This window comes from Arvicanthis niloticus, chromosome 21 (genome assembly GCF_011762505.2).
Source record: "Arvicanthis niloticus isolate mArvNil1 chromosome 21, mArvNil1.pat.X, whole genome shotgun sequence".
Lineage (NCBI taxonomy): Eukaryota > Metazoa > Chordata > Mammalia > Rodentia > Muridae > Arvicanthis > Arvicanthis niloticus.
Genome location: NC_047678.1, coordinates 11,218,193 through 11,340,358, shown reverse-complemented (window position 1 = coordinate 11,340,358; position 122,166 = coordinate 11,218,193). Strand labels below are relative to the sequence as shown.

Sequence of the window (122,166 nt, the reverse complement as noted above, 5' to 3'; positions counted from 1 at the left end):
GGCTGGCCTCGAACATACTGAGATTTCCTTGTCTCTGCCACCTGAGTGCTGGAATTAAAGGCATGTGCTACTATACCTGGCTAGAAGTACTTTTAAAATGCCGTAACCCAATTAACATTTATTCCAACTAGTTGAGTTTAAAACATTTTCCCCAAACCACTACAAAGTCTCAGATGCCAGGTATTTGAGAGGTTCCCATGACCCAATGGGGATGATATTAGCCAAAATATCCAACAGAGGGAAGATAGAACCTCAGGCCACCCCCAGTAGATAGGCACGGCCCTCAGTTTAGGAAAGGGGTCACTCACCCATCTCAAAATTTTTAACCCAGAATTGTTCCTTGTCTAAAGGAAACACGGGGACAAAAAAAAAAATGGAGCAGAGACTGAAGGAAAGGCCATCCAGAGACTGCCCCACCTTGGGATCCATTCCATCCACAGACACCAAACTCGACACTATTGCTGATGCCAAGAAATGCTTGTAGGCAGGAGCCCAGTAGGGCTGTTCTCTAAGAGGCTCTGCCAGCATCTGAATAAGACAGATGCAGACACTCATAGCCAAACATTAGACTGAGCCCAAGGGAACCCAATGGAAGAGATAGGGAAAGACTGAAGGAGCTGAAGGGGACTGCAACCCCATAGGAAGAACAACAATATCAACTAACCAGGCCACCCAAAGCTCCAGAGACTCATCCACCAACTAAGAGTATACATGGGTGGGTCCATGGCTCCAGATACATTTGTAGCAGAGAACTGCCTTGTCTGGCATCAGTGGAAGGGGAGCCCCTTGGTCCTGTGGAGGCTTGTTGCTCCAGCAAAGGGGTATGCTAGAGGGGTGGGTGAGCAAGTATCCTCTTAGAGGCAAAAGGGAGGGGAGAAGGGGTGGGGGGGTGCAGAGGGGAGACCAGGAAAGGGGACAACATTTTAAATGTAAATAAATAAAATAATCAATTAAAAAAAAAAAAAAACATTTTCCCCTCCACCCTAGCAACGGCTTCTCCAAAGTCTGTTCTGAGCCCCCTTTTCGTTATCTCTGGTCTTCTGGGGTCTTGCCATGTCACTTTGCTTACACAAGCACATTTCTGAACCAAGAGATGCCTGAACTTCCTCTACTAGAACAGCAGATCTCTTCAGGCTTTCAGTTCAGTGTTCCCTCCCCCTACATGGACACAGAAGGTGTTCAGTCCCTCAGGTCTTGTGAGAAGGGAAGGAAGGGGCTGAGAACGAGCTCAAGGCTGAGCATGCATAAGGCCCTGGGTTTGAACCTAGAGAATTGAGATCTGGGTTGGCTGAGTGGTGCTGTGGTGGGGACTGGAGTGGTGAAGACAGAGGAGACTACAATGTCCTGGACATCATTCCAAGCTCTAGGGATAAAATGATGAACAAAACGGACCTAGGGCCTCTGCCACTTCTGTCCCATTGCCTCCCCTAGGATCCAGGCCTTCCCTGCTCTCTGGCCAGCATGGCTCTTCCTACCTCCTGTGAGAGCCTTGTTCACTAGGCTTGGGGTTCCTAGTAAACTTCTACCCTCATCAGCTCCAAGGACATCCAGGCCTCTGCCTGTCCACCGTTTGGTTCCCTTGACCCTAGGAACTAGGAAGTCATTAGATGTCTTCTCCCTCAGAAGGAGAACAATGAAATATATAGATTTGCCTACTGGTTTACTTGGAAAATTAGGCCCCTTGGACAGCGGAGCTAAGTGCCCTGAGAGGCAGGGTATTCCCTAGAAATTCCCTACCTGCTGAAGTGCCTTACAACAGGGACTAGGCCCAGAGCCAGCACAGGTGCTGTCCCACCCCAGCCAGAGGCACAGAACAGGGACTGGAGAGGTTTGTGGAATATCTTAGCCACTATGTTGACATTTGACTGGGTGTCAGGGACCTGCCCATGTTTACCTTCATTAAGTCAGGTGTGACTTCAGGACAGCCCCAGGAGGCCACTGTACTCAACTCTGCTCCATTGCACAGATGAGGAAGCCAAAGCAGCAGGGGGCTTATTTTAGCACCCTCCCCCACTCCAGCCCCCCCCCCCCCCCATCTTTCCCAGTTTCTCTGGAAGCCCTCCTGGTTGGGCTTCAGGCTAGTTGTAGGATGGTCCTTGAAAACAATGCAGACAGCCTAGGAAACCACTTACTGCAGTCAGGGAACCATTCATCTGAGAAAGGTCTCATTCTTCCCCTTCCCCTCCCACCCTTCAAATCTCCCAGCCTCCTCCTCACCACTGATCTGCTCCCCATCAGATCAGCTTCTTCATACTATGCCCCAGCCCCCAAGTTAACCCATCTCTGTTTCTCTTTCTGCTTCAAGAACAGAGGCCTTGTGTCTCAGTGGGGAGAAAATAAGGATGACTTCCCAAGTGGGACACAGGGATGATGCCAGTATGTTACCCCAAAGCAGTCCTGCGCAGGAAACCAAGAGGGCTTTAAACACAAAGGCTTGAACTGGCCTGAGGAGCTGCAGAAGACTGATCACAGCTCCCCCAGCCCCAGCCCCCAGCCCCCAGCCCCCAGCCCCAGCTATGTCTTCTGTCAATGTTAGGTTGCAGAGCAGACAGAGTAGGTCTTGGAAGAGATTTCATCCATCCATTTCCTGGATATGGGTGAGAACTGAGGTCCTATTCAGGGGACTTGCTATATAGGTAGAAACTGGGGTCCTGTGCAGAGGACTTGCTATACAGGTGGGAACTGGGCAGCATGTAGTTTGAGGCTTCTCTACAACCTCTGGGCATGCTGTACTGTCACAGGAAAAACTGGCTGGAGATGAACCCCTGACTGTATGCTCCCTGGGGTTTGCCCAGGGACTAGCCTTGTGTAAGTAAGTTCATTTCCCAAATTTCCTCTTTTTGGTAAACAGTGGCTACTTCCTTCTGGGTGGCTACTTCCTCCTGGTCACTGGGTTTCAAGAAGCTGGCCAGGCAGGGACTCACATGTCACAGATGACAGGCCCTCTGACTCCACGTTCAAAATGAGAAAAACTGAAGCTATGTTTGTTTGGTTTGCACTTTAAATAAACTGTAAAAAGTACCCAAGTTGAATGTAAAAAGACATGCAGAGATAAAATAAACCTGGAGTCCTAGATGAGACAAAAAACAAACTAACAAACTAACAAACAAACCCATGAAACAAGTAGCAGCCTAGAGTGACCTTAGAGAATGGGTGGGGTAGAGGAATGGGCAGGGTCAAGTTGAGTTTGAGTTGATTGCAAAGGCCTGGTCATTCCCTTTCACTTAGGGCAATCCAGACTTTCCAGGGCCCCCTGCCAAGATGGTTCTTTACATTGCCACTGGGGGTCTCAGGCCTATATTTTCAGCCTCCTGAAAGAGCCACATTTTGGCCTGGCCATAGCCAGGCAGGAACAAAGTCAGTTTATCCTTAGAGACTATTGTGTCCTGGTATGCTGGCTTTTGAGAGACTGGTGAAATATCTACTGTCTAAGAATAATAGCAGTTGTGTTGGTAGATGCCTGTAATTGCAGCACTTGTGAGGCAAAGGCAAAAGCATAGGTTCTAGGCTAGCCTGGGCTTCATAAAAAGAAGCTGCCCTGCCCAGCAAAAGACAGAAAGAAAACAGGAATGTATCGGCTTCAAAAATCCACAAAGAAGACCAAAATCAAAATTAAACACTTAGGTAAACATGTTGTACATAAAGTGCAACCCTATGTCCATGCCTTTACCCTCAAAAAAGACCCTCTAGGTTTTTCTCTTTCCGTTGGCTGGAATTGCCATGGAGACATGGTAATGCTATGAAATCATAGCCAGAGGCTAGAGAAATAGACCAACAGTTAAGACCACTCGATGCTCTTGCAGAAGACCAGGATTCTGTTCCCAGCACCCATGTGGTGGCTCACAACCATCTGTAACTCCTGTTTCAGAGTTACAGATGCAATACCATCTTCTGATGTCTGCTAGTACCAGGCACACATGTGGTGCACCTTTATACATGCAGACAGAACACTCACACACATAAAATAACATAAACAAATCTCTTTTTAAAAATCAAAAAGAAAATTAAAATAAGCAACCCATTATCATGTGTTATCAAAAATATGGATGTATCATGCCGGGTGGTAGTGCACGCCTTTAATCCCAGCACTTGGGAGGCAGAGGCAGGCAGATTTCTGAGTTCGAGGCCAGCCTGGTCTACAGAGTAAGTTCCAGGACAGCCAGGGCTACACAGAGAAACCCTGTCTCAAAAAAACCAAAAAAGAAAAAAAAAAAAAAAATATATATATATATATATATGGATATATCATAGAACTTTTTAATTTTATATTCATGTCTAGGAGTGTTTTCCTGGATGTAACTACATGAACCATGCATTTGCAGTGCCCACAGAGGGGGATCAGGTCCCCTGGAATTAGAATTACAGATGGTTGTGAGCCACGTGGGTGCCGGGAATCAAATCTGGGACCTTTGTAATAGTAGCAAGTGCTTTTAACCATTAAGTTCTCAACCTGTGGGCCGTGACCCCTTTGGAGGTCAGATGACCTTTTCACATAGGTTCTGCATGTTGAGAACCATTGCACTAAGCCATCTCTCCAGCCCAATCTTTGAACATTTTTATAGCCAAATTGTGTTGATATTTACTTTGGGACGTAAGAGCATTTCAATGTGTTTACTATGACATAAGCTGTAGTCTCCAAAAGGACAAAGGCAGGACCCTGTAGCACTAAAGCAGGGCCCCAGTCTCATCCAATGTGAATGTATAGGGTATTCAGGTACAGCCCAGTCAGGCTGGAACCAGCTTGGGAGCCCTTGTCCAGCACTGTCTACCTGCTCCAGTCTGCCATCCCAGACAGCCTCCAAGGCTCCCTCCCTCTGCCCAAGAACGATGTGATTTCTATATTTGCCAGACATCTATTTCCAAGTGCCATGTGCAAAGCTTGAATCTATCTTCTAGGACCATAAGTTAGTGGTAGCCCCACTTTCTCATAACCCACTCACTGAGTTGAAATGGGCTGCATCCTTCTGCCCCTCACATCTCAACCGCACAAATCAACTCTCCCCAGCTCTTTCCTTTTCTGTAGCATTTCAAAGTCATACCCCATCCTGACGGCCTTCTCCACAAGCCAATTAGTCATAGGTCCTTGTATCCACAGAGTGAGGCTCAAACCGAACTTGGTTCCCCACACTCCCTGGGGCACCCAAGCTAGCATGAAGCATAAAGGCCTCTAGCCTACTGTGCACGTAGACCAGAAGGACTGATAGATTCATTCCCCCGTCGGAATCTGCTTACCGAGGAAGAAGCAACACTAATGGCCCGATCACAATGATAATAACAATGACACTGATAAACGGCCTGACGTAAGCTCCAAGTGGGCAGTCTACTTCAGTGTCCTTGTCTTTTCCAGGTTTGTGTGTGTGTGTGTGTGTGTGTATAAGTGTAATATGCAAAAGGGGATGCATAGGGCTGGAGAGACTGCCCTGCAGTTAGAAACACTAGCCCCTCTTGAAGAGGATTTGGATTTGATTTTAATGAAGCACCCACATGGTGTCTCACCAATATCTGTAAATCCAGCTCTTTGAGATCAGGCACCTTCTTCTAGTGGTATATTTGATATGTCCTCACAAATATAACTAGAATGTCTATTTCCTTTTGGAAAGGTGACCTTTGTACTCATTGTGCGGGAATGCCCTCCCCCTCCTCAGTCTAGTTACCTTTTCCCCTCCTATCACGCAGGGCTCTGCTCATTTCTAAAGATCTGCCTCCTCTGACCAACCTACAGAATTAGCTTACCTTCGTCTTCCTTTGCAAACTCCATCCTCTTACTTCGTTTTGTTTTTTTCTCTTAAGTACTTAAAACCACCTTTGTGAGGTTGTTCTGAGGGTTCAAATAAGTTAATACAGGACGTCCTGGGAGAGAAATGGTCTCAATCCTACATTCCTGACACCCTCAAGTAACCACTGGAAAGTGATGTCTTAGTTAGGGTTTTTATTGCTGTGTTAAAGAACCATAACCAAAAGCAATTTGGGAAGAAAAGGGTTTTTTTTGTTGTTGTTTGTTTGGTTGGTTGGTTTTTTTCACTTTACAAATTATAATCCATCCCTGAGGGAAGTCAGGGCAGAAACTCGAGGCAGGAACCTGGAAGCAGGAACCATGGAGGACTGCTCCTCATGACATGCCCTTCACAGCTTCCCCAGCCTGCTTTCTTACTTCATTCAGGACATGCCCAGGGGTGGCACCGCCCACAGTGGGCTGGACCCGCCCACATAAATCATCAATTAAGAAAATGCCCCCACAGACTCGCCCACAGGCCAATCCTATGGAGGTTTTGTTTGTTTGTTTGTTTTGTTTTGTTTTTTAATTAAAATTCCTTCTTCCCAAAGGACTGTAGCTTGGGTCAAGAGGACAAACCAGCACAGTGGTAATATTGTAAGCAGCAATCCTTAGTTACAGGTCATAAGCACATTTGTGCAGCAAAACAATTGTTCTCTGCTTGCCTTTTAAAATGTGTGCATTTTTTGTTCTGCTTCATTCGAATATAATCTCCATGAGGCCAGGAAGTCACTGCCAAGTCTCCAGTGTTTGAATCCTACACAGAACGTCCTCTAGAAATGGTTTTTTTTTTTTTTTTTTTTTTTTTTTTTTTTTTTTTTTTTTTTTTCATTCAGTGAACAAACCAGGATGTTGGGAGGCAGTAAATACTTTGGCTTCCATTCACAAACTCTACAAATATTTACCGAACACCCACTCTGTACCAGGCAACAGGCGCTCTCATTTTCGTAGTATCAGCGTATAACTAGCTAAACATAGATTTTAAAAATCAAAGCTTATTCGGAGTTCAGGGCAGTGTTAAGTGAACTTTCCATAGTTTTTTGAGAAACTCTCTCGTGGAATCCACGCTCGCATAAAGAAACAGAACTTTGTTTCCTAAGATAGGGGCGGACCTTGAACGCCAACCAAAAAAATAAATAAATAAAACCGAGAAGAGGCCGGGTGGAGCTAGCCTGGATCACTGAGAAGCCCCACGCTGCGGGGGCGCGGCGGGGGCGGGACTACAAGTCCCAGGCTGCTCAGCGCGCCACGGCCCTGCGGAGGGCGCGGCGCGGGGAGGTGGGCGCTGCGGCGGCGGCCCGGAGAAGCGGGGCAATCGCGCGGGCGCGGGCGCCGGCGGCGGGCCATGCCGGGGACCGGGGACGGCGGGGAGGAGAGCTGCAGTGGTGGTGAGGGAGCGGTGCCGGGAACAGGCTCGGAGGCTGGGGCGGTGGCGGGACGGGAGCCCTCGCGGCTGTGCGGCTACCTGCAGAAGCTCTCCGGCAAGGGCCCGCTGCGCGGCTACCGCAGCCGCTGGTTCGTGTTTGACTCGCGCCGCTGCTACCTCTACTACTTCAAGAGCCCGCAGGACGCTCTGCCACTCGGCCACTTGGACATCGCCGACGCCTGCTTCAGCTACCAGGGCCGCGATGAGGCTGCGGAGCCGGGAGCCGATCCGCCCACGCACTTCCAGGTGCACAGCGCCGGTGCAGTCACCGTGCTCAAGGTGGGACGCTCTTTCCCCGGTGCCCACTCGTGTCCCGCCTGCAGATTTCCCCCTCCACCTTCCTTCCTTGTCCCAAAGGCCTCCTCCTATCCTGCCCAAGCCTCTCTTCTCCGCTGCCTACTCTTGATTCCTTCCTCATTCTTATCTTTTGCCCTTTACCTGTGCTTGGAATATGAGGCAGAGGCAGGGTTGGGGTTTGCTCGGCTATCTTTGACACTTTGACCCACAGTCTCACCATACGCCCTGACTTTCCTCGGTTCTCTCTCTTGCCCACGCTCACCATCCCTTAGATGCTCTGAGAGTCCCCTCCCACAGTTGCAGGCTTCCACCCTCCATCGCTGCCTTTGTAACTCTTCCTGTGACCTTGGGTATGCCTTTTGAGTGACCCCCCTCTGTGCTTCAGCTGCCTGCTCTGTAAAGTGGGGACAACAGAAATATAGGGGTATTGGCCATAAGTGGTTTCCGCTCTAAAATGTTCTGTAAATGTGGTACATTTAGTGCTATAGCCAGAGGCAAGTGATAGCAGGGCCCCCTCTAGAGAGGTCAGGGATGCTCCAGCAGTGCCCATTCTGGCTGTTTTCTTGCTTCTTGGGAAAGGTGGGAGGGGTTGCCTCAGTTTATCTTAGGCTTCCCCAGAGAGATTGAGTATTAGAGGCTTGGCGAGTAGTGACCAGCCCTGAGGCAGCATCTCCCTGTTGCTGGGAGTTCTAAAGGCCTGGACCTTGACATCTCCTAGGAATTGTCCTGTTTGGAGCACCCAAGGGTCTGGGCCCTGGCCTAGCCTTGGGCTGCCTCTCACTCTGGGCCTTGATCCCTGCTTGGTTCCCTGAGTCTCCACCCTCTCTTTTTCTGGCTTCTCTTCCGTATTGCAAGCTGGGCTTTCTCCAGAGCAACAGGGCTGGGCTTGAAGCAGCAGCCCTCTCAAAGCTGGCCAAGTGGAAAGAAGAGTGGCCTTGTGAGCGTGCAACTGTTCGTGAGATCTGCAGAACATGCAGCAGCTGGAGCTGTTCCCTTAAGCCATTTCTTAGAGTTTTGTCGACTCAGCAGAGTCTGATTGGGGGGTGGGGGGAGACGGGGAGACATGGTGTTTTGGGACCCTCTCTACACCAGCTCTCTGAACAGATGCGTAAAATGTTTCTCTAAAGGAAGCCAAGCAGGCCTGCAGTTCAACTTGAGGTAACTCAGTGTCTGTGTAAACTTGGGACTGACTCCCAGAGTGTCCACAGGGAGTTTTTGTCAGAAGCAGATGCTTGCCCTCTGTGTACATGTGGACACTGGTGAATTTCCGGTGGATTGCTTGTTAAAAGAGAAAACTGAGCTTCCTGTTTCAGATTTTCTCAGATAACTTTAGAACTCTCTCCCTACCCATTCTTTCATTTTTAAAGCATCTAAACAATCGCAGCGTCTGCCTAGATGTCTAATGTTATGAGTATGGCTTTGGACTTAGATGGATTTGAACTTGCAGCCTGAGTCATTGACCATGTGTATTGGACACATTTTATCATTTCTCTGTCTAGTTCCTGCTCTGGTCTGATGTGAATGTTACCTTCCCCTTTGAATGGCACAGGGGCTCTAGAAAATGTTATGGAGTATGGTTGGAACGTTGTAAGCACTACCTGGCAAACATCTAAAACAGCAGTCACTGTCTTTGGCCAAATATGTGGTATAGTCTGTTGAATTGGAGAACTGTTAATTGGGGACTACTTACAATAGTCGTTGCAGTCAAATAACAAAAGGTTATGGGTAGTAAACAGGACATCAGAGTTGTATGTGTAAAACTGAGCACGGAATAAGTTACAGAAATGATACCTGTTATGTAACGGTTAAGAAGTTTATATGAAATATCATCCATACACCTTGAGGATCTGTGTTTTGCCCTCTAGGGAGTTGGGAAGCAATGTGTAGTGTCAAGCTCTGGTTTCAGAGTGGTAGATAACTCTGATAGGAAGATGGGGTTTTGGAAGGGGATGGATATCCTGGGGCCTCTACTCTGGTTCTGCAAGCCTTTCCACCTGAGACTGGGTCACAGCTGTACCAGGGTTTGTTGTGTTTTTCAACTTACCCTGCTGTAGCCCTGGCCAGCCTTAAACTCATAGTTGAAATACCTCTGCCTCCTGAGAGCTGAGGGTAAGCGTGTATGCCACCACACCCAGCTCAGATTTAAACTTTTTTTTTTTTTAATTTTACATATATGAGTGCGTATATATGTCCTGGTTCCTGCAGGGGTCAGAGAGGATACCTGAAAACTGGAGTTACTTACAGTTGTGAGCTGCCATGCAGGTGCTGGGAACTGAACCTGGCTCTTCTGTCAAAGCAAGTGTAAGGTATTAGCGGTCTCTCCGGCCTTGATACTGTTTTGGTTTGCCTTTTTAAGAGGGGAAGAAGGACACATTCACATGAGTTACTGGCCCACCTGATTTTCATTCAGAATTTGACAGGCTTCATGAATAGTCATGCAGAACCTTATTTTAAACTTATTTTTATTTTATGCCTACATTTATGGGTGTGTGCCGTGTGTGTGTTGTGCCTGTGGGGGACCAGAAGACTTAATGAGATCTCCTGGAAGCAGAATTACAGACAGTTTGAAGCGCCATGTAGTTGGTGAGACCTGAACTCAGGTCCTCTGCAAGTGCAGCAAGTGCTCTAACCACTGAGTCATCTCTCCAGCCCTCGTGCAAGACAGTTTCATATGGAAAATTAGAGTGTTGGCCTGACAGACATGGTGGGAATGGAAAAAGGCAGGGCTTTCCAAAAGAGAAGGGCAGCTGAAATGCAGGGGTCAGAGGCAGGGTGGCTTTGTTCTTTAAGTGAATTTTAAGAGACTGCAAAGAACTGCTTAGGAGGACCTAAATTTGATCACTAGCGCCCAAGTAAAAGCTGGGCATGGTATCAACATACCTATATATAATCCTGCTGGAGAGAAACAGGATCCCTGGAACTCCGTGGCTCATCAGTCTAGTCAACTGGTGAGTCTCAGGCACAGTGAGAGAACCTATCTCAAAACCTAAGGTGGAAAGCAGCTGAGGAAGACACCCAACATTGATCTCTCTCTCTCTTTCACACACACACACACACACACACACACATACATACACACACAGAAGGAGAGTTTCAGGGCACAGTGGGCCCTCTTGAGCTACTGGAATATAAATGTTGCATTGGAGAAGCTGGAAAAGACCAATCACCATTCTTCTCATGTGATCTGATTCCCATGAGCATGGATGCTTAACACAAAAGCCAGGGGAAACCCTGGTTTCCAAAGAGCCGGTAGGAACTTATCCCTGCTCCAGTTCAAGTCTGCATGTAACTGCTCACACCATTTCTTCTGAAAAGGATGAGTTAAGAAGAGAGGAAAAGCAGTGATTTGCTTGTTATATAGCATCATGTGTTTCTTATTTTAAGCATTATGCAGCCTTCTCGGGAGAAGCTGTGGCTTTGTTGGGCTTTTTTCAAAATGCCTGACTGCTTAAGTCTTAATGAAAGTTGAGACTGGAATTTCTTGGTAAACTCCTCTATTCTTAAAGTCGGGGATCTGGTCCAGAGCCCTATTTTACAGATGAGGGAAAGAGGCCCGAGAAGGAGCCAGGATCACGAGGCTAGACTCAAACCATCTGAAATCGGAGTCTCTGGGAGCAGGGAGTGTCCAAGTCCCATTATCTGTTTTGGCAAATCTCGATCTAGACTTGGGTTCTGTCTTGTTTTGGATTAGGTAAAGTGTAATGGCTTTTCCGCCTTCAGTCAGTCCTTGTAATGCAATAAGTACCTAGAACATTGTCCTGTCTGGTTCTGCTAGCTGGAGGCACTTAACTTCAAGTAGAAGCTGCTGCAAAGGCCTAGAAGAGACAGTGCGTCCTGTGTAGTGTATGCAGGGTGCAAGAGGGCTTCTTTTCCAACTTTCCTGGGACCAGAGGCATAAAGAAATGTCTAGATTTGAACTGGTGTTTGGGGATAAGAAAGCATGTGACTGAGTGTGGATAAAGTTCGGACGACTCTGCCCCTGCTGATCTCTTCAGTCCCTGGAGCAAGATACATCCTCAGACTGGCCACAGATGAATTCCCCTCCCTGCTCTCATTTGGTGCTCACGTGGACGTGTGTTTGTTGCCTGTTGGTTTCTGATTCACACGTAACCGAACAACTATGCATCCCTCCTCTCAGCCCCATTTAGTGGGAGAAGTGCCCACTCCCTCGTGTCGAACGGCTCTCAGCTTAATGACAAACATTTGTTGGTGTGGGTAATCATAGTATGCTCTACACAGAATAGATGTGGTAAACCAGGCTTCCTTGCTGAATGGTTCTGCTAAGCTGTTCTGCGCTCAGGCATCTGTGTAGGGTCTTGAAGCATTATTTAAATCCTAAGATGTGGGAACTTGGTTCTTCATAGATTTGTTATGGTTTCTCAGGGAGTCAGTTCCTTAAAGGCAGGCATACCTGTCCAAGTTCCTAAGATAATAGCTCTCTGTCTCCCCCTCCCTCTCACGTACTCCTTGCTATGGTGAGTCTCGACTGTGCTATGTCTAGTCTAGCTCTCTGAAGACTTTTCAGAACAGTGCCTGGCATAAAGTCTTGAATATTTATTTTCTTTCTCAAAGTTGATATGTAGAAGCCATAACTCAAGAGTGTTGTGAATTCGGAATGTGGGAGTCTTCATAATTTTTTGCCTCTGTAAGGTCAGAGCATAAAAGTGTTCTTCCTCAAACATCTAATGGAGACTGGTTGTGTGTTAGACACAGGCAGTGCCAGATCACAGGTTCATGTGTCCTTGCCAGGAACTGATGTGTTGGCATTCAGAACTGTGAAGAATAAATTTCTGTTTAAGCCACTCAGTCTATGACAGTAGTGTCATCATCAACAACAATGACAACACCATTTGCATGTGTGATGTGTATGCGTGCACGGCACACACGCATGTGAATTCTTATGCAAACAGAAGCCGGAGGATATTTTGGGTATCTTCTTTTATGGCTGTCTACCTATTCCCTTTAGACAGAGCTGCTCACTGAAGCCAGCCAGGAAGTTCCTGGAATCTGCCTTTTGAAACACCCCTACCCCAGCGCACACATGCACACTCATACAAAGTCACAGAGTACTGGGGTTACAGTCATACACTGCCATGCCCAACTTTTTACATGGGTGTTGGAAATTCAAACTCAGGTCCTCATGGTTGTATAGCAAGCTGAGCCATCTCCACAGTTCCAGTTCTTTTTTTCCCCTGGTACCTAAACTAAAACAAGGAGCCCCATGTCACAGGCAGTAGGAATCCAAAAGAACGTTCTAAGAGAGAGAGTTTGCAGTCAGTCCTGCATGTGGGAGTTTGTGGCGGCTTTCTTGCCCACAGTTTGGACTCTGGGACACTGTTCTAGCAAGGGCAAACTTTTTACAGAAAGGGACATACGGTAAGTACTTGAGGTTGCACAGGCCACGCCATCTCTGTCATTATCCTGTTGTAATAGTCTATGCTGGGTGTAGCTGGGTTCCCAAAATTTGAATTTCACATAATTCATATAATATTCTTATGTCACAAAAGATTTTTCTTCTGATTTTTTTTCTTAACCATTTTTAAAACCCTGTTGCTCTTGGGCAACACAAAAGTAAACAGCATCTGTCCCTGAGGAGGGAGAATTCACATAATAAGGTCATATTGAGACCCAGCCATGTTCCCTTCGTTTCCTTGGGCTTATGGCAGGATTGGGGTCTTTGCTCCTAAGAGCTGAAGGAATCAGTTAATGTTAAGCAGAGATTGATGAGCTGGCTGTCTTCATCCATCTGGACTGCTGCAGCATCCTATAGACTAAGTGGCTTGTCTGAAATGTGTTACTCACAGTTCTAGAGCCTGGGAAGTCCGAGCCCAGTGTATGAGCAGATTTAGTCTGCTGAGAGCTCACTCTGCTTCACAAATGATGCCTTCTGACTGGGCCTCACATGGAAGAACGTACTAACCTCTATACTGTTTCAAACAATTCCATTTAACCTACTTCACTCCCTCTTTGTTCCCTTGACGTAGGGTCTCATGTAGCCCAAGCTGGCCTTGGGCTCATATATAGCCTTGAACTTCGGGTCCTCCTGCCTTCTCTTCCAAGTGGCAGGGTTATAGGTGTGCACCACATCTGGTGTCTGTAATGCTAGAGATGCTACCCCAGGCCTCACGCATGCTAGGCAAGCACTCTTCCAACCGAGCCACATCCCCAGCCCTTTTATCTTCTTTTAAAGACAAAGGAATTAGATTTGTCAAAGCCTGCCCGATGATCATGGGGTGTGTGTGTGTGTGTGTGTGTGTGTGTGTGTGTATGTGTGTGATATACAGAACAGTCTTGGGAACAATGAGTACATTCGTGGTTCCTTCAGTGCACTCTTTCCCACATACAGCTTCCTTTGAAGGAATTCTTTGCTCTGGAAAGGTAGACACGACTCCTTGCTCACAGATATAATAACAGCAAAAACAAAAGTGAGTCTTGAGCCCCTGAGAAGCAACTGAAATTGGAGATGGAGCCAGCACATCCTAGCACATCCTGGAACTGGGGGAGCGGGGGAGGGGGCATACAAAATTGCATTTCTGCGCCAGTGACATGGCATTCACATGTGAAGCTCCATCTTCTGACTCCTCTCCCACAGTGTATAAACAGGTGGACCATGGAGGTAACAAGGGAGGGGAAGGCTGTCTCTAAGTAATAAGGTAGCCTCGTGTCAACTTCCAAATACCTCTCAAACCAGGAAGATGGAAGTGCTACCAACAGAAGTCCGGTGGTAGCCTGATTCGTGGTCTTTTTTGATGATTTACACTTGATCTGCCCACTGGCCTTCCTAACCAGTGTTGTTGCAGAGTCAAGAATACAGAAGATCGAGCATTAGGAAACCTGTGTTCCAGGCTCAGTTCAGTGTGTTCTTTTATTCCCAGGATCATTGGAGGAAAGACATGCTTTCCACACACAGGATAAATGAGTGATCCTGACAGCTGCTAGCCACAGAGTACATGGATTCAGTTGTTCCGTTGTTGGGGAATTCTCCTAAGATAAGGAACCAGTTGAGAGAGTGGGCCCTGGAGTCAGGCTTCCTGTGGGTGAATTCCTGCCTCACCTGCCTGCAGTGTGCTGTTGAGCAAGAGACTCTAGCTAATGATGGTTTCGACTTCGTTAGCAGTCGTTGACAGTTAACTTTGGGAAGTGTTTGGACAGGACCTGGGACATGACTGGCATCGTTATAAAATGAAATGTTAAGGGTATAAATGTGTAAAGAAAATGCGTCCCAGACAGTGAGGTTTGTTCAGTCATGAAGAGTTAAATTGTGTCATTTGCAGGAAAATGGGTTGAGGTAGGGAATGCCATGCTAAGCAAGATAACCTAGACTCAGAGAAGAGATGCTGCATGTCTGCTCTCATGTGGAATTATGTGTGTGTACATACATGTATGAAACATGCATATGTGAATGAGAGTCCATGAAATATGAAAGTAGAACGGGAATCAGTGGGAGGGGACCTAAGAGAGTCATGGAGAGATGATGAAAATATATCGAATATATATACAAAAGTCATAATGAAGCCTATTGATTGTTATAATACAACAAATATATGCTAATATATATGCTAATATAGAAATATGTTATATTTCTATATTAAATATAGAAATATAAATATATTAAATATAGCATATATAACAAATATATGCTAATATAGAAAATGTAATTATTTTAAAAAGTAGATAAATGTGGAGTTGGGGATATCTCTAACGGTAGTTTCTGAAGTATCTTTGCTCTGTCAGCTATGAGTGCTGACACCTGTTGTGATAGCTTGGGAGGACCTGCCCTACCCTACCCTGCCCTGCCCTGACAGACTTCTGATGCCTTCCTGATGGCCATCCGCACTAACCCGGTGTTTCACATTTTTTCCTCCTATGGACACTGCCAATTTATTTCCCCTTCCAAGATGACTGTTTCCTGAGAAATAGAGCCGTCACTCTGTTGAGCGACTCTATTGAGTGGTTTGAGTGAGAATGGCCCCCAAAGGTTCATATACCTTAATGCTTGGTCCCCAGTTGGTGGAAGTGTTGGGGGGAGATGAGGGGGTGTGCCCTTGTTGGAGGAGGTGTGTCACTGGGAATGGGCTTTAGGGTTTCAAAAGTTAAGTCTCCCTGCCTTGAGGTTGTCTTTTCAACATGAATGCTCTCAACTACTGCTGCAGTGCCCTGCCTGCCTGTCTGCTGCCACGCTCCCCTCCAGTGGTCATGGACTATTACCCTCTTGAACTCTGAGCCCCCAATTAAATGCTTTCTTTTGTAAGTTGCCTTCGTCTTGATATTTTGTCACCGCAATAGAAAATTAACTAAAAGAAGTACCAGTGTACTTAATATTGATTTCCACCTGGACAGAGGATCTGAGGGGGAAGATGGGTCTCTTGGTTAAGCCAGTTAACAATCAGCCACTGGCTGCAGCCTTCCCATCTCTAGTTAGAACAGAATACAAACAGTAACCCTCTTCCTCCCAGAAGGAAGGGACCTATTGATGTAGAAATGGTTCTCAGACTGGGAAAGGGAAAGAAGTTTTAAGAATTTGGGGTTCTGATGTCCAGAGACATGTGAATGGGATTTTTCCTAAATCCTCACAGGCCAGGGCTCTGCTGGGTTTAGTTTGCTTTCATGGGGTGCCTGCAGTATGGGCATTGGGAGTTTAGAAGAGGTGATACTTCTGAATAGTTTTCTTAAAGCCCCTCTACTAAAAGCACTCTGTTCAGATAACGTCCTGGGACTGGTAAGTTATGGGGCCTTCTGCAGACAAGAGGCTTCGAGGCCTGGATTTGCACGTCTGTGCTAGGGGTCCAAGCTTGAATCCTTATGCTTACACAGCAAGCAAGTGCTTACCTAGTACTGAGCCATTTTCACAGCCTCTTATTTCATTAAGAAAACTCCCTGGAGAAGTTGAGCTGGGGGAGTTAGGCTCTGGTTTAACGATGGAACTGCCCAGTGACTTAGTGCCTCTTGGGTCTGCAGAAATGTCCCCGGGAAGATGAGTGTCTGAACCATCTAATAGGTTTTATTAGATGGCTCAACTTTTACAGAGATTGTATGGAGAACAGGAATTAGGGGGCTTCTGGAGGTGGATCCTTTGTCCTCCTCCTCTGCTTTCACTGGGCCTTTCTTGCAGCCAAGTGCCTCAAGCCAGCCCTGAGTGTTCCTGCCTGGAGGAGGGCCGGCCAGTGTTATCAGGATGTTGATCTTGGATTAAAGGAATTACTTCTGGGCAGCCAGCCCAGTTTTATTTCCCTTTGCAGATCTCCGATGTCTCCGATGTTTGGGAAGACCGAGTAGGAAAGGTGGCCTGACTTTCTGAATGTGATTGCAGCCAGCCACTTACCCGGCAGGCCTTATAGGGCAAGGTCCTGATGGGGCTCCAGCTGGAGTCAACTATCACCTCTGGCCTCAGGGAGCACTTATCCTAACCCTAACACTGAAATCATTAAATGGCTCTGTGGCCAAGAGGAGGTCATTTGGTGTTAGTGCTCTGCCTGTTGCCCCAAATTCAGAACTAGAAAGGTCCCCTGAGATAAGCCTGCCCTTCCCCTGCATATAACACATTGAGGAACCAATTCCCACTGTGACTTAGTCTTAGAGGTAAACTAAGCAGACACATGGTCCACGCTGTTAGAGGATACCTGTCCCACAGTAAATCCATTATTACAAAATCAGGCTGATGCTCCAACAGTTTTATACATGCTCACAATTATTCATTTAACTATGTCGGACATAAACTGAGGAAGCTTAATTGCACGAAGTTGGGAAATGGACAGTAGAGATTATAAACTTCTGGTGGGAGCCGACCAAACGGAAGCAGTGATGGGTCTGTGCCCCATCCCTCTCCAGCGCCTTCGTGTTAAAGTGTTTACCAAAGGAAGCGGGCTTTTGGCTAGAGCAAGTCCTCTAACCGTAAGAAGGAAACTTAACAGTTCATCAAGCCCCCATGTGTGCCGTTCCAGAGGTAACATGTTAGTAAGACTTCCTGTCCTTTGAAGAAATGTGGCTTCCTCAGAACTGCTGTCCTGGAAGCGACCTTGTAGAGCAAGTCTCTGGTGCTGTGGAAGTGCAATGGCGGGGTTCCTGCCCTGCTCAGTAGGCCAGTCTAGGCTGCAAAAGTATGTATTTCCAGTGGACATCCCTGCCCTTCTGCTGTAGACCTCTGGCCTCTCCTCACTGCTTTGTGGGTCATGAGTGAGTGTTTTGGGGGGAACTGTTTGGTAGTAGCCATGATGTGTGTGTAGATATCACAGGACAACTTGGGAAAGCCGTTACGTTCCTTCCATTACATGAATTCCGGGGATGGACTTAGGTTACCTTCTCTCTGGCCTTTGATGGTAAAGCAAAATAACAGAACTGCGTAGGTGGAAACCAGCGAAGTGTGAGCCCTTTATTCTCAGGTTAGCAGTCTGTGGTTTGCAGCTGCAGTCATCTTTGCATTCTGGGTTTCTATGCTCTGGGAGGAGGCAGTGTTGGAGCAGGGCTGTCCAGCAGGCCCCTGGCTGAGGCCACAGGAGTTCTGACTGTCATGGTCCTTGCTGACTTTGCAGTGGCAGAGCCACCAGAATGTAACCTTCTGGTCACTTGGAAGCTTCCCGTGCTCCCTTTCTCTGGAACTGAAAGCATTTGACAGGCTTTGCCGTTTCCTGAGAGGAGGAGTGGGCCCAGGGAGTGGCCTTGCCCTTGGGTGCATCCTGATGAACCTTGCCTGTATGGGCCGCCTGAGGTGAGATGTGGATCGGTCATGCCCTTGCAGTCTGGCCACGTGTGCTGCACCTACGCCTTCATACTTGCCTGTTTTCTGATTTGCTAGTGGACTTTCTTCTAAGTCCATCACCAGCTCTTGCCCCTTCCCCCCACAGCAGGATCCTACTGCTCCCAAGCTGGCTTGAAACTCACCAGGCAGCCCGTGTTGGCCTTAGCCTCTCGGCAGTTGATTGTTAGGATTGCAGGTATGAGTCACTGTACCTGACTACCATCTACTCTGGTATCAAGTTAAAGGTCCTTTAAGAAACTACTTTTCTCTTCAAGATTTTTTTTTAAATATGGAATGCCTCACAGGTTGACTTGTCATTTCTTTGTGGGGCCATCCGAACCTTCCCTGTTGGTCCAGTGTTAGCATTTGTGCTGTCCAAGCTAGCAGAAACATTTGCTTAGAAAAGCGGACTGCTCTGCTCGGGTGCTAGAGGCAGCAGCACTCCCCAGCTGGGCACCCATCAACGGAAGTCAGAAGCAAAGCATGGAAAATGTCCAGCTCTCAAAAAGGACTTGGGTTAGAGTCCAAGTGGTTATTTTCATAAGATATATGAAAATGCTAATTTTTATGAGCAATTTAAAGACTTAACAAATGGTAATTTATTGTTTTCCCTACAAGTGTGGAGTTTGTAAAGTTGCATCTTGTCTTCTGAGGAGCAGGAGGCCCAGTATTAGCTGCCTTGGCCTCTCACTTAGGTTCAAACAGACGATTTCACAAACTTTCCAGAGGAAGCCTGTATCTTTCCATTGGTATGGAGCACGGCCCCTTGAGATTGGTTCTAGGCTCATGCATGATTTTGAAACACTCAAAAGGAAAAATTGGAAGCTAAAGTCTGTTAGATTTAGGGTGTGTCTGCCATCCATCTTAACTTTGTTTTGTATTATCAGGCTTATAATTTTTATTGCTTATGGGGAAAGTACCTTGGACATTCCTTAGAAATGAGTATATCCTTTCTTAAGTTTAAGAGTTGAGTTCCTTCCCATTTGCAGCTCTTACAGCCTTTAAGAACTGTGGGTAAAATCTTTCATGTGGTTTGTGCAGCTCCTCGCATGCAGACTTAACCCATCTGTATGTGTGTCCTTCTGTCTTACTTCTGTGTTACTGTTGAGTCTGCTGTTACAGCTTAAAAATGCTGTGGGACCTGACCCCCAAAGAGGAAGCCAGGGTGCAGTCTCTTAAGCAGATCCAAAGCCATCGACACGAACAGCTAGTTGGAGAAATGAAAGATTGGCTCTGCAGGGGATGTGGGATGCTGCAGTTAGGTGGGAGGTCGTGTTGTGGATGCAGAGCTGACCTGTTCGTCCCTTGTGTAGAAGGAAGGACATGGTCCTGTGTTGTGGGCAGTGTGGGCCTTGTCCCCGGCTGGATGAGCTGGCCTTTGAAAACATCCAGCGGTTTGGAAAGGGAAGCTTAGGAACAGCCATCCAGTTGGAGGGCCTGCTGCGGAGGCCTGGATAGTTCTGAGAGCCTAGTCAGGTCATCAGCAGACAATGGGCCTGCTCTGTGTGGAAGCTGTTGCTGTCTTCTCTCCATCTGTTTAAATGTGGTCTAATTTCTCTGCTTTCTTAGTTTTATCTTAGTTTTAAACATTTGTTTATTTTATGTGTATGAGTGGTTTTGCTCGCTTGTATATCTGTGTACCACACACATGCCTGGTACCCTCAGATGTCAGAAGAGGGTGTTGGATTCCCTGGAACTAGAAATATGAATGGTTGTGTGCTGCCTTGCGGGTGCTGGGGATTGAACCCATGTCCTCGGCAAGAACAGCAAGTGCTGTTAACCACAGCCCCGCTGCTCTCTGTTTTTAAACCTTGTCTTTAAGTAGAAGTGTGGTTGCAAGCATCCAGTGAAAGCTGTATAGACTGGTGTTCTTGCTCTCTCAGCATCAGGGTACCATGCCTGTGCTTCAGAACTGAGGCCCTGTGTGTTGATGAGTGCGTGCCCCTAAAACCAGCACCGTCGTAGGGTTTTAAGTTAAACTTCAGTGTTGTTCAGGGTCATCAGCCTTTCAGCGTCTGAGAAAAGCCATAGAGGAACTTCTGTTTCCTGCTGAAATACAGAGAATGGTGTTTGTCTTAGGCAGACTCTCATCCTCCTTGGGAGTGGGGCATGCAGCCTTTGAGTTTGAGAATGGTGGACGCTGGCTGAGAGCTGGGTAAGCACAAGGCCCTGGTGAGTGTAGCATCTGTCAGGTCAGAGCAGCAGCACCTAGGAGCAGGATCCTAGTGGGATCCCCTTTGCACCAGTGAGGCACCCAAGGCTTGGGTGAGTGAGCCTTACGCAGCTCTCAGGCCGGGATGTGATGTGATAAGGCTCCAGGGTTAGGCAGGTAGACGATGCTGTTGGGGGGAGATTACTGTGAGGGTTAGATGACACCACCTGGTAATTGTTTCATTGACAGTGTTATATCACTAACATGCAAATGGAGATGGCTGGAGAGCCTTACTTCATTATAGTTTGTTTTGTTTTTTTAAAGAAAATTGGTGTATATGTTGGTAGGAAAATGTTTGGAAAAATACACACCAAACTTTTTTTCTGATGATGTGGTTGTAGTCACTTTATTTTCTTCTTTGTTTTCCATATTCATCACGGGAGTGTGTGTATGTGTTGTTGTTGTCGCCATCCTTTTTGCTTAACATTAAAGTCGAAATTTGAGACCAGAAAGGTGATTTAGTGGCTAAGAGCACTCTCATTGCTTTCGCAGAAAATCTGGGTTCGGTTCCCAGCACACACATGACAGCTCACAACCATATATAACTCCAGTTCCAGGGGATGTGACACCCTTTCCTCACCCCCACAGACACCAGGCACACACTCATACATACAAAATAAAATAAATATAAAACACCTGAAATCTCAAATGAACTTTCAGGCTAAGCACTCAGGAGGGAGAGATAAGTGGGTCTCTGAGTTTAAGTCTAGACTGGCCTACATAGAGTTCCAGGACAGCTAGGGTTACATGGTGAGACCCTGTCTGAGGGGGGCAGGGAGAGAGAGAAAGATTGAAATGCACTTTCATAAAAGTAAGGTCTTCGAGGTAGACAGGACTGCCCTGGGTCTAGGCAGAGCATGGATTCCCTGCAGAGCAGTGGCAGTCCTAGTCTCCAGGCTTCTCAGTTGAGTTCGGGCATTTTTAGTCACGTGGACATTTTCTTTGCTTGCTTACATTGAGGCTTTAGAAAGACTTTCTGTTCCAAGAAAGTAGAAGTGTGAGGACATTCCTTCCATGTTGCTAGGGGAGAGATTCACCCCTGTGACTCTCAGCCTGGAGCCAGTCAGTCCCTAGAGTTGTGGGGGGGAGAATCAGCTAGTGACTTGCAGTCTGAAGTCTGTCCTAGCTGTCACTGCAGGGCTCAGTCCTAAGGGAGTTGTTTTTCTTAAGCACTGCACCACAGCTCACTTCTGGGCAGGAGAGCCAGAAGCAGACCTCAGCGCTTGCTGTTCAAGCTCTCTGCCAAGCCCTTCCTGGTTGATCTCTGCTCTGCTCCATGGCTCTGTAAGCACAGCCCTCCTCCCTTCATCTCCTTAAAAATGCAGTAGAAATCTAAGTATTTCTTGCCTCGAGAGGCAGGAGACAAACAATCTTAATTATGTAGGCATTTTCTTGTAATTTAGTAGATTCTATTCCATTCATTAATTTAACAAGTTCACTAACTTGTTCATCTAATTATGTGTATTTAATTCATTAAATCTTGAATCAAATTTGAAATAATTCTCCATGACAAGTTTCTCATGTAAGTCGTAATTCATGGTGATTTTATTTCTTTTCAGACGTTTGACTGGACGTCAGTGCCATTATTCAATAGTTAATCCTTTCTCTACTGGTTTGATTCAAAATATTACTTAAATATTTGCTTACACACTTAACCATGTATTTTGATTTGCTACAGTACATATTCTTGCTTTAATTATTGTGGCTTTATTCAGAGTGAACTTCAGAAGTGTTTTATTGTCTTTTTGCCGTTCTTTGAGTCTGGACCAGACTTTTTCAGTCTGGAGAATGAAAGATATCCAGTGTGTGTGCGTGTGCGTGTGCGTGTGCGTGATTAATCTTTAAAGCTGCTTCATTCAGAAAGCAGCCAGTCTGAGAACACAGTGAATTAACATGCTAAAAAGATCTGTCCTTTTGTCTCACCATTTGCTGCTGGATAGAGCAAAACATTTGCTTTCAACAACAGGAATTGCTTGGGTCTTCTTAAGATCTATGTCCCTAAAGCTAACTGCTAAGATGCAGTGCTGGCTTCTCTCTAATGTACATACCATTGTCCCTTTTCATCTTTAGGAGGTCTTGGGATCAGTTATTAGGAATGGGACCACAGATCAGAAAATTATTATGGTTTCTAAATGTACTGACTGAGTTTGGGGGTGGGGAGACAGACATACACCACACGTTCAGGGGTGTACGTGTATGTGTGTATATTCATAAAGAGGACAGTATTAGCTGTTATTCTTGGGTGCTTTCTATGCCCTCTTTCTTTCCTTTGTGTTTGTTTGTTTGTTTGTTTGTTTGTTTGTCTGGTTTTGAGACAAGGTTTCTCCTTGCTCTGAAGTAGCTTAGATGTCTCCCCAGCCACCCCTGGGATCCCTTTGCTCTGCCTCTCCAGCACTGGAATTACAAACATATGTTACTGACGCTGCTACTCTCCTTTTTTCTTTTCCTTCCGCTTTTTTATAACGTGGGTTTGGGGATCAAACTCAAGCCCTCGTACTTCCAAAGCAAGCACGCTACCAACCCAGCCCTCCTGATTGTGGAGTTGTGATAGGTGAGTCTTCTGAGGCAGTGCCAAGCAGAGACTGCTAACAGGTGCAGCCCAGCTCCCTGACTTTGCTGCTAAGTCCTCAACCAGGCTCCTCAGTAGGATGTCCTACTGTGGTGAGCCCTTAAGAGAGGGCTGCTGAAAAGGTGTGCATAGTTAATGACATAAAAGACTAAGTCAGGAAAAGGGGCCAGTAAGCGTTACACAGTACACATCATATCTAGACTGTCAACATATAAAATGGCCAATAAATTCTTTTGATGCTTCTATTTTTTTTTAATTTATAAAAGGAAATTCCTGCTGAAATCAACAGCCTCGGGATTAAATGTGGTATTATTTTAAGCACTGAGGTGAAAGCTGTTGGGGTTGGAGGAGGGGCGGTCCCTGGGGTCCTCAAGAAGGAATAGAAAGCCTGACTCATCTATGGCTGAGTGGGTTCGATACTGTGGCTGCCTAGGCATAAGACCTTGTGGCAGCAGCTGAAACATCACATGGTACCTCTTAGGCAGCTGTCAAGAACAGTTCCTCCTCACCCGAAGGAGGCATGCCAGGCTCCGGCTCTGATACCATGGCTCTTAGAGGCATTAATTACATGGCTACAGTGCCACGATTGTACCCACCAAGCCCTTATCTACCTGACCCTCTCACATCCATCCAGCTGTGAGAGGAGGCAACAAGGGTGGTTACCCAAGATGTTTGGTTTGGACTGGAACTGCTCAGTTGAGTTTGAGAATTTGAGCATTCTTGAGACAGCAACAACAACGGAATAGAAGAAACCAGGCACATATTTGCCTCTCAAGACACCAAATTCTCAGATCCAGTGAGACCGGCACGTTTGGCTTGTCTTAGAGAACAATAGAAGAGGAACTAGCCCTCCATCCCTTCTTCTGGCTCTACCCTTCTTTTACATTATTCCCTGAGCCTTGGAAGGGGTAAGGTGAATGTCCCATGTGTGGCATTGCATTTTGGGGGCATTTATTTTCAGTGCTTGCATTGGTTATGAGTCTCTGCAGTTACTGCTGTGCACTGCAGAAAAACAGCTTCTCTGACCACAGACAACAGCAGCCCTGTGGACATAAACAGACACATCATCTCCACTTCACTCCTAGATTTCTGTGGATATGTGTATACACATGTATGTATGCACATTCACACGTGTGGAGGTTCACACATGTGAGCAGCTGGAGACTCAGGGTTGAATTGGGCATCTTTCTTGATCACATTTCTTCTGTTTACTGAGGCACAGTAACCTGAGCGCACAGATGCCACCAAGCCTTGCAACCCAGCTCTCTCTGGGACAGGATCCTGTCTCTGTCTCCTGAGTGCTGGGATTACAAGCAGCTGTCACAGTTTTTACATGGGCTCACGTGGGTTCTGGAGAGTCAAACTCTGGTCTCTTTGCTAACACAGCAAGTGTTTTACCCTTGAGGCATCTCCCTGGCCTTGATTTCTACATTTCTTTTTGAAACTCAAATCCTTGTTAGTCACTCTCTCGATGTAGTTTTTTATACCTGATAGACCACCCCTGGGATGGCAGTCCTTGGTTCTATAAGAAGGCAGGCTGAACAACCCATAAGAAGCGGGCTTGTAAGTAGTGCCTTCTCAGGGCCTCTGCTTCGTCCCTGCCTCCAGGTTCCTGCCGAGTTTCCTCAGTGAAGGACTGTGATCAGGACTTGTAAGATGAAAGAAGCTTTCTTCCCAAGTTGCCTTGTCTAAAACACTATATTCAGAAGCTTTCAAGCCTTCAGGTGGTCAGTCCTAATCCCTAGGCTGCATGCTATGGGGGGTAGGAGGTGTCCTTCCAGAGCTTTTGCCTCATCTGGTGCCCTTTCTCTTAGCTCCCAACCTTCTGTGGAAACAACTGATTGGCTTTCTTTTCTCCCTAATGGGCTGGACTCCAGTTCGCAGGAGCTGACAGGTGCTCAGTGAAAGTTGTGAAATGAGTGAGTGAAAGGAATGCCTGGCTGGTAGTGGAAAGAACTGCCCCTAAATGCTCAGAGATACTAAAGTACATAGTTTCCTTTACCTTGGCCAGGTATGCAAAGGGCCCAGGCTATAGTCATAGTGCCTGGAGGTTGTTCTAGAGAGTAGCGGGTAGGCCTCTGGGCCTATCACTTGCTGTCAGACGTGCATGACCTGCGACCTGGGAAGCAGTGTGTCTGACATCTGTATTCCATATGCCAGCATTGACAAAGTTCCCACATTGTGACATAGCATTTTTCTTTTGCATGGTGTGGCTGGCGGCTGTGTGACCAACCTGTCTTATTTGTAGCTTTGTTCATAATTTGGTTCCCTTGTGTCTTGGTTGATTGTATATGCACATGCGTGTGGCGGGGTATGTAGATGTGCACACTTACAGTGTTTATGGGCCCCTGTGCTTGTGTATTACTGCAGGGGGACATTAAATGTCCTGCTCTATCACATTCTACCAGTTCACTTAAGAAGATAGGTCTCGCTGGGCAGTGGTGGCGCACGCCTTTAATCCCAGCACTTGGGAGGCAGAGGCAGGCAGATTTCTGAGTTCCAGGCCAGCCTGGTCTACAGAGTGAGTTCCAGGACAACCAGGGCTACACAGAGAAACTCTGTCTCGAAAAACCAAAAAAAAAAAAAAAAAAAGAAAAAAAAAAGAAAGAAAGAAAGAAAGAAAGAAAGAAAAGAAAAAAAGAAGATAGGTCTCTTACTGACTAGACCAGTAGCCAGCAAGCCCTCCTGATTATCCTACCCCCACCCTCAAGGTGCTGGGGTTACAGGCAGTGTTCATGCCTGTCTTTTTACATGACATCTAGAGTTTTAAACCCAGGGAATCGTGCTAATGCATCAAGGACTCTTGCCCACCAAGCCATCCCCTCAGCCCTTGGTTGATTTTTTTTTTTTTTTTTTTTTTTTTTATGTACTTACGTTACAGAGTGAAATTCACTTTTTGGGCATACAGGTCCACAGGTTTGGACCAGTGTGTAAAGTCGTGACAGCCGTCATGGTTGTGACACAGGATAATTCCATGTTCTCTGTTTCTCTGCATTTGCCCTCTTAGTTATCAGTTCCTCTTTCACTCTCGAGCCCAGAAACCTCCCGAACCCCCGTTGTTGCTGTCCTCGTACGTTTGTCACTTTTTGGTTGTTTGAAGATGTACTGTGTGACCTTTGTGACCTGGCTTCCTCCACTGAGCAACATGCAGTAAGAATCATATGTTCCGTGAACCCATACATTGCCCCTTTCGTTATGCAGCTTGCCAGTCTGTTTACCCGGCCACCAGATGATGTGTATTTTGGGTTGTTGGCAGGTTTTGGCAGCTGGGAATAAAGCCTCTATAAATGTTCACATACAAGCTTTCATGTGCATAGTTTTTTCCTCTTGGGTATGTATGAGAAGTGTCATTTGATGATTGTACATTTAACGTCACACAGAACTGCCAAGCTGATCCTAAAGCAGTTGAATCACTGTGTATGTCCACCACAGTTTATCAAAGTGGTCCTTGCTTTACGCCTTTGCTGATACTCAGTGCTACAAAATTAAATATTAACCGTTCTGAGCTGAGTACAGCAGACATACATGTAATCTCAGAATTTAAAAGACTGGGACGGTATGGTCACAGTAAGTTCAATACTAGCCTGGTCTATATAGAAAACCCTGTCTCAAACACTGCATGAGTGACTAGCACTGATATAATCTTTCCCCTCCCTCTTCAACATGGAATGCTCTCTGAAGCAGAGGTTCACACAGATGTTCTGTTTAGGGCTGATAACTCTGCCATCACTAATTCTTGGTATTTTGACCAGTTATGCTTCCCTCATTAACTGCCACCCACAGCTGTGGGAACGAGGCTGCAGGTATGCATATGAGTGTTTGGAAGGCAGTTTAACACATGTGCATTTAACAAAGCAATAGTAGTGGGCTCTTCTCTAGGTTCTGTGAGTGCCTCCTCCAGGGGTTTTCGACTAGAATTATAGTGCTAGGCACGGGGTTCCCCAACCCTGTGGAGCAGACCTCAAATCCTAACAAAAAGTAGGTAGCGATACCCATCACAATCACTCCAACGTTGCACCAGTAAGCATATTGCGCCTTACAGGTTGGTGGTGTACCTCTGGGTTCGCATCTGGGCGATACTGGTGATGGCTTTTCTCCCCCAGCAGACTGGCTCAGCTATATGGAGTTTACATAGCAGGAAGAATGCTTCAGCTCTCTTCAGCTTCGTTTCTTTGTTCTGTATCTGAAGTATGTGGCTGGTTTCTCAGCCAGAAAGTCTTACCATTATGTTCTCTAGGGCAACCAAGATGGAGAGTTTTAGCTCTTTGTGTTAGTGGTGGTTCTAACAAAATTTTCCCTCCCTCGTCCTAGGCTCCTAATCGTGAGCTCATGACTTACTGGCTACAGGAGCTTCAGCAGAAAAGATGGGAATATTGCAACAGCCTTGACATGGTGAAGTGGGACAACAGGACTTCCCCAACTCCAGGGGATTTTCCCAAGGGCCTTGTGGCCAGAGACACCACAGGTGAGACACAGGCGGTGGCTCCATGTCTGCTTTTCCTGGGGAGCTGTTTGACCAGCAACTCAAATCAACAGTGACTGAAAATTAATTCGGAATGCCAAGAGCTGCAGGGACAGAGCCACTTTCATGCTAATGCTGAGAGGCCTGGGTGCAGTCAGGCAAGACTGATGCCAAGCATATTTGTCTATGAGGACTATGAGGTTAGCCCACTTTCTACCATAATTAAAGATGAGGTGCAGTCACCTAGGCATTCATGCTTGGGCCAACTTCCCAAAGGCTTTCATCTTGAATGTGCTAGGAGACGAGTCTCACAGCATCCAGCTGGTTATTCTCTGGTACACTTAGGAAGGCTGAACAGCCAGGCACTGGTTCTGGTTTATTACAGGTCCATGGCATTGCCATCGTCTTAGCAAGTCCTGACCTTTTACTCCCGAGAGAATGTGCTCTTGTACTTGAAAAGCAAAGTTTAAACCCCAAGATCTCCTCATGATCGTTGATTGTATTAAGGCCTCTAGAAAGAATGAGTCAGTTATGGGCAAACCATCTTTCTGACCTACTTCTCCCACTCCAAAGGCTATAGGGTGAGGCTGTTTTTTGCATCTCCTTCCTGATAGCTTGTTAGAACAAGCCTGGAGCTCCTAAGCCCTGAAGTGAACTCTATAATGGCCAGGGCACTTTATTAGCAATTTTAAAATTATATTTGTGAGGGCTGGAAAGATGGCTCAGTGGTTAAGAACACTGGCTACTATTCCAGAGGACCTGAGTTCATTTCCCAGCAACCACATCGTGACTCACAACCATCTGTAATGGGGTCCGATGCCGCCTTCTAATGTGTCTGAAGACAGCTACAGTGTACTCATATAAATAAAGTAAATAAATCTTTTTTAAAAATTATATTTGTGTGTGCACATGCATGCATGGGCACCTGTATGTGCTATTGTGAGCATGTGGGGGTGGGAGAACAGGTTTCAGGTGTCACTTTTCTCTTTCTACCATATGGGACCGGGAGATGTCATCAGCCTCAGCAACAAGCACGCTTGCCCATGGAGATACCTTGACAGCCTTGTGTTAGCATCTTAGTTACATTTTGTGTTTTGAGTTAGAGTCTCACTGTGCAGCCTTGGTTAGCCTGGAACTCACTATGTAGACCAAGCTGACCTTGATCTCATCGAGGTCCCCCTTCCTCTGCCTCTGCCGTGCTGGGGTTGAAGGTGTGTGACACCAGGCCCGGCCTATGCTAACGCTGCAAAGGAGTGCACATGGAAATTGAAACCAGTACAGGGTCTGTTCTAGCCCTTCTGGGAAAAGCTGTGGTCTGCACTCCATAAAGCGTGTGGGACCCTCTGCTCAGCAACGCAAGAGCAGCACCGCCTGAATTCTGAGCAGAGAGCTGCCGCTTTTGTCTGTTATCACTTACCATCTTAGACTCTCGAATGTGCCAGCCTTGCTTTCCTGGTTGAGTGTGGGTTTTGTTGTTGTTGTTGTTGTTGTTGTTGTTGTTGTTTTGTCTTGTTTTGTTTTTAGCAGACTAGTCAGTGAGACGGTGCTGTATATGTTTGTACCTGTGCATGTTTTTCTAGGACAACATGAAGTCTTAGCATTCTCATTCTCCTAAGAGTAGAAGCGAAGCCTTTATATTCAAGTGCGTGTGGCTTCCTGTTGCCTGAGGCCGTTTGGTTTTGGGTTATTTTATCTATTTATTAATTGTCATTTTCATTGTTCTAGGCTAGCCTTGAACTCCTGATCATCCTGTCTTAATGTCCCCATGCTAGATTACGTCTGCACCACGACATTGGTTTGTGGGGTGCTGGGTAGGCAAGCACCCCAGCAGCCATGCTGCATCATTTAAAAAAAAAAAAAAAAGTTTTATTTGTTTTTTGAGACAGAGACTTATGTAGCCCAGGCTAGCCTCAAAGTTTGTAGCTGAGAAAAGCCTTGAACTCCTAATCCTCCTGCCTTTGCTCCCAGCCCATAGACTGAGGTATTCAGAAGGCACCATCAGCATTCTTTCAGTGACAAGAAGCTCTCCATCCATTTCAAGGTCACTCAGAACACAGGGAGGAAACTGTAGGGCATGGCCAGCCTCCATGCTGGTGGCTTTAAGATCCATTTGCTTTCACTGTGGGGACAGATCACTCCTCTCTAGCAGGGACTCGGGTGTGCTGCTGAAAGGAGGGAAAGAGGTAGCACCTGGTCTTGGAGTCCCTCTGTCATGTCTGTCCTGTCTCCTTGCAAACCAGTGGTCAGGTACTGGAAGGAGAGGGGTCATCTGTGCTTTCTCTGGTTTGGGGGTTCCAGCTGTGGGAGCTTACAGTTTGTGTCATGCTGTTTGCTCATTCAGCAAGTGCCTGCAGTTGTCCCCAGCTTCTCCCCTCAAGTGTTCCCGTCAGCCAAAATGTTTGTGCAGAGAAAAGCAAGAAGTGTCGGGGGAAATGGAGGGCAGCCTGGGCCCTTCCATGCGCTGAGCTCAGCATTGGCGTTGTTGGGGCCTCTCTAAGGACATAATGGTCAGGGCCAGCCAAGCCAATCCTAGAACGGACTAGGAGAGCCTGCCAGCTGGCCCTAAAATTTGAGATCTTTATCTAAAGCCAGAAAATGAAAAATTCTAAAGTAGAAAGTCAAGAAGACCAGGGGCTGGAGAGATGGCTCAGAAGTTAGGAATGCTTGTTGCTCTTGCAGAGGATCGCACTGTGGTTCCCAGCAGCCATGGAAGCTGGCTCACAGCGGCCTGTAATCCAGTTCCCTGAGATCCATGCCCACTTCTGGCCTCTGGGAGCAGCAGTACACACACACGGCATACACACATACACACAGTGGATATACACTTTGTTAAAGAGAAGACTGCACTTCAGACCCTTTCATTTCAGCCTCAGCGGGGAGGAATTAGTTAACAGATAAATTTTGTGGTTCTGTAGCAGTGTCCTGTAATTTTCTGTAGTTGTACTGTGGTTACCGGCCTGCTTTAACGTAACTAGGCTAAGCGTAGCTTGACTGAAAGATGACCGTTTTTCATAGCACTGGTTTGCATGAAAAATAAAACATACGCTGTTGTCTCCTGGTCACCCGGTCGTCTCTCCCTGCCAAACATTTGCATTTGTAGCCTGAGTGTCCACTCACTCATGACCATCCAGGCACCTGAAGTCAGTGTGGAGAGAAAGAAAGACATGAACATGGAAAGCCATGTATTTACCTCAGAAGGCGGTTCTGTCTGGAGGCTTGGGGGCCCGGCTCCAAGTCTTGACTCTGGTATTTACTGGCCCTTGGGCTCTGAGCAGATCACTTACCCACTACCACAGGAGTGCACACTGTGCCATGAGAACAAAGTGTGTCCACCCTCCAATGGCACGGATTGAAAGGGAAAGGCCATTGCTAAGGGTAGAGCTCACACACACAGACACACACACAGGTGATTGTGAATGGGTGAGGACTGTGTTTCACTACATTGGATAGGAAGCTGGATTAACAAGAACATAATTTTTCTCACTCACAGGCAGTTCAAAGGTGGAGCGCTGACTCCTAGGCCGCGTCCATTGTCCCATTCTTAGGACTAGCTTTCTGATTCACAATCGCTGTCTCTGCGGTGGCCCTCATGTCACAAGAGGATGCTTTCACAGAACCTTCAGCTTCTCATTAGCAGTGGCTCTCACTTGGCAGACTTTCTGGCCACAGCAGGTAGCTCGAAGAGATGGAGAGCTGAGTGTTTCAGCCGAGCACATGGCCATCAGCCTTACTCTTAAGAAGCTGGGATGGAAGGCTGGTAGTGGTCTGGCACTGCCATGCGACTGCAGATGCTTCTGTGTTTCCTGCCTTTAGAGTAAGAGACTGTTACCTGTGTGGTTTTTCAGTTTTTCAGTCAGGTATGAGAAAGTGGGGTGACTTGGTACCTCTTTATGTGTTCTGTCTGTTATCCCTCACAGCCTGGTTTCAGAGACACACCTCCAACACCATTCCCCATTGTCTGCTGGATTTGTTTGGGTAAGGACCCAACTTCAGATTATCACTCTGGAAAGATAACAGATCAACTGCCTGCAGATAGAGATCTTCGTATCCACCAAAAATCAAGGGTGTGCCTCCAGGTTTTTATAGTATCTGAGAATCCACGCACTGGGAATGGATTCAAGGTAGATATCCAGTCCACTATTTACTTTGATCTCCACAAGACTTTTGAAGAAAGAGCAGAGCTAGTAGGACCTTGCTGTTGGTGAGGCTTCCTGAGAGTCAGGTGTGTGAAGGTAGTCATCACCCTGTCCTCTGCTTCCTGCTGTGTGAGATAGTCCAGGGGCAGGAGACTTGTTATCTCAAGCTCGGGTGGTAGTGGGCTGATTGCCTGTATATGGATGCCATTTCTTAAGAAAACGGTATTGTGAAAACAGCTCACAGTGACCTCATATTTCCTCTGCAGGAGCTCGTCACCTCCTGTAACTGTCACACCTTTTGCCCTTTGTGTAAGCACGAGGATTCAGTAGCATGGGCAGAGGTCCCCCTAGGCCAGTGGTCCTCAACCTTGCTAATGGTGTGAACTTTTAATACGCTTCATATGTTGTAGTGACCCCAGCCCTAAAGTTATTTTCTTAGCTACTCCATAACTGTAATTTTGCTACTATTCTGAATCATAATGTAAATATCTGATATACAGGGTATCTGATATGCAGCCCCTGTGAAAGGGTCAATTGACCCCCCCACCGCCAAAGGGGTCTTGACCCACAGGTTGAGAACCACTATCCTAGGCATTTTGGGCTTCATGGAGGCATATGGCTGGATCGCAGAGCTGGCTCTTACGCCGCAGTCACTTGTCACCCTCTGGTACCACAGTCCTGTGCAGCGATCACACTTGTGTGTCTGTTATCCTGTTTGTGAAATGCTACAAGATACCGTGTGGTGTTTTACATGGTAATCAGCAGTGTGGTCTCTATGAGGCTTATATCACCGTGACTCACTGCACCCCAGCATCCTCTTTAGGAAACAAGATGTTCTCAGAGCCAGATTCTGTGGAAGTCAGGCTGTGGGAGAGAGGACATAGCAGAGATGTGTGGAGGAGCCTGTGAAAGGAAACTGCCCAGAACTGGTCAGGGTTTGGTCCCTGGAGGCATCCTGAGTCTGTACAGGTGAAGGCAGGGGTTGCTGAGACTAAATGGCAGCTGGGGCTGAGATTGCTGATGAGCGGGGAGGAATGGGAGCGAAGAGAGGGGAGATGAGTCTGAGGTACCTCTGCTAATTCAGGGAACATACCAGGAAATGGCAGGAAGAGGGAAGTCAGGAGGAGCCATGAGTGTGAACCCATTGAGAACTGGGGAGGCCTCGGCCACCTCCTGCGTCATTTCCTCAACCCACAGGAAGCCATGCTTGCCTTGTAGCGATTTCCTACAGTTAGCCATTCAGGCAGCCATGTGACCTGTGTCACTTGAGCCTTTCTGCAGCTAGGTGTTAGCTATGCTATTAGCGAATGAGGTCTCAGGCTATGTCCTTGGTGGGGATCATGGACAGATAGGTGAGCCTTAATTTAGGTGTATAGGCTGGCCCACCCTAGGGGCTCCCAGAACCCTGTGGCTTCTTGTCTCTGTGTGGGAATTATAGCCTCGTGAAGATATCCCTGTTCCTTCTGACTACTCACTCCTTCACAATCTAGCTTGAAGCTCAGTTTGATTTAGAAAGCCTTTTGGAGGCTGGGATTGTGGCTCTGTGGTGGAGCACACATGAGAGCCTAATCCTCATGAAGCATACCCAGTCCTCCCCTACCTGCTATAAGTGACACCAGTTCCTTGCTCTCCAATACTGGAGGGGGGTGAAAGGCCATCAAACAGTGTTCTTTCTCTTGGGACTTTTCTGGAACATGCATGCATTTTGCTGTCTGCAGAGGTTTCTGGAAAAATCAAACTGAAACTGCAGTAACCATTAAAAAATACATTCAGGGCTGGAGAGATGGTTCAGTGGTTAAGAACACTTGATGCTCTTCCAGAGAACCTGAGTTCAATTCCCAGTACCCACATGATGGTTCACAGCCCTCCATAATTTCCGACACCCTTTTCTAACCTCCATGGGTATCAGGCATGTCATGTACATGGTAAACATATATTCCAACAAAGTACTCAAACACAGACAGACAGACAGAGAGAGAGAGAGAGAGAGAGAGAGAGAGAGAGAGAGAGAGAGAGAGATTAGATAGGCAGGCAAGCATACACAGCTGGGAAGCTACTTCTTCTTCAGGTAAAGTGATGACTTTTAAAGATTATTTCTACACAAAACCCCAATAGGAATCATCTCTGCAGTATGGTCTCCCTAAAGACTCTTTCTGCCCCACCCACCCCCCAGCACCTCTAAAGTCCTTCCTGGGTAAACTGTGAGTTTTCGTGGTAATAGGTAGCTTGCCACATCTGAGAGTAACAACCCCTGTTCTTGAGTGGCCTCCCTTGCTGCCAGCCCACACAGGAAAGAGCACTGCACTGACTGACTGTAGCAATGGGTACAGTTGGGGCTTGTTTCCTGGCCAGGCTTAGAACTGCCATGTTCTTATTCAAGTTGGGTCTGTAAGTTGGGCCTTCAGGAAGTGTGTGGAACAGCTCTGCCTTTCTCTGAAGTAAAGAGTAGATCTCAGTGTGCCTGTGGCCCAGCCTGAGTACTCACAGATGGTGTGTGATGGCTGTATTTTGGCTGTTAGGTTCTGAACAGTGTCTTCTGTGCTTCCTAGCCATGTGAGTTACCGCCACAGCAAGTGACTCTTATCCCCAGCTCAGGCTTTTAGTGTCCTGACACAATAGCTAGAGATTGGGCTGAATTAGTGGTGTCTGAAATTTTTTCCTTTTGCTTCTGAGATCCCCCTTCTAAATGAAGTCTTATAGAAGACCCCAACATTTCAGTGAAGAAAGCAACCAGTATGCTTGTCCTTCTCTCTGTCCAGTGGTTCCCAGGCATCTTTTGGAACCCATGAACCCAGAGCAAGGGTCTGGCTCCCAGGACTTTCTGTGTTCTGTGGTGACTGGCAGCTGGCCACATTGACCTTCTTTAAAGAATTCTCCTTTAGGGTAACATCCCTGTGTCATTAGTGCTATTCCCTCAGTGTCTAGTGCTTAAGACATGACAATATATCCACGAGCCGTGTGTCGATTGCTAACAGCAGCCCCTCATTCCTGTCACGATCAGGGTACTTTCACAGGGCATTCTTGGAGTCTTTCCCACTGACACGGTAGTCAAGTTGGTGAGCTGCCTGCAAAGTGAGAGTCGGCAAGAAGCCATTCCCAACTAGGATGTCTGTCGCCAAGATTCTTTGCTGCCTAGGGTTCTTGCGCCCTGCTGTCTTGACTAGTCTTTTGTAGAGATCAGTCCTAAGCAGCCCTGGGGTTATGCCTGTCCTATTTGAAATTAATTTTCTTCTTGGCTGTCAGGGTAACGTTAGCAGTTCTATTCTAATTGTGTTTTCACATTAATATTGTGAATACTTTATTTAAAAGACATGTAGATCAGTCATTCTGGATTTCTGACGGGGTTGAAAACCTATAGTCTCATAGCCAATCCTGGCTATTTACTTTGAGAGAAAAGATCTGAGTGGATGGTTTTCAGCTGACATTCATTCTAAAGCCAAGAAAAAAGCCAGGTTCAAAACTAAGTGTTTTAGTTAGGAGAGATGACAGAGGTTCTGTTTAGTCAACAAAATGATGGGCTGGGTATTAGGACTATCTTGTACCTCACTGGTACAAATTGGTATAATTATGCTCTAATTGTATTTTGAGAAAAAAGTTTTATTTTAACAGGAAGGGTGATATGTAGGAGGAGCTAAGGTGAGAGGAAGAAAAGAAGTAAGGAGAGGAGGAGAAGAAGGAGAGGAGAAGCTAGGTGATGAGAGAGAGAAAAAGAAAGAGGGGGGGACATGGAGGCAGATGTTCACGTGTCTCCACCAGTCAATGATAGTTGATATATCTAGGATGAGTATTGGGTTACACTTCTGATTGAGCATTACCAATCTTATAAAGCCTTTGATTAACATTTTAAAAAACATTGTATAAAAGCAAAAGGGAAAAGGGGGCATGGGATAGGGGTTTTCTAGGGAGGGGAATTGGGGAAAGGGGATGGCATCTGAAATGTAAATAAAATATAAAATAAAAAAAGACATGTAGATCAAGTTGACTATTATCAAATAACGTGAAGTTCTGTCTACAAACATTACTCGTTCTCAGAGAACATTGGAAACTGGGAAAAATACGAACTGTTTGGGTTGTTAGAGTTTGTTTCTTTAAACATGATGCAAAATGAGTAACAGTGTTATCTTCATGTTTACTAGGTAGCTTCATCAGTTACTATTTTAATTATGACATTTTTATTTCCTACCCCTACTTGCCTTTCTAATTTTGAAACAATTAGCATGTTCCTTGAAACAAATATTATTTAAGCAATGAAAATATTGTTATTTTCAAGTAAATCTTGGACATCATATCATTTCAAGCTCGGATATCCCCAGAGGTTACTTTTTAAAAAAGGGATTTATTTTGTTTATCTGTATGAGTGTTTGGCTGAGTGTGTGTGGTATGTTAAGTGCTCCACATGACTGCAGTACCTGTGGAGGCCAGGAGAGGGCGTCACGTCCCCCTGGAACTGGAGTTCTAGATGGCTATGAGCTGCCATGTAGGTGCTAAGAACTGAACTTGGATCCTTTATAAGAGCATCCAGTGCTCTTAATCACTGAGCCAACGCTCCAGTGCCCAAAGCTTATATTAAAAAAAAAAAAAGTTTTGGGTGGCAGTGCTTTTGCCTGTGAGTTTGCTGAGCCCCTATACTGTGAAAAACCATATTTTTTCACCGTCACAGTTTACAGATGCTAGGCAACTTGCTGTTTTCTAGGAGAAAGGAATAGAGTTCTTGCTTCACTATGTTCAAATAGCAGTTTAGTCCTGGAAATTATTCCTTATCACACAGTTGCCCATCTACAAGACTAGAGGGAAATTCTAGCCTTTTTTCTCTGCCTGGACCAACACAGTCAGTTTTTGGTGACCCTGAAGCACATCTTACCCCTACTTTGAGAAGCATGGATCTGCTTTAGGTTAAGATTGCTCAGGAGCACAAAAGCTACCCAAGGACCAGGTTTTTTATATAGTATACATCAAAATGTGAGATTACACGTGTGGCAGATCTTCTTATGCAGTGTAGCAAGTCAGTGTTTTATCTGGGATGCTAGGTTTCCTGTGAAAGTTTAGGTTAACTAACAGTTCTTTACCTTTCTTTCAGATGTAATTTCCCAGCACCCAAATCCTTCTGCAGAAAAAGCCAGAACTGTGCTGGCTGTGGAAGCTGCCCCTGGGGAGCTGGTGGGAGACCGGGCAGCCCATCAGCCAGCTCCCGGGCATCCGAATTCCATCAACTTTTACTCTCTGAAGCAGTGGGGTAATGAACTCAAGTGAGTCTTTGAGAGGGAGCCTGTGCTGTTGAAGATGGATTCTCTCTGATAATGTTACGATGTGGGTTAAATGTTTACATGTGACATTCTAACGCCACTTTACATTTATTAAGGGCCTTTGTGCTCTGCAGCACGCTTTGACAGAGGTCATTTTTCAAAGCTGTAAACAGTATGTCTGCTCTGTTTCTGGTACCACACCAAGTATCGTCACATGGTTTTCATCTGATTACCTGACTCTACTCTGTAGATCAGATAGATGGCTGTCATTCTACAGAGACTGAAACTGAAGGCGGGGGGGGGGTGGTGGTGTATGTGTCTGGGATGACCAGGTTTCCAGATGCAGGGCTGAGCTTCCAGCTTCACCCTCTTCTAAGTCTCAGGGCTGGTCCAGAGGCTCTGCTGTAGGTAGGGTTCTGTTCTCTATGTGTGTACCAGTGGGAATGGAGGTAGGTTTTGGTCTGTTTTATGTGTTTTACTTTACTAGTTTTTAAGAAAGGCCTTGTTGAGATATAATTCATCCATTTACAATATAGTATTTGGTGTTTTTTTTTATATATCCAGAGTTATACAATCAATTTTAGAACATTTTGGTGTGTTTGTTTGTTTGTTTGTTTGTTTATTTGTTTGTTTTGTTTTCTCTTAGCTATGGTCTTGCTCAATGTCCAAGGCTAGTCTTGAACTTGCAACTATCCTCCTTTCTCAGCCTCCTGAGTCTGGAATTATATACATATGTGGGCTTGACTCAATTTTAGGATATTTTCATCATCCCCAAAAGACAGCTTTTATGCAATCCTTTCCTTCCTTTCTTACCTTCTTCCCTCTCTCCCCTCCTCAGTCCTGGGTAAATCTGCTTTCGGTCTGTGTGGATTTATTTATTCTGAACCTTTTATGTAAGTGGGATTGCACAATAGACTGTGTAGCTTTTTTCACTTTGCATTATGTTTTCAAGATTTATCAAGGTAGTGGTATGTAAGTATCTCATTTCCTTTTATGGCTAAGTGTATACTATCCCAGTTCCATTTCCTGCCACCATGATAAAGCACTCTGACAAAAGCAACTTTATTTATTCATCTTACAGTTCCAGGTTATACTCCAGAATTGTGGGGAAGTCAGGGCGTCAAGAACCTGAAATAGCTAGGCAGATCCTCAGACAAGAACAAACAGAAGGAATGGATGTGTGTTGTATACAGCTTACTTTCTCCTCTTATATAGCCCAAGACCCAAGCAGCTCTTCCACTGTCAGTTAATATAATCAAGACGGTCCCCCATTAAGGCTCTCTTCCCAGACTGTCAGTCTCATCTAGATTGACAGCTGAAGTGACATGAAGAAGCCATGTTTTGGTTATTTTGCTTAGTGTTGTTCATTAGTTAGTGAACCAGAGTTGATTTCATTTCTCATTTTTTTAATGTGTGTATGCCTGTGTGCTTCTGTGAGTTTCATGTGTACCACATGTAAGAACCCTTGGAGGCCAGAAGGGCATCCAATTCCCTGGAACTAGAGGTACTGGTGGTTGCAAATTGGCATGTGGCGGGTGGGAGCCAGACCCAGATCCTGTGCAAATCAATGTTCTGAACTACTTAGCCATCTCCAGTCCCTCTGCTTGTTCACTGTTGCAATTAGTGGTACTGCAAACACTTATGTGCAAGCTTTTGCATGGACACACAGTGTTGTTTCTGTCGGCTAAGTACCTACAATTGCTAGATCCATAGTGAATGTGTCTAACCCTTTGAGGAACTGCCAGGACGGCCAGATTAGTCTGTCGTGACACACTGTATCAGCAGCATATGAGAGTTCTCTATGTATGTGTGGCGTGTGCCTACATGTGTAGACATCTCTGCACCCAGATGTGAACATCAGAGCACCTGCTATACCTTTCTTTGCCTTATTCTCTTGAGATAGATCTCTGGACCCAGAGCTAGGTTGGGACCCAGCAAGTCGTCAGGGTCATCATGGATTCTCTCACATGCACACACAGGAGTCCTAGTGATCCTCCTGGATTTACACAAACACAAACAGTCCTCATGAGCTCCCTGCATTCACACACGCAGTGTTTCAGTTTCAGGGCTGTGCAGGAGCACACATGCCTGTTTTAATGTGAGTTCTCAAGGGCTCATGCTTGAGTAGCAAGCATTCCTACCTACTGAGCATCTCCCGGCCCCAGTCGTCACCTTTTTTATCGCAGCCATCCGACTAGTGTGAATCGGCTGGTGTCTCATGGTGGGATTGGTGTGAATCCCCTCGACGACCCCCAGCATTGAGCGTGTTTTCTCACGTGATCATTTGCACATCATCTTTAGAGCAGCATTGTGTTGGTTCTGTTCACATTCTTTGCCTGTTTTATATCGCATTGGCTTTTTTATTACTGAGTTGTATGTATCACTTAAATGGAGGTGATTCATTTACGTAATCGATGTAATACACTTGGTGGCCACAAAAGCTTAGAAAACTTGGCTTAAGTTAGAAGACATGGGAGTTAGTAGGAAGGTTTGCACTCTACATTTTTGGAACATCTAAAAGCTTTCTGCTCTACTCTGGGACCCAAGTCATGACCAGTGTACTGTCAGACAACTGTGTTCCAGCAGTCGCCCTAGGTGTTCAGAATGTCGCAGAAGCCACCATCTGAAGATACACTGTTTTAGCAAGTGTCTTCCCCATACTTCTTTTTATATATGCCTTTGTGTTTGGTTGCATATAATAAAGTCATTTTGTGTATGTTTTCAGTGTTTCAGATGTAACTTTGTATTGGAACTGAGTAGAATGTGATGGGTCTCCAGACCTCAGGAGACCAGCACTTGTGAGAGATTACTGTGATGCCTGTCCACTCTGCCTCTGGTCTGGGCAGTGGTCCTGCCCCTACTCCTGGCCCTGCTCTGCTCCCTTCTGTCTGTGTTCCACCCCTCTTGCCACTGACCACCTGCTCACCCTGTATTAAAGACTCATGGGTAGCAGCTGTTCCAAGTCTCTTCCTTTGACACTTGAGTGTCAGCAGTGTGACTCTAGTCTGTCCCTTGAGTAGCTGTTTTCCAAAATTCTCAGTCTCTGAGCCTCTGCATTCTGGCCGTTTGCTTCCTTCCTCTTCATCTGCGGACTTCTGCCTCACCATTTGTTAAGATGGCTGAGGTTCTCTCGTCTGTCTCATGGAGCCCCACTTGCCTTGTGAGCATCTGACTGATCTGATAGGAGGCCTCACTCAGTATCTCCCAGTCCCCAGGGGAAGGGGGTAGAGGAGGCAAGGATAAGGCTGCCTCCCCCAGGCGCAGAACCATATCGTGCTTCTTAGTAAAGAAAGGGTTCTGTGCTCCTAAAAATGTCAGGAAACCACAGACTCTTGCTTCATTTTTCATGTTAAAAAGCTGAGGCTTAGAAAATCGAAGTAACTTGCTCAAGGCTGTGTTACAGAAGTGTGTGACGGAACTGAAAGGCAGCCCAGGTCCCTCCAGTGAGGACTTGGTATCCGTTCATTCTTCAACATCAGAACATACCAGAGCTGGGCATGGCACCTATAGTGGCCAGCCTGGGTTGCCTGGCAAGATAGTCTCAGTAAAACTAAGAATGCACGTGAAGGGCTATCGGTTAACCAGGTGTTTATTCTTGTGCAGTCCCCTCTTCCCTCAGAGGAGACAGTGGGATGAGGTGGAATCAGGCTACAGTATTGGCACTTCCCACTTCCCAGAGCTCAGAGTGTCTCCGCCTGGAAAAGGGAACACAAGTCACCTTTGTTTGTGACGACTCTCTGAGCAAGGTTGGAGGTACTATCAGCAGGAGCAACACCAGCTGTGCCGTGGTGCCACTGTATGGTGTAAGAGGCAGACTCCCGAGAGGATTCTCAGCTGTGCCACTTCATAGGCAGCTGTCTCAAGTCATGCACCATTCTGTGCCTCCGGGTCTCATTTGTAAGTAACCATGCATACCTCATGAGATGGACTAGGTGAGGAAAAGTTAATATGAACAAATAGCATGGAACAACGTGGGACTCAGTTTTTAGGAAAGAGAATGTCGCCATTGTTGGTCTTGTGACAAGCGACTCCCTGTGGGCTTTCACAGGACTCTCAGACAGATCTCAAGCAGTTATATATTTTTTTTCTTTCCTTTTAACTTGTGGGCACATGTTAAAACAAAACGATCTGAGTGAGTGAAGAAGCTTTCTTTAGTGGGTCCAGGGATTGCTAAGCAAACTTGTGCCCTCTGAGCTCCAACCCTAACAGGAGACAATTTAATAACCTTAGAGATAGGAAATCTGGTTTTCTCTAAACGGAATGGCTCAAGTGTTGTATTTGTGTGTGTGTGTGTGTGTGTGTGTGTGTGTGTGTGTGTGTGTTGGATTCAAAGTAGCACTAACTTGACTGTGGTCAGGGTTGAGGATAACCATGTGTTTGTGTGTGCATTTATCGAATTCACCGGTTCAGTTGGAGCCCTCTCTGAGCCTCCCCTGATGAACTGAGTTTAAATTTCAAACAGTTGTACAAGACTTGAGGGTCCTGCTTCTACAGCTGAGCTCGAAATTTGCCAGAGTCTACTAACTGATGGCTGGCTTAGTTCAGTTGTCATGACAGAGTACCGTGACCAAGGCAACTCATAAAGGAAGTTTAGCATGGCTCGGGTGCGGTGCCTGAGAGCTTGCGTCCTCATCCACACGTAGGAAGCAGACAGAGAGAACTGGAAATGACCTGGGCTTCTGAAACCTCAAAGCCCAGTGACCCACCTCTTCCAACAAGGCCACACCTCCTAAGCCTTCCCAAAGAGTCCCACCAACTGGTTGACAAATACTCAGTTATATGGGGACATTCTCCTTCACACAACCACAGATGCCCATTGTAACTGTTCTTGTATCACATGATTGAATAATTTAGTAATTCATTAAGATACAGGAGATTTATTTTCCATTAAAAATGAGTTAGATGCATAGGGGAAAACTGATAAAAGTGATCATGCCACGGAAATACTGTTGAGAGAAAGTAGGTGACATGGTTAGAAGGAATCAGAAAAAAAAAAAAAAAAAAACTTGTTAAAAGCCTGTAAGATTCTAGGCTTACATGGTAAGTGTATTTCCTTATTCTTTTAAGAGCAGCAGCAGCAAAACAGAAAAGTCAGGTGACATGGTACAAGTATGGTTTATCCCGACAAGGCGGACTGCAGCCGGTAGCCCTTTCAGGCAGGTCCACTTACTCCTGCTTAGGCACCTCTGTTGGAGTTACTTTACTTAGTTTTCTGCTTTAATGACTTTGTCATTTAACCTACCCACCATCCAGACCATGCCAGGTAAAGCGCTAGACCTCATGTGGAATTCCAGGTGGCATGTTTGAATAACCACTGCCTCATAGAGTCCAGCTGATGCTTAGTGCTTAGCCGGTGGTGCCTAGAGGATGCAGTGATACAGGCATTGCGCTCTTGGCATTGTTCTGACTCTTTCAGGCCATAAATGTAGTGGGTTTTCCCTTCATGGCCAGTGGACACACACACACACACACCACTTCCCACATGAATGGGAAGGCTGAGCTTGCTGGAAACCTTTTAGAAGGTGAGGTGTGCTCACCTTTGAGGTTCCCTCAGCTGGCTTTTCTACTGGTTCTGCTGCTGGCTGTCCTGACTCTTCATTTCTGCTGTCCTCATGATCCCCCAAGCCTGGTAACAACATCATTGTATGCGTGAGTGAGATTCCCAGGAATCCACAGGTTTCGTCATCTAGGATGGTGACCCATCTCTTTCAGAGCCCCATTTCAAAGAGAAGGGCACCTTGACCAAGCCAGTGCCCAGATATCTGGTGCATTTGGGGAAGTCATTCATGTCTGTGGCTGGGTGGTACTTGTTTATATTTTCCTTGTTTTAAGGCGTAGCTCAGCCTTTACCAAGACATATGAGGCTTGTAGTCATGTTGTTGTCTCATGGGTGTTTTCAGAACCAGGCTTTCTGGAAAGGAAACACAAGAAAAGGGGTGGAAGACATTGGCCAGGCGCGCGCTCTCTCTCTCTCTCTCTCTGTGTAGTATGTGTATGTGGTATGTGTGTGTGTGAAGTGTGTGTAGTGTGTTTAGTGTGTGTGTAGTATGTGTAGTGTGTGGGTGTAGTGTGTGTAGTGTTTATAGTTATGTGTAGTGTGTATAGTGTGTGTATAGTATGTTTGTGTAGTGTATGTAGTGTATATAGTGTGTGTGTAGTGTATAGTGTGTGTGTCTGTGTGTGTACGTGTGTGTGTTGCTGTCGATATCCAGTCTCTCCTAACAGCTTCCTGGAGCACAAGTTGTTTGTACTTAACACTTCTTGCCAGCACTTCTTTCCATCATGGCTGGAACCATCCATTTCCAGGGACCTGTTACTTATCAGGACTACTTTATACTTTAGCTTTAGAGAAATCATGGCCGTGGTTTGCAGACTGGAAGACAACCATGGCTAGGATGACATTTGACTCAGAATAGGAAACCAGGACCCAAAGAGTGTCCATCTGTGCCTTATGCAAGGCCTTCAAGAAGAAGCTAACCCAATGTCACGTTCTGTTAAAGTTGGGAGCTATGGGAGAGGATGCTGCTGGTACTGCTGGATCTACTTGTTGCAGGAACCAAGTTCTCAGTCCTGGATCAACTCATTCTGCTCTCTTAGCCTTTCAGATAGCCTTTCTGATGACGAAAAAGAAAGACAGCCTTTCTCATTGCCTCCGACAACCCAGCATGACCTCCCCACCCCAAGATCCTTCCTGTAATCACAGCAGCACAGTTCCTTTCCTGGGATTTAGATGTGGACATCGTGGGCAGTGGGCATTATTTCCTACCACAGTGGGCTTTCCCTTGGTGTGTGTGATATCTATCTATCTATCTATCTATCTATCTATCTATCTATCTATCTCCAGCCTTCTCAGCACTTTCTCCATGCCCTGTTGGACACTGTGCACACTCAGAGCTTGGACCCTCTGGCCGAGATGAGCCCAAAGCCACCTGGCTTGAGGGCTGCCACCCACTAGCTCCGTTCAACCTGTCCTTTTTCTTAGTCATGTTTCTACTTGATGGGGAAAGGCAGGCGTGCTTGTAAAGAGAGAAGCCTGCTCATGCAGAGGGGCTCAGCCAAAAACCGAAGCCTTTTGAAGTCCATACTCAAGAGGTAGCTTCTAGAAATGAAATTGTGTATGTATGCACCCTGGAATTCTCTCTGCCTTTTAAAGACCTGCAATATGCACTGTCTCAGTGCCTTAGCATTCACCTGACTTTTTCCCCTGGATGTGCTTTCTCTGCGTCCACCAAGTCATAAGGCTCACTTTCACCAGATCTGTGCTCTCAGCTGCAGTGTGAGCATCGGCAACAACAGGGTGTGGGTGACACCCTGTTCACATCACAATTCCTAAAGCTGAGGCACTGTATAGTCGGAAACAACCTAACTCAGTAACTCTCTTGGGGCTAGTCCATAGAGGTCATTTGTTTGGCTGCGTCCTGGTTTATTTAACCTGTTCCCTAGCTGTGGGCATCTGCTCATCAATTCAGAGGAAGCAGTGCTGACTCACCTTCATGGAGGAAGGTATCAGTGAAAGGCTACATCCTGTTTTGTTTTTCTGACCATGGTCTGAAGGAAGGGAGCTGAGTGTTAACCTCTGGGCTAGCATGCTCCTTTGCTGTCCCCAGCCTTCTGTAAGTCCAAACTCACCTCAGCCCAGCCTTTCATCACTCAAGAGTTGGGGTGCTGGCCACAACTCTTGGTTGGTGGCTGTGCAGGCAGCTTGTGAAGTTAAAGGCTCTGGAGAGAGTTGATGGGACATTTCCAAACACTTCTCTCAACTTCCAGTGTCCACTTGCTCATCGAGATTACAGTGAGTATCTGAGTTTAAAATTACTATGTTATTTGAATTCATCTAAATTATATATATATATATATATATATATATATATATATATATATATATATATATATTTGGAAAGTATGCCCCATGTGGCACAGTGTGTTGCACAATCAAGAATTGGTTCTGCCAAGAACCCAGGGCTTGATTAAATAATACTTCAGCTGAAGGAGAGTTCACTTGGAAGCCAATCTCATTTCTCCATTACCCAAGCCTTGGCAGTTGTCACAGCACCCTAGGCTGTCCCTCAGCTATCCTTCAGCTGCAGGGGCTTGCAACAGCCTGGAAACAAGCCCTGCTGGAGAAAGCAGATGACATGGAAGTTAGTTACTGAAACTGCCTTTCTTCTTGCCTGGGCTGAGTTCTGCCTGGTCCTCTCTGGTTTCTCCTTTCTTCTTCGTTGACTCTGAGAACAGGAGTGGCAGGCAGAGCTCACTCCCCCTGAGCACGCTCCTCCGAGGCAGTGGGTTCCGCACACCGTTCCGGGGGGAAGAACAAGAGCACACTTTGAAGCCATGCCAGGTGGCAAGGAGATTCTAACTCTTGAAACATGTCGTAGGAGAGCAGGACACAGGGGGCTCTGGGCCTGAAAACTGCCCCTAGAAGTGTTGGGGCAGGCTCTCGGGTGGGGGGATGTGCAAGGGTAGATGAAGCATTTGTGAGACTTCCTTTTCTTCCAGAGCAGCTATTTTGAAATCATATTCTCCACAGTTTTGAGATGTTGTGAAACCAGAACAGACTGCGACACTAGCGTGCTCTTTTAGGTTCTCCTGGACGTTGACAGGGCCACTCTGCACAGTGCCAGGCACCAGAAGAGACTAGGCTGTGAGTAACATGAACATGTTCCTCTGTTTACCACCTGTGGTCTCAGTGCTCAGTAAGAAACCAGCTGCCAGGTCTAGTGTAATCACCGAGTTCTAGGGACTCGAGGTTCAAACTACATGCATGCATGCTCATGTGTGTGCACACAGAGTAAGTAATACCTTCACGTATTTTGCCAGCAGGATGAGAAACTGTGTGTGCTATATAATTTCTTTTTGTTTCTTTAGTAAACTTTAAATTCCTTTAGTAAAATTCAAATACAAGGGAGTAAATCATGCTTTTAAAACACAAATACTGGTGAATAGAGGCAGACAGATCTCTGTGTTTGAGGCCAGCCTGGTTTACAGTGGGAGTTCTAGGATAACCAAAACTACAAAGAACACAAATATTAAGGGACTTGACGGTTCAATGAATGAAGTGCTTGCTGCTGATGCCTGAGGACCTGATTTTGGATCCCCAGTACCCAAATAAAAGCCACACGTTGGGGTCCACATCTGTAACCCCAGTCCTGGGCAGGGGCTCCCCAGTACCCAAGTAAAAGCCACTCATTGGGGTCCACATCTGTAACTCACTCCTGGGCAGGGGATCTGAAAAGCTTTCTGGCCAGCCAATCTAGCTAACACAGTGAGTGCCAGGTTCAGCCAGACCTTTTGTTAAAAATGAACTGGAGAGGGCTGGTGAGATGACAGCCAAGCAGACAGATGTGTTCACCACCAAACCTGATTACCTGAGATCTGGAAAACTGTCCTCTGGCCTCCTCCACACATGTACCATGGTACACCTCCTTCCCCCTCCTCCCAGTAAGTAAGCAAGATGCTTGTTTTATGAGTATGACTGTTTGTATAATGTGTGTGTCTATGTACTGCATATAGGCCTGGTTCCACAGAGACCAGAAGAGGGCGTCATAACTCTTGGAACTGGAGTTACAGGCAGTTGGGAGCAGCTAGTGGGTGTTTGTTGGGAATTACACCCAGGTCCTCTGCAAGAGCAGCTGGTGCTCACAGCCACTGAGCCATCTCTCAAGCCAAAAAAAAAAAGAAAAAAAGAAAAGAAGAAGAAAATTAAATTAAAGAAAATAATTAGAGAGCAATAGAGAAAGATATTGATCTTGATGACATCTGGTCTTCCCTGGTGCTTACACAGGAAGCCACAACTGCACGCACGTGCACACACACACACACAGCAACACACTCCAGAAATAAAATACAATAAAATGTAGCTGCTTCATACAACAGTGCCAGCTGACTAGTTCAAACTGTAGACTCTCATTTCCCTTCTCACCTTCAGTCTACCTCAGGAAACACCAGTGATGTGCAGGGTTCCCTCCTGGTTTAGCAGCCATGTTGAGGTGCGGCTCACCTGTTAGACTCACTTATTTTAGATATACAGGCTGAAGAATGTTAGAAAATTACACCCCACAGAAACACCTCTATAATCAAAATGTATTGCTGCATGTCAGGGCACATGCCTGTAATCCTAGCATTGGGGAGGCAGAGGCACGCAAATCTCAGTACACTTGAAGCCAGCTTGGTCTATCTATGCAGTTCTGGGCCAGCAAGGGCTACATAGTGAGAGCCTGTTCCTGTTTCAGTTGGTGGGAATGGGAGGGAGAGAGAATGCATGTGCGCGTGTTCCCTCAGGAGCCCGCCCTTGATCTCTGGCCTCGGGCAGCCCCCAAGCTGCTTTCTTGAACTTTAGGTGTGCTTTTGTAAGAATTTAAAATAAATGAGCCTATAACCTGTCATAGTCATCATTTACTTGACATAACTCTTCAAAGTGACTGTTCCTTTTCACGTTCCCGCCAACACTGCTGGCCAGTTCCAGTTGTTCCAGGTCCTCCCAAACACTGGGAATTGCTGTTGATTTTAACTTTAGCTGTTGAAGGTGTGATGCATTTGTTTAACTGAGATATGATAACCAGTGATGCTTTTTTAAAGTGTATTTTTATATTATTGTATGTATGTGTACATGTATATCACTGTATCACATGCATGACTAGTGCCTGTGGAGAAGTGGTTAGATGCCCTGGAACTAAGAGTTATAAATGGTGGCGAGCTGCCATGTGTGTGCTGGGAACCAAACTGGGGTCTTCTGCAAGAGCATCAAGTGACCTTATTCAGTGAGCCACCTCTTCAACCTTGATGTCATCTTACTAACCATTTCTAGATGGCTGCCGCTCACCTTAGGATGGGTTACATGATAGGATTATGTCCTATGGATTATGTCCAAACATAAGTTGAAAATATAGAAAGGCAAGCATGCATTTTATACCTAACCACGCAAACATCATGGCTTAGCTTCATGTATTACATAGAAGACCTGTTGTTCAGTTCCCCATTGATACAGCGTGGATCACACTGGAAGTTAATCCCAGCTCTGTGTCTTCTGCATATCATTAGCCCAGGAAAAACCAAGCTTCAGAGTGTGGCTTACAGTGAATGTGCATTGCTTTGAAACCATCACAAAACTTTTTAAAAGAAAATCTTAAGTCCCAACTTTACAAGTTAGGAAACTGCATGTATTTTTCTTTTTTCTTTTTTTAAAAATTTACTTTTCTCATCTCTTGACTATTTTAAAATTGAGTTGTTTCTTCATCTTACTGAGCTTTAAGCAGTCTTAAATATTCTGAATATGAGCCTTTTGTCAGGTATATATTTTGCAAATATTTTCCAAAGGAGAAAAGTTTTCATGAACTCAGTTTTTCTCATTTTGTCTTATAGAATGTGCTTTTCAAGTTCTCTTTAGACAGTCTGCCTAATGTGGGACTGTAGAGATGGCTTCTTGAGGAAGTAAACTTGACTTGAGTTTGGACCCCAGGGACCCATGTAAAAAGCTAGATGAGTGTCTGTAATCCCAGCATTGGGGAGCTGGAGAGAGGCTGGTCTTTGCAGTTCATTGCCTAGCCTCCCAAAGTAGGTGAGCCTTGAGTTCAGAGAGAAACCCTGGCTGAAAAAAGAAGCTGATAGGTGATTGAGACAGACACCTAAAGGTGGCCTTTGGGCTATACATCTGTGCACATGTACATATATATGCACATACATACAAAAAAAGTGAAGAAAGTCTAACTTAATGTAAAAAACACTTTCTCCTTTGTTTTCTTCCAGAAGTGTTGTGTTTTGGTGGGGCGGGGATTACAGGAGTATGCCACAACAACCTGCCTCTATAGTGTATCCAGAATTATTTGTATGTGTGGTGTGAGATAAGGTTTGAGGGGTTTATATATATATATATATATGATATATATATCATATATATATATAATATATATATATCATATATATATTATATATGATATATATATATATGATATATATATATATAACCAGTTCTTACAATCATATTTCTCCACTTGAATCTCTTTACATTCTTGTTGACGATCAAGTAACCATCAGTGCAAGGAGTGGTTAACAAGGATAATGCAGTCTGTGTTCTGGTGTCTCTTAGGAAATGCTGGTATATTGAGAAAGGCAGTTCTCATAAGAACAAATTCACTGGTGAAAATATAAAGTCCAGTGTGAAGCTCCTCGGCTTCAGAGTAGCTAATCTAACTGTACAGAAGCCGCTAAGATGCGTAGACTTTGGGTCTGGTTCATCGTGTTGTGGGATTTTTTTTAAAATAAGATTTTTGGGGGGTTTTGTTTTTAAAGAAATTCCTCAATTTAACTTTGCATTGCTGCTCTCTGAGGTTCTAATATCAGTGTATACTCATACTGGCAATGTATGTTTTCTCATTTTTTATATTCTCACCAACACTTGGTATTATCAGATCTCCATTTTTATCAGTCCTGTATCAGTCACAGCTGTGTTTTACTTTGCCTTTTCTTGTTTTTAAATAGAAATTCAATGTCATCATTCCGTCCTGGGAGAGGGCACAATGAGAGTCGCAGGACCGTGTTTTACACCAATGAAGAGTGGGAACTTCTAGACCCGCTTCCTAAAGACCTGGAGGAGTCCCTGGTACAGGAAGACAGGAAAAAGCAAGTGCCTGAGGGGAGTAAAGGTGTGTATGCACCCATGTCCTGCTGTTCAGGTGTGTGTGCACCTGTGCCCTGTTGCTCAAGTGTGTGTGCACCTGTGTGTGCACCTGTGCCCTGTTGCTCAGGTGTGTGTGCACCTGTGTGTGCACCTGTGCCCTGTTGCTCAGGTATGTGTGCACCTGTGCCCTGTTGCTCAGGTGTGTGTGCACCTGTGTGTGCACCTGTGCCCTGTTGCTCAGGTATGTGTGCACCTGTGCCCTGTTGCTCAGGTGTGTGTGCACCTGTGCCCTGTTGCTCAGGTGTGTGCATCTGTGCCCTGTTGTTCTCTGTGCTGCATTTGTTACCTCCAGGGACATAGGAGACACTGACTGTCCGAATCCGCAGAAGCATGAACTGGTAGGGCCTTGCATCATAGGAGTGGGAATGGGGGTGTGGGGTAGGACAGTAATTCATAAAGGTTTGTAAAATGCTACAAGGAGTAATTGTCCATGTAGCCTGGTGGCTGCAAACCTATTCTGGGAGATTTAATACTTGTCATGCTTCTGTGCATCACAGAAATGCTGACTGAGGAAACTTTATACTTATTAAGCTAGGCATTATCTCATACACCTGTAGTTCTAGGGCCAGGGAGGTCAAAGCAGGAGGATTACATGTTTCAGAGGCACCTAGGCTGTATATCAAGATTCTGTCTCAGAAACACGTGCACGCACGCACACACCATCTTTGTTTACAGAAACTTAAGATGTACTCATAAAGAAGAGAATGCAGTATCATGGATTCTGAAGAACTGGTTAGATTAATCGTGTTCCTATCACTGTAACAAGTGCCTGAGGGAAGCTGTCTTATGGAGAGAAAGGATTTATTTTGGTTCACAGTTATATAGATTTTAGTCTATGACCAACTAAACCCATCGCTTAGGCCTATAGAGGTGCATCGTTGTGAGAACGTGTAGCCAGAAAGCAAAAGAAAGTAGGCAGCCTGGGTACCACTGTCTAGGAGTTTAATGTGAAGTCTTCTGGTTTTTATCAGTACCAACAAGCTGCTGCAGGCTTAAGGCACATGGGCCTTTGGGAGACATGCTAGATCCAAAAAGACCCCAAGTCAGAAGTGTGTGCCTCTGAGCTTTCATAAAGCAGCCACACCAGACATCCAGGGCCACTCAGGTGCCAGGTGCTGCTGTCCACCCTGTTGTCCAGTGTCTGCCTGACCCCAGGGGGCCACTGTGCGCTTCTAACAGCACTGATGCCTTTGTCTCTCCTAGCTTTAAATAATCAAAACACCACAGTACTTTTGTGTCTCAAGCTTGTGTTTTTGAGTGTACATTTGAAGCCATCCATACTAACAATTATTTGGATCATTTAGTATATAAAGTCACACTTTTAAAGGTGTATTTATACTTTTTTAAAAAAAAATTTTGGTTTTGTTTTTAACCAAAAACAAATGAGTAAAAAATAAGAAGCCACAGATTGCCTGGTGCACCTCAGTTTTCTTCACAGTGCTCATGCTTTAGTCTTGTGTAAAGAATAGTCCACCATGTACTGTCTGCTGGCTTTAGACGTATTGGGCATTCTGTACAATGCGGGGCGAAGAGACATCTGGCTGCCCAGCTTTCTTCATGGGTTGATGAGTCTGCATACCCTAGAGGATGATTTGTAAGAATCCCAGAAAATTTGAGTTACTCAAAAAAAAAAAAAAAAAACTTTTTTTTTTTTTTCTTTTAAATATAGGAGTCACTAGTTCAGGATTCCCCTTTGAATTTGGACGGAATCCCTACAAAGGAAAGCGCCCCTTGAAAGACATAATTGGGTCATACAAAAACCGCCACAGCAGTAGTGATCCTTTGATCGAGGGAACACCGTCAGGCGCCAGCGGATGTCTCCCTAAGCCAGTCCCCGAAATGCAGCTGCAGATTCAAAGCCAGCAAGAGGAGCTGGAGCAACTCAAGAAGGACCTGTCCAGTCAGAAGGTAACTGTCTCGTGATCTCTGGGTACCCTCAGTGGGCCCAAGACCCAGGAGGAAAGCTCTTGCTCCTCAGGAGCCCTTCCCTGAAGCTTGTTCGCTGGGGCTACCATCCTGTGTCCTGAGCTCTGCCCATGTTTATTCAAAGACCCTAGACCATGGGCAGGTTACAAGGTGCTCTCTCTACACCCACGCCCAGTTCCTCAGCCTCCAGTTCTCTCAAGTTTCCACATCCTGTGAGACGATAGCATTTTTCTAAGCTGGTAAGAATTTCTTCTACCTAATTGCTCGACAGCTCAGTAAACCTTAGAGCCTAGATCCCTCCCCTTTTTACTTTATTTTTGATATATGCATGAGTATGTAAATACAGGCAACAGGCATCCATGGAGGCCAGAAACCAATGGGAGACTCAGTGAGCCTCCCGATGTGGGTTCTGGGAATCCAGCTCAGATCCTCTACAGGAGCACTGTCACCTGCTGAGTCACCTCCCTGGCTACCCCCACCCTCACCCCCAAACACACACATGCACTTCTATTTATTCATTTATTTTTGAGACAGCATCTCACTGTGTTGTCTAAGATGGCCTGGAGCAGTTGATCCTCCTGCTCCCGCACCGGAATGACAGGCATGTGCCGCCACGCAGCACCTCACAAATCGCTTAGCACTGATAAGCATGTGCCAGGAACCATTGCTAATTACAGCATGCACGTCCGTTATTTCCCGTTTCCTATTATTGTTCTCTTCAGGCTGTATTTGTGGAGTACATTTTTTTTTCCCTCTCTATTTTTGAGATCGTTCAAGAGGAAGTTCAGTATCAAAATGTTTCCAGCAGAGTTTGTTTCTGCATTTCCTCCCATCCCATGACTTACATGACACTTGTGATTTCTGCTTCTCCCCCACGCCCCGGCTTTCTTACCTTCACTTCAGTATCTTCTTGGCTTCTAGGAGCTCATTCGGCTGCTCCAGCAGACAGTCCGGTCATCACAGTATGACAAGTACTTTACGAGCCACCAAATCAGCCAGGGGGTCCCAAAGGACACGCTGGAGCTCCTCCACCAAAAGGATGAGCAGATCCTGGGCCTCAGCGGCCAGCTGGAGAGGCTCGGCCTGGAGAAGGAAAGTCTCCAGCAAGAAGTGAGGACGCTGAAGAGCAAGGTGGGCGAGCTCAATGAGCGGCTGGGGATGCTGATGGAGACCATCCAGGCCAAGGATGAGGTCATCATCAAGCTCAGCGAATGTGAGGGCAGCGTGTCGTCGCCTACCATGGGACCCAGCTCTCCTTTGATCATCCCAGCCAGCAGGGACCAGCTGGAGCTGGACAGGCTAAAAGTAAGGGCAGGGTGTGGGCTGGCTTTCTGGACAGACATTGCAAACTCAGTTAGCTCATCCTTGTTGACCCCCAGAGGTCCGGTTGTCAGGAGCTAGTCGGGTAAGAGCAGAGCAGGGGTGAGTGCAGAAAGAGGCTTTCTGGTCAGAACCACCTCAGAAGCACTTTCATCACTGCTGCCATTGCCTGGGGCACTTTCAGCTCTTCCTGCCCCTGGCTTAGAAATAGCTGAAGCACCCCTCCCCTCGAACACCTCTGCCCTGTAACATCCCTCCCCTCTAACACCCCTCCCCTCTAACGTCCCTCCCCTCTAACTTTCCCACCCTCAAGACTTCCCCATGCCAAGGAGGTTGTCAGTTTCTCCTCTGTGTACATAAATACAAACACAGACTTAATTTGTACAGCCTCCCACAGGCCTGGAAATGAATATTGTTCCAGTAATCAGAGTAGGGCCAGCTGGGAAGGTGGACTGAGCTCCAGGCAGTCTGAAATAGAATGCTCAGTCAGAGTCACTGCCCAACATGAGAAGTCCTGCACTTAGAAGGAAGGACAGAGCTGTCCTCCCAGCGCCTCTCTGAGGTAGCCCAGGGCTGAGAGGCTGACTCCTGAAGAGACAAGATACCAGCATGTGAGGGAGGAGGAGCATACCCCCTGTGGAAAGCGGGGCAGCCTGCCTCTTAGGCCTGTAGAGCATCCTGCTGGACCAGAGCAGAGAGCTGAACCGTGTGGGCTGCTCTGAGGAAGGCTGTAGAGAAGACCATCTTTGCTGTCAGCAGCTCCCCAGACTCTCCCAGAGAAGTTTTAGGTAGACAAGCATCCTCTGGGACATTGGGCCTTAGGTAGAACCCAACTGACTCCAGCAGACCCCAAATACATCTGCTACCCCCAGTATTTCCACACAGCCTCTGGGTCCAGTGTCTGAGCTCCAAATGGAGTTCATCCTTGAAGGGTCCAGCTGTGTTAGCATTGACATCATTGATTGACATCATTGGAGAGCATGTGCTTCATGGCTTCCAGTGCCTTTCATTTGTCTGCAGTGAGCTGAGCGAGTGCTCGGCAGGCTGGAGACTTCAGACTTGTGAACACTGCAGGGCTGGGATGTGTGGGAGCTGTTTTAGTGACAACACCCTTTGGATGCACAAAGCCAGCATGGTCTATTTTACTTTTGTATGTATGTATGCACATGTATGTGCAGGTGCACATGCACAGGTATACTCATGCATGTGGAGGCTAGGTATTGATACTCTTTTTCATACCTCTCCACATTATTTTTTGAGACAAAGTCTTAACCCAGAGCTTACTAGTTGACCTGGAAGCCCTGGGGATCTTCCTGTCTCCACACTCCCTACACCAGGGTTATAGAAGTACCGTCACACAAGGCTTTTATGTGGGATGGAAATCCAACTTAGATCCTCTTCCTTGTGCAGTGTGTTCTTTACCCCCTAAGCCCTCTCCACAGCTTCCAGCAGAATGTATTAGTGAGAAACCAAAAGACCTCTTACTAGTTCATATTTATATCTACTATAAAACAGCCTTTATTTTATTTATTTATATTTTGAGACAAAATTTCATGTTATAGCTCAGGCCGACCCAGAAATCACTGTAGCCCAGGTTGGCCTCAAACTCAAAATAATCCTCTGTTCAGGGTGCTGAGATTCCCGGGTGGGAGTTACTATCCTTGGTTGCTTGTTGTTTGTGTTTCATTTTTCTTTTTACAAGAGGTCTTAGTATTGCCTGTGGAATGCAGTTCAGTCTATATACTCAACCTCAAATGTTCTGTCCAAAGTAATCATACACTTAATGTTGGCATTTGTAGCATGGGCTTTCCAGACGGTAGTCTTCGGTTTTGGCAAGAAAGAAGTGTGTGGTGCACATTTTCCCAGGGAGCCGAGCCAGGGTGTAAGAGTGAGCCACGTAGTTGCTATGACCACCGAACCTTTGGAGACTGCTAACTCACCTCATGCAAGTGAGCCGTCTCCTCCTGTTTCCTTGGGTAGCCGGGGTAATTTTGAATGAGTTGTGAGGATCTTTTTTCCTCAACCTTCCTCAACAACTTTAAAGCTGTGCCTCCAAAGTCTACACAGTGAAGCTTACTCGGGTATGTGCTAAGTGGCGGGTAGTTACCAGGTATGTTCTTAGCGGGCCGGGGCAACCTGCCTATGTCAGGACCTCATGTTTTTGGCATTGCTCTGTCTGGGCCTGATACCACAGTGAGATCATTCCTCCCCTCAAGGTGAGAAGCCACTGTTGTGAGCTCTCTGAAGAAAGAGGATGTGGAAGAGTGTAGACAGCTTGCACAGAGCTCAGGCAGCCTTACATTGTGAGCTCTCAGAGGCCTGAGGTCATCATGAAACAGTGCCCCCACACACACCCCATAGGGTGCTGTGAAGCTTGAAGGAAGTGCTCCACATCTGGGCCTAGCATCTTGGGAAGTCTTTACTGCCAGATGTTAATTGTTAGATCAGCATTCTCAAGAAAGTGTACTTATGGCAAATGGTCAGAATTTACTTTGACTGGGTACAAATTTTACATTAAAGATAAATCCGCACAGCCAGTAGAGACCAAGCTCCTGCAGTCTTGATGTTTCCCTCACTGTTCAGTATATTTATTTTCTCTCCAGCCAACCTTCCTTTAACTGACCTGTCTTACGATGATGTGTCTGTTCCTTGTTTCCAAGCACAGTATTTTTAAGATTCCAGGAGAGTGGAGGAAAACCATGATTTGGACCAGAAAAGAATGCTTTAATCTTCTTTTGGGTCTGACATTTTTTACAACTTGGGTTGCTGAGGCTGAGTTGGTGAGGTACAGGGGTTGGGGTGCAGGTGGGGAGGCTCAAATACTCAGCCTAGGCCTCAGAACTCAGAAGGTGGCTTCATTTAATGGATGCATAGTGCCCCTGACTCGGAACACTGTCTGGGAAATAGTGACGAAGAGTGTCTCCTGGGACTCGGGAGGTCTAAGCGAGGTCAAGAAGCTCAGGTGCCTTGCCCAGAGTACTTATGACCTGTGGCACATGCCCTTTGAGTGCCAGCAAATCAGGGTTACCAGGGAAACCTTTCTAGTTCTGCATCTTATCGGGATAGACTACAGCCTCAAGGAAGTTCAGTCTGGAGATGGGGGAGTGTCTGGAGAAATACATAGAAACAGTCAGGACCAGAGGGAGGACATGGTTACAAAAGATGGGATTTATAAGAAGTCTTTCCAACCACAGCCTTAAAGATGGTTCTCAGTCATCTTGAATTAGAAGCCTCCTTGACTTATCACAGAGATGATCTAAAGCAGTCAGTAAACTTATTTTCAGAGCCTTTTACATGAAAACACTTCCCTACTCAGTTACTGTGGGGAAGAAATCTCGTAGGGGAGGTGGGGGGGGTGGGGGGGGAAGGGAGTCCGGCGACAGAGTCTCAGGGTGGTCTGGCACCAGGGCTTCCCGCGCTGCCAGTGGAAGATCCCACATTCACGCAGCTGTCGGTGGGCGGGCCGCCGGCTGCATCGGCAAGGTTCCAGGGTTCCAAAAGCTGGGAATCAGGCGGAGAGACCATGGACACGTGGAGTCCAGTTTTCCAATTTTTCCAAAGCTTTTATTGTTCATGGCATGGTGAATGGGCGCAACTGGTACGCACTTCCCCCGCCAAAGGCCAGGGGACTCTCATTTTATAGGGAAGGAAAAAGGGGAGGGAATAACTTAATTAGCTACGCCCCTGGCCTTTTGATAATTCATTAATATTTAAATCTCTGGAGGTGGAGACTTGTCACACCCTCTACCTGTCCTACGTGACTGAAGGTAACAGGTTAAATGGAGTTACCTCGTCCAAGGCCCAACAAGTTACACCTTCAAGTAGAGCAGAGCAAAACTTGTGACCACAGGAGACTGAGGCAAGCCAGATCTCTGAGTTCAAGGCCAGACTGGTCCACATAGTGAGTTCCAGGACAGCCAAGGTTACATAATAGACCCTGTTTTGTTTTGTTTTTTTAAAGGGGGGGGGGAGCAAGAAAAAAGGAGAAGAAAAACCCGTTGTCTCCAACTTTTACATTCTCTAAATACAAAACAAATGTTGCAGAAGTAAACAGTTGGCCAATCCAGTGAAGACTGTGTGTTCTTGAATTTGGGAGGTGGTTCTGGGGACTGGACCCCAGGGCCTTGTGTCTGATAGTCAGATACTTTACACTAAACTCCCGTCTCTGCCTAATGCCCTCCTTCAGCTTTTCCACAGTTTGATACTGCACTGTGCAGAAGTGAAAAGTGTGTTCTCCAAAGTGCCTGATGCACCGCAGGTCATATTCGTTGTTTCATGCCATTCTTAATTAAGGGCTTTTGTATATTTTTATAGCCTTGTAAAAATGAGAACCTACATAGAATGCAGTCAGTCTCTCTGGTTTAAAAGAATATTAAATGACTGCTTTTCCTCATCACCAACTCATCAGTGTGACTGGAGTTAGAAAGCGCATCCCATTTACTGAGAAAAGCCAGCGCTGCTAAGTAAATATTCTCCCACCTCCTCCTGCTTCGACAAATGGCCAAAAACAGTCACCAGAAAGCTCCTACTAACATCTTCCAGTTGTTTTAGAACTTGCTCTCACTTGACTCAAAGATGCTAATTACATAGGATAATTAGCCAACATGCAACCCTCATGAGTTGATTTTTAAAAGAAAAAAATTTCCCAACAGGATAGTCTGCAAGGGTACAAAAGCCAAAATAAATTTCTAAACAAGGAAATTTTGGAACTCTCAGCTCTACGAAGAAATGCAGAAAGGAGAGAGCGGGATCTGATGGCGAAGGTAAGTCAGGACAGACACATCTTACCACTTGAGGGAGGGTGGAGACCGTGCTTGAGTGGATGTGCTTTAAACCCTACGCAGCCACCTCGACGGTAGAAACACGGCTTCTGGTATCAAAGTACATGTAAAGAACAAATGTACATTTTCTCTGTTGTTGACAAAGATACTCCCACACATGGCCTTCGCCGTGCACTTTTAGAGGTGTTTTCAGAATGGAAGCGAAGTGCAGTGATAGGGTCACTCCAAATTAAAGTTACCTAGATTGTTGTTAATATTGTTGACATTTAGGTCCACATGTGGGATGAGTGGTGAGGATATTACCATCCCCGTGGATCCAGCAGGGGCGGTTTAAGGTTATGGCTACAGAGGGCTTTGCAAAGGATCAGGGGTCACAGGATCGCAGCTGTGAGGTAGAGATGCCTGGCACTTGTCCACAGCTGCTGCATGCATGTACTATTTTCGAGCAGCCTTCCAAACACATTTCTAAGCCATATTCCTGCATATTTGCCAGGATAAAGTTGATTTTTTTTTTTCTGATCAGGTAGCAGATGGGAACTAATCCTGCCTGGACATAATGTCCTAGCAAAGTTGGTATGCATAGGTCAGTGGGGAGCATTCATGGCCCATGTAACCAAGTAGGGGTAGGCTTGACCTCAGTCATTGGCTCATGACCCAGCTTCTGTTGCTCATTCTAACCATGTTGAGGGGCGGTTCCTGTGCTTATCAGCACCTTTCTGTGCTTAGAAAAAAGGGGAGCCATAGCAGGCTCTCTTAACCCTGAATTAACTTATTGCCTGTGTTATAGTTTGCAGCAGGCTCACTTCCTAGTCTTCTTGACTAGGTGTGGGTGTATTGGTGGCCTATGATCCCTAAGGCTTGCTTTTCCAGTATTTGTCTCTGGACAGAGGTAACACCTTACATTCTCTGCAGTACTCTAGCCTGGAAGCCAAGCTCTGCCAGGTTGAAAGTAAATACTTGATACTGCTCCAAGAAATGAAGACACCAGTTTGCTCAGAAGAACAGGGGCCTGCCAGGGATGTCATAGCCCAGTTGTTGGAGGATGCTCTTCAGGTTGAGAGCCAAGAGCAGCCGGAGCAAGCATTTGTTAAGCCTCATCTGGTCAGGTAAATATGCTTGAGTCTGTTGGGGCGGTTCACCCACTTCCCAAGTTCCATTTCCACAGCAGTAGACATTCACAGGGCACTTAACACCGGTTGTCTTTTTTTTATGCCCATGACAAGTGCTGTCAGGCCAACAAAGCAGGTATTGTCATTCTCCTGCAGAAATCAAGTGATAGAACTGGGATCAGTGTAGGCCTGTTAATTCCAAGACCATGTCAAAGTAGCCTCACCTCCAATACACATGTCCTTCTGCAGGGGCCACTTTTCCAAAGAGTAGGAGCACTTTCGTGACACAGGTGCATCCCATCTGGGGGAGAACTGAAAGCAAACAGGCTGTGGAGAGAAGCCGGCTTTTCCTTGTATGGGAGAGTGGTTTCTAGAATGTGATTGAGTGGCCCAAGACTACGCCATACATGGACAAGCCATGGACCCACCCTCGAGGTGCTCTTGGACCTACATATGTAAAATACTGAATACTTGGGGGAGGGTGGTCATAGAACCTAGAATGGATCTTGGATTAAAGGCTCATATATTTTCTGACCAGTCTCAAACTTTCAGGGTTAGGAGAAATCTGCAGGTTCACCTGGTATAACCTCTTCTGTCTCTGTCACTCAGATATAGTACTGTCTCTGGGCCTTGCTCTTTGCAGTCTCCTCACTGCCTTTTCCTTCAGCTTCAGACAAAGGCCTTTGACATGCTTGGGCCCCTCCCCAGGCTGACAGATCCTGCCGACCAGCATTGACTGTGCTTGACAAATGACAGAAATGTACTTTCAGAATATAACCAACACTGTTGTCTCAGAACACTTATTCTGAGAGATGTGCTGGATACAGGGACCATTAAGTGGTTCACATGCAGAATTGTATTAACTGCTCATTGCAGGTGGATTTGCTCTCACTTTCCTAAGTGAGTGGGTAAGTTAGGCAGTGCTGTAGCATATTCTGGGCTACATATCCTATGGCACATGAATAAAACCCCAGCCCAGGCTGCCAGTCTCAAGTTCAAGAGTGCTGCCTCCACATCATATATGGTTGCTTTGTTCATTGGTGACCTGTGGGAGCTGTTCTGAAATGTGTTACATTCTTCCCATGTGCATTTAGGAAGCCATGTGATCTTTACTGCTTTGGAGAACTTTATTAGGTAAATAGACCACAGTGGCATTATTGCTTCCCCTCATGAAAAGCACTTAGGACCTTTCCAGTTTTCTTAGTCACAAACACCATGATGTATGTTCTGTGTGCTCAGGCAAGAATTTCTCCAGGATGTAGAAGAGAAACGAGATTCCTGATGTGAAGGACGTCATGTCTTCAGTCTACTAGAGTTCCAAAGTTCCTAAGACTTCCGCATATTCACTGTGTCAGAAGTGTACTAGATCCTGATACTGACATGACTAACTGTAGACTTAGCAGCAAGTTTGCTGTCAGGGTTCATAGGTCAGAAGGCAACATAAAATCTTATTGGACTGACATCTCAGTTTAATCAAGGACCAGACTCCTTTCTGGATCTTCTGGGGAACAGTTCATTTCCATCATTGAAAATGTTGGTAGTTACAATTCCTGGCAGACCGTGTTTTCCAGCCTCTAGAGACCACCTGCATTCCATACATAGCTCATGGCCTCTTCCATTTTTAAAAGCATCAGCAGGAGATTCAGTTCCTGCACATGTGAATGTGTGCACTCTCACACACAGTCGACACCCACTACCCATACACACACACATGGTCACACACACACCCACTCACACACACATGGTCACATACACACTTCTCTCCTGCCTTTTCTGTTGTCATCTTCCTCTGATCTGTCCTTCAGTCTTCCCTTCTCTTTGAAGAGTTCATGTGGATACCGGGTTCCTTGGTAACCCAGACAATCTTCTTCTTGTGTTAATTCTGTAACCTTAATTTCATCTGCCACTGTCCTCTCCTTGTATTTAGTCACAGATTTCAGGGGTAGGATGTTAATATATCCTGTCCACCAAAGCCTTGATTAATATTCATACCCAGCGTCTTACTAATACCCTCTTCCTTGTCTTTCACCGTTTAAAGTGACACCTTCTGAACAGGCATGGTGGCACACACCTGCAGTCTCAGCTACCTGGAAGGCAAGGCAGAAGGATCACTTGAGCCTGGGCATTTGAGACCAGGCTGGTAAACATAGTAAGATACTTTTTATATTAAAATAATACCTTTTGAAACATGAAGTTGTTCTGTATATAAGTGTGATATATAAAGACAGACATGTACACTGGCATAGCCACATAGAGAAGTCTCTTTCTTCTTTTTTCTTTGTTTTTTCTCTTCTGAGACAGTGTCTTCCCAGATACACTCAGACTTGCCTCAGACTTACAGTCCTCCCTCTTCAGCCTCTTAAAGACTGAGATCAGAGGTGTATACCCCTATGCCCAGCTTAGATCAGTCTTGTTTGATAATAGTGCCTGTATTTCCTCCTGACTTTATATGTGGAGTTTAAAACCATCTGAAAGTGAATTTTTCCTATACACTATCGAGAGTCAATCTCGTTTTTCCTTTCTGGCCCTGCTCAGTTGAAAAGCCTATGTGCTTCAAGGTCTGCAAGGGTCCTGTTCTCTGCATCCATTGTCAAGGACACGCCATTTCTACTGTTCCTATTGTTATTTCTCCACAGTGAGTTTGATATCTACGGGTTTAGGACTGTCCCTGATGATGATGAGGAAGACAAGTTGGTCGCCAAGGTCCGAGCACTGGACCTGAAGACTCTGTACCTCACAGAAAACCAGGAAGTTTCCACTGGTGTCAAGTGGGAAAACTATTTTGCAAGCACAATGAACAGGGAGATGGTGTGCTCTCCAGAGCTGAAAAACCTGATCCGAGCAGGCATTCCCCATGAGCACCGTTCCAAGGTGTGGAAGTGGTGTGTTGACCGGCATACCAGGAAGTTCAAGGACAGCATGGAGCCAGGCTACTTCCAGACCTTGCTCCAGAAGGCTCTAGAGAAACAGAACCCAGCCTCCAAGCAGATAGAGCTGGACCTACTTCGGACTCTGCCCAATAACAAACATTACTCCAGCCCCACGTCAGAGGGCATACAGAAGCTGCGCAGTGTCCTGCTTGCCTTCTCCTGGCGGAATCCGGATATTGGCTACTGCCAAGGCCTGAACAGGTGGGTGTCAGATTATTCCTGTCTGTGGTTTAGAAAAACTCCAGGCACCAGGCAGTACCTGGCAGCTCCCTCTCCTCCTGACTGGCTAAGAATCCTGGGGGAAAGGAGGGATAGTAGCGAGACAGTTCTCATGACGCAGTTCCCCAGTTCTAGAATAACACAGGCGGATTCTGCTTCAGAAAGCATAAGGACTACAGAGGGGTCTGCGGTGTGGCTCAGTGGCAAGAAGTAGGGCCCTAGGCCAGTCCCCAGCACTGGGATTAGTCAGCACAGAAGTCAGTTCACGTGAAGATCTTGGAGTCTCATAGTTTCCTTCGTTGCTTCGTTCCTTCACACTTGGGTTTTAGTCATAAGAATCTGATTGCTCTGCTTGATAGCTGATGGAGCAAAAGTCTGTGCCATTTGCTTAGACAGAATCCTGAACTTCTTTTTTTTTTTTTTTTTTTTTGCTGATTAAAACTCAGACCTTGAAGAACTTAACTTGCTTGCCTTTATATATATATATATATATTAAATTTTCCTTACCAATTTCACACCTAATTGTGATGCATCCCAGCCACTCTCATCCCTAGTGCTCTCCCAACCCCCTACCATCCCCGTCTACCCCTCCTCCCCCAACATTTTACTCCTTTATATCTGTTCAGTTTTGTACCCGCTGAGTAGACTCTCTTACAGGTCTTGAATATTTTTCATAAGCAAAAGCCACTTGGGGCCTCTCTCACCATTTGTTAATGTTCCAAGCTTGCTATCCTGAGCTCTGTGTGCTGGGCCAGAAGAAGGCTTTGGGAGTTCCAGAGTCGGGTCCCCACCCAACTCCTCTCAGCACCACCACGCTCTGGGTTCAGGGAGCAGCTTCCTGCCATGAGACACCACTGACCCTGCTTCACCTCTCTCTGCTTTCTGCCCTCACTGCAGTTGATGTGTTTGTGTTCCTTTCCAGTAGGGGTAGTAAGTAGCCAAGCTTCTCAGAAAGGGAAACCGAGCATAGTCACTTAATCACAGCACTGTGTAAATGGCTCTCTGTGAGTTCAAGGCTAGCCTGGATCTACAGTGAGTTCTAGGCCAGGGTTATATAGTGAGACCCCGCCTCAAAAAGGAGTGGGGGGAAAGATAAAATATTTATGTGTACTTAAGCAGATCTCCCATAACCAAAGTGTGCGTGTTTGAGTTTTGAATGCTGGCATTTAGTCAGGCTGCTCAGAGGCTTTTGTTCTCCTGACCCATGTCAGCTCCTGACCCAACCCCCAGGTAAGCTGTCTGTCTGCAGTGGGAGAACTAGGAGAGGGAAGGTTTTAAGCTGGACTACCACTTACTTAAAATGCAGATGAAGCCCAGCCATGATGTCTTTGTCAGTGAGGACAGAGTTGTTCTCTCTACCCAGGAAACCTCGACTTCTCCTTCATCAAGGATGGGGTAGTTCTCTCTGCTCTTGGAAGGTTAAAAAGGACTTCAGCTTCTCTTAGATAGTCTGCACGTAAAAACCAAAACCAGCCTAAAGCAGTCTCAGTTTTACGTACAGCCATGGCTCACAGGTACTGACTGAAGCATACTAGAAGCCGAGACCCTGAGGCCAGGGCGCCACAGTGCAGACTAACCGGGTGCCCTCCTGGAGCAGGTCTTTGAACCTTAGGGCACTGGAAGCTCTGACCCGCCCACTCCTGTGCCGTTAAAGCTTCTGAATTTTAATTGTGGGGTGGGGGAGATGTTTTCCTCAGAGTACTTAGCACATGTCCCTGCCTTCTGAGTGCCTGGTTCTTTAGTGGAAGAGCCATCTCTTCCTGGATTTGTGCTTGTCATCTTCAGCCTCAGTTTAAATGTCTTGACAGTCTCTGTGTTGGACTTCCATCCCACTCCTGGCATCCTTGGGGGCTACACCTTTGATTATTTTTTTTTTTTGTCTGCGTAACTGTCCCCCAGTTGTCACCTTTCCGACTCTGTATCCCTTTTAAGAAGCTGAGGTCATCCCCTTGCCTCATACCCAGGCTCTGTTTATTAATTTGAGGTTTGCTGATTTATTTCATTTTTATCAAAGAAAAAGGAGAAAGCAAATTCTGAGCAAGGATGTTTTCCCTATGACTCAAGCAGATAAGCAGAATTTCTTAGATTTCAGCCAAGTGCACAGGGACTTTTCCTCAACTCTGCTTCACTTCTGTGGATTGCCCTCAGGGCCTCACGCATGTCAGATGAGCTCTCAGCTGCTGAATCAGCTGCATCCCCTACCCCTGTTTTGTGATGGATGTGAGGATTGGACCCGAGGCCTGAGGCATACTTCTAGGCAGTGCTGTACCACTGAGCTGCATCCCCAGTACACAAACCACCTCACACACACCTCTGTTCTAACCTTGGGGCGGGGCCTTGCGAGCTCACCCAGGCATGAGCCTCAGTTGTGCTTCCCTGTGTCCTAGCCTACTCCAAAACTGGGATTAGTCATTACCAACAACCTCTTGATTGTGACAGTGTTCAAATGTTTGGAGCCAGGTTTCCGCTGTAAACAACACAGCAGTTGGTATGTGTGAGCCTCTCCTGCTTCGTGTGCGTTCCTCAGGAAGTTCCGAAGGCCTCTCATAGGATTCTGTGTGACCCTGTTTCCTAGGCAGCTAGAGAGTGGGTGAAATTGGATCCGTAAACCTCCTCATACTCTCTCACATTCACCTCATTTTTTAGACGTTAAAGGATTAATTAAAACATTTTAAGAAATGAGTTCAAAGAATTAGCTGCATTAGCAAACTGTAAGAGAGAAAGAAACTTTTTTTTTTTTTTTTTTTTTTAAAAAAAACAAGGTTGATGGATCACAGGGAGATGACTTTCCTGGGAAATAATTTCAACTCTGAACAAAAGCCAAATGATAAGGTCAAAACTTTTGCCATCAACTTTTAGAGGATTTGTCACTTACCTTTCTTCATTAGAGAAGTCGAAATCGTCCTAGCTACTAGAGAAGATGGCTTCAGGAGATGTCTTGGTGAAGGCAGGAACGGGCCCGCACTGACCTAATCCCTGTGTGCCCATAGGTTGGTGGCAGTGGCCCTCCTTTACCTGGAACAGGAAGATGCTTTCTGGTGTCTCGTTACCATCGTGGAAGTCTTCATGCCTCGAGACTATTACACAAAGACTCTATTAGGATCCCAGGTATTTAAAAAATACTTTGTCATGGTCACTGGCATAGAACCATAGTTGTCATGTGACCTGAATTAACCCAGAGGGTTGAGGGCCAGGGGAGGGAACAGCTTGTGTACATGACTGCAGTGACTGATCTCTGTGAGTGGACTGTGTCAGCTTCTTCAGCTCACATGGTACCACAGAGAGACAGCCCTCCCTGGCAGTCCGTCACAGAGCAAAGATGCTGGGGGAGCCTGTTATGCTACCTCAGGCCTTCCAGAATGCAGGCTCTACCTGGAGATGTGCCTATAGGGTGACAAAGGGCTGCTGAGAAGGCTGGGTGAGACTTCGTCCTGGAGGAGAAACAAGAGTTGAAACAGCCATCTGTCAGAGGTACACAGAGCAGCTTCCGTGGTGCCTGTCTTGCCTTTCCCTAGTGTCTGAGAACAAACAATGATAGATCCTAAAGAGCAGCTGTAGGATTGGTGCTCACCTCCCAGTCAGGATCTGAGTGGCACGTGTTCCATTTCACACCTAGATCTTGACATCAGGGGCCAGAGTAGGGTGGTTTGGACTGGAAGAGGTCAGATCATCTGTCTACACCTGGTCTTGCCTTGAGCACTTACTGCTCTGGGGGCCTGGGGCTGCCCTAGTATATTTATTTTTTGCTTTTTCTGCTGCCCTGACCCTTTTCTCTGTGTCCTGGCTGCCTTGCCCTCGGGCTCTTCCTGTCTCTCAACCACAGCTGTGCCACAGCTGTCTCCCGGTCACAGCGGACCTTGCTTACCTCCTCACACAGACTGTCCTTGCTTTCTGTTCCACTTAGGCTAGCCCCACCCATGGGCTCCTGGACAGTTTCCACCCACCCATAAAGCTGCTGGGCACAGTTCACCCTCTAGTAACAGGACATTGTTTCTCTGTCTGTGGAACTTCTCTCCTAAAACGCCATCCCCTGCTCATCTAGAAGGTTCCAGGTCAGTTCCAGAATACACCTTCCCTTCCACACTGCCTCCCTGTGTTCCCAGGGCAGCTGTCAGGGGCTCCTCAGTTCCTGCCACCCTTGCCTGTGGTTAACCCTTGCCTGCCTGCTTATCCTCCAGCTAATTGGTGGTATCTGGGCCACGGCTCTGTTATCTTAGGATATCCAGCACATTCCAAAGAAATGTCAGCGCCTGCAGGAGCTACTGTTTGACCAGAAAACAGAACTGGTATTTAGTGAGCCTGGCCCTATACAGTCAGATCCACTCTCAAGTCATACCATGTAGCAGCTTAACTGTCCCCCATTGGGCTCCGGAGAAAAGGAAGGCCAGAGACAGTAAGCCAGGGCCAGTTAGTTGCCTAGGGCCAGCAAGATGGCTCACTGGGTAAAGTCACTTGCACCAAACTTGATGAGCCAAGTTTAATCTCTGGAACCCACATAGCAGAAGGAAAGGCCTGGCTCCTTCAAGTTTTCATCTCCACACCGTGGTACGTGTACACATGCCAAAAGATGATGCAATTGCTGTAGGGCTGAGCTGGGGATTGGAACTCTCCCCCACCCCATGCCTAAGCTTGCAGCCCTGTATCCACAGTGTCACTGGAAGGTGGTGAGAAGCTGAGCTCTGGCCTTCCCACAGATCCCAGTCCCTGTGCCAGCTGCACACGTGTCCATGGACACTGAGAGAAGCTTGCCTGGTTTCTTTGCGTTCTCTTCACTTTGTAATTACCTGTAATGTGTTTCCCTGTCAACCTGGGTTTGTAAGCTAGGACATGCACAACTAGGGGATGCGGCAGTGCTCTCAGTCGGGTAGGATTTTAAAAACCAGTGGCTACTGCTTTGTGTGCTCACAGCACCTGAAAGCAGCCCTTCAGGCTCCAACTTAAAATCTCAGATGACTCAGGGTTTTGGAATAGAAAAAAATGAAGCAGTGCTGTCCCCGAACAATCTGGGTGACATGTCATCAGGTACCTTTTCACCCTGAGGTTGGTGCCAGTTTCTTCTCTCAGGAATCTATAACACATCCATTTATCTCCATTATCTGTGTGTGCCGTGTGTAAGGCTGCTCCTAAAATGAGCGTGCCGTCAGTCCCAGGGCTGGCTTTGCCAGATCCCGGAGCCCCACGCCTGCTGCCCGCTGCCCGCTGTTGCTGTGACCCAGCAGCTGGCCAGTATTGCCATCTTGCCATCCTTGAAGTTCGTGTCGTGTGCCAGGACCTCACCAGGCATTGCAGACACCAATGAATGACACACTTATCCCATGTCCTCCAGTGTTCAAGAAAGGAGGGGCAAAACGCATGGGCAGGAGGCATTCCTTGGCAGCCTGCTCCATGCCCAGCCCTCTGCCAACCCCTGGACAGCCAGCCTCACGTGAGAAGAGATTTGTACACAGATTTTCTCCCACTTCAGAGCCAGGTGGATATCCTGCCCTTGCAGATGTCGTCAGCTGACCCCACCCCCACCCCATCTAGATAGACTAGATCCTACGTCATCACTTAGTCCCATGCTCAGATGTCCATCTCTGTTCCTTCCCAGCTTCTTTAATGCAGCACCCGGTCCCCATCGCCAGGGACTTGAAGTGTTGGCGGACGTGTCATTGTTTTAGTGCTGAAGGATGAACTGAGCACAAGCATGTGATGTGACTGTCAGGGTGGCAGTCCTCGGGGAGGGGAGCGAGACTTCCCTGCAAATGCTTGACCTCATAGGCAACTTTTGGGCACTATAGGATGCTCTGACAACTTTTAAAATAGTTTTGGGGATTTTACATCTAACCTGAGTTTGACGGGGTCAGGCAGACATGGGGGAGAGGTGGGGTGGGCTCCAGCCTTTTGTGTGCACTTCTGTTTCTTACGTATTCAAGAAATTGATATTCATTTCAGCAGTTTGTACCTCTGAGTTTGTCTCTTGTTCTTATTAGAAAGGGAATGTGCATTTTTAACTGGTTGTTCTTCATCGACCCTGGGGTACATTTATAATGTAGAGAATTGGTTTCTAAAACACTGTCGCTATTTTTTTTTTTTTACTCATTTGTTTTGTTTGTTTGTTTGCTTGCTTGCTTGAGAAAAGGTTTTCATGTGTAACTGGCTTAGAACTCCGTATCCTTCTGCCTCAGCCTTCCAAGTGAAAAGAATATAGGTGTTCACCACCATGCCTGCTAGTTTATAGCTTGACCTTTTAAAAAGTTAAAATTCAAATAGAAATTATTTTTTTAAAAAAACAGAACTTCAGTAAATAGTTGCCATTATAAAAGTTTTGGGCTGTCTATTAGAATAATGTTCTTAAAGTGTCAACATTTGCTTGGACTGAAGCTGTGTTAGTATTTCAGCTATCCCAGTAGTGTACACACCTGTAGTCCTAACTAACTGGGGTTGTCCTAGTTATGGTTACTCTTGCTGTAATGAAGCAACTCTAGGAAGAAAGGGTCTATTTGGCTTCACTGTTCATCACCAAAGGAACTCAAGCAAGGTGAGAACCTGGAGGCAGGAGCTAATGCAGAGGCCATGGAGGATGGCTTGTTCACCCTGCTTTCCTGTAGACCCCAGGACCACCAGCCTGGGGATGGCACTACCTAAAATTGGTTGGGCCCTCCCCCATCAGTCACTAATTAAGAAAGTGCTCTACAGAAGTGGTTCTCAGCCTGTGGGTCATGACCCCTTTGGGGGGAAGGTCAAATGATTTTTTCACAGAGGTCACCTAAAACCATCAGAAAAGCAAATATTTACATTACAGTTTATACGAGTAGCAAAGTTACAGTTAGGAAGTAGCAAACATAACTTTATGGTTGGGGTCACCACAGCATGAGGAACTGTATTAGAGGGTCACAGCATGAGGAAGGCTGAGAACCACTGCTCCACAGGCCTGCCTACAGCCTGATCTTATGGCGGCATTTTCTCAATCAAGGTTCCTTCCTCTCAGATGACCTTAGCTTATGTCAAGTTGACATAAAACTAAGCACAGAGATACAGTTGACAGCTTCGCAGATCAGTCTGGGGTGTCCTCCAGGGTAGACTCCATATAAGCACCTTCAGTACCTGCAAGCTGCCATGTTATTCTCCAAAGTGGCCGTCCAATTGATTTCCCAGTCAGCTTCCCTAAAGAGGGTGTCCTACCCCATGGTCTCAGCATGAGCAGACCAGAGCCTGCTCCTCCAGGGCCTGGCTTTGTGCTTCTCTTCACCCCCTTGCAGTTGTACCTCACACTGTAGGGGTCTCATTCTAAAGGTGCCCTGGGGCACCCCTGCTTCTCATTTTCCCAGTCTACACCTGTGCCCTGTCTCAGATGCCACATCTTTGCCCGCTCCACGGCAGGCTCAGAAGTGGGGTGTTCTGAACCCCTTTCCTCCCCACACACAAAGGAGAGTTACCTTTGGCAGTCACCTTCAAGTAGTTTTGAGTTCTGCGCACCCACTTCCATTTTCGTCAGTTTGGCCAGGGGCCTCAGCCATCCAACCTAGTCTTCCTGTGGCAGCTGGAAGGATGGACATAGAGAATAGGCTTCACGGCTGAGTATCCTTCTGAAAGCCTTCAAATGCTTCTCCTCTGCTGTTTGCAGACTGGGGGTAGAGAAGCTGGTCTTACAGATTGGTATTGAGCTTCTCATGTGTCAAATAAAACTGATTAAACTTGAAGAAAATGCATGAGTTCCACGGTGCTACCTACGGGGGGGGGGGGGGGCTTTGTATGGGTCACACACAAAGGAGGGAAAGCTCCTTGGTGTGGGCTCTCACCCTCTTCCTAGAGGCCTGCTCCCTGCCACAGTTATGCTAATCCAGTTGTCTAGCTGCCCACTCATCTCTTTCTTCCCGTAGGTCATCCTTGAACCCTACTTAGCCTTCTGCCCAACACTGGCAGCACTAACCGGTTGCCTGACCTAACACGTAGTGGCTATGGCCACCTGTGGCTTGTCTGCCTAGCAGTAGTTTACATGTCTCTCTTAATGCTCACAGCAACACAGTGGGTAAGTCAGCTATCTCTACCTATCCTCCCGAAGAGTACAGAGCTGTTTAGAACATCCTTCGTAGGTGGCTAAACCCAGCGAGTAAACTGAAGCTGGGATCCACCTGGGATCCTGTTGACTCTAGTGTTCTTTCTGCCACCCTGCCCTGTCAAGCCTTCACTGCAGGGATGTGAACAGTAATGTTATGTTTCTTGTTCAGTGCTTATGCATCTAAGACAGGCTGTGTTCCATGCAGAATAGTCGACTGATTATATCTGCCTAGACAGAGTAATCAGCCCTTAATAATCCTGCATCAATCACTAAGGTCTGTCAGATGACTCTGGGCCAGAAGGCTGAAGATTTGATGCTCCAACGTTCGGTAGTATAGGGGCTTTTCAGGTGTTCAGAGGTCTCTATAAATTGGCTAAGTTTTAGAAGCTATGTTTAGTGCTTCCCATAACTTCAGTTAGCTCAGTCATTCTGGATTTCTGACGGGGTTGAAGACCTATAGTCTCATAGCCAATCCTGGCTATTTACTTTGAGAGAAAAGATCTGAGTAGATGGTTTTCAGCTGACATTCATTCTAAAGCCAAGAAAAAAGCCAGGATCAAAAGTAAGTGTTTTAGTTAGAAGAGATGACAGAGGTTCTGCTTAGTCAACAAAATGATGGACTGGGTATTAGGACTATCTTGTACCTCACTGGTACAATTAGGAATAAGTATGCTCTAACTGTATTTTGAGAGAAAAGTTCTACTTCAACAGAAAGAGTGATATGTAGGAGGAGCTAAGTGGGAAGGAGTACTGAGAGGAAGAGATGGAACAAGGAGAGAAGATGAAGAGGAGAAGCTAGGTGATGAGAGAGAGAAAGAGAGAGGGGGCATGGAGGCAGATGTTCACATGTCTCCACCAGTCAAAGATAGTTTTTATATCTAGGTTGGGTATTGGGTTAAGATTCTGATTGAGCATTACCAAACTTATAGATCCTTAGATTAACATTTTAAAAAAATCATATAAAAGCAAAAAGGAAAGGGGGGCATGGGACAGGGGTGTTCTAGGGAGGGGAAATGGGGAAAGGGGATGGCATCTTAAATGTAAATAAAATATAAAATAAAATTTTAAAAATTTAAAAAAAAAAGAAAAAAACGACAGGCCGTGTTCATAGGAGTGTCGGCAGGCTGACACCAACCTGCCAGCTCTTTTCAATAGCCTGCTCCCACATGAGATGCTGAGTACAGGAGCTGCTTCCAGGCTGGAGACTATTCACTTCTCCCCATGTCCTAGGGAGAGACACTTAGTGGCCCTGCAGCATTTGAGATCAGCTGCTCCTGGGCCACAGAGCTACCTGGCTCTATGACGCGCCCCACATGGACATCCAAAAGAGCTGTGTGGCTGCATGTCCCCACGGGCTCCCACCCTCTGTTCTCAGGTGGCACAGCTGCTCTGGTTTGCTTGCTTCGTGCCCTGACAGACCCCAGGCCTTTCCCCTTTGTTCACTCTGCAGGTAGACCAGCGGGTGTTCAGAGACCTCATGAGTGAGAAGCTGCCTCGACTTCACACCCATTTTGAACAGTACAAAGTAGACTACACCCTCATCACCTTCAACTGGTTTCTGGTGGTATTTGTGGACAGCGTTGTCAGTGACATCCTCTTTAAAATATGGGATTCTTTCCTTTATGAAGGACCAAAGGTGAGTGGACTCTGCAGACACACACGCTTGTCAGACTGTGACCGGCTGTGTCAGTAGTGGCAGAGTGGCTGATACTCCTGGAACTTGTGAAGTTACCAGAGCACCAAATTTACCTCCCTGTGATGTACCCCCACAGGCCTTGGGAAGCAGCAGTTACTTGCTCATCCATGCAGAACCTCAGTGTGAAGTTAGGCATGGTAGCTCACAGGGAGATCCTGTCACAGAGTAAACTCCATAACGCTCAGGAGCTTAGTGGTCCAGCACTTGCTTTGCTCACGTGAAGCCTCTAGGTTCAGTCCCTGCCCTCCAGCTACTCCCTAATACTGCACTATACCATAGCCTAGCACACCAAAAATAAACAAACAAATGGCTGGTGGGATAGCACAACAAGCCTCACAGCCTGAGTTTAATCTCTGGAATTATATGTCAGCAGGAGAAACTCAACTTCTGCAAGTTTTCCTCTGACCTCTCCACACAAGCATATAAACACGCCAAATAAATAATTTTAGTCAAGTAAAAATAAAAATTAAGTATAACTAAAGATACATAGTAGAAAAACAGTCTCTCAATTTATATGTTGTCTTCCATGTTTCTTAAGCGTAGAACTTTATTGCATCTTGGAGCTAGTTCTGTGTCAGCACATATAGGACCTGTTTCATAACTTGCTGGAGTTTCCTTGTACACCACAGCCCCTGATGGTGGTCGTGTTGGTTGTTTCCAGTCTCTTGCTGCTTCAGAGCAAGCTGCACCCAGCTCTCATGAGATTATCATCTCTCTGCATGTGTGCAAGTTCATTATAGAGGTCCCCTAGAATTGCAGGATCAAAGGTTGGTAGCATTGGGATAACACCAGACTGCCAATGAAAAGGGCCTTCTACAGTGGAGCGTATAGATCACTCGTATGCAGATTCAGTGTCTGACACAAGGCGTTACCACTTTTATAGTCTTAATTTGTCATTATATAAAAAATTCCCAACCATGATCATTAACACTATTCCTATTGGGCCATAGGTGAGTATGTGAAGAGAACCATGAGCGATTTAACCCTATAAATACCACTTTCTAAGTATGATACAGTGCAGCTAGAGCAGCCATCAGGGTTCTTAGCTGTGGAAATAATAGTTTGTTCCAAAGCTGCCTGAACTTGAGTTCATTCACCCCTATCCTTGACCAGAGTAGCCCAAAAACAAATTAGCAAAATCCACTGATTATTTCACCATATTGAAAAATTGGTCAGACCCCTGTTCACCGAGACTATGCCTGACTCTGGAGTTGGCAGCTTCACATTTTCAGTCAAAAAACGCCCACGTTTTGATTTTACATAAAACTGGTGTCTACGTATGTATTCTTTGTTGAATACAAAGGTTAGTTAACCAAATGTGAAAGGTTTCCAGTCACCGTACTTCATGGAAACATCTCTGGTTTGGGCTGAACTGTCAGAAACCACAAGCGTTTGTTTTCCTGTACCTAAGGGCCTTGTTCAGTCCTGGAAGTCACTCTTCAGTTCAAGTATCCGCCCAAGGGCAGAGCCCTCAGGATACTTCCTCTAGCCAGCCCCAGGGAGACCTTCAGAGTCCAGCCGCATGTCTGTAGCCACCGTGTATCTTCAGTTACAGTTTCCCTGGCTTTCCCGCAGGTTATTTTCCGTTTTGCCCTGGCACTTTTTAAATACAAGGAAGAGGAGATCCTGAAATTGCAAGATTCAATGTCCATATTCAAGTATCTCCGTTACTTCACTCGGACTATCCTCGATGCCAGGTGAGTCCACAGGGGTCCTCAGACTCAGAGCTGTCCAGGGTGCTGTGATACTGCTTCCTAGAGAAAGAAAACGGAAGGGCCTTGGCCTTCTAGTGATTTGACAACAGGATTGTCAAACAATATGGTTTTGTCCTTTATTCAATGAATAAATCCCAGTGACTGAAAGCATTGGTTCCATACCTAAAGCTTTCTCTGTCTCTGACAGGGTAGAACCTGTTATAGGAGTGGGATGGTAGATAAAAGACAGCCCTGAACTTGAGGATCAGGAGGGGAACAAGCCTCTCCTGATCCATGTAGTGATGAAGAAACCTAAGCTGGGATAGACAGGGATGCCTCGGGGCACAGAGCTGTTGTTGGGAATGTGTTTGGGGACAGTGGGAGAGGCCACCAAGCTTGTGCCAGGGTTCTGGGGCTCATGGCTACATCCTAGGCTGGCTCCTTAGACTGTGCTCAGGAAGTTTGGCTTTATTTTAAACATAGTGGAAAGTCACTGAAGGATAAGAGAATTGGGACAGGACCAGCCCTGGGGGAGTAGACGGTAACTGTTAGGAGTCTCCAGGCGCATATCTGAAATGTAAATAAAATATTCAATTAAAAAAAAAGAAATGCAAAGAAGAAGAGGAGGAGGAGGAAGAGGAAGAAGATGAGGAAGAAGAAGTCGTCTCCAGGAGGGAAAATGGTGTCCCGTAGAGAGCTGACCTGAGAGTTGGAGTCAAGGGGAACAGATGGAAGAGACTGGGAATTTTGAACTTAGAAGACCCTAGTTTTCTAGCTTGAACATCTGGAGGAGTCATGAGTCATTTCCCCACATGTATACATACACACACCTCAAACCACATGGTTATTTCTTGTCTGGGCTGCCATTTTCCCTAGGCCACAATTGGTGGTTCTGGCAGCTAGGGTAGACACTGGCATCGGAAGTGGCTGGCGGAAACTATACCAGGTCTCCGGGAGGCCGTCGCTGTTTTCAGGGTCTTTCTCTTGGGGTGTATGTTTTCAAGATGGTTTTAAGCTTAGTGCTAACACTAAGACTAACCGGATTTGCGTGCAGTAAGAAAGGGTATCTGAGGATGTTAGCTGTGCAAGACAGATGAAAGGTTCAGGGTGAGGATTGTGTTCATAGCACAGTGGTAAAGATTATTAAGAATAACTGAATGCATTCCCTTCCCACATGACAGTTGATACTGTTGAGAGCATTTTGGTTCCAGACAGTCTTAAGGGGGATAGCAGGGCTGCCTGGAGATAAATCCTCCTCCTCTACTTCCTGTCACCATTGGACAGAACAAGGCAGTTTCCATCTTGCCTGGTCCTACAGCGCCACCTGGTGAATGGCTCAGGATGTATTTCCCCTTGCTTTAGAAAGTCAAGGTCACAGACCAAGAATTTCCAATATGTGCACGAGATCCAGTTCCCATTCCCCCTGCCCTGCACCCTCCCACCGCCTGGGAAGTTGCTGAGGCTGCCGGTGCCTCGTCCCACCTCCACACTGGAGTTCAGTATTGTAAGGGGCTGCCTGTACTAGCTGTCTGAGGAGAGGCAGCTCCATAGAGTAGATAGGTCTTACAAAGTGGTCAGGGGTTCCATAGCCAGGTACATTCAGGAGACACTGGATGATGTAAGATTGAACTGGTTGGTGGCTGTGGTGGGACTTCTTGGGGTCCATGAGAGGCTGATCAAGCAAGGGCAGTGTCTGAGTTACCTTATAATGCAGCCTGGGCCATGTTGCAGTCGGCTTTTTCCAACTAGAGAAGTAAATTAATGATTTTGTATCCCCTCTTTCACATTCTGAAGCAAGGGATAGGGTTTCTGGCTTACAGAGCCTCTGGATCATGTAAGAGAAAGGACAGTGGTAGGCTCCTGGTCCCAGTGACATACCCTAGCTTGCTCACAAAGCTGGGCCTGAGACAACAGCCGGGCATTATCAGGCCTGCCTTAACCTCCAGTACTTGCCTGTCTTAGAACACATAGGGAACTTGGCTTATAAAGAGAGCAGGCCAGTCTTATCTTTTCACTTCCTTACAAGAGAAGCTGTTTGAAATATAAAAATGAGAAATCCTGAGGACTTGTTTATCCTTTATACACCTATGCTAAACAGGGTTGAGGCCTTGGGCCACACGTGGCTGACAAGGGAATGAGCCCCTGCTGTCAGGAAGCAAGACCATGGGCCTGGCAGAATCGGTTGGGAAGTGGCCTACCCCTTGGCGTAGGAGAAGCTCTGTCTTCCGTGACACCCAGGAACCAGTCCGACTGACCCATGAGTGCCTGAGAACATCCAGACAGTCCTTAGCTCTATTTTTATTACAGACTGTCCGGTACCTGAAGTATTGCAAACTTATGACATTGTTGTCTATTGGTGCACTGAGAGGTGCATGTACCTCTCTGTAAAGTGTGTCTTGGCCCAGGTCACACTGCAGATGGGATCTGATGTCATTACCATGCCTAGTCCAGCCGTGTCGGGACAGTTTTCCTAAAGACTCATAGTCACTGACACTTGCTATGACTAAGTGAACACCAGGCCTACTATATGTAGGAACCTACAATGTTAGCGCCTACTATATGTAGGAACTATATGGGGTACACCTCTGTTGCTTCCAGTGTGCAGATGAAGAATCAGGTCAAAATGGATTCTGAGCTCGCTGTACCTTCTGCCTCTCTGCATAAGATAGGCCTGCACTTCCAAGATGGCATTCCCCCATCACACGGCACATGTCCCTTACTCCCTTCTCTGGTCTCTAGGCAGTGCTCTGAGCCCTTGCTCTGCTGACTTCTCTCTGCCCTTTGTCCCACCAGGAAGCTGATCAGCATCTCCTTTGGGGATCTGAACCCCTTCCCCCTGCGCCAGATCCGGAACCGGAGAGCCTACCACTTGGAGAAGGTCCGGCTGGAGCTAACAGAGCTGGAGGCCATTCGAGAGGACTTCCTGCGTGAGCGGGACACTAGCCCTGACAAAGGCGAGCTAGTTAGTGATGAGGAGGAAGACACTTGAATGAATCCCCACTCTAGGGTGCTGCTCTTCTCGCCTTCCTTCATAACCAAAAGTAGCAAAGGCACTTCTCTACTCATCAGATCGTGACATCTGCAGCCTCTGGGCATCTGCTGGGCAGGTGTCCTAAAGCTAAGTTGCACTTTCTCATCTCCCACTTGGGAGCAGGGGCCCGGTGGCTTTACAGCCATTTCCATGTCATGGCCTTCAGTCATTGCATCATATGCTTGCTACCTGATTGCTGACTCACCAGGTAACTGGTTAAGAGCCTGCTGACGGCATCTGCCCATTGTTTGTGTTTCACCCTGCAAAAACTACGTTCCACATCTCCCTGTGCTCTTTCCTGTTATCCAAGAGCAGCACTGTGGAGGAATGTGCAGGGGGCTGCAATGTAGCTGCTTCCAGGGACAAAAGGTCACCATCACCATCAGAAGAAGGACCTCTTAAAAAAGCAAGCATAAAACTGGCCTCCTTAGAGAGCGTGGGAGCCCTCTCCTGGTGGCACAGCCAGCCGCAGTCCCTTCTGGACGAGCCTTTTCAGACTCACCCTGCTCTGCAGCAGGCCCCATGCTTCTCATTGCCAGCTGTCTGTCCCAGGTTGCAGTGGGGCTAACACATCTCCAAGAGCTGCTGTGGAAAGCCCTTCTAGCTGGGAGCTGACTTGTAGATGCCATTCTCCAAGCGTGGCTGGATTGGGGTTCCAAAGGAACCTTGCAGTAGACCCACCCCTGCATAAAGGAACATGGGAAACTCAGTCTGTGGCTGTGGGCTCCTGGATGGCAGTGGCCAGGGCTCTAGAATCTCTCCTGCCCAACAGAAGGGGGAGGAGTGGGGCTGACTGCCAGCTTCCTGCATCTGGAAGCACCTTTGCTTGAGAATGAGAGTGATGAGTTCTAGTCTCTGCACTGCCTGGATCATCCTTATACCCATCAGGGATCTGGGGCCACTGTGGCCTCTGGCACAGCGGACTCCCGGGACTTCCTTCTTGAAGCCCAGACAGGTTCTGAACAAGAAAAGTTATTTTTGCTCAACTCCAGAGCATCTCTGATGGGTGTCTGTCATGAGAAAACATCTTACACAGTATTATTGGAACACAAGGGAAACAGCCTTAAGTGGACTATTTTACACTACCTGGAAAAAAAAAATGGAAACAATCCTTAGTGTAAACACACTCAGACTAAGGAATGGAGCAAGACAGTTTTGAGAAGCATTTTTTTTCCATGACCCGTTTTCCTGTTTTTGCTGTCTGCTTTCTAGCACTTGAATGGCTGAATCCATTTTTTAGTATCTAGACTATGCTTAACTTCTCTAAAAGTTGCTTCATTTATTACCATGTAAAAGGAGCTGGTCTCTATATTTAGCCAATAATCTTTGTTTTCAGATATCAAAAATGTCATCATTATGTCTTGGGATGGTGTTTTGAGGCCTAGCTTCTTCAGGAAGCTGTCTGGAGCTGGACAGTGGTCTCACTGCTGTTCCCAGAGCCTCCGAGACCAAATGCTGGAAGATGTCCCACCCCCTGTGAAATGTCAGCTGTCAGCCTTGGGGACAGCTGTTAGGAGGTGCAGTAGGGTAGGGTTGGAGCCCCATGATTCAGCTCCAGCTGCTCTGATTTCAGTTGCCGTGTCAATTTCCTACCAGAAGATGCAAGTCCATATATGTATTTGGTGTAAATCTTAGTGGTGGGCTGCTTTTGTCCTGTGCACCGGTAGAGGCATCTTTAAAGTACCTGGTGATGATGGGGACATGGCTTAGAACACATGCCTGGTGTGGGGGCCCCTGGGTTCCATCCTAGCGATGAAAAGAAAAATCTCCAGTATGCATGGGTGCCTGTTCTGCCATTCCCTGAGAGACAGCATTAGTTTCTCAAGCAGTTAGCATCAGTGCCCAGGTAAAAGAGGTCCCAAAGAGAATGAACACTTAGAGGCTTCTCTGTGGAACAAATGACTCAGTGTCTTCAGAGCTGAGAGGGAATGGTTGCCCTCTTTCCAGTTTGGAGACAAAATGACAGAGGCTCATCCCAGAGGCACAGCTCCATTCTCTGAGACCTGTCTTTACCCTCCAATGCTCCTGAGGTTCCAGACTTCTACCAACCACCATGGCAGGTACTCCTAACGTCAAGGACTGCCTCATGCTGCTGTTCATCTGAACCTTTACCCAGCATGCAACCCATGGCTCCTGCCTGGTGAGCCTTGCGGGCTGAGATACCCAAAGCACAGCCTCCAGTGTGTGGGTCCAAATGCATGTGCCACAGTAGGGGAGCACCCTGCCCTCAGTACCCCATCTGGTGGGACTTACCAATATTCTAACTGTTGATACTTTTATATTTTCACTACATTTTATATTTTTATAGACTATTTTATATTAAGGTTTTTCTAGATTCTGTACAACTTTTATATAACAAGTTTTATTTTGTGTGCACAACTCCCCTGTATGTATTTATATCAGCCCAAGCCTTCCAAATTGCATTTCCCTCTTGTGCCACCTTTTCCCTCTTAGCCTTGACTGTCACTCTCCTCTGTTCACCCAGGTAGCCTCGGGCTACTTCTAGCCATGATGACAGCAATAACAGGTCGGCATTTACTTCTCTGGTGTTTGTTAGCTGTGGTCTGTTGATACAGGAGGTACTCCGGGCAATACCCAGTCAGGTCTTGTTAGCTATGTTACCATACAAGCCCCTCTTACTTAGTACAGTGATGTCCTGATGCAACCACTTCTGGGTGGGTGGCTGGTCAGGAAAGTCCTTGAAGACAGAGGCTAGATGCAAGCCCAGTGTATGAGGCTCCTCTCCAGTGTGCAACTGGAGGACTTGAGGGCACTCTGCCAAGTGACTGTCCTTTTATATCCCAGGATATATCAAGGATGTGCTCATCCTTGAGTTAAATGTTAGACTTGTAAAGGAAGAAATAAACTAATTTGTATTACATTCTGCCTCGAAAGATAGTTGTAGTCATTTGTGACAGAAGCCTCTGCATGGTCTTGTGGTATGGGGTGTGCATGAGGGAGGGGCTTCTCCAGTTTGCCACCCTGTTGATTCTTATGTCTCTTTCCTTAGTCCCATTGGGATAGGAGAGACAGCATGCCCTTCTCAGCACTGGTAGGCTGAGAAGTTAGTTGCCCTGGGTACCATGGCTGAACTATGGGCAGAGGCTGAAGCCACAAGTGAAATGGCTTGCCTGTATCGGGAATAGTTTACCCACCCCACCCTTTGAGAGATAGGTACCCTTTCGCCATGTGTGCCCAGCCTGAGTCATGGCTTGTTTGCCTCCTGTCTGTGTGGACAGCTCAGGCCCAGCTGCCACTAGGGACTCCCCCAGCCATCTCTGGAAAAAACCAAGAATGATTAGGACCAAATGTCTTTCCAACAAGGGGGAGGAGAGTCTGACCAGGACTCTCAGTGTAGGCCTGGATCTGTGACACTGCTGCTGTTCTTTGGAAGACATAGATTTAATCAGCAAGGCTTGGGGGAGCTCCTAAGGACACACAGCACTATAGTAGTGGCAGAGGCCAGAGCTGGGTCAGGGACCCTAACCCTGCCACAGTGCCGGTCCCTGCCGTGTCTGGGTATGGAGCCAGGAAATGACTCTGCTCCCATCTTTGTGAGGAGTTGCCATGGGGAGTGGATTAGGCAAAGTTATAGGAAGCCATTACTCAGAGTGGATCCCTAGGGCCTCTTTGGACCCACGGGGCTGCTGCAGACACAAAGAAGAAGCAAACCCAATAAGAAGCTTCTCCAGCCTTGTGTGCTTGGGTGCACACAAGCCACCAGTGACTTGCTTTCCTGAGTGACCTGGTAGATTGGCTGATTTTGACCAAGCCATGTATAGCCTCCATTCTGGAGTCCAGAATAGGAACTAGGGACTCGGGAGCTAGACTGGGCTTGTACCTCCTAGGCTTGTACTCCTGGACCAGTCCCTTCCCTCCACTGTGACCTTGTCACCTGTTCAACTTCAGGGTGAGATGGCAGGGGCGTATGGAACCCAGAGCTAGGAAAACACTTTTACTCTCGAGAGCACCAACCCCTGCTCTACCCTCCCCACTCCTAAGTAGGGTAAGTCACAGGACAGGTGCAGCACTGACTGGGTCCACCCTCTGATGCCCTTTCATAGTCTCAGGGAGTGACTTCCAGTGGCCAGGTGCCTTCGTGCTTCCACGTGCACCTCACCCTGGCAAATAAAATGGGACAGGTGCCCTCCCAGGACTTCAGGGCCTCAAACAGAAGAGGCCATAATGCCTTCCAGAAGACTCTCACAGCTCACAGCCTAAAGGAAGGGGCAGACGGGGCCACACCTGAGAGGAAGACTTAGTTATCCCTGTCATTAGCCAGGGTCTTCTTCAAAGTACCTGCATGCCCAGCTGCTCTGAAGTAACCCATCAGAGCTGTACCATGTGTCATGCCACAGGCAGTCCCCGTGGGAGACAAGACAACCTGTTGCATGAGTACACGTGCTCCATTTCTGTGGAACCCAGGTCTCTGAGGACCTTCATGGAACATAGGCAGAGGTGAAGAATGATCGGGGACAGTGAAGAGGACTCCCTGGACCTCTGCCAACCTGTACCCCCTGCAAAGAAGACCTTCCTGCTCACACCATGTAACCCTCTGGAGATACACCTTCCCTAGAAGCCACCTCCACTCCCTTCAGGACCTTATGTGTCTACATTAGGCGTCTTTGCTTGCCCTCTGATAGCTATGCTGATTTGCCCCCAAAGGAACGGAGAGAAGTTGCTCTCTGCCCTGGCTCCAGCAAGGAACAGAGTAGCAGCCATTTGATGAGAGAAGTAGGTAGGGCTCGGGCTCCAGCAAGGAACAGAGTAGCAGCCATTTGATGAGAGAAGTAGGTAGGGCTCGTGTTGGGAGTCTCCAAATCCAAGGCAAGACCAAACCGCTTTGAAAGGGTAGATAACTCAATTTATGTAAAACAATAACAAATGTGCAAACCGTTAGAATAAAAAAATACCTTTTCTGAAAGGACAGGGGGGTCCCCAGCCTGCCGTCGTGCAGGGGTGGGGTTAGCACCATTAGGACACGAGGAGCGGGGCTCCACCGCAGCCTGTGGTGGGGCACTGAGGTCTGTGTGTCATGGGTCAGTCAGTCTGTGCATTCAGATGTGCGTTGGTGTATGCCAGGCCTCGGTTTATCGTCTGGCCACCCGCTGAGGGCCTCGGGAAGGGACACCACGGCTGAGCGGGGGACAGGAGCGGCAGCACTGAGCACGGATGGTGGGCAGCTGGCAGCGGCCCAGCAGGCGCAGCGTCTCACAGAAATTGAAGGACAGGCGATCCCGCTCACAACCTGGAAGGGGAAGAGAGGAGAGGAGATGCAGGGGCGTGGTTAGAATTGGTGGGCGTGGCCTTCAGAACCAGGCTTTCTCACTCAGTGATTCAACTGAAAAGCCCCTTGCTCTATTGCCTTAGGAAGACTAGCAGCCAACAAGAAACCCAGTTTCTAAAGGACAGCCCCAGAATCTAGCTCTAACCCCAGGTCTCTAGCTCTTGTCCCTGCCTCACCTGCCCTTGGACTACTAACACTATTGGGACTTAGCTTTCTGGAAGAAAAGTTCAAAGACCTCATCCTTTACCACCTCAGGAGATACCCAAGAGCCTACTGGTTAGCGATGTAAACCTCTCGGCCCCATCTTTATCCCTGCTCACCCCTGGAACTGGACAGGCCCAGGACCAGCTCTTCATCTCAGGCACTGTGTCAATGTGCATCCACTGTACACTCTGCCACCTCCATTGGTCCCACATGCCTTTGCTGTCATCACTGCGCCCCCCCCCACACACACACACACACACCAACACACACCCTCTTACTCTCATGTGGACCATGTTCACCTTGAACCTTTGTGTGGCGGGACAGCCTATTTGGGGCCAAGGCCACAAAGATCATTAGTAGGAACCAAAGACTGGGTCAGGGCCCTGGAGATGGTACAAGGGAGGGAGATACTTAAGCCCTAGTTGTCAGGATCTGAGGCCTGGCTGGCTCTCTCGTGGAAGCTATTTTGGAAAGTGGCTTGCTTCCAGACCGTTGGCCTTCCTCCCAGTGCTACTGCTTCACTGTTGCTGCCGCTGAAGCCACAGCTGCCCAGACCCCCCCCTCCTGCTTACTTCTGCAGATTCCCTGGGGCGGAAGAACGGGAGGGCAGCTGTGGGCCCTGGTCTGGGACATCCCCAGGTGCAGCAGGAGCACAAGGCAGCAAATGAGCCCCTCCACCCTATCTTTTAGGCAGCAACTCCAAACTGTCGCACTAGTCCCCTGGGTGACCTCCTGGCAGGCCTAAGCACTGAGTGAAGGTTTCCTCTTGATAACAGCCCCCACCTCCACGGGAAGGACACATGACTAGGCACGTGAGTTGCCTTGCCACAGTGATCACACACCCTGGAGTTTCCAGGATTTCCAAAGGTCCTGTTGAACAATCCCACAAACCATCAAAACATCCTGGAAGCTCCAGGAGCTTGCAATCCAAGAGTCTTCCCTGAATGGCTCCTTCACTTGGGTGGGGGCAGGGGACACGGCGCTGGGAAGGCTCTTCACATGGGTGGACATTGGGTAGAAGCCTAGTCACTTCCAGGAGTTCCTGCTAAGCCCACCCTCCCCGTTCCTCTTGGGGATCTTACAAGCCCACAGCCTCCTGAGCCAGGCTATTTCTGGTAGAGCCTTAGTTCCTGCCCTCTCCCTTGTGTGCATTACCTGAGACCATAGCTACCACATTCCCTACCAACCCTCAGCTTAGTGTGAGAAACAGAAGAGCCATAGGCACTATGAGCCCCAAAGGCAAGCACTGTGGTACAGCACCCAGCTTAGCTTGTGCTGAGTGTCTTAGAAGTCTGTGGGATAGATGGAAGGAGATGATGAGAGAAACAGGCAGGGATGGCTTAACAAACCAGGCTGACATCTCCCCCAGCACCTTGAGGCAATGGGATTCAGGTCAGAATGGCAGAGCAGTAGCTACCCTGGTCCTGAGCCAGTACCACTGGGAACCAGCTCCTGGTAGTGAAGGCTGTGCAGAGCAGGGAGAAGCAGCTCGGGGCTGACACCCATAGACTGTCCTGGGGACAGGAGCATCAAACCAGTAGGTAAATGCCAAGCAAGCACTTGGGTTCCCTTGGGTGTCAGAGGTGGCCTCAGACTCCCCATGCCTTTGCAGTGGAGGACAGTAATGGCTGCCAAAAACAGGAGGGAGGGGGTAAAGTGGCCCAGCCTTCACTAAGGAGGGGCCTTGGCAATACTGAGTCCTTCACCCTCACAACCCCCCTATTACAAGCATAGAGATTGAAAGGCCCTTTATGCATGAGGAAATGACAATTCAGATCAGCACATAGAGCCCAAGACTACATAGCGGGTGAACAGGTACCCAGATGTGACTCAAGGGCCACAGTTTCCTGTGTCCAGCACTGCTGGGGACAGCTGGAGCTTCAGGAAGGAGGTAATTTCCACAGCCACCTCTGGCTCAGACCTTTCCTCTATAATAGCCAAGCTGGCCAGGAAGCCCATAATCAGCAGCAGCAGCACCCTGGGAAGGAGTCCTTCCTGTAGCCCCTCCAGGTAGTTATCCTAGGCATAGGAAATGCCCACCGCCCAAGGACATCTTCCCTTCACTATGGGGACTAAGACCCCATGGGACAAAAGCTTGCCACAACTGAGATCAGGAGGCTCCTTCCACTCCCTGGGGCTAACAAAGCTGTCCGCAGGATGCCTGGGTAGCTGGGATTCCCCTTGGCTGATTCCCAGTTTTGGACCTTGGCACCCTGTGGCCTCCCAGTTACGGTGACCATGTGGTTTGAGCCAACTGTAAATAGAACAGCAGCTGTCCTGGCACCAACATCTAGATGATTCTCTAGTTCCCAGCCAACCTTCTCCCCATACTCCATCATCCCCAAGAGTAAGGAGACACTCACGTGGGGGTTCAACCAGTTCACAGTCCTCAGTGGCACATGGCCGTGAGCTCTCAGGCCATGCCTCATGGCTACACAGGTCACTGTCTTCCTCTGCCAAGCCTGTCTGAGTGTTCACACATTTGACCAGACGCCGCTGAACACCACCACCACAGGGGACTGAGCACTGCACAGAAGAGAGGAGAGAATGTCTCCAGGACCAGCCATCACAGGTAGGGACTGGCCATCACTGGACAGTACCACCCTCTCCAGGAAGCCGTCCCTGACTAGAGCCTAGTGCTGACCCCCACTGTCACTGGGGGCATCTGTTCTTACAATGAGGGCAAGATATGAGTAAGAAGAAATGCGAAACACACCCAAGAGGCCTGCACGGAGAAGGCAGACCCTGGGACGAGGGAGGTACCATGGTGCCCTGGAAACACAGAAGGTGTGCTACAAGCAGAGAAAGACAGAGTGTCTCTGGCGTGGTCCTCACCCTGAGCCAGCCTTTTCTCAGGTTTAATCTATGCTGGCATGATACAGGCTCTGCACTTCAGATTTTTTTTTCCACTTCTTCTCCATGCTGCCCCCAATTTAAAGATGAAGGGAAAAAAAATAGCCAAGCAAGGCAAAGCACCTGCCCAGAGTCACTCAGCAGCCAATGGGACAAGGATTCGCTGAGGTTCTCGAACCAGTCAGCACCCAACAGGCTACGCAGCGAGCTGCCTTGCCCTGTGGGGCCTCTCTCTCTACCCCGCCCCACCCCTGACCAGAGTGGTCTCTGCTCCATTCCCTGAACACTCCATCATCCCTGCCTCAGGGCTCAGAACTTGCTGTTCCCTTTATCTGACCCCTTTAGGTGTCAAAGTACCAGGACTTGATCGGGACACTACTGATTATTTAGTCGCCACAGAGACCAGCACACACTGAACAACTCATCATTCAAAGCCCAAGGACCAGGGCCTACCTGTCAAGGATTGCTCCCAATTCCTCCTCACCAGCAACCCTGCTCACCTGACCCCAGGGCCCTACCACCCACTGTGTGCAGGGGTGGGTGTTGCAGGGCCTGCTGTTGTTGGGTCTCAGCGACTCCTCACAGAGCCCTGGCTCTGGACATGTCACCAGACGCTGTTGTTCACCACCACCACAAGCCTCAGAACACTGGAAGAACAAAGAGGCATCAGGTAGAGCCAGGGTCTGAGGGTATCCTCAGTCCCCACTTCCCCAGGCCCAGACCTCACCTCTCTCCAGGAGGAGGTGTACCAGGGGAGGCAGGGCTGGGTCCCACAAAGCTGACGGGTGGGTGGCTTGGTAGGCCCGGGCTGGCAGTGAAAGGGTCGCAGTGGCCGGAGGTCACGTGTGTCCACACACTGTACATCCCTTGTAGAGGACCCTCCACCACAGTTGCGAGAACACTGGAGAACAAAGAATAGACATAGAGACACATTCTGTGCACGTGTATGCAACAGGACCCACTGAGGCTTATTGTGCAGCAGGGTTAAACCTTCCAGCCCAGACCAAAGAGTCCCAGAAGACTTGGACACCAGGTGGCCACCCCAGGGGATGGAATTAGGGTGAGCTGAGAGAGTTTAGTGGTAGGTGGTGCTAACACAGAGGAAGGACAGCAACACAAGCAGGGCCAGGCCATACTGAATGAAGAACTCCAAGAGGGATGAGGACAGGACGGGATCAGAGTGCAGACGGTAGCCTGACATTCACCCAGCCCCGCTCCTGGTCTTCAAACCACAGCCATGGGACCCAAGACTCCCTCTTTACCTTACTCCAGTTGCCCGCGCGCCAGGCAGCACAGGGCCTCAGATGGCAATGGCGGGCAGGCTGGGGACGGCTGGAAAGGGTGCAGTCCTCATCATTGCCGGAGCTGCAGCGCACTATCCTCCAGATGGCGCCCAGGCCACAGGTGGTGGAACACTGTGGGCCACAGGTACTGTAAGCCCAGCAGCCCCTCACCTTCCAGAACCTCAAACCTACCGCATCTTTATCTGAAAGACAGACTCCTCCACCCACCTCCCAAGAAGACTGTGAAAGAAAATTCAAACAGTTAACTATCCCTGCTCCCGAGGGCCCGCGAGGCCCTCCTACCTACCCAGACATCCTGTGGTTTCTCTAGTCTAGGCCTTAATCCATGCAGTTAAATGGGTAGGAATATCAACCTGCCTCTCTCCCTGTAGATTATTGGACTTCTTACAGTGACAATCTAGAGAGGGAGAACTGGCCATCTTTTCCCCATACAACTCAGACTATTATGGGACCCCTAAACCAAAGAGGGGACTTTGGAGGGTGACAATGGTTGAAACATCTAGAGGAGTCCTGCTGTGTCTCAGCTAAACCTGCCAGACCCTCCCAGGCAGGACTGGGTCTGGAAGCCATGGAAAGAGAGGCCTTCCTTACCCATACAGCTAGCTAAGGTATGAGTCCCATTTCTGGGGCACGCAGGCCAGTGTGAGGATGCTCCTCCCAGAGGCACTTAATGTGTAGCTGCTACTGACTTTTCTGAATCCTTCCATGTGGTCTAGGAATAGCCCTTTAAGAACTCAAGATTCTCGAGGCCAGCCTGGTCTACAGAGTGAGTTCCAGGACAGCCAGAGCTACACAGAGAAACCCTGTCTCGAAAAACCAGAAAGAAAAAAAAAAAAAGAAAAACCAGAAAAAAAAAAAAAAAAAAAAAAAAAGAACTCAAGATTCAAGCAAATGAGGGCCCTCATTTCACTTCTACTTCAAAGTTGGGAAACTGATGCTCAAGACTATATGAGAGCTGAGACAATACTCTTCCTGCTTTGTGGAGCCTCGGCCCACCATAGCTGTCAGTCGGCTCGACGCAGGAACCATTATGCCGCTCTCCAAGGAAAGCAGGATGAATAAGGCTGTGTCTTGCTCTGCTCAAAACTGAGTCCCAGGGTCCTGCTCAAACTTTCCCACCATCCCTGGCCCTGTACAACTCACCTGGCTCCAGTTTCCTACTTCCCAACTGGCGTTCTTGGCAGGCAGCAGATCTGCAGGGACGCCATCCTCCACTAGGCTGGGCTGCAAAGGCTGGACCTCAGGGTCCTTGCTACTGTTAACTTGAGTCTCCTGAGCTGGTCTAGGCAGCAACCGCGGGCTCTGGGTCCCCTCAGTGTTAGGGGTCTGTGGCTGGCCCATTGGTCCAGAGTTCCTTGGATCAGTTGGTACTGTCAAAAGCAAGGTCCCAGGCATTACCGGAGTTTTTAGGTTCTGTGAGCTCAGTTCTGGGGTTGAAAAGGTGGGAGTTCCTTGTTCAAGAGGGCTGTCCCTGCCCCAGATATCCAGCACAGTGGCCATGGGAGGAAGTGGAGGAGAAGCCACCTCCACAGTGGGTTGCAGCTCACCATGTACAGGCTTCAGGTCAGCCTCTAGCACAGGGTCCCAGGCCACATTCCATCCTATCGACACGTCTACCACATCAGGACTCGGAGAAGCTTGGGTAGTACCAATGGAGGCTGAAGAGGGCTGTGTGGGGATAGGGTCTTTGGGCAGGGCAGGTGATGTCTGACCCGAGGAGTTACCATCTTTAGAAAGCATGTTCCTATCAGACCATGGAGTGGATGGCTGGCTCTGCTTATCTTCTTTCACTAGCAACTCATCAGGGTTGCCAGGGGCAACGGGTGTTATCATATCATCAACTGAAGCTGGGGGCCAGGGCAAGCTGGGAAACCCAAGTTCAGGGGCCTCTATGGGAGTATCTTGCTCAGTCAAGAAATTGCCCAAGGGGTTCACAGAGGTCTGCTCTAATAATACTGTTGGGGAATGGCTAGCCTCACTGAGTAAAGGGCTGGGGGACCAAGATCCCTGAACGTCCTCTCCCTCAGCTCCGGGAGCCCCTGCAGTAGGCACTGGAGTATCTGAGGGGGGTTCAGTGGCTCTGATGTGAGGTGGTGCTGTCCAACCCCCAGTATCAACCAGGTCTGAATGGGGTTCTTCAAAAGACCCGTAGGACAGGTCTTCATGGAAGTTAATGAAGTTGTAGTCGTAATAGAAGTCATCCACAAACGCGGGCCCTGGCGGGTCCAGTTCCAGGTCCTCCTCGTCAATAGCGTTGCTGATGCTGACCGGCTTGGGCGAGGATGCAGGGGAAGGGCGTGGGGCCGGCTGGTTCGGGATGAAGTCAACCTCATTGAAGAGCTCGGGGCTGGAGGAGCCGCTCCCAGAGGCACCTGTGTCCACTATGTACATGGGATACTGGCAGGGTTGCAGAAAACAAAAGGTCTCGGTTATTGGTCTCTCAGCTTCATCACAAGGGACATCAGTATTGTTGATGCAGAGGACACTTCGTTGCCGAATGCCAGCTCCACATGTCACAGAGCACTGCAAAGGAGGTCACAGCTCAGGCCAGGATGGGGCTTCTGGGAAAGCTGGGGCACGGGGAGGGCAGAGCCTGCCCACTGCTGGTGTCATAGTGACAGACGTCTCAGACAGCCCTCTATGGCCGTGCTCAGCTCAAGATGATAGCTTATGGTCATAGCATGCCAATGAATCCCCGACCCCCAAGGCTCTGAGAACAGTGTTGTCTCAGGAATGCCCCCAGGCTCCCTCCCACTTCAGGTTCCAAACAGTAAGGATTCCAGGTAATGGTAGTACCAGAGGCAGGTCCCCTTTCACTTCTGCACTTACCAGAGACCAGTTCCCCACACCCCAGGTGGAAGGACAGGTTATGTAACGGTTGCACGGGGTTTCAGCCAAGGGGCGGGGAAGATGTTCACAGGCAGATGGATCAAGGGCACGCTGCTCATCCAGCCCTATACTACGTATGCAGAACACAGCCCGGCGAGAGAGGCCTTCAGGCCCACAGGATCGGGAACACGGCTGCCACTCTCCTGCCCACCACCTGGTAAGGGGCACACAGTGGTGACAGTGTGACATTAACACCTATCATGAGCGAGTTGTTGCCCTGCCCCTGAAGCCCAGTGGCAGAGCCCTTTTCACTCCCACCTCCCTTACCCCCTAGGACCTGGACAAGGTATCCAGAGATCCAAAGAAGAGTTATCAAGGGCATCTAGGCTGGCACGGGCTGCCCAGTGCACTCCATGGCCAAGGTAGGTCCATGGACTTGGGAAAAGAAGCCACTCTCTCTTCTCCTGAGCTACCAGGGTTCTGCAGAGGCAGGAGCAGGATACCTAGGAATCGGAGGTCTGGTTGGGGACAATAAGCTCACCTGGGGGGACAGGGCTCCTCACTGCATTTCCTCTGGCGGTCAATGGGCCGATTTAGAGGGTCACAGTGTTCCTCAGTTACAACTCCAGCCTGCCTCTCCATGCAGTACAAACTCTGCTTCTGCACACCTGGAAGCCATGGGGAGTTCAACCCGGGACTGGCACCAGGATGCCCAAGAGACATACACACAACCTCTCTGCAGAGACCTCACAAAACAGGGTTCCACTGCCTCTGTCAGGGTGAAGGCAGGCCTACATAGCCTCCTCTCACTGCCCTCCCAGCCTTCCCTCCGTAACACCCTATACTGTAGGCTAGGTGGCCCACCCTGCTGCTTCTTAGTGGTGGCTTAGGCCTTTTAGCTCTGTAAAATGGAAATAAATAACAAGACCCACTTCAAAGCCCTGCGGTGGCCATTACATGTGATCTCACATGAGCAAGTTCAGCAAAGGGTTCGGCAAGTGTTGAATCTCACCTGTGCCACAGGTGACTGTGCACTTGCTCCAGGGCCCATAATGCCAGGAGAACTCGCGTGGCTGGACTTCATGATGGCTGTCCCTCTGGATGGTATACTGGTAGTGTACCCCAGGGTTCTTCTCCTGGAACAACAGCTGAGACAGGCAAATGGGGGCCTGTGAGCACGGAGGCTCTTCTTCATCTGCCCAGCACCTGCCCCAGGGTCATCTCCAGCTACCTCTGAGAACTGAGCTATACTGGAGACCTACTCTAGAGATGAGAAAACTGAGACTGAGACTCAGAGACCCCAGCAACTGAGCTTAGCCTAGAATCAGATCCTACAGAAGCCCTAAAGTTCCCCCTTCATATCCTACCTTGGAAACCAACCCCACTTATCCCTCCCATCCTGGTCCTAAGAGGCAGGCACCTGGATCCAGACAGGCTCACTGGTGGGGCCTGGGGATGTGAGGTTCTCCAAGTTGCCCTTCCGTGCATAGGTGAAGGTAGTGCCTGCCACCTGGTAGTCCCCATTCCACTGGATGGTCCAGCCGCCATTGAGAAAGTACTTATCTGGATCCTCACTCCTCAGGGCCAGGAAGTTGGCAGCCTCGGCCACCTCCTCAATGAGAATCTCTCGGGCTCCAGCTGGGATTAGCCCTATATCCACATACCCTGTGGGCAGGGGTAGTACAGAGTTTGGGCCCCGGGGTTAATGAGTCAGTTGTCCCCCACCTTCTTGCCTGCACTTGCTTCTGCTGCTGAAACCAACGACTCCATAATCAGCTCAGGATTCTGAGTCCCCCCCCCCAAAAAAATAAGTATTGTATCCATTCTGGATCACAGACCTCAGAAAGGGCCCACAGATCCTTCCCCTATGGCTCATGACCCACCACTACTATCTGGGAAACTGGGAAACTGAACTGATTTTTATCTGTTCATCCTGGTCCATCATCTCTCTCTCCCATCCTGGAAAGTCACTTGGGCCTTTCCTCTCTCTAGAGTTAGAGTAGCCTAACTTCTCTCTTTCTATTAAGTGACACTGCTCTTGGGTGTGCCTAGCACTACTTCATAACAAGACACTGTTGTTAGACCCACTCTACAGATGAGGAAATGAAGCACTGAGGTAAGGTGATCTGCACAGGGCTCCTACGGGGATACAAGTCAGCCCTGGGAAGAAATGCAAGCTGTGGAGCACAGCATCATAGCCCCACGGCCTACCTGCCTTACAGGGGCAGACTCTACCACAAGCTTGCCTCTAGCTGGGACTCTCCTCACCCAGTCTCCAGAGTCATTCATCATTAGGCTCATTCCCCACCTCCGATGAGAAGTCTTCCTTGACTTCCATGACTTCCCAGGTCAAGACCTTCTAGCTTGGTGTTTCCTTCTCTTCCTGAAATGCATAGCCTACTGCCTTTGTCCAGAGAAGATTCTGTCACCTAGGCGTACCCCATAGTTAAAGCACACAGATCTCAAGGCTAGAACAGGGTACTGGGGAAGTCTCTGAAACTTCAGAAGACAACAGTCCTCTGAAAGGACTACACACCCTTCACAGTCACTTAGAAGAACCCCAAGGAGGACAGGTCTCACATGGAACAAGGACTCACTGACTGCTATAAGGATAAGGATCCTGGCCAAACGGGGAGGGCTCTGTTGCCATATCTAGTCTAGATGAGGACCACAGGGCAGGCAACAGATGACAGGCATACATTCACAGCCCAGCAGCCCCAACCATACCCAGGCCTTCGGCCTCCTTGAAGGTCCTGCTCACGGTGTGGCATGTAGAGCCATCCCCCCGGCACACACCACAGCGGTCCTCCTCAGCACCAGAGTCAATCTCGAAGTCACAGCCTATTTTCTGTAACAGAGAGGAGGTCCTTTGTGCTGGCTGCCAACCCGCTGCCCCCATGAGTATGCCAGGGCTCAGGAGAGAGACCCTAGGAGGAGGTCATGGACCCTTGCTTGGGTCCAGTCCCATCATAATCATTCTGATGACTGAGCTCTTCTTCCCCTGAGCCTCAGTTTCCCCAGAAGAGAAAAGCGGAGGGGGGGAGGAGGGGGGAACATCCTTTCATGCCTTAAAAGAGTATTAAGAACATCCCAGGAGACAAGAGGCAGGAAGTGCCACATAAGACTACAGGTAAGCATGGACTCTGGCACTCTGTGGAATTTTTCTAGAAATGGGATTCACTATCGAAGGCACTGGGTTAGCACCTCTTTCTGAAGGCTCCTCTAAACCTGGGTCTTTAGCACAGTGGCTTTAAAGGCAAGAAGCAGGGTAAGAAAGGTGGCTGGAGCCCTGGGCATGGAAGAACAGCAAGCACTAAAAAACAGTTGAACCATTACCAATCACAGTGCCGTCTCCAGGCTCAGAGCCCAGCATACCACCAGCACCACTTTGACAACCCCTTCCAGTGAGAGAGGAGGCAGTTTCCTGAATCCACCTAGGCTTTCATGAGTGGAGCTGTATAGGTAGGCACACTGGTAGGAGCTGTAGGAAGTTACTGGAAACGAAGTGGTAAGGTGGTAATGACGACAGGATGGTGTTAACTGTGGGGTCTCCATTGCTAGAGACAGTAGTGCACGAAGGCTTTGTCTTAAAAGTTAGTCAGCAGGGGGTGCAGCCTGGAGAAAGCCAGGTAAGCCCTGGAGGTGGGCCCGGTGCCTGCCAGCAGGGCTGGGAGAACCTCTTCCTATCCCACATACCCTACAGATGCCATTGATGCAGATGTCACGGCTGACACGGCCTTGGTAACAGGGGGTGCCATCCACCACGGCATCCCTCAGCTTCTCTGTATTGGAGTAGTTGGAGGGCCGGCAGTGCAGCTCACAGGGGTTCTCTGATGGGACAAGGGGAAGATTCATGGAGCAAAGCCAAGAGCAGGCATCACAGAGGCCACCAGGAAGACCCCGCATCCTCCATGACACACACACACACACACAGACTGAGGAACTGGGAATGAATAGCTGTCGCAGACAACAGCAGGGAGCCGCTAAGGACTGAGGGTCCTGTATCACTGGGGTCCATACATCTGCCACCTCTGGGCCCCAGCATCCATGTGGGTAGCGTAACTCACCGTCGTTTAGCACAGGCACCCATTTATGCAGCTTGCCCTTGTAGAGCATGCCATCAAACTGGCTACACTGGGTGTGGCGGAAAGAGGGACGGTCCGGCGGGCAGGCTGGCTGGTTGCAGAGCCGGAACCGTTTCCGCTCTCCCACACAGTACTTGCCTCTGTTCTTAGGCCTGTAAGGAAAGCCACGTGGCTGTGAGCCCAAGACCAAGCAACATCTTCTGCACCCAGAGTCCCCTGCCATCCTCCCCGTCTTGCTGCTCTGCCCTCAGGGGCTGCCATATACACCCTCCCTGTCTCCAAGGATCTAAGGAAGAGTGGCAGCAAGACACTCAGGCTCAGCCCAGAACTGCTGTATGGCCATGAGCAAATGCACTGCCATGTTCTGGACCTCAGTCTCCTTGTCTCTAAAATGGAGTTGGACTACCTCTAAGAGGGCTTCTGAGAGGCTGGAACATGTAGTGGGCTGATGGGCTAGGCTTGTGTTATTAGACTTGTTCCTGGGGGCAGCATGCCTGGGCTAGGTCAGAGGAAGCCTCCAGGCCCCACCCAGAAGCTACCTTCGCTTGGCATCTAACCTGTACCCCATCTAAGCCAAGCCAGCCCCATACTGGCTGAGCCGGAGGCAGGGACATCCAGAGGGGTGGGGACCACAGGCCTGGTGATGCACCATCCCTGAGATGGAATTGGTTGTGATCCCCACCTCCCAGGCAGCCAAGCAAAGAAGTTTGTTCAGTGGGGCCAGGCAGCCCCTTGTTTCATTAAGTCTCCCAAAACCTCATTTAGATGCAAAAGCTCACCCCACCAGTACTGCAGCCAATCTCAGATACCTGGAGCAGCTTGTGCTGGGCATTTCCCACAGCACAAGGGAGGGTCAGTGCCTTACCCATATTGCCTGACTTTGCTCAATGACAACTTGACTAGGAAGGCTCTGCTGGCACCCATTAACACCAAACTGAGGCCCAGAGGAGCAGTGGAGAAGGAAGGCCCTTGTGTGAGGATGGAGGACCTAGAAGCTGAACATCAGGAGCCCCGGTTCTAAGCATTCACGTCTGTATCTTCCTCTGCAGCCACTGCCTTTGCAGCAAGGTCTCTGTGCATCTCCCCCAGCTCTTGGAGAGCACTCCCCTCTTGGCTAGCGTGTCAGCTCTGGGGAACCGCTTGCAGAACGCTCCCTGGAAGCAACCCGTGGCGACCTAGACACTGGACTTGGCCATTCTAGGGACACTTCTGAGAGATGGAGGCTGGAACAGAGGTAGTCTCTGCTATCAGCTGGCTCCATTCGGATCCTTTCTCCCAGACTGGGCCCCACACTCACACAGGTTGTGTGCACTGTCGTTCAGCACTCCGTACACCCACGCCACAGCTCCTCGAGCAGACAGACCAGGCACTCCAACCGGACCAGCCACCGTCCACCGCCTCGGGCTGGAGGCCCTCAGGGACGCACTCTCCATTGAGACACCACTACTGAGACATATGGGGGCAGACCCCGACACCTGTCAATCATCCTCACCCCATTGAGATCAAAGTGGGCAAGACAGCGTCAAAAGACAGAGGAGGATGGACAGACTTTATGGTCACCCACAACGAAAACGCCATGGTAAAGCTGGGTGAAGAATAAAATAAAACCCATGGTGACTGGACCAAGAGTGGGAATGATAATTAAGAGCTAAAATTGACCCCAGGGAAGTCGAGCTAGACATGAGCAGAGGAAAGATGGCCTCCCCGACCCCATATTCAGCCAGGGTTGAGGCTTCCCACGCACCTTGTTCTTCCCACAGCGCGTGCCATCCACAGCCGCATCCAGCTTGGAGTGACAGGTGGTCCCCACAGAGCACCATAGTGTGTGGCAGATATCCTGCAAAGAGGCATGTGCATTACCCTCAGACACTCTCCCCAGTGATACCACCCACTCTGTCCCTACTGTCATGGTGACACGTTTCCACAGAACACATTTCCAAAGAAACAGCCCGTCCTATGAGTGTGCAAATGTGAGGATTCTCTGGCCCCTCTCTCTCAGTCACATGATACCATGGGGCCTTTGAGAGGGGCTACCCTCCAGCCTGGGTTGATACCAACAGCTGTCTCCAGCTGGCCACTTCTTCCAGCCCCAGGCTATAGATCCTGAAACATTCAAGATAGAAATTCAGGTCGTGTCTTTACAAGACCCTCTCTGGGACCCTGAAGGTCTCTCTTCTAAGGCAAGTCCAGAGAGCTGAGGGACTTGTCCAAAGTCCCCTAAGGGTTGATATAGAATCCAGACCTGAGCCTGTGCCTACCCAAACCCACAAGTCACATTAGGTGTTACCATGCCCCTTGAGAGCACACCCCTAGCCAGGCAGAGTTTCTCTGAGCCTGGCATTGTCAGGCTGGTGAGGACCACCCACCTGTACCTCCCATACCCACACTCACATCCATGTCCTTGCATTGGACTGAAGTAGGGCCATACTGAAGGCGGCACTGGTGGTTCACATCATACAGGACACCGGGCAGCACCGAGGGGAACTCAATGACATCCTTGGCTGGATGGTCATCTAAGCACAGGCCCCAGCCACGGCTGAAAATAAAAAGAAGGGAGAATAACTTGAGGTCCCTAGGGCAACAGTGCAGCCTGTGACCGATGGGAGAAGCCTGGTAGAAGAGCAGAGCAGGTGGGGCTTATGGACCTCATTGGAAAATGCCAGTCTTCCACCTGGCCAGCAGGTCATGTGACCCCAGCCTTCCAAAGCAGCCCTGAAGACCTCCCTCATCTGGCTGGAGCTCCAGCCGGCTCATAAATACTCCACCCTCCACAGGGAGACTTTAGCATGTGCACTACCACAGGGACCCTGGCACCCTTCTTTCAAACACCTGGTTCACCAAATCCTCAAGTGGCTATGCTCTTAGCTCCTGCAGCTTCTACTCCTGCTGGGACCCTAGAGCCAGGCTGGACTGGGCCAGGCTCTAGAAACTGTCACATCACAGCTGACAGAACAAAAGACCTCTGGGGAAAAGCTACTCAGCCAACTCCCACCCTGGCCTGAAGGACCAGCCCTCTGCTTCCTACTGACTATCCTTTCCTGCCTCCCTCTAGTCAGCATTCAAGAGAATGGGCCAGTGTGAGCAGGTCCAGCCCATGACCATCACATACTCCTTCCGACGTAGTGCTGAGAAAGGTGGCCATGTAGCCCCATCAGCAGGAAAGGAGCAAGGAGACAACAGGGCTCTTGGGAAAAGCCTCCCAAGTCCCACCCAACCACCTCTGCCCTGACTATATATGTTCTATGAGGTTGCCTGGAAACAGGAGGGTAGGAGCATGCTGCCAGCCTCCTGGGGCTCATTTTGGTCCTTCAGGAATGGGAAAAGGGTCCAGGGCCCAGAGCCTAAAAAGAATTGAGCCACAAAAATAGGAACCTAGGTCACCGAGGCAGAAAGGACTTGGTTGGAATCAGTAGGGCCAAGATCTGTGGGACGTAGTGGGAGATAAGGACAACCCCAAGCCAGGGACACTTGAGGACAGAATGTAGCAGGCTAGGGAGCCAGGATGAACATGGTGCTCCAACCGGAGGGAAATGTCCCAGGAAGAAATACAGAAGTAGAATCTGTCAGAGGGAGGGAGACGGGCGCTAGTCCCTTTTGTGACACTGTTCCAACTTCCTGCTGAGGAGAGCCCCGATGGGCTGGATGCTGAGCAGCTAGAGAGATTGTAGCCTGCCTCTCTAATTGGCTGAGGGTGTTGTGTGGCCTCTGTTTTTACACCAAAGCCTCTCTGAATCATCTCATCCTCATGTCTAAAGGGCTAATCCCAAGCTATAAAAGTACACACAGCAGTGTGGGCTTGGGGAAAGTCACAGGAGCAGCTGGCAGCTGACCTTTCCATCCTCTGTGGATGTTGTCTGGCCGTGAGCTGCCACCCTCTCTGGACCTTCACATCCTCTTGTGTAAGAGACTGACCCCCAAGTTATAGAAGTACTCACAGCAATGCCTGCTTGGGAAAAGTCAGGGAGGCGGCCGCTCCTTCCCCTGGCTGGCTCACTGCCAGGCTCCTTACACCACTGGACACACACCAAGGTCTCCACACCCAACAGCTGTCCCTTCAGGGCTCTTCCCTCTGCTAATTATGACTGGGCCACCCCACATAGGGTTGGAGTAGACAAGGGATGACTTGAACCTTACTGTCACCTCGATATTGCAAAGAGCTGTCTACTGCCAGTGTTCCTCCCGAGCCCTAGTTTCTGGTCATGGAGTAACTAAATAGGAGGTTGTTGGAGATGAGATGAAGGGCTCCTCACTCTCCAGGCCTGCTTCCCACTCTGCAAAGCCCTGTCTTTGAGAACACTCACGAGCAGGATCGCCCAGGCCTGAAGAGCGGAGGTGCAAGGATGCTGCAGCCCTTCCACCATAACCAAGAACTTCTCAATCCAGAAAACTTCCTGGAGTTCTTCAGGTCAGTTGTCTTAGACTAGCAGACTCCATTTCACCGCATTACCACCCTGACAGGTTCCCTAGGTCCTGCCTCCACCCAGCTTCCCCTATGCCCAGCTCCCTCTCCTACCCAGCTTCAGTGTCATCTCTAAAAGCCCCCAGAATGTGTCCCTGACTGTAAGAGAGCCACTGTCCCTCTATACCCACCTATAGCGCGCACACACCCCAAACTATGCACCCGTCACTTTGAGTCACTGTGCTTCCCACTTTGTATACAGAGAGTCTGCAGACAGGTTCCATATGTGACCCGGCAAGAGCAAGCCATGTCTCATTCTACTGGCTCAAGAAGCAGAGATTTGTTGGGAACGAGGGGTGTGGTCATCCAGGGATAGTGGGTGGTCTGTACATTGTGCTGAGAGTTCCTCGGGCTGTGGAAACACTGCTGTACACCCATTCAGCACCCACTCCTTCAGATCCCCACCCCATTTGGGCAGAAACTTATCTCCTGTCCTGCCCCAGCAAGGAGCTTGTGGATGGGAGATAGGACAGCCCCTCTGCCTGTTGTGGAGGGTCCTTCTGACTTCCCCTCCTCCTGAACTTTGATCCTTGCCTGTCACTCACAGCTAGAGCAGAGATGTGTGCCCTGACCTGAGGTGCTCAACTAACTCTCTCTCTCTCTCTCTCTCTCTCTCTCTCTCTCTCTCTCGCACCTTCAGGTGATGGGTCCCATTTCCATCTGCAGTGCAGGCCTCAGGCTCACTGCCTCTCCTCCTACCCTCGGCCCAGGCCCCTGGCCAAGGCTCTCATACATTCCAGCAGCTAAAAGAACACAGAGACTTGTCTGTTCAGCTATCTGTCCCAGAGCCAGGGTGCTGGGTGGCACTCAGGGTGGGGCAGCTGGGAACAAGCCCTGCGGGTGTTTCAGGGTCCCCACTATTCTGATTTCCCAAGCAATCTCATTCCCTGCCCCTCTCTGGGGGAGACTCACCTCCTCCCCAACCCCGGGCTACATCCCTTGTTCAAGTTCACGAGGTCAACCACTTGGTAACTGCAGAAATAGTAATGGCAGCCATGGCCATGTACTGACTGTGTACTGTGTGATAGGCTCCGTGCTAAGTGTGCCCCGTGCTTTCCTGGTTAATCCTCACAGCAAACACTGAGGTGGCCCGTCATGATCCCCATTTTTGGAGGCTTAAGGACTAATGTAACTCATCTGCCAACACGAGGCAACTGGGCCAGTGTCCAAGTTTCAGTCACCAAACGGAACTCTTCAGTTTCCAGTTGTCACCCCTCACACAAACCCCTCTTCCAGGGGAAACCGGTATCCATGCTCTCACATCCCCCAAGGCCCTACGCGTGCATCCAGGCTACCACTGTGGGGAGTGGGTTTCCAGAGAACCACAGCACACTGAGCAGGCCCATCTCTGCTGAAGCTTTTCTACCCTGACATTTGAGGGATAAACAAAACGTAACTCCACCCGGGCAGAGGGTAAGAGGAAAGTGCTGACAGCAAATGAGAGATGTCACGGAATTCTGGAAGCTGGAAAGCAGATGGCCAATCGGTAGCTGACTTGGGAAAGTGACAGAGGCTGAGAGCTAAAGCCTGTGAGGAGAAATGATGGAGAAGCAGAACACTGGAAGACCCAGGATCTCAGAGCACCTTAGCTAACTGGGACCAGTAGAGTTGTGGACAGAGCTAATCTGAAGGTTTTTACTCCGAAGACCCAGGAGGATCTGGCCTAGGAATCCCAGTCACAGGCAAAGGCTGACAGTAGAGGATCCTACAGAGAAAGGGACACTTAGAGTTTGCACAGTGAAGGCTGGGACACCAGCAAGCCCTGCCCTATCAGATATGACAGACAACAGCAGACAGATGTAACACTCTCCTGGTAGAATAGCATCTTTCCTGGGTATCCTGAGTCACTCAGAAACATGAAGTCAGTTTCTAACATTTAAGGATGCTCCCACTTCCACCACAAAAAAAAGCTGCATCCCGATAAGGTCTTCATCAGTGACTCAGAAAGTCATAGTCAAAGCTATAGATCTCTCAAGAGGCAGCTGTTTCTCCACTACACATTCTGTATGTGAAAAGCTGACTTTGGCATCTCAGATAAAACTGGCACCAGGGAATGGACATGTAGCCAAGTTTCCAAGATGGTGCCTGGCCACACTTGAGACCCTGGGTTTAAAAAGCAGTATCACACACCTGCTCTGCACAAAGTCCAAGGGAATGGTAGACTGTGTGCTAAGAGGTTGGTTAGGTGCCCACTGAGGTGGCTCAGCACGTTAAGTGGCTTCCTATCTGAGTGCACACAGTTGTCCTCCGACCTCCACACATGCACAGTGGCATGCAGGCTCTCTCTCTCTCTCTCTCTCTCTCTCTCTCTCTCTCTCTCTCTCTCCACTCACATGCTGATAAATTTTAAAGGGAGAGAGTATGAAGCATCTTAACTTTAAAAACAAGAGGAGGAAAAGGAGGTGCAGGGAAGGAATTTAAGACCAGGGAGATGGCTCAGCAGGTAACGGCCCTTGCATGACAACCTGAATTAGATCCCCAGAATCTAGAAAACCAATGCCCATAAGTTTGACCTCCATACATGCGCCACAATCAATAAATAAGTGTGTAAAAAAAAAAGAATTTAGATTTAAACTCTTTCTTATTTAGAGCATTAAGTAGGAATGCAAACTAGCTCAACAAAGAAGGATGGACAGGTGGCTCAACAGTTAAAAAGCATTGACTACTCTTCCAGAAGACCCGGGTTCAACTTCCAGCACCCTCATGGCAATTGACAACTGTTTACAACTCCAGTTTCAAGGGCTTTGGTGCCCTCACACAGACATACATGCAGGCAAAACACCAATGTACGTTAAAATAAAGTTTTAAAAATGGCTCGGCAAAGTAAGAAAGGAAGGAAAAGCCTTCTACCTTTGCTGCTGACTTTGCTTGCCCTCACTGGGCCGTGAACCTGTCACCTATTTTCCAGTGTTGCTCTGCATCTTCTGGACTCCATACACTACTAGCTCTCCCTGTTTGCAGTGGTCTCACCTTCACCCCTATCTGGGGGCCCATGAGCTCCTGCCCATCCTCCAAGCCACAGCATAGGTGCACTGTCCAAGAGGACCCTTGAGGCACTATGTCTACCAGGATGTCTACCAGGTGGCCCCCACATCACACTCCCCGGCACTGCATCCCACCATGGGACAATGACAGCAGATACACCAGGCCCAGGACTTACTCAAGGAACCTGGTGATGTAGTCGCGGCTGCAGCGGGACCAGGTGAGCGGAATGCCTCTGTCATACAGGAGCTGTGGAGACATGATGAAAGGCCGTTTCCCAATGGACTCACAGTCATTGCCGGTGCCGTCATGCTGAATGCCAAAACTGCGTGAGAGCACAGGCCCCAGGGGCAGGTAAGCAGCAGGAGGCCCCCAGGCCTCCTTCCCATGGAGGCCTGCAAGGGGTACAGTCCCAATTCCCAGGGCTAGCTCTGTCTCCTAATGGCTGTGTGGCCTTGAGAAAGCCACATGCTGTCCCTGAACCTCAGTTTCCCTAATACAGAATGTGGGGATGACAGCAGTATACCCTGGGTTTCCCATCTACATGTATTAGCTAGTCAAGAATGAACCTGTTTAGCGACCCTCACAGCAACATCCTTGTGCCAAGAGCTAGCCAATAATGGCAATTCAGGAGACACAGATGGAAGTCTATTGCTAGAAGTCTATTTCGACCCTACAACCTCACTGGCCCAAGATGACCTCAGGCTATGACCTTGAGTTAAGAGGTCTGAGCTACTATGTCTCCAGAAAGTCTCCAGAGGTCATCCTTGGGAATGGCTCAAGAAAACATTCCTGAGCACCAGCTATGAATCATGCCTGCTACTAACTCACTCAGGCCTCCTCACCTCAGAGAGGCTGTAGAACCTGCCAGAGTAAGACAGCCAGGAGGACTAGAGTCACCAACACAGGCATGGCTGTCACCCAGTCAAAACCCTCTGGCCCAAAGTGCTATCTGGGAGCCTACCAATGAAGCTTTAGCACAATCTAATTCACCAACTCGCCAACCCCCGCACAGATGACAAAGGGCACAGGCAGAGATGGCACCACATCTAGCCTCCCCTGTCTATGTGGAACCCACAGAAGCCCAGAAAGGACATGACACTTGCCCAGGGTCACAGAGCAGGTGGGAATAGAAGCAAGTGACGAGAGTAAAAGGGGCCAGCACTGAGAGCAAGAAAGGTGCCAAGGCTCCATACACTGACTGGCCATTCCCACTCCTCTCCCACATGACACACTACAGATGGGTCTCAGTGATGTCCCAGAGGCCCCTCTCTCACTCATAGGGGACCAGTCTTGTTGAGGAACAGAGACAATCCTGGGGCTTTGTGGTTGGAACTGTCATCTTAAACTGCTTTACTCCCTCAGCTTTTGTGACCCAGGAGCCCTGCTGGCTGGTGCCCAAGAGTAGAAAGGTAAAGTCGGTTCCTAACTGGCAGTGAGGGCAGGTGAGTTACCTGTGTCCTAGCTCATGGGCCACCGTGAAGGCCAGTGGCAGGCCAGTATCCTCACTGACACTACAGCTGAGATGAGGTTGGCACAAGCCAGACACATGAGACAGGCCCAGGGTTTCGCAGGGGTGGTTCATGGATGCACACAAATCCTTCCTGCAAAGAAAGAAGTAGTCAGAGACTGGCTTAGCCCAATGCCAAGAGGGCAGGGAGAAGGCCAGGCTACCCCAGACCGGGCAACTAGGGTGTCATTTCTCCTCACTCTGACATCAGACATGCATATGGCCACTTGAGAAGCAAGTTCACATATAACCTTCCCAACACTCACTGGGACCTGACAAGGGAATGCGTGCCTAGAACAAACTTTTGTACCCTTCTAGCTGCCACAGCCCAGTAGAAGGAAGATAAGTTCAGGTGGAACACAGACTCAGAGCCAGAGGTGGCTCAGTGGTAAAGGCACTGTGGCCAGCTTGATGTCCTGAGTTAGATACCTGGAGGCAGAAACAATGCCTGCAAGTTACCCTCTGACCTCCATACATGTGCTGTGGCACACATGTGTGCGCGCGCGCACACACACACACACACACACACACACACACACACACACACACACAAATACATAAATAAAACATCTCAAAGTTGGGGGAAGCCGGGCGGTGGTGGCGCACGCCTTTAATCCCAGCACTTGGGAGGCAGAGGCAGGCGGATTTCTGAGTTCGAGGCCAGCCTGGTCTACAGAGTGAGTTCCTGGACAGCCAGAGCTACACAGAGAAACCCTGTCTCGAAAAACAAAGACAAAACAAAACAAAAAAATTCAAAGTTGGGGGAAAAATAAATAGGGTCTCAGAAGGTAGGCGAGAGGGAGAAAACTGCCCTAGAGAATAAGTGACATGAGAGTGATTTTGAAGGCAAGTGCTCTGGAATGGACTCTTGGCCACCAACCTACACTGAATAGCACAACACTGTGATTGCACACTCTACACATACCACACACACACCACACGTACGCCACACACATCACATACACATATACAGTCCACGAACATACAGAACGTATACCACACACCATTCATCCATCCCACACACACCACACACATTCACCGTACACCATACATACACAAGCATGCACACACATGCACGCACATACACACACACACTCACACACCACACACATACATACACACAAGTACACACACTCACACACCACACACACACACTACATACACACACACACACACATGCAATCACACTCACAGACATGCAGAACCAGTGAGTCCTGAACACGTCTTTGGGTTATACCTCTATCCACTTCCTGCTTGAATTATCTAAACTGGACAAGGCATGACTGTGCGGAGCTTGGGTGGCTGCAAGGTGGTTCAGTACTGCTTATGACAATAACATGAGAACCCTCTATTCTAAGGCGCTCCCACCCTTCCTGGTGAGATACCTGGTAAGCAGGATGGCAGTGTCGTGGTGCTGCGGGTGGTCGTCCCCCTTCATGTTGATGTTCTTCTGCCACCTACAGAAGTTCCTCAGAGTGTCTTCCGCATGATGTGTGATCTTTAAGTCCTTCTGCGTGGGGGGAGAATGGAGGCTCAGGACTCATACCGAGCTCTGGGGCATGAGGCTAATTTGCCCCCACACCAAGACAGGAGTCAGAGATCCAAGGGACAGATTGACCAGGCCACCCAGCCCACCACCCCTCTGGCTGTAACTGGACAGAGACTATCTCAAGGACAAGAAGTGTCAGAGGACACTGTCAAGGCCAAGGAGGCACTCAAGGCACAGGGCAGGAGAGCTTACTGTTGGGGACAGCTTGGGACTATGTGACCTCTCACCTCCTCATCTTCCAGTATGATAAGACGCACAATGCTGATGTGAATGGGGTTCCCGATGCTTGGATCGTGAAAGAGTCCAGCCACCTACCCAAGAGGGATGGGGAGGGGAATCAGGTTACAACCAGGATATAGAAAATGGAAGCCAGTGCCTACCCCAGCCACTCAGGAACATGCACATTTGAGCACACACATGATCACTCAGGGGGGCCTACCAGCTGCACACATTACTTGGACATGTATGTACTAGTGCCTGCACGTCTCCATACCTAACACTCACACTGCCCCAACCCAGCAGTGATAAATCACACACAAACTCCTTCCTCCCAGGTTGCTTCCTAAGGCTCTGGCCTATTCTGGGCAATAGCTTGAGATCTACTTGCAAATACTGACCCTCCACACCCATCCCCTCCACAGAGCCAACAGCAGCCCAGATCTCTGAGTGACAGTTGCTTAGCATGGAGCTGACTCTTCTCTTTCTCTCCTGGGGAAGCCAAGACCAGCCTTCCCAAGGAATAGACATGAATGGATCCTGGGAGCCAAGGCAGAGGGTTGACCTTGGATATTATGCCTCAGAAACTTTCTTGTTTGTTAATTTGATTTATTATGAGCAAGCTTATTACAATGTGTGAATGTGGACATTCACTTGGCTCCTCCATATGAGGAGGTCAGAGGCCAACCTTCAAGGGTTCATCAGTTCTGGACATCAACCTCAGATGCCCAGGCATTCCAGGCAAATGACTTTATCTGCAAAGCTCTCTCTGCAGCCCTCATCTTGTTTGAGACAGCGTCTTCTTTTTTTTTTTGTTTGTTTGTTTTGTTTTGTTTTTGTTGTTTTTTGTTTTTTGTTTTTTCAAGACAGGGTTTCTCTGTATAGCCCTGGCTGTCCTGGAACTCACTCTGTAGACCAGGCTGGCCTCGAACTCAGAAATCCGCCTGCCTCTGCCTCCCAAGTGCTGGGATTAAAGGTGTGCGCCACCACCGCCCGGTGAAACAGCGTCTTCTTTAACCTGAAGCCTGCTGATTAGTCTGTGCTGGCTAGCTAGTGAGCTCTACCTGTTTCTGCCTCCTGCATACTGCAATTACAAGCGTGTGTCACCTTATCTGCCTTTTTTATGTGAGTTTTGGGGATTGAGCACCTGGTAAGAGCTTTGCCAACTGAGCGTCCCTCAGGCCTTAGATGTTCTTTGGCCTCTGGACAGTTGAGGAAGGGTTCTTGGCCCTGGAATTCTGTTCTTCCCAGTGAAAGGAGGTCAGATGTGGAGATAAAGTGATGCTAGAGGCTACTATCACCCCACATTCAGGATGGATGTCAGCCCCTTAATCACCCACAGGGGAATTCAAAAGCCAACCCACCTCTTCCCAATAGAAACTGCTGGGCCCTGGAGCACAATGCCTGATCCGGAGCCTGTTATGTTTGAGTAGTAGGTCTCACTGTGCACAAGTCTTGACACACACACACACCCACTTCTGCTCCCTAGAGCTCAGAAGTGAGGTGAATCCTGCTAATTATAGGTGGTCCTAGCCAAGCTGCAATCTCTTTCAATCTGAGCCCTTAAGCAGTGACACTGGGAAGAACAGGACCTGGGGGTGAGAACCTTCCTCACTCAAGCAGAGTCTTGAGTGAGACCCCGGAAGCAGAAGGCTTCAGGGGCCTTTTGCTCCTTAAGGAGCAAGGAATCAGTGATGGTATCCAATCCAAGGACTGCCTCGGAACTGCACTTCCTCATGAGGTCTTGGGCATGGGGACTGTGATATTAGCTGGTTATGAGCAGCCATGACTATAGCTCCATTTTAGAGCCCTGGATTCACAACCATACATCCTAGCTAACCACAGAGATACTTCTTTTAAGGTGGCAGCAAGTGAGCCCTGGCCTTGGGGGCAGATAGTGCAGTACAGAGCAGTAAGATCCTGGGAGGCTTACAAGGATCAGCCTGCTGGCCTGCAGGTTCCTGCCCCTTAAGGAGGGGTCTGGGAAGAAAGCCTTGACAACAGAGTCAGCAAGGGTGGGGCAGGGCAGGGATGGATCAGCCACAGTCCCCACTGGGTAGGCCTTTGGAGACCAGACTGCCTTGTCTGGCTCTGCCTTGCCTCTTTGACTTGTGTGGTAGATTGAGTGAAAATAGTCTTCATAGCCCCATAGGGGGTGACACTATTAGAAGGTGTAGCCTTGTTACAGGAAGTGGTCACTGGGGGGGGGGTTGAGGTCTCAGATGCTCAAGCCACACCTAGTGGCTCAGTCTCTTCCTGTTGCCTTCTGATCCAGATACAGAACTCTCAGATACAGAAGGCTCCAGCACCATGTCTGCCTGCATGCTACCTGCTTCCCACCATGGCAATAATGGACTGGACCCCTGAACTGTAAGCCAGTCTCAATGAGATGTTTTCCTTTATAAGAGTTGCCTTGGTCATGGTATCTTTTCACAGCAATAAAACCCTAACTGAGACAACTTGCTAAGTCCATACCTCCGAGATCCTCTGTCAGCTCAACTGTCAGATAGAATCAAGAGCAATGAACCCAGCCCACAAAGTACTGTCCCCGTCAGCCCACAGACTTGCTCAAGGTCACCAGCTAGTAGACCTCAAAACTGAGCAGATATTTCCAGCTCAAGGTTTGTAGATGTCTCAGATAGGACTAGTCTAATTAGGTATGCCTGTCCCCAGCTTAGCACAGATCCAGACATAAAGCAGGGAGGGGTTTGTTCAGGGCAGACCATATGAACCAACCAGACCATATATGTGCTCTCAGGCAAACACAGATCTGGGGAAGCCCCAGCCTTCACTCACTCCTCCCAGCAGGGTGGCTCGGCACTCTGTATGGTCTGGGGCAAGGTACAGTGCAATTCAGTATCAAAGAAGCCCTATGACTATACTCTATAATACATCCTCCTTCCAGGGATCCTGCCAGGGCCCTGCTTCTCTCTATACTCAGAGCCTGGAGACCTCCTTCATGCCTGGAGCCTGGTCCACCATCTGGAAGCCAGTCTGTCGGTATACCAATCCATATCACCCTTTATGTCCCATTGCAATGTCCTCTCCTCTGCCACCCTGGCCACCCCTTTAAAAACTGTAGTAACCTCACCATGTTCATGACCGTCAACACATAGCTCTCCACTTGCGGCTGCCCGTGATACTCCACCATCTTGGAATCAGCCACTACCAGGGTCTCCACCCACTTCTCTTTGCTGACTGATCGCTGCTGCCTCCGCTTCTGCTGCTGCTCTTCCCATTGTTCTCGCTGGTGCTCCAGCTCTGGGGACACTGGAGGACAGAGATGATGTGGGTGAGATTCCCTCTCCCCCCCCCCAGGTACTGAGCTGTAGGGCCCCGAAAACACAGGTTGATTAGTCTGGAGTAGAAGCAGGAGAGAGAGGCAGAACGTCCCTCACCAGTATCCCTGCTGGAACTGGCTATGGGCAGCCCAGCCACTGGAGAAAGAATGACTGACGGAGTCAGAGACACCATAAGCAATATGAAGAGAGAGAAGAAGATAAATTATCAACATGGACAAGGGAGGTGAGTAACAGTAGGAGGGACAGTCCTACCTGCAGAACTGTCAAGCCCATACCACAGGTTAATCAAGCATCAAAGGCTAGGGTGGTCTATTTAAATGTTTGTGGCCCACTAGTTCAGTGGTTCTCAACCCACCTACTGCTGTAACCCTGTTATAAAGTTCTGCATGTGTGGTGACCCTTAACCATAAAATTATTTTTTTTGTTACTTCATAACTATAATTTTTACTACTGCTATGAATCATAATGCAAAAATCAGATATGCAAGATATCTGATATGCAACCCCTGTGAAGGGGTCATTTAACCTACCCAAGGGTCTTCAGTTGAGAAACACTGCTCCAGTTCAAGAGAGCTGGGCTTGAGGGTGTTCAGAGAGGTTTCTAGAAAGGACATGAGTACCCAGGCAGTCCCTAGCCACAACTCTGCAGGAAGGTACATACCTTGCACTCCACAGGTGCCTGAAGCCCTTGAGTCATCCTGCTGGGCCTGCTTCCTAGAGCCTTGGTGCTTGTACACCACATGGGGCTGGGCATGTCCAAGCTGAGCTGGAACCCCATCCAGAGGCTCAATGAAGTAGTCCTCATTGGAGAGCTGGAACACACCTCTCTGGGAAAAATTCACCAGGGTCACCGGTGGAGGGCTGGCACATGGTTGCCTTTTCACATACCCTACCCAGTTGAACCCCACCTCTACAATCTGGACCCACAATAGACAGATAGGGCAACTCCCTCCTTCTGGGCTGTTGCTAATTCTTGTCTTGCCATTCTACAAGCCAAGGGCTTAAAAGCAAAGCTCGGGCCCTTACTAGAAGCCTCTTGAAACAACTCCATGGATTTGGCCCAGCCCTGACACACACCATTAGGATGGAGAAAGAGATCTGTGTTGGAATCTGACAAGATGACATTTTACTCAGTCCCAGACGACCCTCCTGAGTCAGGTGGCCCATGTCCATGCCCCCAGGATGTTTTGCATCTCCTTTGCCTGCCAGTCTTCTCCAGCCACCATGCTCCCTCCCAGCTGACCACTGCTTCTCCTCGACCTCTTCAGTCTCCCTGGGGCAATGAATCACTTCAAAAGCAGCTCTATCACACCCAAAGCCACCCAGTTGCCATGACCACCAAGATATCCTGCTTCTCAAGTTCACAGCTGGCCAGAGGAGGGAAGCTGGCAGAAGCGCTTTGGGCACATCTGCCTGGCATAGAGTTCAGAAAATGGAAGGTCATGAGATGTAATTCAGGCAATCCACCACCTCCCTCGCAAGCTGGAGACTCTAATAGAAAGGCGATACCCCTTTTAGACTTTCCCTACTAGCACCAATTGGACCCTTGGGGTCACTCGGAGCCAAGAAACCCAGAGTACCAGAAAGTACACCTGCTTCAGGGACTACAGAAGGGGCTTTGAATCAGCCACCATCTCTGAATGGTGACCTTAGGCAAGGTCTGCTCGAAGCTGTTTTCTCAACCGTAGAATGGGAAGACCTCCTCTGCCCAGCTGCCATTCAGGCTCAATGAGAGAAACTGCACCTAAGAAGCAATCTCCTAAACCAGAATAGATTACTGCACAGATGAGCTTCTCACGCCTAGGGACTGTGCAGTTCAAGGTGCATGCCATTTGTTGCTGGTCTCGTGGATTTCACCTGAGCCATTATAGCAAGAGCCCTTCAGAATCCATGGATGGCTGTGTCTGTGTCCCCCACCCCACCCCACCCCCCTGTTCCTGCTATACACCCTCGGGAGCTTGATGGTGCGGAAAACAAATGAATGCTGCCTAGATCGAAGGCGCTTTAGCCTTTGGGTAGTGGAATCCCACAGGTGATTAGGAACTATCTTAGAGGCTAGCAGAGGTAGGAAGAGAGGGATTTCTGGGGTCTCTAGACTGGGCTGGAAGGCTAAAAGACAAAGGTTTCAGCTCATAAGTGAGTCTGCAGAGAATTACTCATAACTGGCACCCCAGGGGAAAAGGGGCCAAATGCTTACTTAGCCTCTGCAAAAGCTGTTCCACGTGGGGTCTCTAGAGTAGCAGCTTCCTTCCTACCCAGGACATTTTCAGAACTTCAAGAATTGGATCCCAAAACAAACAAATAAAGCCAGGACATAGTAGGGCATGCCTTTAAGCCTAGCACTCGGGAGGCAGAGGCAGGAGGATCTCTGAGTTTAAGAACAGACTGGACTACAGAGTGGGTTGCCCAATGAAGGCAAACAAAGATTCTAGGACACATAAAACTTTCGAGCTTTCTGTCCTTCAGAACAAGGAAGTCTGCACTGTCATTTCTGTTTCCTTCATGAGCACAGAGCTGACAGAGGAAAGGTAATGCCACGCCAACCCCAGCCCTCCCCACACGAATCCCAGAGAACTTACTAGGCCATCACAGGCACTGATGGCTGCAAAGCCGCCTTCCAGCTCTGGGTCCTGGACATCACCAAGCAAATGGCAGGCTGGGACGCTGGTTTGGATGTGCACATGGCCTAGGCTGTTGCGACGTCGGATCTCACTCACAAAGCCGGGAGCCAGGAGATAAGGGTTGGTGGTCAAGTTGAAGAGCAGCTCCCGCCCTTGGTACTGCAGCTGGTAGAAAGCAGATGAAGCCTGCGTGGCAGACACATCCCGCTTGCGCACCACCCGTGGCCACAGCTCATAGGACAGGAAGGAGCCTCCAGCATCCACTCGCACCGGGTGCACAATGTCCAAACCCGCCCGGCCCTCAGTCACAAGACCTGCAGAGAGAAAGTAACATTTAGGTCCAAGACAGACTCAGGGTTCTAGCCAATCACCAGGAACTAGAGAAGGGGCAGCTAAGAGATGGCAGGCTACCTAGATGCAAATTTCTACAGTGGCTAAGCATGGTGAAAAAAGCTTGTAATCCCAGCACTCAGGAATTGTAGAAGACTGAGACCCTGTATGGAGTAGGAGGGCATCCCCCACTACATAACAATACCAGAAAAACAAAACCAAACTCTTCCCCATGTTTTTTAGCAGCTTTAGTGTTTCATCACCCGATGCCTCAGTTTCTCCATCTGAACTACAGTAACTCCTTAACCCATCTATCGCCAGGCTTACACATCAGGAGCCCTTCATCAACTCATTGTCAACATAGCAACCAGGAGCCATGATCCTCTGCTCATGACACTGTGGCTACCACCATCCCACTTAGAGCACAGCACAATGTTATAGCAGTGGCACATGAGGCCCTAGGCAAGAAGGCCTCTCCAATCTCATCGCCAACTACTTCTTACTTCCCTCTGCTGAATCTCCTCAGCAAGCCAGATGTGTCCCCACCTCAGGATTTTGCATTGTTGTTCCCTGTGTCCGAACAACCTTCCCTCAGTCTCCCACCATCTTCCTTCACCTCTGCTCTGAGGTATGATGTTGTCAGAACAGCAGCTTTCAACCCAAACCCGGTCCTCAGTTAGTAACAGTCTTCGCCAAGAGTCGTGCCATTCTGAGTGCAAGCGTCAAGGTAGAATGACTCTACCTCCTGTTCACACAAGTGAACAATTGCTATTGCCAGCATTTTGAGGACTGATAACTAAGTTATCTGTGCCACTAAGGAAAGACACGTGTGAATACATCAAAATAATACCAGAAACACCAGATGTGGGAGCTTGTCACACCAGATGGAACCTTCTCACCTTGCACTTTAAAAGAGCGCCAAGATTGAACATGGCAGGCACACTGACCTACCATCATGAGCCTTGTCCAGGAAAGCTGCCACGGTGAGGGACCTTCATCTGTCCTGGGGATTCGGTTCAAGCAGGTTTTTTCTGTCAGGGACATATGGCCCACTTAAACCTGACACTCAAAACTGCTGCCACCTGGACCTGCATTTGCTAACCCTGAGTCCCGACAGCTCTGTGGCTTGCAGTTCGTGAAACTTATTTGGTGCTGCTTTCAAGCTGGCTGCCTCTCAAACCCACTCTGTAACATTTATACATTACTGTATGAAGGATAATGTGCCAGCGAGAGTTAATATTAGTAATTAAGATGAGACTAGGGGCTAGGACGGATGGCTCAGTGGGTAACGTGCTTACCACGCAAGCACAAGGACCAGAGTTCAATCCCCACCACCATGGTTTAAAAAAAACAGGTGTGGTAGCATGTATTCATAATCCCAGAACTGGAGCAGGCAGAGAGGAAAATCCATAGGCTTCCTGACAAGCCAGCCATTCTAACCAAATCAGTGAGACCCTATCTCAAAGGAGGTGGACAGAAGTCCTAAAGATGACACCCAAAGTTGTCCTCTCTGACTTCTGCACATGTACATACATGCTTCTCGCGCATACACACACACTTCAAAAAATAAGAATAAAATAACCTGTATATTGAGGACTGGAGAGAAGGCTCAGTTGGTAAGAAGACCACTACACAAGAGTGTGAATCCCCAGAACAAAAGTCTACATGTCCAGAAAAAGCTGGCTGCAGTGGTATTTAACTGTAAACCCAACTCTGAGGAAAACAATATGAAGATAGGCAGGTCTCTGAGGGTCACTGGCCTGACTAGGTGAACCACCAGGCTTCCCGGTCAGTGAAAAACTTTCTGAAAAGATAAGGTGGAGAGCAACTGAGGAAAGACAATATCTACCTATGATCTCCACATGCATGAATACACAGAAATGTGTACACACATACATTATCAAGTACACATCCACCACAGGGGGGGGAGGGAGGGAGGGAAGGAGAGAAGGGGGGAGGGAGAGAGGGAGGGAGGGAGGGAGGGAGGGAGGGCAAACCTGTTTGCTGATAACTATGAGTACCAAATGATTTAAGTAAGGAATACCCAGTGAATTACAGCCAACAAATTTAATGTAACTTCTTGCACTGTGTCTGTTTCTAACATGGTTCGCACATGATATCCTCCTTAAAGCCCTTGCTCAAACATCTCTCTGTGAGGCCTCTCTTGGCCATTTTATTTTAATATTATGACTCACTGTCTTTCTCTGTCCCTGCTTTATTTCCCCCCACAGCAACAACACACCCTGCCACTTAACGTTTTTTTTGTTATGTGTCCCTTTGTTTCCTCTCTCCTCCCAATGTCACTTCTAGGAAGGTAAAAATCTTCATATTATTTCTTGAAAACTGTAAGTGCTAGAAGTGTTTGGGACACAGTTGTGTTTCAGGAAATATTTGTTGAATGAATGTGTAGAACTGAATAACAATAGAACGTACATTGCAGGGGCTCTTCTGAGGACTGAGCATACTAAGTCACAAATAGCAGTGGCTGGCCCACTAAACTCAGCAGACATTACTGGAATTGTTACTAGCCTGGTGGGGTGTGTCCTCAAATGCCTGTGGGATACGCACATATCTGTTGCCCTCCTGGGTTAGGGGGAGGACCATCCAGATGGAACCCTCTGGTGCCTCTCTACCCCTGTCTCAGTGGAGCACCTGTGACTTCTCTCTTGGAAAGAGTCCTTGTGAAGCAAGAGCCCGTGAGCTGGAGAAAGTCTGAAGACCTCAGCTTAAGCCCCTAGGGTTTGAAAATTACTCTATCACTCTTAGACTGTCCAGAATGGAAAAAACATTCTTCATGTTGTTTGTTTGTTTGTTTGTTTTTTCTGTGCATCCTTTTTTAGAAAAACATTTTTAAGTGCCTAAGAAACGAGGAAGATTAAAAAAAAAAAAAAAAAAAAAAAAAGGTCCACGATATGGAATTACAGCTCTCAAACTAACCTTGAAGATGGAGTGCAGAATTGTGTGGTCGTTGAGTCATTAAGCAAGGTCTAATGACAACACTAGCAACTATGGCTATTTTGAAGTAGTGATGAGAAATACAGCTCACTTCAAGGTTTCTGCCTCGGTGAGACAAGAAAATTACTTGTAGGGCTGGAGAGAAGGGTCAGCAGTTAAGACATATACTTCTCTTGCACAGGACCTGGGTTCAGTTCCCAGCACATATGCGCAGCAGGTCACAAACACCTGTGGCTTCAGTTTCAGGGGATTTAATATCCTCTTCTGTCCCACTCGGTCTCCTATACACATGTGGTACACATGCACGCACTTAGCATACACAAAATAAAATAATTTTTTAAGTTAAAAAAAAATGTACGTGTAGAGCTAGGGAAGATAAGTCAGTCAGTAAAGTGCTTGCCTTGCAAGCATGAGTTCAATCCCCAGAACGACATAAACATCCAGGTCAAGTGATGCACAGTAGGTAATCCCAGCACTAGGGAGGTGGAGAGTGAGGATCCCAGGGACTCCATGGCCAGCCAGTCCAGCGAAATTGACTAGCTCTGGGCAAATGATACGCACTGTCTCAATGGAAGTGAATGTCATTCCTGAAGATGATACCCAATGTTGTCCTCTGGCCTCTACACGCGTGTGTTAATATTGGGATTCATTGATAACGTTCATAATTAAATACTCATACTTTATAAATTAAGTGTGTTAGTCTTATTCATAATTAAAGAAAATGCTAAATATCACTTGAGGTTATAAAAGTTGTGGGTATAATATTTTTCCAATCCAGGTTCATTGCTTCCTGGGATTTGTGGTCCCTCAGGCTGAAGACTCTAGGTTAGGGCTCCAAGAATAAGGTATATCAGACTGCCTTCCGGGAAAGAGAGCAAATGAGGGCTCAGAGAGGTAGAATAAGCTAAAGCCGCACACTGAGAGTGAGAGAATGAAGACTTGACCCCGTTTCCCAAATGGCTTCTCGTCAGTCATATCCATCTATACTCTCGGACTTCTGTCCTTTCCCATCATCGATATGAAGAAATTTGATTAGACAAGTTGCCTAGAAGTTCATAGCTCGTCTTCACAAGGAATCTCAGGCATGCAGCTCGGACAGCAGTGATGGATAGCATACATACGAGTATGTAAGCCTGGGTGTAATCACCGGCTTCGCAAAACTAGTGCCACACACCTGTAATCCCAGCATCTGGGAAGGGAGAAATGAGGATCAGAGATCAAAGGTCATCCTTAGCTGCATAAGGAGTGTGAGTCCAGACTGAGTTATTTAAGACTCTCAAAAACAAGTTGTTTTTTTTTTTTTTTTTTTTTTTTTCTGCACACCTACTGAATTGGTGCTGGGAGTCCCCTGTTCTTCTATTGTCCCCAAGCCCTTTTCCTCTCCAAAGTTCCTAGACTCCAGGATGAACTCGGAAACTCGCTGCTCTGATTCACTGAGGTTTTCAGCCCGACATCTAACCCCTCAGGCCCAGAGAAATGTTCTGGTCCAAGTGTCCTGCAGACATATCTGGAACTCTCTGCCACCTGCCAAGTCGGGAGGCTAAGCCTACTCAGAGGCTCAATGATGGCCATGTTACAGAACCAAACCCTCCCTCAACCTGCTGCCAAAACTCACGCAGGGTGCCACTCACATGCCAATAGTGTGCCCCTACTCAAGATGTGACCCTCTGCCCACGGCTGCCCTGACTCTCTGAGAGTCACAGGACGAGTGAGCTGAGAAGAATCGCTGTGTGGCTCTGAGCAAGTCTTTCCAATCAATGAACTTCAGGGGGTGGGAAGTGCAAAGAGTTCCCAGACTTCCTGGACAAGAATTTTTTAAAAACAAATTCCCAGGCCCCATCCCAGACTCACTGAATCAGCATCTCCGCAAAGGAGGATGAGAAAGCCTTTTTTTTTTTTTTTTTTTTTTTTTTAGCAAAAGCCTCAGGGAACTGGGCTGTGAGTGAACTTGACTGACTGACCTTCAGTGCTACCTACAGAGCTTTGAAAAGCTACAGGCACATAAGACCTTAGCCCACAGACTGCTATTCTGTAGGTTTGGGGCTCTAGGGTCCCAAGATGCATAGGCTGTGTCATAATACCTTCCCAGGGGTTCTAACTGGGTCCTTTCAGAGGCTAGCATGCTTGCTGCCCTGGCATCCTAATAAAAGTATTTGGTCATAAAAGTATATGGTCATAGATACTAGTTCTATTTATTGGCATATATTGAAAAAATAGTCAATTTATAATGTTTAAAAATTATATGATATTTACCCCACACACACATACACACACACACACACACAAAATTTCAATTCCAAGCCTTCCTTGAAGTCTTGTTATCTACACACGTCAGACTAAATTCCTACCTGTCAAAAGTGACTGGAGGAAGGCAGTGAGTCCTCCTTTGAAACCTGTGTTCCCATCTGTCTCTGTCTCCACTACTTAATATTGTGGCCAACACTGAGGCTGAGTATAGATATTGTCTGTTCAGTATCATGCATGTATTTTCTTTCACTCAGAAAAAAAAAAAAAAAAAAAAAAACTTCATCTCTAACCAGAGTGGGAAAAGTAATAAACAGGCCAAGAGCCCATTGTTTCTAAACAAATCTGTCTTGCCACCAGCCTTGTTTGCTCATTCTGTTATGAAATGCTGGGTTCACAGCACCTGGTGCGTGCCCTAGATGCTAACTGTTTGGGGGCATTTGGTGTTCCAAAGTCCAGGGAAATGCAAAAGACGCTACCCTACCCTCATCAAATAGAGAGGTTGGCATGGGGTATCCACAGCCTCTGACCCGAGTGCAGTATAGAGAAAGTCCAAGCAAAGGGAGGCGATGCCTCTTGCTTAGACTGGAATGAACTGGGATGAGGAGATCTTCATCAGAGACTGTAGATCTCAGGTCCTCACGGTTGCTCAGCACAGGCTGTGTGAACTGAGTCATCTCCTTAGCCGTAAACCATGTCAAGAGATAAGCACAGTGAATTAAAAGATGACTAATCCTCAGTGATGTTTACCAGAAGACCCTGGTGGCTGAAATTATCAGCACCTAGAGGCAGTGAAGGATAATTGCAGGTTCAAATACATTCACACGTGGGGACCGACGCAGGAACAGAAGAGCATCAGAGCTGAAATTCCCTTGGAATAGCAGCTGGCACCACCCAGCAGGGTGCCAGTGGCTCATGGCAAAGTGTTCTGCCAGGTCAGGTCTGCCTTGATATGACTGAGCTCCTGCCTCATAACACATACTCCTGTGATAAAGACTCTGTGTCACCCCTAGGTGACAACTCTCGCTTCAGAGCTTCTGCCAGAGAAATGCCAACGTCGAACTAACCCTCACCTCACTATCTAGAACCTAAATTACAATCCAGCCCTTCAAATGACCTGCAGAAGTGCATATACTCAGGGCTTACAGAGCTATGCAGAGGAAACTACAATGGGTGTGAGGGGTGGGGGAAGTCATAACCAACTGGGCAACCCCGGAGACCTTGAGAACAATATTAGTATAAATTCTCCTAAAACCTGAGCCTAGGACATGCTCCTTGACGTTCCGTTCAGTGGCAAGAGTCCATGATGCTCAGGAAGAAAGACAAAGAGGTCTACAGCCTCAGAGTCAGAAATCGCGAGACCTGAAACCAGAGGGCCCCACACTACATATGTAGAGGGATTCCAGAGACACACAGTCCACCCTGGTGGGGAGCAATGCCTGGATTAGTGAAGGAAGGGTTCCTGGCCTGCCGGCATCCCAGGCCACAAATCCATATAGCAAGACTCATCAAAGATGAGAAATCCTATAGTGTCTGTCTAACAGAGTAATAAAGATAACGGCCAATACATGGCAGTTACTACCCAGTAATAAGCAACTGATCTTCAGTATTTCAGGCCTCATAAAAATCCTAAAAGGTGGACCTCTCCCGACCACATACACCTTCCAAGGGCCCAGGCCCAGGGGCTGTTTCTGCTCTCTTTCCACTGCCCTCTCTGACAGTTCACCCTAGTCTTTTAACCTGTTTCTATATCCATAGAAGAACTTTTCATACATGTCAGCAGCTGCCTTGCAGTTCTGATAACAGATTATGAGAAATAAGAATGAGTAAGGCTGGATCCTAGCAGGTACTCACTTACACATGCACACACCGGGCTTTCTTGAATGTCACTGTTAGATTAATCCCAAATGCTGCTCTCCTCAGCCACACCCCTCAGTGGTTTAAATGTTCCTGACATCCAGGCCCATAGCTACAGTATCTTCACCAGGAAGGCAAGTGGCCTAATCCTGCGCAGGGCAGATTGAGGTCACCTCTGCCCCATCCATACTGGTCCAACTCACCCAGAGTCCATCCCTCCAGTCCCTTCACCCCTGTCATACTCTTGAGTCCTTCACCTGCAGATACACGACCAACCCCCATTTGGCCTGGAGCTTCCTAAACACAGGCCCTGGGGTCTCCCACATCCCTAACTCTCACAGTCCTAGGCCAGCTTCTCCGGACTCTACAGACAGAAGCGCGCTGCAACGCAGGTCGCAGCCAAACAAGAGCCTGGATGCTGTCCAGAGGCCCGTCGGAGGCCGGCCGGCCGGCCGGGCGGGTCTGGGAGAGTTAACCCAGGGCGGAGGAAGAAGCTCCGGCTCCTCATTCCCCTCCCTTGAACACTTGGGGGGAGGGGGAAGCAGGAAATGCAAGGGCAATGGGGACCCAGACCCCCGCGCCCGCCAAGCTGGGAGGAGCAGCGGCAGACCCCGGTAGAGCTGCGACCTGGCGCGGTCCCCAACAGCGTCCTGGCTAGTTTGCTTTCCAGGAGAGTCACCCGAAGGAGAGTGCAAGAAGCCGTGTCTCTCGTAAATCGTCCAGCCCACTCAGAGGAGCGCTCTCCCTGGACAGATGCACTCAGCGCTGCACGCGCGTCAGGGAAGCCGAAGCCCGAAGAGTGCAAGCTCACTCCAGGGGCAAGTCCCGGATGCCAGCTGAGTGGACAACTGAAGGATGGCTCCCGGTGGGTGCAGCTTTTCTCAGCTGCCAACACAACCCCGGCTGAGCCCCAATCTCAGGGTAAGCCGGTCCTGCACGGGGTGCACAGAGAAGCGGCTGGGGTTGCAGGAAGGATGGCAGGGTCAGGCGGGTCCCAGAGGCTCGGCCACCCACCTGATGCAGGTCCGGGGACGTGGGGCGCCAGAGCGCACAGGATTAGGAGGAGACTCGGACCACGGTGCATGGCCAGGACGGGGCGGCCTCGGGACGACCCCTTGTGCACGCCTTCGTCTGCGCGTTTGCGTCCCAGCCGGGCCTGGGTCGGACTCAGGACATGCCTGGCTTTAAACTCTTCCCAAGTTTCAGGTCCTGACTCTAGCCGCTGGGCAGCTGCACTCGCTCCTCCGGCAACAAAGACTGCAAGGCCCGCCCCCTCAGCCAGCTGCCGAGGCAAAGAAAGAGAGCGAGAAGCCGAGAAAAAAAAAGAAAGAAAGAAAGAAAGAAAAGGAAGGAGGGAGGGCGGGAGGGGGAGCAGGGCGCCCACCCCCGCCCCGCCCGGCGGGCTCCTGCCCCCGCCCCCACCGGCCTCTCCCCGCCCCCGCCAGGCCTCAGAGCCCTGCGGGCGGGCCACCTCTTACAGAGCGCGGTCCCCACCCTATCAACTCTGGCTCCGGACCGCCCGCAGGGCTGCAGACGTCCCCTGGTGGTGGAGCAGACCCAGGCCATCAGTACCCTCTGAGGTCTCCCAAAAATCTGGAGTTCTGCTGTTTCTTGTCACTTATCTGTGTTTCGGGAGCCGTTCCTGGGTCCCAGGCAAAGAATGCCTGCCCTTCAGAGAAGGAAACCTGGAAACCCCCAAGGAATCGAGATGGCAGGGAGGAGGCAAAATCCGGGGGCTTCTAGATTTGTGTCCAAAGTGAACCCAGGAGAGAGGCCTGGGCCCTTCTAGACTGGGCAGCAGTCCGCTGATTCCTTGTCTCCAGAAGCTTTCCGATGTGTTTCCCCTGCAATCAGCAGAGTTCTGCCAACAGCCTGCCTCATATTCCCAAAAATCTTCTGTCCTTGGTGGCACTAACCCTGTGTCTGGCTTCCACGTTCCCTTTAGCCTATACTTCCAGGAGCAGACTCAGGAGAACACACACACCTCACCTTCACTAAGCATGGCTCTACCCTGAGAGTAATGTACTTGTACTCTCTCCTTGGCCTCTCTTGGTGTCGCCCACCGAGGTACACAGAGACCCACAGTCTCATTGGCAGTCTCAGTCTCTCTCTCATACCTAGGAGCTCACTTGTACCCCTCTGCTTTCCAGTTCTCTTAGCTCTAGGGAGACATGTGTAATGGGTCCCCATCTGCTCTCTTCAGTCATCCTCAGTGACTCCATCTTAGTTCCTTTAGGTCTTGGGACCACCCGAGGCCGTGACATCCTTCTGCAGCCCAGACTGCTGTACACTCACCTTCTGCACTGTCTGTTGGTTTGTTTGTTTCATTTTTGTTTCTTCTAGTCCCTTGTCATCTTTCTTCTCTCTACCCTTTGACCTCTTCTGATTCCATCTCCCCTCTCCCCCCACCTCTGACACCTCTGACAGTGGCAGGAACAACTAAGGCTACCTCATCTTCCCGAACATCTCCCACCCACTGCAAAAGTGCCGAAAGTTGGCACCTAACTGCTTTCTCTTCCTCTGGATATGTAGAGCAAACCCTTTGCACTGTTGGAGAATGACTTCACCAGGACGATGGGACCCTCTCCCTCCCTCTTCCCCAAAGAATTCAGTCCCAGTGTCCTCTTCTGTCCGTGGTTTCCATGAGCTGATAACCCTCAGTGTAAAACATTGTCTTCTTTGTAGACACTGATGCACCCCTCTGTGGGTAAGTATCCCTTGTAACTCCTACTCGCTCATCTGTCCTCTTCTCAAGCTTCTCCAGAGGGTTGTTTATATTAGTTGCCCTCCTGCTCAGTCCCTCATCTACCCTCATACAAGTCTCAAAGCCAGAAATCTTTACTTTGTTCAGCCACTGCATCCCAATCATGCCCTCTTCTTAGCAGGCTGTTCATTCCATAAGTGCTAGGTTTCATTGCCCGACCAAGGGATGCAGCTGAAAAAAAAAAAAAAAAAAAAAAAAAAAAAAAAAAAAAAACAAAAAAAAAAAACAATGAGAGGCACATTGAAGAAAATAAACTGCATGAAAACAGAGGTCTCTTTTCTATGTGGTGGTCACAGAAAACTATCATAATTACATAGCCATTTGATCTGTGAACCACAATGACCAGACAGAAACAACTGCATGGAAGAGAAAAAGATGGACACATACTTGTCATACTTGTCAAACGTTCGAGCCTAGCTTTTATGTTATTTCTTTCAGAAAGTCTTTGCAATCCCTCTTCAGGGTTCCAGAATACCCTATCACGGCACTAATCATACTAACCAGCCATTGCCTGGTATGAGTCTGCCGGTCCCACCACTGTGAACTACTAAGGCTGGCTTTTATTGATCTTTATGAACCTCACACCCAGCATAGCATAACCTTTCCTGGCCAACATAACCTGTTTCCCTTATTTCATTAGCCAGTCTCCAAGGCCAAACAGCAGATTAGAGGATTGGGGGAAGGGAAATACCACATTAACATTTCTTATTTTTTTATTTATTATTTATTTATCTGGATATTTTGTCTACATGTATGTCTGTGCACCAACAAAGTATCTGGTACCCATAGAGGTCAGAAGAGAGTCAGATCCCCTGGAACTGGAGTTACAAATGATTATGAGCCACCATGTGGTTGCTGGGAGTCAAACCTGGGACCTCTGAAAGAGCAGTCAGTGCTCTTAACCACTAAACCATTTCACAGCTCCCTCCGGTTTCCATCATGGCCCAAGCCCTAGTCTATATTCTCTTCACATCCTGCTGAACACCCTCATTGTAAACCTCCTTGGGAACTACACTGAACATAGTGGTGTTATATTTAATACTTTAATTTTCCTCTTACCTAGCTAGCTAGCAGATAAATGAGACTGAACCATTTATTTACTTAACAAGCTTTATGGGCACAACAATTGAGCAGCATAACTCTATTTTAATCCTCTAAGCTAATCGGGCTTCTAACCAGCCAAGACCCCAGAGACACTTGCATTTTATGGATTACTTTGCTGGAGCTGTTTTCTCAAGGTGTCTCCTGGACTCTGTCCCTGTGGTCCCCACCTTCGACCCCGAGCCCAGTAACTGAAGCCCTCTCTACTTCCATTCTCGCTGGTAATTGAATTTAACCACTTTTATTCAACCAATAGCTTTAAATTGGGAGCAAGGTTTACACAACAAAGGCCAGTGTAAATGAGAGAATTTTTTTCCTAGAGACAACCAGATCTTGGGGTTCAGAATTCAACCTTTTATAGCCTTTTATACATAGTACCAGATGAACCCCCAACACTTCCCCTTTTTGTCTAAATGAAAAGTTCTTTCTCTTAAAATAATAAATGACATATAACAAATATGAAACAATTATGAGGGGCTGGTGAGATGGCTCAGTGGTTAAAAGAGCACTGGCTCTTCCAGACGACCTGAGTTCAATTCCCAGAAAACACTTGGTGGCTCACAACCACCTATAGAGAGATCTGATGCCCTCTTTAGTCAAGTGAATGTATATGTAGCTGAACACTCATACATTTAATAAATAAAATTTTTTGTTGGTTTTTGTTTTTTGTTTTTTGTTTTTGTTTTTGTTTTTGTTTTTTGTTGTTTTTTTTTTTTTTTTGATTTTTGGTTTTTTGTTTTTTGTTTTTGGAGGCAGGGTTTTTTTTTTTTCTGTGTAGTCCTGGCTGTCCTGGAACTCACTCTGTAGACCAGGCTGGCCTCGAACTCAGAAATCCACCTGCCTCTGCCTCTCAAGTGCTGGGATTAAAGGCGTGTGCCACCACTGCCTGGCAATAAATTAAATTTTTAAAAAAGAAACAATTATAAAAACTATTAAGTAGGAATTAAATTTACAATGTACAGTCTGTTTGGTAAGTTTTTAGTAAAGTACTCTAATATCTATCCTGTTTCGGTAAGTTTTGAGTTCTGTACCTAAATAATTTTCTATATAACTTGAGTATAACTATATACCTATATATATAACTAATATATATTACATAACTATATAACTAATAACTTGTATTACTAATTAAAATATATGTTAATAATAACTAATAACATAAATAACCAACAACTTATATTATTAACCTAAAAACATCTTCTTAGATCTAAAAACAACCTTTTAAATCCTAAACTACTTAAGCTTAATTGTGAGACTACAACTATCTAGTCTTCAACCCCATCAGAGACCTGAGAAGGAATAAATATTGCCTGAGTATGCAGGAAGTGCAGGCAAGCAGCTTCCAAAACTATAGAAATGACAGAGAAAGTTGGCTGCCTGAACAGTCCCCCAGAATTTCTCTCAAACATTGGAGCATTATCTTCAGCCTTCTGGTCCAG

General features: G+C 48.1%; 2 protein-coding genes across 5 annotated transcripts; one reads left to right on the top strand and one right to left on the bottom strand.

Annotated features, from left to right (window-relative positions):
- Positions 1–7,030: 7,030 nt before the first annotated feature.
- Tbc1d2b (TBC1 domain family member 2B) lies at positions 7,031–79,170 on the top strand. Its single transcript, XM_034484050.2, has 13 exons — positions 7,031–7,478; positions 27,324–27,477; positions 36,688–36,856; positions 49,331–49,494; positions 51,199–51,437; positions 52,377–52,760; positions 57,428–57,538; positions 58,469–58,662; positions 61,302–61,796; positions 64,805–64,922; positions 71,306–71,491; positions 73,127–73,248; positions 76,039–79,170. Exons 1-13 carry the CDS (start codon positions 7,119–7,121, stop codon positions 76,232–76,234), a joined length of 2,892 nt encoding a protein of 963 aa, XP_034339941.1. The 5' UTR covers positions 7,031–7,118; the 3' UTR covers positions 76,235–79,170.
- Positions 79,171–81,124: 1,954 nt separating this feature from the next.
- Positions 81,125–118,192, bottom strand: Adamts7 (ADAM metallopeptidase with thrombospondin type 1 motif 7). Of its 4 annotated transcripts, none has more exons than XM_076918122.1 (25): positions 117,877–118,191; positions 109,435–109,790; positions 107,517–107,682; positions 106,646–106,824; positions 103,566–103,649; positions 103,175–103,299; positions 101,734–101,883; positions 100,458–100,604; positions 95,230–95,374; positions 94,583–94,675; positions 94,136–94,281; positions 92,821–92,990; positions 92,450–92,583; positions 91,481–91,601; positions 90,174–90,418; positions 89,766–89,901; positions 89,295–89,421; positions 88,754–88,967; positions 87,472–88,447; positions 87,068–87,294; positions 85,883–86,035; positions 85,348–85,521; positions 85,121–85,267; positions 84,131–84,293; positions 81,125–81,524 (listed from the first exon to the last, which is right to left on the bottom strand). In XM_076918122.1, exons 1-25 carry the CDS (start codon positions 117,944–117,946, stop codon positions 81,367–81,369), a joined length of 4,806 nt encoding a protein of 1,601 aa, XP_076774237.1. In that variant the 5' UTR covers positions 117,947–118,191; the 3' UTR covers positions 81,125–81,366. The 4 variants fall into 4 exon arrangements, with proteins under 4 accessions (XP_076774237.1, XP_034339907.1, XP_034339905.1 ...); XM_034484016.2 differs by having other exon boundaries at positions 87,472–88,321; XM_034484014.2 differs by having other exon boundaries at positions 87,068–88,447; positions 117,877–118,192.
- Between the last annotated feature and the right edge of the window lie 3,974 nt (positions 118,193–122,166).

Bases quoted from the DNA above. Each gene is read 5' to 3' on its own strand.
- Adamts7 (XM_034484014.2), bottom strand. From the start codon at position 117,946: ATGCACCGTGGTCCGAGTCTCCTCCTAATCCTGTGCGCTCTGGCGCCC. The intron at 103,650-106,645 runs GTGAGGTTACTA...CCTCTTGGGTAG, and splicing joins TGTTGACGGTCATGAACATG to GTGGCTGGACTCTTTCACGA. The intron at 95,375-100,457 runs GTAAGTCCTGGG...TTTTATTTTCAG, and splicing joins TACATCACCAGGTTCCTTGA to CCGTGGCTGGGGCCTGTGCT.
- Tbc1d2b (XM_034484050.2), top strand. From the start codon at position 7,119: ATGCCGGGGACCGGGGACGGCGGGGAGGAGAGCTGCAGTGGTGGTGAG. The intron at 7,479-27,323 runs GTGGGACGCTCT...CCCTCGTCCTAG, and splicing joins GTGCAGTCACCGTGCTCAAG to GCTCCTAATCGTGAGCTCAT. The intron at 73,249-76,038 runs GTGAGTCCACAG...TTGTCCCACCAG, and splicing joins CGGACTATCCTCGATGCCAG to GAAGCTGATCAGCATCTCCT.